Here is a 144179-nt window from a genome sequence, read left to right as displayed (position 1 = left end):
GGTATACCTATATTTTGCTCATTTTCTGCATTTCAGAGCAATGTGCCTTAACCATCACCTCTGATCATTTTTGCTGTTGCTGTTTAGTATTAATTATATTCTCCGACAATTTGCCAGAGAAGTGCCTTTAAGTGTCTGAACTTGCTAAGTGCAAGGGAACATACGCTTTGAAGCTTTTTTAATGTCATGCAAAAATCTCACTTGGGAAATGTAATTACTCAAATATTACTTCATGATGGGGTCTTTTCCCCTCAAGATAGACTCTCTTGGAAGGAATAATCTGAATTAACACCACAGTGAAGGCTAATAACCTATTTGAAAAGAACCTATTGCCATTGAATTTATTACAGAACTTTTTCTTCTAAACTTTTCTAACTCACTTTTTTCATACAGCAATGCTATTTCTTTCAGGTGGATAGAAATGAGAAGAAAAATATTTAAACATTATGAGGATGTTTTCACCATCCACATTTAATACCATTCTCAGCAGTATTGGCTAGCAGTAGTAGTATGTCTCTGGCTTTATCAATAAATTTTGATCTGAATCTAGCTGTCATTGACATAAGCACAACTCTTTAATTCCTCAAAGAAAAATGATAGTGAGCTTAGCACTGGGCTCTATTATTACATTTAAGCTCAGCCTATAGATATATGTGCAATAGCTGACACAAAAACAGTAGCGACAAAAAAGTAGACAAAATGGATGAAACATGGCTGTGTCATTCTCCAAAACTAGCATAAATTGAATTTTTAATGATGCACCAGGAATGCCTGAGTATTAAACACTGTGGGATTTTACAAACAAAGAAAACGGATGGATTCATCATGTATGTTTGCTAACAATAGTAGCAGAGAACTATGCTGTTTCCAATCAACAGTGGAGCAACACTGAAACATGTGTCATTAACGCACAGGCAAAGGGGCTTCATTACTAATCAGAATAAATTGCAGCATTCAACCCAGAGCAGCTACAGGTCTTTAAATTGCTTTCGCCTTGCTGTACAGATATAGCTGAACATAGTGTAATACATTTTTTACATGATGTAATTTTATCTAGCTCATACAATGTCAGGGTAATAGTAATGATATTCTAATATTAATGCAAGCACAAGATATACATATTGATGAATAATGGTCATATGTTTTTGGATCTCCTTGCCAAGTCATATTAAAATGACAAATAATTGCCATTGCTTCAGAGAAATGGTGCAGGCTCTGTAGTCAGAAAGAACATTAGGGACCCACAGTGTCCATTTGTTATCCTTTGTCAGGAAAACATGGTTCTTAATGAAAGTGAATGAAAGGACACTGATTGAGGACAGTGACACTAAACCTCTTTCTCAACAGGAGCCATGACGTGAGTATTAATAAGCAGATTGAAAGGTTAAGACTCAGCTTTGAAACTACGGAAGCACAGTAGAATCTGAAATAACTCCCCCCCCATAATACAAGGAAAATCACAGTGTAAAATGCATTGTATAAGCCTTCTGGCCACAGGAGGATATAGCAGATGGAAATTGGTTCCTAGACAATTCAGGCAAATGCCATTTAAAATCTTAACCCAAATATATTTTTGTTAAAGTCTTGCTTTTAATTCTCCGTCTTGATAAATGACTCCTTTCCTTCTCATTATCCCTTTCCTCTTTGCTACCAGTACTATAAAAATGCAAACAACATCAACCTGGGCATTTCCTGAGCATTAGTGAGAGCAGTTGGGAAAACAAGCACACAAAGATGCAGCCCAAGTATAAACAGTAATCCAGTCCAGTACATTTAGTAGAAATTCAAAATGTATGTTACTTGGGAAAACAGAGAAATATTTTAGCATAGGAAAAATATTTTTGAATGCATAACTCACTACGGTGATCTCTTACTAATTACTGAGAACCTAGAGGGCCAGTCAGGAACACAGAAGAGTCTGAAGCAGGCAGACTCTAGTGCTGAGCCTTACACATACGTTCGGTCCCACTGCAGTCGGTGGTGCATAAAGCAGTCAGTGTATATGTGTATGTTTCTGCACAATAGCAGCTAGAGCTCCCATGCCTCCGTTGATAAGGCTTTGCCTCTGAAAAAGCACAAGCTGTGTGTGATCAGTTTCTGACCACTTATGCAGGTTTATGCTCATTTTATTGTCCCACTTTTCTGTGAACAGAAAATATCTTCCAAGAATCCAGTGGCTTTAGTGTTATAGGAAAAATGGCTGTAATACTAAAATATCATTTTCTCCATGCCAGGAGCAATGCTGGGCAAAATGCCCAAAGTGTAGAGGTGTCTGAATGCTGAGACTGATTCTCTTCATCACAAAGTGGCAATGCTCGCATATAGAGTACATTATATTCAAACAAAAGTAGAAGTCTGTAACTGGTGCCTTGCCTCCTAAAGATCTGACAAAACATCAAAACATTGTACACATTCAAAAAAATACATCTAAATAAAACAACAACAAAAAAAAACACAATGTACATAAAGGATTTTAATAATTCTAATGAATTTGAAGTGTTGAGTTAACCTTTACCAAAGAATAACGACATTGGTCAAGTCTGTAACAGGCAGTTAAAAGGGGCTGTGATTATTCACTGGTACAGAAGACAACAGCATGATGTAACCCAGACTGAAATGAAAGCAGTCTTAAAATACATAAGGTGAAACATTTCTAAGAGAAAGCAAAAAATGTGAATGCCATCTTACAAGGCTCTGATGAGATCTCATCTGCTATACTTATGTCATTCTGCTCACTTATGTACAATAAAGCTGAAACAAAGGAGAAACAATTACAAAGAAAAGTCTCTGGATGATCAGGGAACAGAAGATCACAAGAGGGTTTATTTAGCCTTGCCAAAAGTAGGCTGGAAGAGGATATGATTGCTATTCTTAGATATGTCAGGAAGATAGGCAAGAGGGACTGAAAAGAGTTGGCAGAACTGAAGGGCACTGTTGGCTCAAAACAAATGAGTTTAGTTGAGTAAACGTGAATTTATAAATTTAGGATAAAACTTAAGGAAAAATGAAAGCCTTTGAAAGAGTAACTGAAAATCTTGGATGGAGGCAAGGCAGTTAGTTTTTCATACAGGTATCGATGAATGGGTGAATGAAATTATATGATTTGATTGTTTAAGGCACCACAGAGCTGATGGTCCAGAAATCTTTGTATGAACATCTATTTGATCTATTCCAAATGTTGTAGACTTCTTGCCCATACAAAATATTCCAGCATTATTGTTTGTGTTAGCTACTCTTTAAATGATTTATCACAAAATACTTGTGTGCCTTCAGTGCCTCTATCAAATATAGTACAGATACCTTCATCTTAATTGAGAAATAGGCTCATATATTCACAAATACCTTACGGAAGTATGTATGCACTGCCAATTTTCACACAGGAATTGTGTAACACAATTTGAAATTCACAAATCTTGAACATTTAGCCCTTGATATGTGAGTCGTTTGAACTGAGTACCTGGTGCTTGTTGATTGGTTGGTTTTCCATTAGGTTTGGTTGGGTGTAGTGTTGTTTTAAAAATTATTTTTGGTTTTTTTTTTTTGTTTTTTTTTTTTGTAAGGTTTTTCTTTTGTTTTGCTTCGTTTCTGATCTTTGGTGAGTCTTATTTTGGCAATGACAGGAGGGACAAATTGTTTACTTGTTTGCTATTCCTGATACAGTGTATTTTCAGTACTGTAGTTCTCATGTGCAGTGTTAGAAGTAGTTGAATGAAGAGACAGAATGCCAATATCTTGGTGATAATAATGAACTTATTTTTCTTGTTTATAGTCTGATCTTCCTGGAACCCCTCCCAGAATCTCAGCCCCAGTGAGTCTGACCTCAGTGATCCATTAAGAGGCTTACACTGTGACTCGCTATATTTTTTTCATGGAGAGATTCAGTTTTGAGGAAATCTACATGAAGGATCTGAGGCTGGAGTTCACAGCAAAACATCTTCTACATTATTTTTGTTCTATAGTACTAAACACTTCCACAATTTGCCTTTAAAAAAGAGTTATTATTGTTGCATCGTGAGCTATACTTATTCAATTGTGAATCCAATTCAAGAAATGCTTGGAGTTTTCAAATAGGCTTTAACAGTTGCTAAAAAGATTTGTAATACAGGTTTTATATAATTTTTGTATTTAGGGGAATAATGCACATGTAAACTTTTAGTATTTATTGTTACAGCAAACGGTATCAGAAATAACTCTTATTGAAAGCAATTAGACAGAAATGTATCCACAATTCCCTTTTTAAATTATAAAGAATACTCTTTTCCAGCTGACAGTTAGGCTTTTAACCAGTGTTTAACAACACCTACAGCTCCATTTGTCCTTATGGCCCTTTGTGTAGTTGCTGCCTGCTATTATACTTAACCTAAATAGCAGCCTTACTTGTGATAGTTGTATTCAGCCATTTATTATTCACACCTTATTAGAGTGGGAGTTGAAGACAGATTGCTGTAGTTTTCCATTCTTTATGGAGGTTAGGCAGACATATTTCACAGTACAACCAACACAGACCCAGTATGGGAGACGCCGGCACCTTGCAATCTGCAGGTCCCCCTCATTTTGCCAGCTCTTTGTAACAGTTTGGGAAATTCAGCTGAACAGGTAACAGCATACGCCTACTGACAGGCTGCTTGTCGTCTTGAACAAGTGATGGCTGTAAACATTTGTTGCCCAAGAAAAGCAGGAATAGGGAAAGCTCTGGGCAGAGCCTATCTTTGAATGTGCACTGATCTTCCACTGAACCTTGTCTGTGAGCAGAACACCCATACTGGGAGTCATACTTTGGTCCCAAAGCGCTGTCTATATGAGCTTTTTAACAGAAATAATATGTGTCTTCAGGAGAATGGTGATACTGCTGTGGCAGAGAGAGCTAATGAGCATTCCTTTGTTTCCTTATGTTTCAGTTTGCGTATAGACAAATAATGAGTACTTCCAATAACTGTGTTATTTTAATGGCATTATTTTTTCTCTAACTAGACTATCTAGCTTAAAAATTATTTAACACTAATCATTTTAATGCATAAAATACAAAGTGTTAAAATCAAGAGTCAGTATAACAGGTTCATAATGTGTATATATCTGAATATAAGTACAATAGAACATCATTTTATTTTAGCTCTTGTTACCAGAGAAGCCCACTTCCAGAGTTCCTCAGCAGTGCACAGCTTCTGAGAGGAATTAAGGCACCTAAATATCTTTGGAGTTTTGGGGTTAAATGCCTTTGTTTAAATGTGCAAATAATTGAATAGACTTTGTTTTGTCTTTGTTTACCACTACTTGCTTTTATTTTGGTGTGTCTGAAAGGAGGCTGCTTACATGTACAAAGTGAAGTCTATGCCTTGCCTAAATCAGGCTTGACATCTTGAATTTTTACTTCAAGTCAAAATCTTTCAGTGCCTGATCTTGATCTTGTCCCTAAGATATTTTTTTTCTTTGATATCAGAAGGATTTTAGAATCAAATGCAAATATTCTTCACAGTTCTATATGAAAGGTTAATTTAAGTTAATTACTAGGATAAAAGCAGTGAGCAGGGAGTGGCTGATTTTGTGTTGATGGAGAAGTCAGAAACTATTTCAATTTGCCCACAAAAACAGAATTCTTCCGGCTTGTCTACACAACCTGCTCCTATACAGACAGGCTTTGCTCTAAGTCGGAGGGTGCTCTGCATGGGAAGATAATGAAGGTGCTGGCCAGCTTGAGTGGAACTGAATAATTAAAGAACCTTATAATTTATGTTGCCATCAAATGCTGGAGGATATGGTCCTGCTGTAGGAAAAAGAACTGACTCTCATGAACCTGAAGTGTTTTTCAGGAGATACTAAGAATGAATATGAACGCATACTTAGGTTTTCTTCAAGGTAAATCATGCAATAGTTTATATAATCCTACCTTATCCATGCTTTGAGCAGTTCCATCACTGCTTGTATTTCTAGCTAATATTTTACTAGAACAAATGTATTTATAAAATGGAAGATTATAGTTGATTTCTACATGCAGCATGCCTTCTTTTTTGTCCTTTCTCTTCATTTTATTCCCTTTAAGTACTTCACTTCCCCTTAGTTTAATGGGAATTGTATACAGAATCCAGAGAAGCAAATGTACTGAAACCCTGCTAGCAATTAATTTATTTTTAGATAACTGCAAATACTGCAGTTGATAGTAATGGAGCCTTGTCCAGTAGTCACTTGAAGAACTTGCTCATCCATTTTTCACAGAGTGCCCATTCCATTGCTGAAGATTGTGATCCAGAATAGTTGTTCTTGACGAAAACAATAGAATTAAGCCACAGGGCTTCAGAAAATTGCTTTCATATTCAAGCAGTGCTACACACATACAGACACCTTGTTGATGATTTTCCTGCTCTGAAGAAAATATATTGCTGCTGCCACAAACCTGTCTTTCGGTACTTTGTCACTTACAAGTGATGATAAAATTGCAACAAAGGGACTTCGTTTTAATCTCATAGGTCATCGTTTGTACTCTGGACAGTCCCCCCTTTGTCCTCATTTAGTTTAGATAAGGTGGAAAAATCTTTAGTTGCCTCTAAACTTCTCTTAACAATACAAAATCCAAAAAGTCAGCCTCAATGCACCCTCAGATTTTTATCATGACTATTTTTTCTTCATGTTTTTTCAATTACATTAAAAGCTCGATATGCATTTTAAATAGATATTTGATAGGCAGCTGAATTACAGTCTTTTCTATTCATAGACTCACATACTGTAAATCCTAAGAGACATGTTTAATCCCTTTAATTTTGTGCAAACCCCAGAATCATATGTTAAGTGTCTCACTGAAATTCTGACCATTACTGTATCCACTTCTTACAGCTAAACACATTAGGTTTTAAATTCAGTTACCCAGTCCAATAATTCAAAGTTCCAAAAAACTTGTGACAGATAGAAAGACAGAGAAATTCTGAATAAATCTGCATTTCCATGAATATTTTGAGGATAAACTTTCACATCACATGTACAAACAGCAATTTCCTTGGCTACTTTTTGGCATTTTTTTTCCTATGCTTGCTGAGAGATTTTTCTCATCTTTGTCAGCTTCTTCTTCAGCTTTATATTTCAATGAAATCACTGAGATGCTTGGGACATAAAGTTTGCTCACATGGGATTCTGATGCAGCAAATGCAGTGCTTTGTCTTCTGACTGCATTTTCTTGAGTCTCTTGCAGTCGGAAGCATGGCAAGAGCAAAGAAAGAAAACAGAATCTTGTGAAAAAAAGGCAGCAGGGGAAGCAGACACTCTTGCAGCACACTTTTCTCTGACTGGGATTGCACACCAGCTGTCTGCATGTGTTTGACAGTGAGTGTTCAGGAACGAGAGGTAAGGAGGTGGAACCAAAGCTGCTGCTTTTCTTTTTACATAGGGATTGAACGCCGTGTTTCAAAAGCTAAGGGGCAGTACTGATTTCTAGAATAGATTTTCTGCCTTCTCTCACTCTTTACCATCTGGCTGTGCCAAGCAGGATTTGAGGCTGCTCACACAAGGGCAGAGAAGAGTGTGTCCAAACAAACACAGGTTCTTGCTCAACAGTCCCCTGCTGTTGCTAGTCACTGTGAGTAAGGTGCTGCCAGCTGACATAAAAAAAACAATACCCTCATGAAAATTTCACCTTGTTTGAGATGCCATGTAGCTATGGGTACGCCTGTCCAGAAATTCAAACCTTCTAGCTATGGGTGGGAGCCTCCAGAAGCTTCATGGATCTTCCTGCAAGAAAATCGAGTGTTAAGAAATAGTGGGCGCTTAGGTGCCTAAATGGCCATGAAAGGCCAAACACACTGTAAGTGCCCAATGGGAAACACACCTTATTACTCTAAATGGAACGATTTTTGTACTCAAACCAAGAACTACCTGGGTTTGTCTTCCACAGATGGAAACATCCTGGGCCTGCTGGCAATCGCATTGCTGAACAGTACTGCCTTCTCTCATTGCCTAAACCCACTGCAGAGGCAGTGAAGAGCTGGCAAATGCAGGATAAGCTTTTCCAATAAGTAAACTGCCTCCTTAGAGTTACCACTTACACTTTCTCATCTGAATTTCAGTTTTGTACTAGGGCTTCCTGGCTTTCCTTCTTCACAGTTTCCGCATTCAGGACTTATGCAACAGTAATCTTCAAAACTAGTAGCTTCAGAAATAAGTGATTAAGAAAGAAAAAAATGTCAATAATATTCTGAATAATTGAAATGGCTAAGAATGCTAGTAAGGAAGTTACATATAAGGAAACCTATGTTTCACAGCAAAAGCAAAAAGAAACAGCCTATACTGGAGAATTATATTTCATAGCATTTATTAAGCCATTTATATAATTTTATATATATATATTTGCATTTAAACAGTTCCACAAAAAAAAAAAAGTTAATATTTTTTGGTCAAAGTAATTTCTCAGTATTATATTGTATTATTGTATTATATTGTATTATATGTAGAAGTGACATCTTACTTTTAAAATGAGTTTTGACTCAAACTCTTCTTTTGCATGCGCCACTTCTTCTTGACCTTATTCTGATCACATAAGTTTTTTCCATAAAAACGTGTGCACTTTCATGTCAAAAATAAGTAAATACAGGAAAGAGGAAGAGGATATCTTCAACTACAGACTACAGAATAGGAGGTGAAAATTATGGAAAAGAAGTCCAAAATGATGAAGGGCATGAACAGTTTTAAGACTGCAATTGATGGAATTTTCTCAGCATTTTAGGAGGCTTTTGAAACGTTAGTGTGTTTCACAGCCACCGTTGGTAATTTCTGAATTCATAATTTAAATCTGTATTTATACCAGGGGCTCAATTCTGAACTCAGATACAAACTACTTTATCCTGACATATGTAATAAAATTAGTCACACACTCACTGTGCTTACGCAGGATTGCTAATGTCATCCCCAGCAGCATGGTGTCATGTCTGTGCTCTGAGATGCACCTCTGGTTACCCCATCTCGCACAGACATGTTATGCCAAAAAAAGACAAACTATAGAATTACAGAACCATTAAGTTTGGAAAAGACCAGTAGCATCATCTAGTCCAACCACTGACCCACCACCACCATGCTCACTAAGCATGTCCCTCAGTGCCACATCTACATATTTCTTGAACACCTCCAGGGGCAGTGACTCCATCACTTTCTGTTCCAGTGCCTCACTGCTCAGAGAACAGTGAATCTTTCCATGCATAACTCAAGGCCATTACCTCTTATCTTACCACTGTTACCTGGGAGAAGAGGCCCACCTCCAGCCTACTCTACTGCCTCTACCCCCAAGTAGCAGCAGCTACCCTAATTCCAAGTGTACCTATCATTCAGTCATTGAGTTGACCCGTAGCCCAGTTAACGTACTGCAGGATGAGACTCATTATGACTAAATGCAGCAGGAATTGTGCTGAGGCTGAATATGGGTCTTCACTTTGTTCCACGCTGGAACTATCTGTCCACAGGCATGACAGCTGAGACAGGAGAGTGGCAAAGGGTATAATAGAGATTGAGGTTGTATTTATAATCATATTGTGTCCAAGATTCCCCCTGGGTTTATAAAACACTTGTTTTAAACATCTGTATATAATTAAGAGGATAGCAACAGTTTTACAGCTCTTGCATTTTGTCTATACATAATTGTTATTGTTTATTTTTATTTACTTCCGCAGCAATTGTCAGTTACTTAATCACCGTTCTACATTTTGCTATTTTTTTCCTGTTTAGTGAAGCAAAGCATCTCTATTACAGCCCTGAATCTCAGCACCGAGCACAGGGATCCCTGTGGTAACCGTGGCAACCTCCTCAGCACGGTGGGTTCGGGCTCCGGCTCCGCACCGCTCACCGAGCAGAGCTCACCCAACCCTGCACACAGCAGCGCTGAGCTGAGCTGCAGAGCGGCACAGCTGCTTCTCGTGTCTCCAGGGCTTTTAGTGCTGAGGCTGTAAGGCTGATGTCTGGATGCAGATGTGCGATCAGCTTGGCTTGAACACATAGTCCCTTTCTGTTTTTTATTTTTCCCCCAAACATTTAGACTAAGCCCATGATGTCATCTCTGGAAGAGCATTAAGGCTCTTCCACAAGATGGGTGGCGGTGCAGAGCCAAAACAGGCTGTGTTGGTTTTGAGATTTTGTCGTCTTTATCCATACTAGAATGCGTAAGGCAAGCTAAGCTCTTTTAAATTATTTTTTAATTCATTAATTGAGTAAACCATTATGACTTTGCTACAAACACAAAAGTTAAAAGAAATAAATATTTTCCATCATATTCTATAGGGTTCTCAAACACTGTTAGCATAATCCATAGCCTATTAACATAATCCATATTACATTTGCCAGTATTGTCTATTAAATTATGCAGCCTTAAGGACACATGAAATCAGTACACACTGTATAAATCTTACCCAGTTTCATTTTATAGGCCTTTCCCAAGACTCCTTCTACACATTTCATGTGTATATTTTGAAACCATTACTAGGAATGAAGTTTTGTACTTTAATAGCCACAAAACGTGGGCCGCCCCTCTCTTGAGATTGCCTGGTGCTGTTTGAAGGGAGTGCTCTACATGGTTAAAAACACTTCAAACTGAACTACTGTAAAATTTTCAGTCATCAGTTCTCACTGCAGTCCTTTGGTTCAGGCAGTCTTGCAAAGTGTACCATGTCTTGTTTCCAATATCTTTCTAGTTTATAGGTTGCTTCAGTTTTGCTGCTTTCCAGGGTGACAACTTCAGTACGTTCATATTTCTGAGAACCAGCGCAGTTACCTTTTTTCCTCCGGATCTAGTTTTTCCCAAGAGAATTCCACCTGGAAGGCTCCAAAACTAACTGTGCATTCAGAAAAATAAAAGTAGTTTGGGGAAAATGTTAAACTTTTGAAAAAGACCACTTTATTTTTATTTATGTTAGAGACTTAGTTTACCCTTCATTAAAATCCAAGGGAACCAAAGTTTGTTCTTACTTTACTGTTCACAATTCGGTATGTGAAATATATTAATGTATTGATATTAATGTAACTAAATAAAGAACTTGCTTATGTATTGAGACCTTCTCTTTTTTTGAACTGATTTATGACATAAGGTCAATGAATGATCTCTCGTTTCTCTGGAGTTACAGAAAGGAAAGGCTGAAGTGATGGATGTAGGCTTGAAGTTTGCACTTCATAGAAGCCTAGAACAAAACTAGAATGGGAAAGAAACAAGAAGAGTTAGAATTAAGTCTGTAATTTGAATTAGGGTTGAGACTGGGACTAGGTGTGAGTTGGGCCACGTGTAAGATGAATTTGACTGAGAGTGGGGCTGTGTTTGGTTTTATGTGGAAGAGAATTTTTCTGTGGAGTGTCAGATATGTTGCTTGTTACTGATGTTGACATTGCATGCAGATCTCGATTGAGTTCCTATTCTGTTTCTAGACTAATAAGAGCAGCCAAGTAGGGTTGGTCAGCATGAGAGCAGAGGTTCAGCGCACATTAATTTTCTTGCTTAGTGCCAAAAGATCTACATGCTTCCCATAAACACTTCCAAATATGAAAATGACTACTAGATAATTCTAAACTGGAATAACATCACTGGCTCAACCTGTGGATCTGGGGAAAAAAAAAAAAAGAAAAAAAAAAAAAGTAGATAAAACTGAGTGCATCAGCCACTGCTGTCCATAATCCTTTTTGCCACTCGTTGTCCAATTGTAAACAACAAGACTTAATAGCATTTTGGACACCTGTTCCCAGGCCAAAAATCAAAGGTACCCCTTTTTTTTTTTTTAAATGTATACATCAATTTTTCTATTATTTCTGCAGATTCTAAATTTCACAAAGATGTAATAATAGTAAAGTCTGTTTCTGCTTATTGTGGCAGTAAGCAAAGTCCAGCTTTAGAGGTATTAGTAGCAAAGTATGAAAAAATTACTCTTACCTTACAGCCCAAATCCTTGTCCTGAATCCATCTGCTTCTGGGATCACACAATAAAAGTAATAGTCTTTATTCTGTAAGTCTAATTACAGTTCATTATCCTAGCAAAGTTAATGGGAACAAAAATATTAACAAATCATACGCTTCTTGGTATATCTATCACAATTGATTTGAACATCAAGACAGAAATTTAGCAAGTCTCTGTAATCTGATCTCAGCTCAGTTCTAAACCTGAACTTAAAACAATCTGGGAGACTTCTCCTGAGGCAGGCACAAAGCATAAGGTATTTTTTCCTCTGAGTACCATACTTCATCCTGGTTCTGTGAGTCTTGAAGGAACCCCATCAGCTTTTCTAGCCGTAATCATGAACCCATTCCCAGCAGTAATTAGAGCAATTCCACCTTTACCATTTCTTTTCTTTTTCAGTGTTTGAGTCAGTGCTAGGCCCTACTTCTCAAGTACAGTATAGTGAGAGATATTCATGACTTCTCTTGAAAAATGCTCCATTCAGCATTCTTCTGAAATTCAGTAGTTCATTCCAGAACTACCTTAAGCCTGGCTGAGATGTGCCAATATACCTCAGTTTTCCTATTGTTTCTCTTCCCATGAATATTCAGGTTTTCAGAGAACCTTCAACTCACCGTATTTCAGTATGAGAATAGAAAAGTTCATCTAAATCTTAGTAGTCCTGTATTACCTATTCCTACAATATTCATAGGGTGAGATGACAATCATTCTTCAGTCATTTGATTATCAGGACACTTCACTACCAATAGAGAAACTCTATCTTGTACCCTATTACTGAAATTTTGGTAGTTTTTTTGTTTGTTTGTTGTCTTTTTGTTGGTCTCTTGAAAACTTGCTGGCAAGACTTGGTAACAGGATTATCAATCAAGGCATAATACACCACCTGTATCATGGCAATTTCTAGAAACACAAATGAGGGGTAATCTGTCATACCAACACATCACAAGGTCTTTCAGAACAATAGTGCGAAACACTCTATTCCAGATGCTTCCATTCTCTCATTGTAAAAACCTGTGCTACAGTAAGTTATGGAAAAAATGGATGCACTCTCAGATCATGTGCGTATAAATGCGTAGGAGCTCGTCATGAGGTGATACTTCTGGCACACAAACTGTGATATACAGTCATTGCTTTGAAATGTTAGAGAATAAGTTAGAAGCAAAAAATATAAATATCCATTGTCTTGGGGTGCCAGAAGGCATGAAAAATCACCACCCAATAAATCTTGTTGGGTTAAAAAATGAGTTCATGGCATCTCTCAGACTGAATACAGGATTACTTGATTTATGGGAGTTATGAAGTTACAAGGTGCCACTTGAGAAGCCCAAGGCAGGGAGCTCTGCAGGTGGAAGGATAAATAGTGATTATATTTGATTTTCAATACTGAGACAGGAAGGAAGAAAAAGAGTTCCATCAAGCTTCCATCACTCTTTGAGATCCTCTGTCGAAAATCTCCTTCTAGTAGATACAGTGGCATCAGGGCATTACTACTCTTCTACTGAAAAAGCATAACAGCCAAAAATTACCTGCTTAATGGAGATGCAGATTTTCATGCACATAAATTAGATTAGAATTAGAAGATTAGATTAGATTAGAAGATTTTTCTTCTGGAAGATTGTGATATTTAGACCCTGATGTAAGAAGACAATTCCTCAAAACCAAAATCAAGTGAGCAAGGGAACGAATTGTGCTTTGATTTCAAGTGTGTGTTATTGTGATTGACAAAGGACTCTTTGAGATTTGGCCTAATAACTGACCAAATCCTGCTGGAATTGAAAACTGTTTTGAACCTAGTTAATGGGATGGCAGTGATCAGTGCAGGGAACTTGATTATCAAAACTATTGTGCAAAAGAGCATTCACTTTTCCTATTTCCTGTTTGTTTGTAAGGACCATTTCCGTAATTTCTTTAAGATGTCATTAACATAAAGTTCTTTAAGCAAACATGCTCTAGGTATAGGTCGGGATGTGTAGGGAGAGCAGCAGAGATCCCCTGGAAGTCTTGTCTTCTGTGTTTATAAAGAAAGTACACCCCAGTTCCCTTGAATCTAACTCTTGACAAAGCAGGAATGCCTACTGAATTACACTCGGTAGGAAAAAAAAAATAATAATAAAAAATTAAGAATTATTTACTAAAAGACAAACCACAAACACAGTCTTCTGCTTGAATGTGGACACGTAAAGAAAGAACCTTGGTTTTAATGGGTTCTGAGTGCTTGAAGCTCTCCCTAACTTCAGTGGGAATGCTAGAAATTAAACACAAAGAGAAAACAACCAGTATTAAATACCTATCTTAAGGTACCAGAATTTGTTCTTCTCTTTTATCCATCTTCCCACCTCCCACAGCCAAAATTGTTTCAGTGTTTCAGTGAAAATCTGATATAGTGGGTAACCACCCCACCCATGGTAAGGAGTTGGAACAGGATGATCTTTCAGGTCCCATCCAACCCAGGCCATTCTGTGATTCTATGAATCCATGAAAATGTGGATAATTTAAGCAAAGTTAATGGTAATACCTATGCTTAATATTCTCTCTCTCTCACCAATAATATGTTTTGATTTCAAGTGCCTTTGAAATCTTGGTTCTTTTTTGAACATAAATTCAGATGGTGTAATTTTCTTCCCCTGCGTGCCTTTGAATCTTTTCATCTCTCTCTATGAATAGGCTGAGACTTGTGAGAGATAAAACCGAGTAAAAATTGATAGAAGCCATAGGCTAGATGCAGAAGGATGCTTAAATTTACTCTAAAATCTCAAGCTGAATCCATGTCAGAAAATAACCTGTTTAGAGCATTCAATTTGAAAGATAACTTTCTTTATCCCCTGTTCAAAGTACGCAGAAAAGATCACAATTAATACAAGAGCTCAATCAGTAACAATCTGGACTACGCATATAAAATTCTTCTTCTTGTTAAAGAGCACTATGGGCCCAGTATGATTTTGTCAGAACTCCCATTCTTTCAGGTTACATTAAAAGATGCATTAAACAATTAAAATTTTTTCTTTTATTATCAATACAATTTTATTCCTTTTTTTTTTTTTTCTTATTCTGGCAATGGTATTCATTTTAGTACATTTAGTTGGTTAACAGATATATATAAATATATACATATTTTTAAACAAGTCTCTCAATCAGAATTAAATTTTCCTACTAAGCAGAATTAAATTTTACTTCCAAAAGGAATTCATTGGGTTCAGCTCTGGGGGTTCAAAAATGCACTGCAGGAACCAGCCCTTGGTCAAAATGGGGCTTGAAGTAAAACAAAAACAACTATTATTCCTTCAATGTTATGATCTAATTTAGTACTAAACTTTATTAAGAAATGTTTTTTTTTTTTTTCTATATAATAGATGAGCAACTTTGAAACGTGCTGTTCATCCAGAAATAGTTAAGAAGTCTACTTGTGCATCTTATAAATAATTCTGGCAGGTAAGAGCCAAAGTGCTGCTCTTTCTGTGGACACATGTATAATTGTATAGTGGAATTCCCTGGAAACAACATGGTATTAGTGAAAATTTGTCTTGAAAGATTTATCTTACTCTGTTAAAACAAGTCATTAAATTTGTATTTTTCAGTATCATAGGTCTTCATTGAGTCAAATAAACCATATTTTGTTTACTGCCCTGGAAAGATATAAATGCTAAATACTCTTTAACTTTATTTTATGAGACTGAATATTATATTCCTCTTTTCAGTGACCTTTTATTGCCTTGCGAATAAAAAAATAATCTAACAGACAGAAATAACAGCCAGAGAAAGGTGGGATTTATGAGCATGCCAACTCCACTAAACCAAAGGATAAACATAATAGTCTCAGAATAAAAATAGTGAATTATCTAGTGCTTTATGCTGAAAACTTTAAAATAACTTTTTTTCCCCCCACAAAATCAGAGCTTTACTCATGTCATCATCTCAGAAATAAAAGAGTACTTCCTTCCTTTTTTCAGTATCCTGATATATCTAAGAAATAGATGATATATATATATTTTTTTTTGTATGAAACAAGAATCTGAAAGAAATGTCCATCTGGACCACAGTACAACATTGAATATAACATCAAAGATCTCTATATTCTGAACACAGCAGGTTTTTATATTATCATAATAATAGCAAGTATTTGTTGCAAATGATTGCATGAAGTTTACAACTCGTCAAAATAAACCAAGTTTTCATGCTGGAATCTGTTTGCTTTAAAGCATCTCAGATTTTCAAATTTAGTCTGCTTTGAGAAGTAGTATTGTAAAATGGAAACTTAGTTTTCCTGAGGTCAACTCTCACAGTTTTGTTTCTACTCAGAAATACTGTTTAGCTGCCATCACAATAAATTTTTACTGAAATCCTGAGCAAATAGTTCTACACATTCTTCTGTTTTTTCAGGTGAAGAAACAGTTATATTCTCAAAATATGTGATTAGACTACTTTGTTAAATCTACTCTGCGTTTTAAAACATTTCACATTGACAGTTAAATCTAATTTTTCTTTAATTCAAAAATTCTTGCTGAAGTCATGCACGTACAGATCATACTCGATGGTATATAGCTGACTATAATTTCAACCCTTCTGCCTTTTATTAAAGGTAAGAGACTAGCAAGTATTAGTTTTACAATTTTTTTTTCACTTGTATAACACTGCGCCTGCATTAACAGACAAGCACAAGTGATTGGCATTTATTCCATGTATATTTTCTTAGGAATTTCCATGATAGGAACCAACTTGTTTTCCTAGCTCAGTCACATTTAGTACCATTTGGTAAGAGAAAGGAAGCACTAATAGTTGCTAGTTTTCTACTACTCACTCCAACTTGCCCATGTGATTCTTTGGAGAGGGAGAAGAGACAGAGAGCAGAAGGGTGGGAGACAGCAAGGTATCCCCTTGCCAGCAAACCTCCCCTCTGCGGATCTGTCAGGTTTCAGATGGGATGTTAAGAGAAGAACAATAGATAGAGAAGAAAGACCTACAGGAATCTGAGGAAGAGATATATTTTCCAGAAAAAAAAAAAAAAAGAAAAAAAAAGAAAAGAAAAAGTAAGGAAGGGTTTGTCTACGCTAGATTGCGCAAGGAGCAACAGTCAAGTCCAATGTCAGACATGGCTTTGGGCTGATCTGCTCTATGAGATATTTGCCTCTTCCCAGGCTTGACACAGCTGAAAGGGAAACACACTGTTGTATGGTATGAAATAGAGGTACGTAGTTGCCTCTGACCAGTTTTCAGATAACCCAGAAAGGTATTAGTCACAATTTGATAATAAAGAAATACCTCACCCCACTCGAGAGATAAGGGTTTTTTTTGGAAAACTCCCAGAAGGAAACATTCTCCAAGTAGAGAAATATTTCTCTCTTGGCTGCCAGCCCCTAAAATGAGGTTAGGAAAGGGTGGACCCAAGATTTGCCCCTTCTAGTCATGCAGGTGAATTGCTTCCCCCTGGCTCCCAGGGCTCACCACCCCTCTTCACCAAGTGCTCAACCACTGATTTAGGCCATGACCTAACAGTTCCCATACAATGGTGAAGAGCACTTACACCTTTCTCACCCTAGACAAGCTGCAGTCTCTTACTGATCTCTTGAGAAGAAACTGATAAAATTTCACAGTTGCACATATTTCCTAAGCATACCTGCTCTTCTGTAAAAAAGAGCTTAACTCATTCTTAGTTATCTCTTGTCTAAAGACAGTTCTCACCATCACCAGATGAGGAGATAAGACTGAATGTCCCTCATTGTCTGGCGCTTTCAAGGGACTTTGTGGTGACTCCCGTTGTCATGATTATTATCTCTTTGGTGGAAGATTGAAGTGAATGAGCAACACTGCATACTACCTTTTTCAAAAGTGATACGTGCAATTCTAAGCAGAGATACCCAGAATTTGCCAGCTTTTCAACTGCACAAAATAACACAGACTAAACCTGAAGTGAATTATGATGTCTCTTCATTCATAGGATGAAGTGAGCATTCTACCGCCCTAAGATATCATAGTTTAAGTGAAATTACTAACAAAAATATTTGAGAAGAAAATGTCCATTTTATACCTATAATAGAATTTTTTTGTAGCAGTAGCAGCTGTGTCTGTTTCATGTAGATGACAGGCTGACAAATGGAAAGATTATTTCTGTTCCTTCTTTCATTTGAGAGTCATAAATCTGAAAAAGCAGAATAGATTTTTTTTCTTGCATCTTGTAAGATTTTATGGGAAGATCCAAGATGGCAGAAAGAGCACAGTTCCAGAATATAAATAAGGTCTGTATTCGTACATCCTGCAGTCACTCAGCGTAATTTGACAGTATCTATGTCAAATCAATACACAATGCTTTGTTGAACTAGTGGAGTAAGAGGATATGTCTGATAAAATAAACAGTCTGTTGTCCATGCCATTGACATGAATGCTTGTTTAATAAGATTGTTTTGATTCAAAGTCAGTTTTCATATTTATACTATTACAAACCAAGCAAAAGCAGTTGTGTCAGCCATCCGTATACCCTCGTATTTGGAGCAGTACAAAGCTCTATTCAGCTTTGCACTGAGGTGTGTGCATAGTGCTAACATAGTTGAGTACTACGATAATTTATATTCAACCTGCATAGACAGACAAAGCTTCCTCAGTGTTGAGACAAAGACCAAACAAACTGGATATTGAGTTACTGGTCAACACAAGTGCTCTTCATTATTAGGCATTTCATTCTGTGCTACTCTGGAACCAGCCAATTGGAGAACAGAAATTGCACCATGGACCTACAGCTCCAGAGGTCTTTTTTTCTTGTTTTTTAATGCAGAAGCTCTGATAAAAAGTCCTCATCAGACAAAGAGTAGTTAAATTTTAGAAAAATAAATGCTTCTCATGCATATCTGTGGCAATACAAAGGCAATGGACTAAATTTTATTTGTAATGGTTATCAGCTAAAGATGGTGAAAAAGACATCCTGGACCACACTGCAAAGCATCTCTGGTGGATAGTGGGGTCAGCAGAAAGTGATCTCTCAGATCACTGACACAACTAGGTTGCAAATTCTTTACTAAGCCTTAAATGGCATAACTCATATGTAGCTTTATTTAGATGTCCTGATGACTGCTTATGTCATTTTAAATAGTAAACCTTTTAATTCTATCAATTTCTTCTTCTTTTATTCCTATATATGTATACAAACACAAGTTGTCTTTTTTTCAGTCAAAATATCAAGTTCATATAATCAGAGGTCACTTTAATGTCATCATTTAATGTAGCAAAGGTCATATTATAGTAAGTACTTATGGTAATCTAGTTACCCTGAGAAAGTGATTTTATTCGTAGTCTGGTCAGTCAGGTTCTGCTCTTTAACTGTGTGATGTCTTCTCCATTGCACTAAGCCCTTCTTATCTCTTTTTGTAAGGGATACTGGCTAAAGCATGAGTGGCTCAAGACTAATGAGTTTTGAGTTGAACGTACGAGGCCTGTTTTGGGATAGTTCCCTGGTCTTCGCTATGCATGAAAAAACAGCCTGAAGAGGAGAGGGCAAGCCTGTGCCAGTGGGCTGCCGTGTTACAACATGGTGAGCAAGAGGCACAGAGCTCCTCATGTGCCTTCCCTCTGCCTCCCACTTTCTGAGCTCAGCATCCATCTCCAGATGGAGTGCAATAGGGAAGAAGTAGAGAGGTCACTCCCTCCCTCTTCTAGAATGAGGCCGCCTTCAGAGTATGATTCAGGAAATGATCCTTTTCCACGCATTCCACCCTCTGGCAAGCATCTTACCACAGGAGATGCCAGCAGCATTTCTACCTCCAGGAGGAAGGAGATAAAATTGTAAATAACATTTAAGAGTTAACTATTTTTGGCTGTGTTGCATAGGATGAAAGTCCCATTTTTTCCTTCAGAAATTCATTTTGTATGATCTGACTGAGGGAAATAACAGAAGACATTTCTGCAATTGCAGGTGCCACAGACCAGAGATCAGCAGCATAAGTGCAATTGATGAAAAAAGGTGGAATCACAAGAGGCAGAGTTACTGCCACAGTTGCAATGTCAGGACTCCTCAGGGTGATGCAGTTCCTGCAGCATCAAGCAAACCTGTGCTGAAATTCAGACGTGTCCCATGGCACAAGCAATACCATGAGTCGTCACTGTGTCAAGCCAAGCTGTGACACTGTACTCTGAACAAGGTAGCAGACTCAGTGCTATCCTGACCTACAAGAGAAACAGTTTTTTCTGCTCCACTGACAAATATACCGAGAGATGAAAGCTATCTAAATGTATAAAAATATATATTATAATCTGGATATATTAAAAATTATCTGGAAAAGAGGATCCTAGTACAATTTGTAAATATCCCCAAACTTGTGAGAGAAAGCAACAAGAAAATTCGTTGACATTCAACCAAATATATTTAATTCAGGCCCATATGTCAAGGACAAAGACTGTTACATTAAAAAACTAACAATAAAGAACAACACTGTAGAAAAAGTCTTGGGTTTTGGAGCAGATGATCTGCTGCTCAGTGCTGCAGCAAGAAAAGCTGATGTAGATAAACAGGATCTAAGCAAGAAGCTTATACTGCTGAATATTTTTTTCCACTATGTCTCATGATAAGAAGCAGAGGACATGAAAGGAAAACAGAATGTGGCAGATTCAAAACAAAAGGTTTTTTTTTTTTATTTTAATGCTCCATATTTAAACTGTTAAACTCACTGGCACTCAATATTATGGATACTAAAACTTATGCTAATGAGACAAATTCTTATGAGCACCTTCTGTGGAGCACTCCTAAGCACAGGGATGTCTGAATTTGTCATAGAGCTGAAGGCCTGTAGAGGAGTTCAGAAACTATCATTCACTTCTTTCCTCCTTTATACTTTTCCCAAATCATTCCACTACACACCACTGTCAAAGACAAGCCATTAATCTAGACAGACCTTGAGTATGACCTAGTACAGCTAGTCACATACTGTTGTTCTTACTACTGCTATATTTACCATCCTGATATATGATCATCTCTCTAATATTGTGTCTAATTCTGACATTTACAGGAGGAAAATGAAAAATTGAAGTCTGTAAAAATTGTTTACAGTATTAGGAAATAGGTCAAATACTAACAGATCCTGTCCTATCTCCCTTAACAAGGGCAGGGAAAGCTAAGGGATAGTTGCTCACAGTCCAAAAGTATCCAGCTGGGGAAGGCCAAACTCTTCAGCAGAACAAAGGCCTGTATGATGATAGGATTCATCTAGATAAATATAGATGTCTCTATCTGAGCTGCTCCATCTAGAAGCTATGCATGTCAATACAGATCTAAGCAATATTCTCAGCGGATGGTAAAGCACAATTCATCTAAGTCTAGAGTAGATGTCTAAAACAGGTTAGATGAATCACTCCCTTAACATTTCTATTTGCTCCAGTGCCTGTAAAAGGTACCTGTTGCGACACACACAGTTGTAGACCTCTATTGGAGGTGCCTGAAGTTGGATGAATCACTCATAACATCTATGATGTGATTAGTAGAGAATAGTAGAGTAGTAGATTACTTCTGAGTGTTATTAGTGACAGGAACACATTACGAAGGACCAAGATGACTTTTCTTTTAACTGCTTACTATAAAGTAAGGATAGGCTAAATTTCCTAGAAGATATGTCCTAGCTGAAACACAGCTGCTAGGCTTGCACCAGAGGACTCCTCTGGTCCATCTTGCAAAGAATGTCAGAATCTTGAATCAGGATTCCTCTTGCCTTTGAAAATCTGTGCCTTCAAACCACTGCTTATGAATAGTGGCTGTTTTCTATGCCTTGTTAAGTGGTTCTTGATCCATACAGATGTGCCATTTACCTGCAGGGCTTTCCCACATTTTTTTTGCTGCTGCTGCATTTGTTTCAGAGAATTTAATGTTACAAATCATCTTATGAATCTTAGATATGCTGAAACATCCCATCAATACGAAGAGACAGATGTAGCAGTGCCCTCAGAAAGTGGTAGCCTTCCCCCTTAGCAATCTGCTCCCTGGTATACAGTCAAAAGTGAAGCTGTAGTGCTGCACAGCCATTTCTATCAACATGATGGCAACATCCAACACTGTGTGGCCAAATTTATCTTTGCACCACTTACTTCACAGTGAAAATGCTTGAATTTAAGGCTTGGTGTTTAAGGAAAGTCTTTGCTCACTGAGAAGTTTATCTTTAGTACAAGATGATTTTACATCTGTATTGTCAAGCATAAAGAAAAAAACAGCCTGTACAATGAGCATATTGAATTGTACTCATGTTTTCATTATGTATGATAGCAAGTAAACAAATTAATTAAACTTAGAGCTCACAAGTTTTACCTTATTTTATATTCCGGCCATTTTGGATGACTAAATATCACTTGCATACGTTGCCTGTGTTCTTCAGATAGATTATATGAAATCATGTTATCAGTCAATAATGCAACAATATTACCAGAAAACTTTCCATGAACTGTCTCAAATCTATGTCATGCATAGTAGTTCCTGGCACTTTCCCTTCATTATTATTGGTATTACTAGAAATTATGAATGTTCAACCATTGTTAAACTGTTGATCAAATATGGCATGAGGGAAAAGGTCATTAAAGAATATTTTAAATTGAGAAACACCACTGGGCAGTGACTAGTAACACTGGCAATAATCCCCATCTTATCCCATTTGTTTTCACCTCATAAATGAGAATCGTTGAGAAAATTGTACCTGAAAGGTTTAAATGCCTGGTTCTTAAAGCCGGCTCTCCAGCTGCAGGTGCTCAGACATCTCCAAGGTACTATCAGCAAGCAAGCCCAGTCATAAATCACAGAGGTTTGCTGTTTACCACTATGACTGATCTCCAGAAACAGGATCAATGCAACTCATTCCTGAAGCCTGAAAACAAGTGTATATATAAGAGAAAGTGTCAAGAAAGACAATACTAAAAAGAAGGTCAAACCTTAATTCACCTTGGTTCCCAGAAACCTTCCTTAAAGCCTCTTGATGAGAATAATTTCACAGCCTGTGTGGATTGCATTACGCCTACCCTTAAACTAAGTCACTGAAAGATAGTTACTGACTTTTTTTTTTTTTTAAACTGTGGTGACGTCCATTCTTATCAAATAAGGCAAATGCAGATTAATTAAATGTAGTTTTCAGTGGTATTTTTCCTGCTGGGAGACTTTGCTCTAATTTTTGAGCAATGGAGAAGCCTCTTTTTTCCAGGATGATGCTAGGAAAAGAGCAAGTTCTCTGTGACAATGATACATAAAACAACCTATATTCCACAGATTTGTTGTGGGGAGAAAGCAAAATTAAAGCTCCTGCCAATCTAATTCCTTTCTCCTTGCACAAAGTAAAGTCATTACTCTGCAAAGAAAGATAGCTCTCCTTCTCACAACGTAGCCTTTTAATTCAGGCAGCCAGCAGCAAGACACAGGAGGAATTCACACAGCCTTTGGCATCTCTCCTGTATGCCAGCTGAACTATAGTTTATTCCTTCCTAAATGCATCTCACAATTGAAGGAGCAAACTATCATAAAACTTCCATAAGGAAGATCAAGGATTCTTCTAGTGCTGCATCCTGTTTCTGCAGTTGATAGCAGCAGATGTTAGAAGTGTGTAAAAAAAAGGCAAACTACAATGACTCTTTTCCAGTGTGTCCTTAACTCTGAAGGTTTGTTCCTAATGCACTTTCTCAGCTAGAGCCAAAACTTGCTCAACACTTTCCTTCTTAAAATATTTGCAATCAATACAGTACAGTGTTCTTCCTGGAGTTGACTCTCAAGGTAGCAATGCTACTTTAAATCCAAGGTACCTACAGTTCATCCTACGGCATTAATTTGGCTTATGTTCTCCACTAATTACATCAGAACCAGGTTCCTTCCTGGCATGCTGCCCCTTTTCCACTGGCACAGCATGAAATAAGAATGTTAATAAATGGTTAGGCAAATCCTCCTCTCCAACAAGACTCACTAGTAGCATTCTTGTGTAACTTTGTGTTGACTTTCATGGATCTCTACTAGATGTTCACTGGACTGTGCATCACGCTTAAAAGCTGAGCTAAAATAAAAGTTTTTGTGCCTGTTACTTTTTTAAAGCAGAACTACACAGGCATGGCTGGATAGATGAGCAAAGGAAATATTCACATCATATTCTGAGCACTCCAGAAGACTTCTGTAACCAAAAGAGAGAGAAGACGTACCTCGGCTCTATAGTTATCACAAAGAGACTGGTTTCCTCAAAGAACTTCTGAAACGCCAGGTATGTGAACACTCTCCCCATTACTTCCACATCTTCCAGTCACCAATTTTGATGTGACAAGATCTCCAACAGCCTGTGGTGGGCCAGCATCTTACCCTGCAGCAGTCTCAACTCTGGCAACAACAACAGAACTTTTAGGAATAAAAACTCTGACTCATTTTCTAGTTAACTTAATTTATTGTAATTAGCTTTACTTAATTATACATACAGCTGTTCTGCACCCTCAACATAGCTCAGGGGAGTATTTAAACTGCTTATGTCTAAATGTCATGTTTTAGCACAGTAGAGAGCAAAGCATTCTTCTTCTCTGGATCAGTGGGAGAGAAGGGCATCCAGCAGCCCATCCTTCCCTGCTTTCCCTCTTGCAGCACTTCCTCCCACCACCCTGCCCCTTTTCCTCTTGTTTGAGGAGGAAGAAGTGGCTGATTCTTTGCTTTCCTGACACTCAGCAGGCTGGGGCACAGCAGAAAGCATCTCCATGCCCTTCCCAGGCAGAGCACTGTCTGTCCCCAGAAAGTCTCGCCCAGTCTGGCCAGACCAGGAAGTGTGAACGTGCCTCAAAGACAGCATTAACCTTGACTTTTCTGCTGGCTTTACACCACTGGGATGTAGAGGTGTTCTTTCCATATCACAGATGAAGTGTGGAAATATTAATGCTGAATCCCACACTACAGATCTCATAAGGAGACCTTTTTTAAACTAAAGCTTTATAAAGACTTTTTCCATGCTGATCCATAAACCATTCCTACGCCCCTAAAACTGCTTAATAAATCTGTCTAAATCACCTCAGCACAAAAGGCAGCACAATTTCAGCAAACCAAGCACTTACACAATCACCCAGACTCTTCACTAGGATCGTATTGTTTATTAAAAGTAAGTAATGACAATATTTGAGATTGGAATTTTAATCTGCTTTCCATCAGAGGAGACCGTGCAAGGTCACCTTCGCTGCAGTTGAGTTGCCCACGTGTACACACCACGCACAGAGAACTAACGCTGTCCAATTCTTATCGTATTGCTTTTTCACTTAAAAATAGTTCAATTCTAATTCTCTTCCCTCTGTTAATCCAACACAGCTTTGATAGCTTTATATTTACCAGATCTTTCCTGTTTTGTCAAACTTTTGTGAGCAAGTTGTAGAAGGTGCCAGAACATCTTGGGGATAATTACTCTTCAACTAATTTGAAGCAGTAATGATGATATTCTAGCTTTTTTATGGTGCAAATGTTTTATGTTTTATTAATTGCACTTGTTCTTTCCTTTGGTATTTTTTTCTGATGTCTAATTGCTTTCCAGGTTTACTATCTAAACTATTCCTATGCTGCACATCTTGTACCCCAAAAGAAAGCCTTTATGAGAGTACTCTAAAGCCCAGATGCTGCCCTTTGGAGAAGTATTTATGAAGGAAACTTTAGTCAAAAGCTTGCACGCTACTTGTGAGGGGGAATAGCTGGCAGATTGTGCCCTTTCACAAACCTGGGACTTAACAGAATCACAGAATATCCTGAGTTGAAAGGGACTCACAGGGGTCATTGCCCCCACACGGCCAGCTAAAACCCAAGCCCTATGTCTGAGAGCCTATAGATGGATGGATTCTGCTTGTCTAACACAGTCATAGCTTGTAACAAAAATACATATACCTTTCCTCCATGATTATCTACCTCTTTTTTTCTCCCCCTCCTTATCCTAACACAATTTTGCAGATAAGGACAGGTACAGATATGTTTCTGACTGAGAAATTGCTAGGCACTGAATATCTGTATACCACTTTAGGCACATGAATCTGCCTCTACCAAATATTCCAAATAATATTCAAAGGGGAATTTGCTGCTGAGTAAGCTGTACAAACTGCCCACTTACTCCACACGTTGCAAAGCACATAACACTGTAATAACCTTCATACTCTCCTTGCTCCTACAAATTAGGGAAGCATTGTTGAAGAGATAGGAATGAAACACAGAATGTGGATTCTGCGTGATCATTAAGAATGCTTGTGGTTGAACAGGGTCATGATGGGAGGCTCTGGTTACTCCTTTAACAATTTTCCCTCCTCAGTACTACTGGATGGTGAGGACTTCAAGCAACAGCTTCTAAGGCAGTTGCCAGATTAAGGCATACTTCAAAGTGAAGGTCAAATTACTTCTTTTCAAATGAAGCGTTGGTTATTTCTTGTATACCTTGCAGAAAGAAAAAAAAAAAAAAGTACCTCTGCACAACAGATGGAGGCCTGGCTGTCCTGCTGAGCCTCTGAGAGCCCCTGTTTCACAAGTGAATGAAACAGAGACAGATATGTTCCTGATCTCTGTTCATATTCAAGGAGACAAAGAGGAAGCAGTTTACGATGAGAGGAAGCTGTTTCTCATGAGTGAAGTTTGTGCTCTGTCACAAACAAGTGCTGAGTGGTGGAGCCAAGTCTCGGATGCCAAAGGGTTTGTAACACTGTATAGTTAACAAATGTACAGTTAGAAGAGTAGCATGGTTAAGATAGTATTTTACAGGTTTTTAGTTGGAAAGACTATTGTGGTAAAAAGAGACAATCAAAAATGAAATACTCACCCATTTCCTAGCTCACAGTAGAAAACTTCAAAAGGAGTAATCTCCAGCCAGAGATCCTTCCCCAGCCTTTTTTTTTTTTTAATTATTTATTTCACCATTAAATGTGAATATTTCTCCAATCTCTTTTCTACTCAGAGAATGTCAGAGGTTTGTGAAGGCAAAGGGGTGACACATATCCCCCAAAGTAGTGCTAAATGTAGTGTCCTTCATCCCCAGTTAACAAAACTCCCCTCCTAGCTTATCAGTGTTCTTGTCATCATTTTCAGTTGGGGCTAAGTGAAATTCAGAGATGTCTTTAACTGCAAGGATTACTGAGCAACCTGAAAGTGGCGCCTGACAGATCTTTTTCATTCCTACAAAGGAAAGTCAAATGAAAAAGTTTAAAAGAAAACTGTTAAAAGTCTCATAGAAGTCAGAGCCTTCTTCCTCCAAGTGCAATGACTCATATGCTGAGAGATGAGTAATATATTCCTGTTGTTTTCACTGGAATTTGTTGTAGACTTTCAAAATTATTGCTACCTGGGTGTCAAAACCAGCTTTCGGGATCAGATCTTCTCATTTTCAACATTCTTAACTATCTGGGTGCCTGTGACCAAGTAAGTTCCATGAGAATGCAGAAACAGGAGAACTCATTACCACAAGTAAGAACTCACTACTGTATGTACCAATTCAAACTTGTAAATTTACATGTTACCTCATCCTATTGGGTGACATCTGTATTTATTCACCATACTGCATCTTCTGATACTTTGAGAAAACAGTTTAAATTCAAAAAGGGGCTGAGATATGGCTGCTGGTTCAACAGACCAGAACAGTCCAGCAATGTGATTCCCAGAGCAATTGGAGGCTAAAGTCTCTAGGATGAAATTCATGACCCACAATATATACAGATGTTTGGCAGGGAGTAGTGCAGAGACCCTGAGAAAGCTGCTTTAGGATTGCTGTCTAAGAGCCTTTTCTGAACTCAGCAACATGCAACTAAGTAGTCCATTCAATGTATGCATCTAGGTCTCTTTTCTTTGGAAAGATGGGGAAAGATAAGTGGAAGCAGTTCGCAGACTTGTTATATATAATGATTCAGCGGACTTAAGCAGGGTGTGCAACCACTGAGCTAAATTTTGTCATTTTTATTTCATGTTTAGATTCATATGCCCAAGTCTTGGTTTACAATTCCAAACATTTCAATAATAACAATAACAGCAATAATAATAATAATAACAGTAACCACCAAACAACAAAACACCTCCCCCAAAATCAGTAAGGTAAATTGCAATGCTTAGTAGAAGATTTTCAGATTGACATTTATTTCATGCAGAAGAGTGTTACCTTGAAATTGGAAAAAAAACGTTCATGTGATTTTTGCTAGGTTGCTTTTGAGCTTAAATACTTAAATCTCTGTTTGCTTCCTTTAAGAAAAAAAAAAAAAAGAATTTTTAAGTTACAATGTAGACAGATACTGGAAGAGAACTCTAAATCCAATGCACAAATATCTAGCAACTTTTGCCTTTAATGGACTTTACAAAACCTGGTGGGCAAACACAATCCTAACTAAATAATGCTGATTGCACTTCTTTCCAAGAAGAAATAATTGAAAGGAATTGAACAATAAATGAAACAAATGGAGCTTCATCAAAGCAAATGATGATAAGTAGAAACACTTTGGTGTTGCTAACACTCATACTACAGTGAACTGGTCAGTATAATTAATACATATATTTTGCACCTTTTGCAGGCAGGTTCTTTATGCTAAAGTGATAAATTTGGAAGAGAAAGGTTGCTTAATGAGCAGGTAGGCAGCAATAGATCAAAAAAAACCCCTAACCTATACTGCTGACAATCTATGGATTTTCTTTTTCTTTTCTGTGTGCCTTTTAAGTGTAGAAAAGTGTACTTGTTCTGAACATGAAGGCTAAAATGTATAAATGTTTAATGTTCCTTTCTATGTATATGCATGACAGGCATACATATATGCATAACAACTTCAAAAATGTGTAAATAGCTGCAAGACTTGGAAGGAAAATCTGTACACATAATGAGTGTAAAAGTTTATGGTTACTCACCTACACATGTTTAAACATGTAACTATGTCTCTACATTTCTGAAAAGCAATGCCCTTCATGGTGTTAATGATATATAACCCACAAAATCAGTGGAAATGTTGATTTCAATGAATTATCAATCAAATTTTCTTACTTTTAAGGTAGGAAGCAAGGTCACTACAATGTTTGTTTAATCACAGGCAAAACACCCTTATAATAGGATAGAAAGTTTTTTGAACTGAAAATCCAACAAACCTTTTTCCTTAAATATTTAAGGAACATTTATATATAAATATTTAACATTGAAAGTTCTGTGCTTGTTGTGTACATTTTTTTTCTTTTTCAAAGCTGAAAGTCCAGATGCTTTCCCATGTTTTGGTTGAAACATTTTTCAGTCTGAAAACCTTTTATTAAAAAAAATAAACAACAAACATCATAATCACTACCAGCTGGACAGAGCTATTCCTCTTTTTTCCACCTTTTCCTAGACAAATTTCCTGAAAGTCCTCTAATTTTAGTAATGTATAGCATACACTTCTGGGGCATAGTCCTCCTTGCCAGTTGTTTCCTGAAAACACACAGCAAAGGTGGTTTTGCTGAATAATATCTGTGATGTCGAATGGGCTATGAGTTTCTGTATGAAGATCATTATAAGAAGAAAATACTATTATTATTAAACTCTGTCCCCTTATGCTAGCAGTCTTGCTTTGAAGCAAAGCCTGTTCAAGCTATGATCTTTCAGCGATGATCTTTGTGGTCGTCCCCTCCTCTGACTTTTTTGCTCTGCTTGGATATCATGGGAGAACTCTGTTTTTTTGTCATTTTTGTTCTTGTCCTACAGGACATGTGTTCAGGACAAATCTTCCTAATCTTCCTTACCCTAACTGCAAGGCTTTTCTTTGCCATTCCCTCTGACTTGTGCAAGGGCATGATGCAGTATTGCCGTAGTGCTTCTAGCAGGTAAACCTTGCAGTGAACTCTGTGCGTAAACTGATGGGGAGAACTTCAGAGAAGTGGGAGATAATCCCCTGTGGCTGCATGTACCTCCTTCTTCTGTAGCTCACACACCAAAAATAAGCTTTTGTGTTTGTTTACCATTTGTATTTTCTATTTTCCATGAGTTTCCTATTAATAATGGACAATAAGCTAATTAAAAAAAAAAAAAAAACACAACTCCGTGTGTGCTTTGGCTCTCTTATAGCTGAGTTAGCAGCTCTGGCTGCATGCTGAGAAGACTGGTCAAGCCGCAGGCCTTTATTGCCAAGGTCTGCAATATAGTTTTCCCTCACTGACAATGAACAGCCTTTTCCTCTTCTTCTAGGTAATACTATTTCAAACTCCTGGAAAGGGAAAGTCCAAAGAAACACTAGATGAGAACAAGTCCTGGATTTTTTTTTTAATAACATATAATACATATAAATTAATTTCCTTCACCTACATGTGTATTCTTCTTAAACCTTCTGCTAACGCTCCCGTATTTCACTTTTAACTTCCAGCTCGCACTGGAGCCTTCTTCAAGTTACCACAAGAACTAAGGGCCTAACAGGGCCCCGTAGAGCTTGAGAAAGGCCATAATCTCATCCACAAAGACCCAGATATAAAGGCGCCATGTTTTAACTGTCTTTAAAGTCAGGTATTTGAGTTCCCTTTCATATTTTTGGGAAACTTTTGGAGAAGCGGAGTCCTAAACCTGGAACACTCAATATTACATGGTCTCATGCATGGTGGTATCAGACCTTCTTAATGACCGGTAGCTCTTTTAAGGCTTTTTGTGGTTTCTGGAGGAGGGCAGTGGAGAATACTGATTTATTCATATGTGGAAGGGTAATGTGCATACTACATTTTGAATAGCATGAGGGAGTAGCCTCTGACAAAGCGAGGACTCGGGGACACTTTGGAGTGCAATCAGAGAGCATTTGTTGAGATAGTGAACCATGTAGTAAGTAATAGATTGGATTTATTTACCCACAGACAGCTTCCTTCCATCTGCAGAGGCAAACCTTCTGCCTGAAACATGCATTAATGTTCTAGCTGACCAATAGTTTTCAGGTGTAGTAAGAAAGTAATGAGGTTTTCGATTTCCGAGGAATGAATTGTTTTTGGCCATTGGGATACTGCAGCGGATCTGAAAACCAGGTATTATTTTTTTCTGTATCTGAAAGAAACAACACTGGAAATAAGTAGCGTAGGAATGTTTATCAATCACTTTCCCCTGTTTCAAACATTTTGATCATTCTTTCATTTTGATCATACTTGCAGCTTTTCCTATGTAAATCTAGCTTACTCACATGGTTCTCATGAGGATTTCATGTCTTCAAGAATGCACACATGAAATGATTTCCTTTCTTTCAGCTGCACCAGAGCAAAAGTTTGCATTCAATTACTGCTAGAGTATTTGCTACTTAAAACTAAAGTGCTCTGTTTTGCTGAGTTGAGTCATCAGTAAAGGGGATGCAACATCCATCTTGCAACCAACTGTAGTCAGGCTCTTTAATTAATGCCTTGGGATTCTGCTTTGTCTTTTAAAAGGATAAAATCTAATTGCGGTTCAGATTAGGCTGTCTAATGAACATGACCACAAAGCAATTGATCAAAACTAATAGGGGGAATAGTTATGCCTACGTTAAGTAAACTTCTTGTTTGTTTTGCATAAGGAACTTAAGGAAACATTGCTAACATTATTGATGCATTATTTACCTCACTGGCATTTTATCCCAACACTTCAGTGTGGAAAGGAACTCTGAGCCACACTTTCCTATTGCTAAGAATATTGCTCATTCATCTTCCATTTACTACATTACAAAGATGCTATTTCGAGAGTTTCTTGACAAAGCAAATATAATTTTAATTTAACTATTCTACAGGCTTAACTTCACACATGAAAAAAACAACACCATAAAATAAAATAAAAAGCAACAAAAAAATTTCTCATCGGGAGCTTTCTTTTTGTTATTGGAAACAAGACTCCTGTGCTAATTAGGCACAGCTGAAGATCAAAAGATAAACTTTGCATTTTTCAGTATGTTCTTAGTTTAACTTTAGGTAAGAATCAGGTCAGAGTATGAAATCCATGCTCCAAATTCATTGTGAATATCTCACATCTAAACAATATGGCAATATATCTTTAAAGTTCTTTCTTAGTCTTAGGGAAATTTTCTATTACCTGGCAGGAATTTCAAAATAAAGCCCTGTAAAAAGATTAAGTAAGATTAACTTGTACAGTGTGATTATTCAGATAAAAGTCTCTGATATTTAGGTATGTTCAGATTTACAAATAAAGGTCCAAGCTCCTCATGCGCATATTTTCTGAGAAGCAAATTTGATTAAATATTAGACAAAAATGCAAATATGTTATTTACAATTGTCATGGTTTTATGGTTTTTTTTTTGTTGTTGTTGTTTTTGGTTCTCAGTATTCCGCATCAAAACATCATGTAGTGTACTGGGAGTTAAAGTGTTAATGCTCCAATTCCAGGCACCTATCCCTATACATTACAGAAGTCAAGGGATCTGGCCCTTCCGGGTGGGGCGGTCTCTTACTGCCTGGCAGTGGGTGCTGGAGGGTGCTTTCCTGGCCGTTCCAAGCTTTTCAGGTTTGAATCAGTCTCAGGAACTCTCTTATTTTATTTGATTTATTAGTCTCAATTTCAATCAGATTGTATTATATTGTGTTATCTTGCATTCTGGTATCACAGTTAGTAAAATAAGTTTTCCTCCATAGATTGTTGCCACTGTTTTTGTTTTCCTCCCTTCCTTCCCATTTTGTGGGGTGGGGAGGGGAGGGCAGGGGCCTACCGCCCCCTGTCACGGGCGTAAATTGATCTTGTTAACTCCGTGACAACAATTTATGTAAGAAAATCAGTTTAAGATACGGATAAAAATCCTTCAAATGAGAACAACTTCTTGAAATGCTACTTTTGAGATGTGGCATGTTCCTTACAATTAAGGACAAAATATTAAATCAGAAAGTATATAAAAATACCCCTAGACTAAATGTACAGATTCACAAAATCGCAGAATGGTTGGAAGACATCTCCTGAGATCGTTCAGTCCAACGTGCTTAAAGCAAGGTCAACTACAGCAGGTTGCTCAGGGCCATGTCCAGTTGAATTGTGCGTAACTCCAAGGGTGCAGATGCCACAACCTCTATGGCCAACCAGTGCTAGTGTTTGGCCACATGTAGAATTAGAAAGCTTTATTCCTGTGTTATGGCAGAATCTCTTGTATTTATTTCAGTTTGTGTCTGTCACCCCTTGTCCTGCCACTGCACCAACAAGAAGATTCTGGCTCAGTCTTCTTTACTTCTTGTCTTTGGGTATCTGTCTTCAGCCGTGTGCTCTTCCTGAACGCTTAGAACCTATTTCCATCTAGCCCCATTTGGCTTTTTTAAATACATAGGGCACAAATTTCTAGAATTGCTTTTGGAAACATGATCACAGAAGAGGGAAGTTCCCATCTTCTACAGAAGAACTTGTTCACAACTGCATTGAGCCCCTACTGGCTGGGAAGTACTCTAACTGCATATAAAATAATAATAATAATAATTATATATATTTTTTTATATATATAACAATTTCTGCAACTACAGGAATAATTTCTACTATTTCCAAGTATTTTATCTATGTACATTTTGATCAGTTCCACAGCAAGAGCAGCCAGAGTATCTCTAGGACACTCCATCCAGGATGCTAATCAACATATTGGAGCATACAAATTGTTGCCTGGGGAAATCCCTAGAACTGCCTGAAATTCCATCTGACAGTTCCTGGTAGTCAGTTGAATGCTTTGCTACAAAGGAGGGGGCATCGAACATCCATTTCAGGCCAGTCCACTGTTTCAAACTGAGATAAATATCTGCCTGGGGTCCCTCACTACTTAGGGAACTGATGTCTGAAATGTGCACACCAGCACAACACTGATATCCAGCAAGATCACCATTGTAACTACAAAACAAGCTCAATTTTCATACTGGTAACTAACAACGTACAACTTGAGTTCCACAGCTCTTGCCATGATGCAAACTGCTAAGAGGACCGACCCATGACTTGTCCATCCTAAATGCACTGACCTTTCATGGAACATGGGTCATGGCCCATAATTTCTTTTGCTGGGAGTGTGCTGTATGCCTTCTCCAGACATACATTTTCTGTAGCAGTGTCTCACCCCATCAGGAGGGAGCAACAAGGGAGATCCCATTGTGTTTGCTTCACAGCTTGCTTTTAGAGCATTCTGCTACAAAATTGCATATCTAGATTTTAGAGTTACTTAGTATCGGAGTATGCAAATATAAGAAACAAATCCATAGGAAATAACCTCATTAGACTAATTATTTTAAGATAACATTTTTCTTTAGTTTTACAACCATCTTTCCATCTTTAAGTCTTCTTCATCCATTTCTGCAGAGAAATGTTGCTCTGAAATGCAGAAAATTCTGCAGCAATGCCAGCTATTCACCACGGAAAGCTCCAAAGAACTTAACATCTGTAGCTCCAACAATGAGAGAAATCACTGTGTTTCTCAAAAGCATTTCTACAGCCAAAAAAACATATCAGGCTTATTTCCCATTCTGTGCACAAACAAACAAATGTAGAAGTATTATTATTTTAATTAATTAAAAGTCGCAATGAAATTGCAAAGAAATCCAGCAAAATAAATGTATTAGTGTTTTAGAAAGAATTCAAAGGCTGTTCACTTTCATAAACTGTAACAAGATATGAAATATGTTCCTTAAAAGAAGGAAAAATAATGTAAAGATACAAAACTCTCTGCTGTAACGAGGAGATGAAGGGCAATATAGATTTGTTTATATATATAATATACATGCATGAAACAGGCTTTGTATATCATTGCAGAAGGCTAACTCATGCATAGAGAATCAGAAGGCAACACATTTTCCATTTGCACCCCAAAATGCTAGTTTCTGAAAGATGAGATCTCAAAATAAAAGCAATGAATCAGTGTAACAAGAAACTAAGAGGTAAGTGTCAAAATCCACTCAACGTACAAGACATATAACTTTGGTGAAGAGATGCTCTGACAAATTAGGATTTCCAGAATAAGTATCTGCCACATTTATTTTTGTTAAAGAAAATCTTAAAAATGACACCCCTTTGCATAGATTGTCAGTTGTTCATGAGAAGAAGGAGAGAGAATACATGAGGCTTTTTTTCTCTTTTCTTTAAACCATCATCTTTCATTAAAGCAAAAATGGCACTGATCAGCTGGGGAGGATCTAGTCTTTGCACAGCTAGCAAGGGAGCTGCATGAATAGTAAAGCAGAGATTTGCCCACTTCCCATACAGGGGTGAATATGCTTGAGGTGACATGATGGGAACTGCACTGTCAGTTGTGTTAGAGGCAGTCAGTGGAGAAAGGTTTCACCTTATTTTACCATGAAAGGTGTTTTCTACACCTTGCAGTTGCAAGGCTTGACAAGAGCACAACACGGTGAGGATGGGCAGCATAGGCAGTGGCTGCTTGTTGACTCCTGGTGCAGGATTGTCTGCAACAGGCAATTAGATGCAAAGCTGACTAGATCAGCTGTCTCCCCACTGGGGACGAGATTTTCACACTTTTGTGGATACCTTTAAATACACCAGCTGGCCCCATTCTAACACAAATATACTGCATACTGAGTTTACCACTATTGTCCATGGAAGAACATGCCTAAGTGGTCTGAGATGAGTACCAACATTAAAACCGAGCTTGCATTCACATTCCCTTACTGGAATGAGATTTCCCAGCATTCACAAATGGCCCAAGAGACAGATGCATACTAAATGAATAATTCTGAAATCAGTAGGTGGTATATTTTAATTCAAATGTGTCTTAAACCTAAAGTCTTAAGCTTCCCACAATTAAAAAATGATTTGCATATTCCAAATAACACTCTAAACTTTATGCTCAACACAATTCCAGACATTTTCCAAGCTTTAATTACTTATTATAGCAGTCTTATAGAATAGTCTACAAACGCATAAAAATAATGTTACTGTCAAGTGTAATGCAAACAGTGTGGAGTGTTGGAGGTACACTAATGTCTGGGCCTATGGAGCTGGACAAAAATCAGAGAATGCATTCTCTAGAGATGAGAGTTTCTGAAGTCTAAGGACTGTTCAAGTGGAGGTGGAAACTTCCTGACAGATAATAAATAGCTTTTCCCTCCCCAGTTCCCAGCATCAATAGTTACAATAAAAAAAACTCTTATAACTTCATAGCTGAGGTGAGACTGGCACTCTGCTTGTGAGTGAGGTCTCCAATCGACACTACAAGAACATCAGTCGCTAACTAATGACTTGTTGCTGTGACATCTATGCACCTAAGAATGTGTTGCTGAGTTTTTCTAATTATGAAATACATTCTCATTTTGTATACAGATCAGCATGCTCAATATAGCAACAATTCATGCTCAATGTAGCAACGATTCAGACTTTCAGCGCTTGACGTTTCACTACTGTCTGCTATTTATTCCGTCCTTAGTTCATGCTAATAATTGTTGTAGGCATTTAAAAATACATTGTTGTGTCTTTCAGTGAATGATCAATGTCAAATAAATAATTTTGCTGACAAAAAGTGATATAGCTTATATGAGGCTCTCAAATATTTGAAAATGGAGTAAGAAGAATAAGATTAGGATCTAACAGAGATTTGATCGCTGTCAAATCAGAAACAAGATGTTGACAGCTAAAATAAATAACTTCTCAGGACCGACTTGTTAAACTGAGTTAAAAGAGGATCTGTAATGATGTGGTTCGCTCTAATACCCCCTGCCAACCAGATTATATTTTATTACTCAGCTGAACTCTACAGCATGATTCAGTTTGTGCTAAACTGAAGGGGATCACAAGATGCAAACACTCATATTTCCTGAAAGCATTTTGGTGGGAAAAGTGGATAAGAAGAAAAGCACGGTGTCAGGAGAAAAGACAAAAGGTTTCACAAGAGATATTTAGGGATGGGAGTGTGCAGATACAAGGCTGACTGGTCATACTTTCGTTTCTAAAAATGTTCTCTGTTCTTCCATGGCACATATACAATACTCTTCAAGTGTTACCTGTGAGAATAAGGCAAAGTGTATGGGTCACTCCATGAAAGTACAAGAACTTCCTGCAAAATATACAGATGGAGAAATTTGCAGCCACAGGAAATGAGAGCCACCTGGATGGCCAACAGACCAAGAGATAGATAGTGTTGACCAGCAAAGTGTTGTAGAGCCAGGACATAGTAATTACCTCTAATAATTAACTAATAAGTAAGCAGTGATCCATGAGGAAGTTCTTTTAAAACAACCCAACCACTGCTGCAAATGACCAACACACAAGTATTTTCAGAGATCTTTCCCTGCAAGTGTTTAATAAGTGCTCTACTATAAGAGTATTAATAAAAACTTTCACATATCAACATTTCTTTTTTTTTTTTCTTTCTGCACATTTTCTCTGTGGGCACATTTGAAATATCTGCCTACTAGAACAGCATGAGCAAACTAAAAATCTCAGAATAAGTCTGTAGAACTTGGTGGGGATCCCACCCGGGCTGTGTGGAGCTGCTGGTGACTGTTGTTAAGGCTGATTAAAGAACACAGAAATTGACCCGATTTTTACAATAGACGTAAAGACAAATCTTTACTAGATCTGTTAGTAATTAAATCACATGGCTATGTCAGCTACTTCCTTTAGGCTGCATTCTGCACCTTTCCCTCACCTTATGGCAGGACTAGATGACCTTAGAGGTCCTTTCTAATCTTAATGATTTTATGATTCTATCTCAAACCATTCCTGTTGGAGATGATGCCATGCTCTCAGCAGAGCACATAATATGTTTGAAGGAAAATTGCAAAACAAACAAAAAATAATTTTTATGCAGTGTTCCTTGCAGTTTTGGTGTGGGCTGAAGTAAAGGCATTCAAGATTGAGAGATAAGGAAACAGGTTCCCCAGTGCTTTTTGTTTCCCTCAGATCACAGAGGATGGGTTAGAGAAGGAATGAAGGTTAAAATGTTGAGAGGTAAGTACAGGCAGGATTTTCCCCTAAAAATCTGCATGAAATGTCTTTGAAATCTTTTGGTTTATTTTAGCTTGGGAAAAGAGCTGGTTTGTATGGAGCTTATCCCATATTAGCAGGCATGCTGTCATTAACTAGGGGAAGAAAGGCTGAGAATCCTCCTCAATCTCAGGCAAGTCATTAAAATTCACAGTCAATCACTGCAGGCAAGGAACCAGCTGAGCAGCACAGCAGGGCTCACTGAAGGGCCCTGGGCTGCTGTGGTGGTCTGCGCAGTGGTTGGGGCCTACTTGTCAGTCACTAGCCAGCAGCCGGAGGGTCTGCTGAGGAGAAAAGTTAGGGCCAAGAAACAGATTAAAAAAAGCTTCTCCAGAATAAAGCAACCAGCCCTCACTCTCCAGCAACAGCATTCTCCACAGTGCTGCCTAAACTTATTTTCTGTGATGCCTTGCAGCTTTCCAAAGCTCCCAGTCCTCCAGGGTTCAGACTGCGGCAGCTGCTTTTATACATGTGAAACCAACAGGAAAGGACAAGCAATGTCCAAGGACTTAGCACTGAATTTCTAAACTGCACCTTGCTTTGCCCTTCCCAGTGGAAAATCAGAGGGATATCCCTTTTCTGAGAACGTCTTAGTCTCGGACTTAATACTGTTAGATGCCCAACTGGAGGGTAGTGCAGAATTATGACTAGCCAGGGCAAAGGCAGAGTGCTTCAGATTTCAGTGATAGTACACAGGGAATCTGGACTCTACATCAGTCTAGGTTTTAAGTTCTCTTGTGTAAATGTAGAGTTAAATCCACTAGCTATGAATAGCCAAACTCCTGCTACTTTTTCTGGAGTTTTTATCTTTCATTGCATTTTCATTATATTTCGTTAGCAAATTAAACTAATGGACGTGTATTGACAAATAGAATCTGCCTGCTGTGGCATTTATGTACATGAAACCCTACTGTGTGCAGTACTTACCCTTTTGCACTGAAAAATGTCCTCTTCTTGTGATCTTTGATGCGTTGTTTCTCCTTCCTTTATCCTATAAGCTGGAAAAAAATTTCTTGGTCATTTTATAGACAGTCCACTGAGGAAAGTTAACCAGGGACATGATGGAGGAAATGAATTAAATTTCTTCAGAGCCAGGTGACCACTCTGGTCTTTCTTTCATCTTCATACAATTCGAAACTGGGATATACAGTTTAAGCTTTCCAGCATGCACAGCCAGGCAGGGCACTGAGTAGGACACTCAAACGAGCAGAGAAGAGAGCTGCACTGAACCCTGGTCAGCTCTCTGGCCTGGGTGCCAAAGGCCATGTTTGCAGGTCACAGCTTGGAGCACACTTGCACAACTGTGGGGACTCAGCGCTGCCTCTTGGAGATGTCAGTCTGCAGCAGTTAATTGGTAATTTGCAGGTCACAGATGGGCTTCATTTGACATAAGTACATTAAATATTGAAAGTGCAAATTCTGTGGCTACCCAGTAGCCTAAAGACAATTTTTTTTTCTTGATAAATTCATATGGAAAGGCCTTGTGCTATTTGTGAGAACTCTCATATTTAGGCATTATATTGTTCTCATCTTGTTTGCCATGGAAAACAGAAATGTTCGATTAACCCACAAAGTGCATTTATCCGCAGAGAAAGATGAGAGAAGAATTGGGATTGCCCTCTTTAATTACAAAGTCTGTCTTGCTGCTGTTTCAAGTAATCACACTATGCAATCCCTTCTGTAAAATTATCTGTTTCCATTGTAGAATATCTTAGAGTCTATTTTTTGGGTTTTGTTCCTGCTGTTTCTGTAGGAAGGCAGTTTGAGAACATAGCTTTTTTCTGATAGTTGGAGACCTCATTAGTTTCTAGCATAGGTTTATTTTCAGCTCAGTGTTCCTCATAGACTAATACTGCCTGTTAAATTTAATAGCTCTTTCTTCATGATTTCATGGTGAATTTTGTCTATTTTCCCATCTACAGGACTGGAAAGAGCACTCCTCTGCATGCATAAAGCAAAGTGGGAACCCTTCTGCTGTGCGTCTGACTCCACCGCCTGTGTTAACAACAGGCACGCTGCTGGGAGAAGAGTGTAGGGACCCTTCATTCCTCTTCCCTAGCTCAATAAATCCTCTTTTTCTTACTTCTGTGCCTTTGATAACACTGCTCCCATGTTCAGTTCTCCAGGCATCCAGCTTTCCTGGATGATTATGAACTGGAGTGTAGCTGCTGGAATCACTTTTCTGCCCTCTCCTTCCTAAAAATACATGCTGTATTTGATGTTCTCCAGTCCTCTGGCATAATTCCTGATTTTATGAGATTGTCAACAGTCTTTTTCTACAATTCATATTTTCAAAATGTAGGAAAGTATTTCAGTGTATCTTTATTGAAAATTTAGGACCTATATTTCAAGCTGTACTCAGTCTCTCTTTAATCATTCTTCCACTCTCAATGCATTATGGCCAACTTCTTTTTTCTTTTGCCTATTTTTTTTTCCATTTTCTTTGTCAGGTACAACTCAGTTTCACTTTTGAAGATTCTCATTCTATCTTAATACTTCTCAACACATTTGTTTTCTTTATCAATCAATTCTTTCCTCCTTTGATTGTAGTCTTATTGCTTAGCCCTAGTATTTCCTTCCAGGTCAGCAGTCAGGTCTGCAGCTGCTTTTTATAAGCAATTTACCTCTAGGCTGATGTACAAGCTTCAGACATTTTTATATTTAAGAGGCAGAGAAATCTGAATCCTCTCTCACATGCCCATTCTGATGCTTTTCAGCTATGCTGACTTCTTTAGCTGGTTCTCTCAGTCAAAATAATTCAACTGCCTGGCTTTCTTCCATTTCCTCATCCATCCTTCTGTCTACTGACTCCACCAAGAATGTATATGAGTAACTGAAATAAGTTCAGCCTTAACAAATGTATCAGTCTAGGTCTTAAACTGGGAGTCTCCTGCTTTGATGGGAAAATTTGCTTTCTTGAAGGTCCTATAAACTGCAGAACCAATTATTTATGCCTCATAGTGGCATAGTTGTTTTTGTTTGCTCGTTGGTTGGTTTTCACAAACGTTACCAGCTGAAGCTTATTTTGCTTCTTAAAAACTATAGGATTTATTGTCTTTATCTTGGCAGATTACTATTTTGGTATTACTACTTTCCTCCCCTCTCTCAGTATTATTCAGACGAAGGACAGGATATATATCTTTTTCAGATAAATTCCCCTATCTGTGCTTCCATTCTCCATCTCTCAATTTGTTTTCTGGGTAATTTTAGCTGGCTTTCTAAAATGGCCTTCATTACTATTAATCTATGTCTTCTACAGCATTTAATTACATGAGACTATCATACACATCAGTCTGCATGAAAACCTTTTATATTTAAACTCTGTAACTTGAGTCTATAACTAGAGCTCTCAGACTTTTATCTGTGTCTGTGTGCCAACGGTTTTACCTTCATCTGTGAGGCTGTTGCTATGGCTGCTGATGGCACCAGTGGGATGGGGCTGTGGGTCCTGCCTGGCCTCACCTGCTCCACAGTCCCATTCAGCTTTGCATCCTGGTAGGCAAGAAAGAATGCACAGACAACACTGAAGAGAGGGACACATTAACAATATTACAATATACAAAATGGAGGCTGAGTAATAAATTGTTCAGCATGAAGGAAGGATAAGATGACACTGGGTTAATTTGCAGCAAAGAAGATTTAGGTTTGACTTTAGAAAAACCTTGCAAATAATAATGACAGTAAATTACTGTTACAGGCTACTGGCAGAGATGGCAGGATTCCCCACAATGGAAAATTTCAAGAACAGATTTCCAGCATGGCCTCGGTCTGTTCCGTTCTGCATCCTTACGGAGGGAGAACCTGGCTCAGCCCTGTCTCTCTATGAACCCTTCCCTGCACAGTTGCAAGGAGAGAAAAGGGAAAATGAGAAAATTTTAGATTTTAATTTCATGTCAAATTGATTTATTTTTTTTTTAAATTTCTAATGAAAAGTCAAAATTTGGGAGAATGGTTATGTAAAACAGAAGGCATCATTTTATTTTTGGAAGTTTTAATGGCAATTCTCTTACAAAACCCCCTGGTTCTTGAATTTATTTCCAACAGGAATTACAAAATTGTAATTTGTACTTTTGTAAAAAATCTTGTAATTTCAGCTCAAAAGCCATTTTATGCCAGGTGTGAGGAGGTACGTTCTGCTCTTGGATTTTGCTATCACGTGGGGCTGGGCCTGAGCCACACATTCTGACTGATCAGAGTGAAAACATGCTTGTCTCTTTCCTTAGACTTTTCCTGCAGTAAGAATGTCTCTAGCGATTTGGATGGAGATGGCAGTATCTCTTCCAACTTGGCAACCCCTCTGCCAATTCAGAAGAGACAGTAAAATCCATCAGCGTAAAGGAAAAAAGCAATTAGTTGGGCACCTGGAACGAAGAGATAGCTACCTCCTTCACAGCTGGAGGCGAACGCCAGCACTGTTTCAGAGGTGATTTCGGGAGGAGTAGGGGGAGAGGTGAGAAAAATCAAACGGAGTTAGTTCAGTTGATGGCTTCTTGGGTTCTCTACGGAGTTAACTCCACGGGAAGGGCAAACAGCTGCCCCAGAGCATGGGTTGTTGGATGCGGCTGCGTCTTGGCACTTCTTGGGTGTCGTCTTCCTCCTGGTGCTGACAGACCCGGCCCTGCCGCCATCTGGCTCACAAAGTAATGAGACCAGCTCAAGAGGAGCCTGGAGAAATCAGCATTCTTTCCTTAATCTATTAATAGCTGAAAAGTGTTGATTTTGGTGACAGCTAGATGTGTTATTGTGAAGCAGATTGGTTAATTAGAAGCATCATAATGAAGGTTATATTGAGTATGTGTATCCCTTCAGAAACACACATATTTTTAATAAGCAGAGTTCGGTTTTTCTCACAGACTTAAACAGTCACAGAAAATGTTATGTGTGAAAAAGTCAACAAAAAGGAAAAAAGAAGCCAGACAATTTTCTGCAGCTCTCTGTTACTGCTTTTTTACCATGCAAATAGTCTGTCTATTTTGAACATGGCTGCCAGCTTAAAGCTGCCAGTGTAGGAAAGGAGCCCAGGGCATGGCTGGTCTCTACCACCACCCCTTCGTTTCCATGGCCCCAAAGCCCTTCTTCCCAGCCCGAATAACCATGTGGATGGCCACCTTATTAACAAGGACAAACATTCTCTCCTGCTCTGGCTTACTTGCGGTCATGAGATTAGAAAGGTTCCGCAGAGTGCTCCCTCACTTGCAGGACTCAGGACCTGGCCAACGTGTCAGCATATCTTAAATGTATTTTAAACAGGTTCATGTGAATTTGAGTCAATTCAGATGAACTCTGCATAAACTTTGGATAAATTGGAAGAAATACAGGTTTTGTTTGATTTATTTAAATATATTTCAAGCTGATCTGGAGCCACACTGGTGCAATTTTGAATTTAGCCATCGCCTTCTGGTAACTTGTTATTCTCAGAGTAGCTTGTTCACATGTCAAGGCTTTCAGATTGAGGAACTAGTTGTTAAAAATACCTTCTATTTTCTTGGCACAGTTATTAACTGGTACAAGTCAATGCTTGTAAAAATTGTGGTTGTTATTTTAAATATCAGTCTTTAACTAAATGTCTCCTCATTACCACTTTCCAAATGAATAAAGTACCATAAGTGTGGGCAAACCAAGTGGTTTGCAGCCCCTGGCATTTCCCACATCTGACATTTTCCTGACTGCCTGATCTCTGAATGTGGCATGGCAATGTCATCTGTTGGGGTTAATTCTTTAAATGAGCAAAACATCAGATTTCTGTTGTTGATCCTTACACTCGTGTGTAGTTTACATTGCCCTTGGCCCCAGCACTGCACCAGGCTCTGCGGCTGGCATGGCAGGCTGCAGCAGTGTTCTCCAGCTTGGCTCTAGTGCTGTTAATGGTGCTGTTAGTCTGTATTTAAGCAGTGGAAGTTCAGATTTTGGTGACTAAATTCAATCAGAGAACAACTTAAGGATTCTTGTGACATTTACCATGTTACAAAACACAGATGTAGTGCTGCCAGAAAGGGTCTGTGGGAGGAATCATCCATTTCCAACTTGTCTTTTTCCAACCGTTTTCTTTTTTTTTTTTTCCCTTTCCCTCCAAAATTGTAATTAAAAGACTATGATGTTGCCTTTTGTTTTTGATTGTTTTTCTGGATTCTGTTTCTATCTGTCTTTTAAGCTGTGATTTACACAATTATTTTCTTGGTAGGAGATAGTCCTGCAATTTTTCCATTTGTTTCTTTTCCTAAATGGCTGCTTGCATCAAAAGTCCAGATTTAGTATCCCTAAATACTATTCAATTAAGGAAAATAACAAAACGTTCCTTAGGTTTGCAGCTGTATGTCTGCTGACTTATGCATAACGGTTGTAGTTTTTCTTGGGGTGTTTCTCTCTCTCTCTCTCTCTCTCTCTCTCTCTCTCTCGGCCACTTGGCACAAGGACTCTCTGTTGCTGTTATGGGTCTCTTTTCCTGGAGAACAGACAACAAAGCATATTCGTGGTACAGCAGTTACAACAACAGACTGGAAATGGGAATGGCAATTCACCAGAATAAAGAAAAATACATACTTTTCTTTCCCATCCTTTGAATGCCCCTATTGCCCCTCTGGCATCACTCTTACTTCAGGGGCCAGCACTATCTACTGGGAGCATTGGAATTTAGGCTCCTTCATAATTTGTACACTCTTAAGTATTGACCTCAAAACAACTCAGTTTTATCTCCACACTCCTGGAAATTAAATATTTCATTTAGATGTCAGAAAATTGATTTGGTTGTTTACTAATAATGTTTTTAAAATACATAGTCCCAGGAAAATTTCATTAAAATAGATGTAATTGTACTAATACTATTACAATATCTAAATAATAGTAACCTAAAAGAATTAAAACCCAGAATATTTTTTTCAAAGTAGAAATGGCATTCAAGGATGTACCAATGGGGATGCACTGTCCAAAAAAGAAAAACACGTGTTAAGAGAGTATAATGTGCAGTGGACAACTGACCTGTTTGGCAGAAGAAAACCAGAGGCAAAATAATAATTTTGTATAGATGTTGTTAGTGTTCACAAGACATACTAATCCATCAATGACCAGAGCTACCCACTAGGGTTGTGGAATCTCCTTCTCTGGAAACATTCAAGACCCTTCTGGACACTTACCTATGCAACCTGGTCTAGGGAGCCTGCTTTAGCAGGGGGTTGGACTAGATGATCTCTAGAGGTTCCTTCCAACCCCTACAACTCTGTGATCACCCTGAAGACAGACATTTCTTGTCCACAGTTGAAATAATTATATAATTTCTATAGCTGATGAGAACATTTTATTTTTGAACACAAGTTAGTAAGAACCAGAAGGAATGAAACTGGAGAACCTAGTAAGTTCTGATGAAAAGAACAGCAGATAAAACCAGTTTACAGCTCCTCACTGGTTTTATTACAATGTCCAGAAGATGGTAGGTAGCATTGCCAGAAAGGATCTTTGGGCAGAAAGATTCAACCTTCCATACCCCCCAGAACTGTAGTTATAATACAATAAAATTGCCATTTATTTTTAAGGTTTTTTCCTTTGTGCTGTGAATTACACCATTGGTATCTTGGTTGAAGATGGTCCTTGTGATGCAGAATAGGGTTAGAACCAAGCAAAGCCAGCTGTGATATCTGAATACCCTTCTAGAGCACTCACACTGTCAGCTTTGCAGCAGCTGTGCAATATGTGCAATTCTGTGGAGGTAACACCTCATCCTGCAAGTGCTACTCTGAGGAGTAGTACTGCTGACAGCAGGCATCTAAGTTTAGCACCAGATTTGGATACTGGCATGCAGTCAATAAAACAGCCCCAGCTTGCTGCCCAGCACTCCTACAGGAACACAGCCGAAAACTATCACGCACCTACCAGAAGTTCTATGCTAGCATGCCTGGGAGGCGTTCCTGGAATAGTCTTGATAGTCAGTGAAAAAGCAGAGAGGAAAAAAAAAAAAAAAAAAGCAGCTTCCAGATATAAAATATTTTGAGCCCCCATTCAAGCTACTATAGCTGTGCTAAAACTGGCCTTGGAAATTTTAGACATGCTACTCATGGGCATGAAAAAAAAAACATTGTGTCACACACTAAATTGAGTATTGTTGATGCATTCACAAATAGCCCTGAAAAATTACATAATTTAATGAAAAAAATAGTGAGCACTGTTAACCAATTACATGTAGTGCCATCTATTGGCTCTTCTGTTCTACTTCCATTGAATCTCTGCGCATTCACTGAACGTTATACTTACTGGGTGAGTTGCATAAACCCAGTGTGCATAAACAGAGATGATTTATTTTGTGAACTTCTAAGTTCAGAACTTGTGAACTGCAGCATTTAGCCTTGTCATTGATTAAGCTGTTTTATAAAGCAATTCATTAATCTAACTTCATTGTATAAGTTATTAATTTTAAAGGATTTGTTGCTACGTATTTTCACAGACCAATAAAAACTGAGCAAGTTGAAGTGGAAAGGGATATGGAGCAAAAACTTCTGCCTTTGAGGGGTGACACCAGTTATTAGACACATATCTTAAGGAATTTGAAATTTCTCCTGGCAGGTTTATCATAAAAGGGAGCTGCAACTTATGCTCTGCCAGCGCTGAGCTACTTGGCTACTGTAATTAAACTTACATTAAGAAAAAACACTCCTGCTGTTCCCCTCTCATTCTGGAGAGGCTACCTGTTTTCTTCAAACAGGTATGACAGTATTTCTAACACTTCTGCATTAATTTTCAAGATTTAAATATTCACAGGCTCTTTTACGTGGCCAGACTGCAAAACTATAGGAGGGGGAAGAATGCACAGAAATAGGAAATAGAGAGTAGTACTCCCCATCAGAGATGGGCACTGCTGCCTAGAGCAAGCCAAGGGCAGGACCGATCTCTTCTTTCAGTTCTGCTTTTAAGATGAAGTGAAATAGCTACTCAACTGTCTCAGTAAGGGGGAAGAGGAAAATCCAAACAAGTAATCTCTGAGTTTGTTAGAAGGTCATTACTCTTCCCTTTGACTCAGTTTTCATCTACCTGCAGGCTCCAAGTTTCCTCACCTATACAAGATCATGCATATTATCGAAATTATCAGGGATTTTAGAAACTAACTTTTAATAATACTTTACTGCTTCTAAGCCAACTGCATGCTCTTCTGGAATTTGGGCAATGAGTTAAAGCATATGAATGGAGCACTTTGGCTCCCCAGATGGATGTTTCCAGCCTTTCAAATGCATTAAATTGTGTGAGAGATCCAGCTTTGCTGCAAACACTTTTTTGGTGAAATCATTAAAAACAAATCTACTCTCCAAATAGAAAGTTGCAGGGAGAAAACTTATGAACAATCACTTTTGTGAAGTTATAAGCAACCAAAAGGAGGGGCTAAAAATTTGAAGCAACAGCACATCTCAGTTACAGCCAGTGCTGGATCTTATTCGTGATATGAACACATGCATGAGTAGTATCTAAATGTCATCCTGTCTAATTGTTGTTTCAAGAGATATTCAGGCAATGTCAGAAAATGCTAGCCCTTCCAGTTCTTCTGCAGTCAAGCCTTCCAACTGTAAACTCCCAAAGCGCACAGAAATATTTATAACCAGCATTCATATTGCTAACTGAAATATTAGTAGGAGATACCAGCTGCTCCATGTATCAAAATACTGACATTCACTATTATTGGTTGGCAGGAACTTCAAAGTTTTTTTTCTTATACAAGAAAGCACACTGGTGGTGTTAAGATTATAGAGAAACAGGCATCTAAATATCCACCACAACCCAGCTGTGCTCCTGCATTTCTAAGAGCTTTAACTGCAAAACTAAAGTCCGAGTTCGGTTCTGTGAAAAGGAAAGAAGTAGCATCATAATTTGTCTTTTCACAACTTTCTTTCCTCTGGTGCGCAGGAAGAACACACCAGATACTTTAAAAGGCTTGTGCAATCCATAAAGCGAGGTGCACAGCAAGAGGAGAGAAATGTAAAAAGAAAATCCTGGGTAGTCTTGAAAGTCGTTGCTTTCAGGAGGCTTAACTCAGCCCCTCCAGGGTGAAGATATGTTTTTCCCCCACACATTGCCAGTTTGAAGTTTCATGCAATTTTCTTTATCACATATTCAAATGATTAAGAATCACTGTTGCTAGCATTATCATCTTATCACAAATGAAATGAATATGGAGCCTCATGACTTTTGGATTGATCTCAATACTACGTGTAACATTACACGTACATTAAAAAAGAAAATAATGGCTATTTTGACATTTTGCACCATACAGGAGAAGCATGCACAAATTCATTATTCTCCTCATGAAGTTTGGTAACAAATACAGTCCTCCTCTTTGGAAAGGCTGACTACACAATTGTCATCTTCTGGTTATACACATGCAGGAGCACTACATGATCAAAAAACAGATTTCATTATGAGCATTCTATTAGTACAACTGATTAGATGGCCAAACAGGTCAATGACCTCCTAGCTTGTATCAGAAACAGTGTTGCCAGCAGAAGCAGGGAAGTGATCATTCCTCTGTACTCGGCTCTGATGAGGCCACGCTTTGGGTACAAGTTCAGTTCAGTTTTGGGCCCCTCACTACAAGAAAGACATCAAAGCCCTAGAGTTTTTTCAGAAAAAGGCAAAGAAGTTGGTGAGGTGTCTGGAGCACAAGTTGTGGAATGGCTGAGGGGACTGGGATTGCTCAGTGTGGATAAGAGGAGGCTCAAGGGAGACGTCATCGCTCTCTACAACTACCTGAGGGGAGAGTCGGAGGTTGGCCTCTTCTGCTGTGTAACTAGCAACGGGACTAGAGGGAATGGCCTCAAGTTACACCAGGTGAGATTCAGGTTGGACATTAAGAAATACTTCTGAGAGAGTGGTCAGGCACTGGAACAGGCTGCCCAGAGAGATGTGGAGTCACCGATCCTGGAGGTGTTCAAGAAACATTAGGTGTTACACTGGAGGGCATGGTTTAGTGGAAATATTGGTATAGGTGGACAGTTGGACTGGATGATCTTGAAGATCTTTTCCAACCTTGGTAATTCTATGATTCTAACTTACATGGTGATGGACTCTCATTAAGCATGACATTAGAGAGGGTGTAACATACTCATGGTTCAGGATCCCCAGGACATGGGTGGAGAATTACTAGCTAATTCTCCTTTACCAGTTAAATAGTAAAAATTCAGCAGAGCACATAAAGTTAACTAATTACCTGATGACTTTAACAGCAAGATTGTCTCTCTGCCTCTTTGTATCAGGAGAGTCAGAAACAGTCACTCTGATCCTGAGTTTACTCCTATTAATTCATTATTATTACTTCATTGTGCTTTGGTTTTGGCACTATTTCTGATGAAGTAAAACAAATCAACAACATAACACAAACTCAGCGACCCTGTGGTGAGCTCTGCTGGTTGTCACAATACCCTAGCTGGCACCCATCACCTCTCCAGAGGTCTGCCCAAGTGGGCTCTATCATGCATGGGCTAATCACTAGAGCTGAGTGGAGCTCTTCAGTGTTGCAGTTTGGTCTGAAAACTCTTATTTGTAGAAAACTGCATTTCTAGGAAATGTGTAGTTTCAGTGAAGGATATTTTTCAGATAGAGTTTAGATATTTTTAGGCAGAGTTTCTAACTGGAAAATAAGTTTTTCACCCCAAAATTAGTTATCCAAGGCATAGAGACCAGTTTTCTCCCCTGCTTTACCTGAAGTATGCAGGGAACTTCACCTTTGTTTCCCACTTCCTTGTTTGGCATCTTAAGTGCTGATAATTGATGATTTCCAATACCCTACTGGAAATGTTAACCTCACAGAGCACCTGTGGGTGTTAGGAAAAAACACTGTTTATCTGAGATATAGTTGAGGTGCAGCATAGTGACAATATTCATCCAAGGCCGCAGAGAGAGCCTGGACCTAAAGTAGCATTCTCCATTTTTCCTTAAATATGAGATCACTGTAACCCATAAATCTTGGGTAAATAAGTACAAAGATTAATGCAATTCAAACGAACAAAATACTCCAGTAACCCTAGCCCAAGTGCTTGGACTGAATATCGCACTGTTGATTGCAAATGACTTGCATACAATTGAAGCTGAGACCTTCACTATATCTCAAATGCTATGAACTCTGCAAATAGTTCCTGAAATTATAAAGGCAATCCAGTAGTTATTTCTGAAAACAGAGTAGCTCTAGGTGTTTTTTTTATTTTATTCCTGTGTAATCAATGAATATACAAATATTACAATTAAGAAATACACAAGAAAGTTAGGCTAAACAGGTTATCATATTAAAGAAGAGTGGATGAAAAGCATACCCCTATCCTGGGCTTGCTGAGAACACTCCAAGAGAAGAAATCTCCAAAAAAGATCCTTACTCTGTGGTAGTCAGCTCTTAAATGGGTCTAGGAGAGGTGGAGCCAGGCTCCACCCCTTCCGGTAGCACAGATGAATTGCCTTCAGCTGTCCTCCCATGGCTGACTCATTGCTTGCCTCAGGTCGTCAATCAGGCCGTGATTCAGCAGTTCCCATACAATTCCCCCTTATTTTTTTTTCTGTTTCCCTTAAGTTAATTTAAATTGGTGATATTCAAGTCAAAGCCAGAATTCAGAAATCCTTGCATAGTTATTTGAAACATCTGCGTAGGCCTTTCTATTTTTGCTTAAGCTGGTTTCATTTTTAATAAAATGTCTGGAAAGTGAGGTTAGCAGACACTTCTTTAGCAAAACAGCAGTTTAATAGCTGGGGATGCAGATCATGAAACACTGTTCTTATAGAGCATGTTTCTGTCTATTTTGCTACTCAACTATGATGCCTTCATACTGTGCCTTTTAGGAATATTTCTGAGACAAGCTTGAATCGTATTGGATTAAATCAAATCCTGCCAGATTTCCTCACGATATGTTACTGCATATTATTAATTAACTAGAAGGTATGATAGGTCTGACAGCTTCTGAGATGGAAGAGAGCAAGTTAGCTAGAGGCTAACAGCTTCATTTTGTAAATAAATTCATACTAGTGTAGTGCTGTGGTTTTTCTATAATTTTTGTTTCATTTTTCAATATCAAACCTTGAGTCCCATTCTATAATCCAGTTCATGTTGATTGGAGCAAATAACTATATAGTTCCCCACAGAACACTGTTTAGGGTTAAAAGAAGCAGATAGTCAAGATATACATAAAAAACTGAAGCAAGATGCAGAAGAAAAGATAGTTAAGGATATTGTTTTTGCTAGGTTTGACAGACCAAATAGTGCAGCAATTATTTTTTACAGTGTCGGTACTTGGTAGACATTACTGGAGCTATGTTTTGCAATCATGTCTCGTTATTTTCAAACACATCACCCCAACATCGATGGTGCATCACCAATTAGCCTGAATGGCATCTTGAACGCCCAGCTGCACTGACTCAGTACTGTACAACTATATGTATTTTAGAATCATATTTTTTCTGGTTCCCTTGCTTTGCATTCTTTTTCATCCGGGTTGTTTTCCACTGATCAGTTAATGAAGTAGACAATTTCATTCAGATTTTGGTAATTGCAATGACTAACAAAAAAATGCTTAAAAAGATTCCATTGGGCTCATATGTCTCCAGTGGGGTAATGCAAGTCTTGAAACTTGCAGGGGGAACGTGACCATTGAGAATGAGGAAAAGGCTAAGGTTCTAAATGTCATCTCTACATCTGTCTTTAAAAGTCAGAACAGTTATCCTCAGCATACTCTATCTTTGACCTGGAAGTCTCAGATGGGGAGCAGAATAAACCCACCACAATTTAGGTGGAAACAGAGACCTATTACTCTACCTGGATTGCCACAAGTCTATGGGGTCAGATGGGATGCATCCAAGGGTGCTGAGGGAGTTGGTGGAGCTGATAGCCAAGATGTTTTCCGTCATCTATCAGTGTTCTTGGTCAACTGGAGAGGTCTCAGAGGATTGGAGGGTTGCCAATGTGACACCCATCTACAGGAAGGGTCATAAGGAGGATCCGGAAAACTACAGGCCAGTCAGCCTGACCTCAGTGCCAAGAAACGTTATGGAGCAGATCATCATGAGGGAGATCTCATGGCATGTGTGGGACTGCTGTGGGATCAGACCTGGCCAGCATGGATTCATGAAAGATAGGTCCTGCTTGACCAACATGATCTTCTTCTATGATTAAGTGACCTGCCTGGTGGATAAGGAAAAGGCTGTTGACAGAGTCTACCTAAACTTCAGCAAAACCTTTGACTGTCTCTCATAGTATTCTTCTGGAGAAGTTGGCAGCCCACGTCTTAGGCAGATAAACTCTTTCCTGGGTAAAGAACTGGCTGGATGGTAGGGCCCAGAGAGTGGTGGTGGATGGAGTTAAATCCAGCTGGCCACTGGTCATGAGTGGTGTTCCTCAGGGGACGATACTGGGGACAGTCCTGTTTAATATCTTTATTGATGACCTGGATAAAGGCATTGAGTGAACTCACGGTAAATTTGCAGATGACAACAAATTGTCAGGAAGTGTCAATCTGCCATGGAGCAGGAAGGCTCTACAGAATAATTTGGACAGGCTGAATTGCTGGGCCAGTGGATGAAGTTCAACAAGATCAAGTGCTGGGTCCTGCACTTTAGCTTCAACAACCCCAGGCACTGCTACAGGCTTGGGGCAGAGTGGATGGAAGACTCTGTAGAAGAAACAAACTTGAGGGTGTTGGTTGGTGTTCGCTGAACATGATTCAGCAATGTGCTTAGGGTCCAAGAAGGCCAATGGCATCCTAGCTTGTATTAGAAATAGTGTTGCAGCAGAAGCAGGGAAGCGATCATCCCTCTGTACTCAGCCCTGGCGAGGCCACGTCTTGAGTACTGTGTTCAGTTTTGGGCTTCTCACTACAAGAAAGACATCAAGGCCCTGGAACATGTTCAGAGAAGGGCAGTGAAACTGTTGAGGGCTCTGGAGCACAAGTCTTATGAGGACTGGCTGAGTGAACTGGAATTATTTAGTCTGGAGAAGAGGAGGCTCCAGAGATCACTCTCTTCAGATACCTGAAGAGGACTGTGGCGAGTTGGGAATCGTTCTCTTCTCCTGTGTAACTAGCAACAGGACTAGAGGGAATGGCCTGAAGTTGTGCCACGGGAGATTTGGGTTGGATATTAGGAAATAATTCTTCTCTGAGAGAGTGGTCAGGCACTGGAACAGGTGGAATCACTGACCCTGGAGGTGTTCAAGAAACATTTAGATGTTATACTGAGGGGCATGGTTTAGTGGGAAATATTGGTGATAGGTGGATGATTGGACTGGATGATCTTGGTGTCTTTTCCAACCTTGGTGATTCTATGATTCTACAATTCTAAGAGAGGCCAAGGCAAATCTTTACGTTTGGAAGGCATGACAGAAGATTTGACATTATACATCTTGAGAGTGTTTTAAAATATCACACTCACTGAACTGACTCTTAATTACATTTGCGCATGTAATGATGATGCCGATATTTTCTAAGTTATAAAAATATTTTTTATAACTATTTTCTTCAAAGATCTACAGAGTAACCATTGACAACCAGAGTTTCATCCTGTTGAGTTCACTGCATTGGTTTGCAAATAAAAAATTTCCAGGCAATCATGTCTCAAATGCACTGTCTAATTAATCTATTAATATTAAAGGCAAACAGTTGCCAATCTTGTAGTGCAATTTCACCCCTTGTGCATTCTCTCTATAGTAGATCTGTTATTCCAACACAATTAAACTCTTTGAGTTTTTGCAATGATTTATTAATAGTAATTTGTAATGCAGCAATCTGGTTGGTGCCCCAGTGAACTGTACATACACCAAAGATATTGCCAGGTTTCAGAGCTGGGTTCAAGATTAGAGAAAGAGAGGGAGAAGCAGAGTCTATAAGCCTGTATATTTTCCTTACACTTTCTAAAGTCTAAGATGTTCAAGAAACAAAGAATCTATGAGAGGAATAGGATCAGAATTTGTTTATGTAATATTTCATACACCTAAATGTACCAACAATCTTTTAAATATACCTCTCAAAGACAGGAACTATAGATGTTCATATTTCATCCCAGGCTTAAAAGTTTAATTTCTAAATGTTTAGATAACGTAGAACAGAAAAAAAAAATAATCATGGCATTTTTCAATAGGTGCACAGAGAAAGGAATTTTGTTTCTATCTGGTAAGGCATGGTGTTCTTCAGTGCACTGAACTGATGGTGCACCTGGCTGCTTTTGGGGAACAGTCACATATTTTTTGAACTTCTCCATCCAAGTATGGGGAAAAAAACAACAACAAAAAGGCAGTTCTCCCTGCTTTACCTATGTGTTTGTTATACCACTGACACTGTAAAAGTCCTGTATGGTAACTGCATGGTAAGAAGTTCCTAATGTATCTTTCTTGGTAGTCTTGTGAATGATTGGTATATGTGCCATAGGATACACATAATTTAATCACAAAATTGCAACTATATGTTTTGTAATTCAGCTTGGAAGAATCAAATTCCTCATTCCAAATTCCACTGAAAAAAATGATTTAGTGTAAGAAAGTTCTCGCTTCCATACTGATAGTATATGAAGCTGTCAGTATTGAATTTTTGGCACTGCTCTCCTCACAGTGTGTTCCTTGACATCACTACTGGTCCTCTCTGCCATTCCACTATAATTTATTTTAAAATAATTGGTTTTGCAGTATATCTTCAAGTATCAATATTTTTCAAAAAAGTGCAGGGCTTGTCCTTGTCTTAAAAGATTTTATTAAAATTGTCTTAAAATTTTATTATTAATTAATATAAAATGTTAAAAAACTAAATCCTATTTAAACACTTAAATAACTTAAAACTACAGTTTAGAAATTGACTGAGCTAGAGTTAAAATATCAGATGAGAAGCTTAAACTAGCAACATAAAAACTCACAAAAATTTTAGCTTTACTTCTTTCATATAACCTTCTCTCCTTTGACAGCTGCTGTGCTAAATGTCAGATATGTCATTACTAGGCAGAAGTACTCAAATGAACAGAAAATTAAAAAATTTTTGAGACTTTAAAAAATTTGGATTGTAACTTACACTTCCAAATACCTGTAAACAATAATATGCATTGGAATAAAAGACCAGGTAGCTTTTCCTTGGGATAATATTTGGAACTGAATCTTTAAGAACACTACATTCTCCAAGATACATGAAAAAAAAAAACCTTGTTACTGGGCAACCTCATTTTTTTTATTCATTATTGTTACTTCCAAAACAGGGAAAGAACTCCCACTGCTGTTAACATTTACTCCACTGGAAATTAACCAGACCACTATCCTTCAGGCTGCAAAGGAGGATGATGTTATTGGGAAGTGGTGGTGAAGGCTGACTGTTAGCACACTCAGAGGAGAGATTTGAGTCAGTTGGTGGAGCACTCGTTTGTAAAGAAGGTAGATCTTTGATGAGTCCATGGACAGCCCTGGCTCAGGTGGTGACAGTTTACAGATTCTGCAACAGCTGGTTTGAGGGTTCTCCCACAACAGCTTTTCCTTCCAGCCAGCTCCTAGCAGCCTTCCAGTCTTACATGGGAGAGAGCACTATCGCTTTGTGGCACAGAATGGGAGAAACTTGTTTTCCTGGCTTGGATAAAACAAGTTCCTCCTTGACTCTCATACTTCCCTGTAGTATGTGGCTATGGCTAAGATTTTACTCCTAATTTGTCACTTTTCTCTAGGAAGCTCTCCAAGCCACAAAACATAATACATGAATATGATGGTATTGTAAAATACAACCACTCAGTATTACCATTTCAGGCCCATCAGCTGGCTTGAAGCTGCAAATACCTCCTTTGTTGTGCTCACTATTGAGGATGATATGCAGCAGTGTATTTCCCTAGCAACAAAGTTCAAGGGAAAATCTTCTTATTTGGAATTATGAAATGTTACACAGGGAAAAGCCACAAGCAGATTATGAAATAAATCTTTATGGTGAAAGTAATTACAACTGATTCTTTTTTATTATTATTATTATTTATTTTTGTCTGTTTATAGCTGTTTTGTAAGGTCGATTTTGGAAAGGTAGTTGGAAGCAGTTATTTAATCCTGAAGTACTGATGACTGGACTGTGCACGGGTCTATTTCAGGGCCTACACACTGTATTTAGCAGAGTTTTAGGTTCCCTATGGAGTGATCAGTGGTGGGGAGGTGCATGAATGTGATTATGGGGACCTCAACACACCATATGTTCTGCCGACTGAATGTATGGGAAAATGATTTCCTAATTGGTAACACGTATCTGAAACAGCTGCTGTTTTAGAAGAAGCAAATCCATCACTTAGGACTCCCAAGAGGAGTCAAATCATCACTTGATACGTCAAAGTGTTGGATTAACTTTTCCCTGTGAGGCAGGAATATAACTGCTGCTGTATTTGATCCAGACACCTGACTGTCTTGGTAAATTGAACAAAGTCCCTGCATGCCAAAATTAAATGGTGATTCGGTCTAAAGGAAATAGGGATTTTCCAGCTTTCTTGAAGGAGACATTGTGACAGATCTCCCAGAGGGGACACCTCATAACTGTTTGTGTATGTGGGACACGCAAACGAGTTGTCAAGGTTGAAAGAAAGCTTTCTTGAAATAAAAGCAGAAAAACTGCCACAATAAGCAGAGGAAGCCTCAACTGTTTCTGGACATCAGAATGCCTACAGAACATTACCTCTTGCTTAGTTTTGCTCAAGCCAAGCGAGGCCAAATGTGTGCTGGTCAAAATAGAGCTAATAATTCAAAGTGCTTCCCAAATACTGTTTTTGTCTCCCACACCACTCAACCTTCATAAGATAACAGTCTCCAGCTTCAGCTTTGGTCAGATCCTGTGAAGCTCAGATGAGCAGGTCACCGGGAACAACTTTTCCGAACACTTTTTTTCACACTGTCTTTCTAGGAAACCTTGCCCTCTTTCCAAACTGAAGACCAGGCAAAAGTAATTGCTACATTTGGATTTTTGAGTGTCTAGAGGATATGGGGCAGAGCATAAAGGAAAAGAACTGCAAAAAGTCGGAATTAAAAGATCATGACTCTCACAGTTGTAAGTGTACTATAGGTATCTGTAGGTATTTATATAAATATCAATAAGCAAACAAGATGGCCCAGAATTGAGGTACAAGAGGGAAAGGGAAAGGGCTTGAAGACTTAGAATCTTGCAGAGACTAAAAGGATAAGAAAGGAATGACGAAATCATACAGCAAAAATATTGATTACGAGAATGTCAGGGAGATTATTTGGAAGAGAAAAAGCCATACAGGGAAAACATTTCTGGAATAAAAGAAGAATGCTACTTCTTGATCCAAAAAACCAGAAGGAAGTCCAAAGAGATGCAAGTGGCAGCTCTGAGACTGTTTCAGATGCAGGTTTCTGGAAGAAAGAGAGGAAAGACCCATGCAGAGGAATAAAGGGAGTAAAATAGAGAAGAAAAGGAGATCTTGAAGCAGATTAATTTTAATGATTTCAAGAAGCTTAGAGGCAAAGTGGAAAAGAGAGATGAAAAGATGGTTGGGAAAATCTTACTTTGCATTTACTGTGAGCACTGGTGCTGGAAGCTGAACTGACAGGCAGGGGCTGAGGGACTGAACAGAAGGAAGCGATTTTATGGCTCATGGGAACAACTAGCCGGAGGTATAAATAAGACATAATTGATGCAAGGTCTTCTAGTTTATTCTGAAAAAAAAAAAGCCCAATATTTTTCCTGTTAATTACTAGGGATAGTTCTTGAAATGCAACAGCTTGTTTTAAAGAGCATATGGTAGGGGGTGCTAGGCAAGTGCAGCAGACAATGTGTTGCTAAAAGAAGATCTCTTTTACATAAGGAGACATATGTAATCCAAATATATCCACACGGTATCATGAAAATTGGTATTTTGAATCATGCAATCTATAATATTAATATTCAGTCTACAATTAATCATGCACAATTAGTCCCCTCAGAGATTACACCAAGGGGTAGCCTGAATTTTAGCTGTACAGAAGAAGAAAGGCAGACAGAAGATTGCTGTGAGATTGTGAGAGCTGACCCAGGCTAATTGCATGCTGAGGTCAGTAAGTGGCCCTGTCATCTGGAAGCTTCTCATACCTCTGCAACCGCAGGAACTGCTCCATTTACATTATATTTTGCCTTCATCAAGCTCACTTCGAATGTGTTCGTATCTTCAATTCATTTTTCAGCAGCAGCATGATTATCTTGCTGTCTCATTGATACCTTTTGTCTGCTGTCCCTGTGCTTTATGTTTCCTGACACAGGAGGCAGGAATTTATAATCTACTTTCTCATATCTCTGCCCAAACTCTTTTGTAGATGAGCCACAAGGGAGAGGGCTGGCGTTACTGTTTGGGTGCCCATCGGGATTTGTGCTGTGTGTGATCTAAGCTCTTCCTGTGGGTTGCAGAAGTGGAGATGGGATGAGAAGCACAGTCTTACCTCCATGCTCCGGCTTTGCTGGGGAAATGACTGCCTGCCGGACGTTGCTCTGCTGCAGCCGGGCAGCCAGCCCTCAGGTTTCATGGCAGGGATGGTATTGCACGGTTAAACCTTAAGCGGATTCAGGATGAGTATTTTAGGTGCTTTAGATTGGGAATAGATGACTAATATTTCCCAGTTTAAAAATAAAATTGAAACAGAAGTTGCAGCAACTTCAGTGTAATAGTGAATCTTTTGTAAAAGAAAAGTATCCCCTTCCTGCTTGGAAAGCCATGTTGCTTCACTAATAGAAGACAACCATACCATGATCCATCTAATGATCACTGAGTGAGCTTTTCATTTTGTCAATATATCACTCCACAATGTTTCTACAGCCTTGGGCCCCTTGGCTCCTTCTGTTTGTGCCTGACACCTTCTCCTCCTGATTGCAGTACTTCTGCTATCTTATTCTGCCAAAAGAGCTAGCAATACAGCTGCCTGGGAAGAAATACAGATTCAGAAATGCAGAACTTTCACGGAGGTGAAATGTATGCATCATACCAAGGTGGCACTTCAGTATTTCTCTATTTTGACTTAGTCAAGAGAGCACTTCAAACAGCCCTTTATTCTACTCAAAGGCAATCCTACACAATAGAAATTTCAACCAAGAAACTTATGTGCAACTCTTAAGAGGTAATATCCACAAACATGGACACCTTTCCGTCTCCAATACAGGTTCCTGCAGGAACCTGTGGTACGAAGGACTTTCTCCTTTGTGAGCTTCCAACCAATACCAACCTTACTTTTTTAACCATACTTATAAGGAGCTGGAATGAAAAGTCTGAGATTGAATCTGACATCAACTGCACCCCACACTTGCTACAGATGTGGGTTTGCAGAGTTCCCATCTGGAGATGCTCACCAGTGATCCCTGCACCAGGAGCATAGCTCCTCCAAAAACCTCCCTGTGCCAGGATAAGTATCTGCGTAACACACAAGGAGAGCTAGGTATGGAGGAACAGAAATCCCACTGAGTAACAGTGGGGAGATTTTTAGTGTCAGAAGGAGATACCAAGGGAGAAAGCATATATGAAATGATATGATGATCAAGAACAAAAACCCTGGGATGTGCATGAAAAGTAAATGCTACAAATACTCAAAACCCTTACATCCCATTTCTGAGCAGAAAGCCTCTCACCAAAGATTTTTCTCCTAATCTAGCTGCTGTTTCTATCTTCTGCCTCTGTATCTGCTTCCCATCCAAACATCTTTGCAGCCTTCCCTTTGGCAGCCCATTCCCACTCCAGCTGGAGCTCTTGGCTTTGTGTCTCTCTTGCCCTACCCTTAATCCATTTTTAGGTACTTACACTCCTGTGCATATCCGTCCCTTTGCATTTCTTGGAATAAGTACTTCGAATTTTAGCTTTGGCTCTGGAAATATACAAGGGCTGCCTCCAAAGTAATGCCTCCCATGTTATTATGTTGGCCCATGACATCAGAGACGGATGTTGGTGACGTGGTAGTAGAGGCTGTACTTTCCCACCAATATTCCATTACATTTTGTTATGAGTGCAGCATGTTCATCTCTTGTTCATACCGGGTGAAAATGCAGAGCTAATGGTGGTGACTGTGTTGAAAAACAGTAGCTGACAATTTGCTCTATCAAATAGTGTTACTGGGCTCTTTGTATCTGTTGTAGTTTCCACAGAAATAAACAGGAGGCAATGCTTGAGAGACTTACGTATTTCCTCACTCTCTTGCTGCTAATTAAGGCTAACTCACTGAAAGCTCTGATCTGCAGTCTCAGGTGGCTCCTGTCCCTTTTGTTTGGTACACAGTTATTTTCCAGACGATTAGTTAAAGTATTTTGAAGCGCTTTTCATAAGAAATATTTGCTAGGTACAGTGCCTTAAATCCACCTATCAAAACCATACTCATTATATTTTTAAAAGAAAGTAATTATTAATCATGCTAGATAAATTATTCATTGCAATTTTGAATTGGTCTGCCACTTTGAAAATAAACATCTTGTTTTGTCCTTTACATATGTTTTCAGAGCTGCATTACTTAACACCCTGCTGTAAGCCTAAGTGAAAATCAAAGGAACAGGCAGATGTTGCATTTCAGCATCTATTCCCACACTCTGCTCCGAAATCCTTGTGTGCAGAATTCCCTTTCCTTGAGTGATTCAGTTCATAACCAGTGACTCAGCACCAGCCATTATCCTCAGACAGCGAGGCAAGGTACGTGTGTCCCTTGAACTGACTCTATGGATCACTGATCTTGAAAGTCACACACCAAAGGCAACAGGTGCTTGGGCAGTATTACAAGAAGAGGTTTATTGATTCAATATCTTAAATAAAACATTACGAAGAAAAGACTATTGCAAAAGATCTGCAGATTATCCAGCAGGCTCATGGCGTGCATCTTGCTTCTGAAATAAATGCATAGTGCAAACACCTGAGGAGACCAGTCTTGTCGCTGGGATTGTGCCTCTGCATTGGGATTGTGTCTTTGCATTGAGATTGTGTCACATCATGGCAGCAATCCAAGCAAATGGAAGGAGGTATGTGAACAGCATGTTTACATGGATCTGCATCTGAACACTGCTGTTGATTTCATTCATTTTATGCCTAAGAAAAAGCAAGAGGTTTTGTTTATATTTGGTGTTTAGCCCAGGCAGAATCATTTTGCAGATTTACATCAATTTTTCACTTCCAGTCAGCTAAGCTCTCACTTACCACGTAGGTTCTCCCATGCCATCTCAGTGCAAAATCACAGAATAAAATTGCCCCAAGATGAAAGGGGCCCACAAGGATCACCCATCCGTACGCCTCTAAAGGTGCCTGCTATTGGAGCTCAGCTTGGTTTTGTCTTGGGATAGCTGGGTAGCACACAGGCAGTGAGGTTACAGGGCTGGCTTTTGGCATGTAGCACTGAGGAACTTCCCGACTTGCCTCGGACTGGCATCTCTCTCCTCTCAGCATCCCAAAGCCAGCAGCAACGCTTAGTGTGCTCTCCTCAGTCCAGCTTGGCAGGCTGCAGATCTCACGGAGCAGTGGGTGCTGCTCCCAGCACCAGGGAGCACTCTGATACCAGCTGTGAAAATGCTTCCTCATCATGGTGGCCACACTTGAGAAAATATTTTGGGAATGGTAACGACTGATAAAAATATGCGCTCTAGTCTATGCCAAGACAGTGGTAAATTTGCTATAGCAACATAGTATGTCTGGTGGTTATGTTATTCCGAAGCCTCAGCTGCGGGCCAGGACTCCTTCACGCTAGATTTTGTACCAGCCCAGACTGAAAACTGTCACTGGGAATTTACTGTTTAAGTGATTTGATGGATGATGATAGCCTCAGTTGTGAAAAGTACTGCTTTCGGAGCATGAATGCTGCTATTAATATCTTCAGCTGTTTGCTAAATTTCCATGTGCGCTTAGAAGTTACAGGAAAACATACTTTCTCACAAAAGACTGAAGAATTTCTCTTTCCTTGTGTCTCTGCCCTGGAATTACTAGTCTCTTGCATTGGGACCAATGCTCTAACAAAAAAAAAAGTCTAAGAAGATCTTTGGGAGGTTGTAGAAATGAGGAGCCCTTCCAGAAGGTGTCTTGACACAAAATGAAATACATTTACAATGCATTTACTATTTCAAGCCATGTCATATGTGGCAATGTATGCCTTCTGTTCTATGGTAGAGAGTTAAATCATCACGTGAGAGCACATTTGTGAAAGAAGGGGTAAAAGTTGCAGTAAGGAGCAGGAGGGAGCAAAGAAGCACCACAAGTCTCCAGATGCACTAAAGGAAACTATTTTATAAATAGGTGCTCCTTAAATGAAAAAACTTGATGACATCACACTGGGGCTACAAAGCAATTTGTTCCAAAAATAAGGGGTGTCTCTGAATGATACGGCTAAATCATGTTGTGTACGCACAGATGTTTTAAATGGTTTTCTCATTTAGCTAATTCATTTCAGGCTAAATGTTCTTTCTAGCTGGTGATGTGACCTGCAAGTTCTTGCTGGAGGTGAGGAGGGAAAGGGTTTGGAGTCACCAGGGAGCGGTGCAGCTCCTGCATACCGGGGAGGAGGTGGGAACCCACCTCCTTTTTGCATACTTTTAAAATATAAAATATCAAATTAGACTTTGATTAGTTCCTTTAACTTTTATGGTCAACTAACAAAGCTGAATAAGGTGTGTGTCTATCTTAGTCAGCTTTTGTCTTTAAATTGCCTGTGAAAAAGATTAGTACAATGTATTTTCAAATTGTTTGATAAATATCTATCTCTCTTTGTATCAATCCTATCAGGATCTTAGGCATAAGGTAAATAGATAAATAAATGTACCCAATTCCAATAGAATCTGTTTCATTACATTCACATGTTTTGTACAGCATTTATATGAAACCATATGAAAAATGAATGAATGCTCAAAGTGCTTCACATCACTCCTTAGTGGTTAATTATAGCATAAACACCATGATTCTTCTATGCTGAAATAGAAAAAAATACCTCAGAGACATGTTTAATCATTTGGATTGAGTAGCATTGTGTTTATCCATTCCTTTTTGGTCCATTAGAGAGTAAATTAGATTTGATTCACTTACTCTGATTGGCCTAATTGTACCAGTTACAGATGAAGTACAAATAAAACGGTAATAAATCTGGCAGATGTTTAACCTGCTCTACCCAGATCTTTAACACTCAATTTCAACTGTAATTTGCACTTGGCAATGTAACAAAGACCCTTAGCCAATGTGATTTTTCCCCAAACCAGATCATTTATTCCAAGGTAGCTGAAATAGGACCAGGCAACATGTATTCAGGAATGGGCTCTTTTGCAAACACTTCTGTTGCTGGGGGTTCCAGGGCCAGTCCCCTGCAGCAGTGGGAGGTGCTTCCTGGGGACTGATGGGAATGGCAGTCACCATGGGGCCAGCAGCAGAGGGAGGTCAAAATTACAGTCATGGAATCATTTCTGTCGGATAAGACCATTAAGATAATTAAGTCCAGCCATCACCTAACTCTGCAAGTCCACCACTAAACCATGTTCCAAAGCAACTCATCTACATATCTCTTAAATACCCCTGTGGATGGTACTCCACTATCTTCTTGGCCAGCCCATCCCAATGCCTAACCAGCCCTTCCACAAAGAAAATCTTACTTCTATCCAATCTAACCATCCTCTGGCACAACTTGAGGCCATTTCTTCACATCCCTATCACTTGCCACCTGAGAAAGGAGACTAACCCCTACCTTGCCACAACCTCCTTTCAGGTGGTTGTAGAAGTGAGGAGGTCTCCCTTCAGCATCCTCTTCTTCAGACTAAACAGCCCCCTTTTCCCCAGAGCACTCCTCAAAACTCTTGTTTTCTGTTCCATTCACCAATTTGGTTGGTCTTCTCTATATCCTTGTAGTGATATAGAGAAGCTGCACACAGTACTCTCCCTCAGGTGGTAGCAGTTCCTTTCTTTCATAAGTGCTCAGCACACAAAAAATATCCATGAACAGAGACAGCAGGGAAGGCAGAAATTATTGAACAAAATAGAAGAATAATGTTTTTTAACATCTTTGACTTAAAAATCTGAAAATACTTGTATCTAATGCATAATGCACTAAATAGCAAAGGTTCAGCAGATCACTGTTTAAATTGCTATGACCTTTAAAAATAGTATTTAATATGCGCATGAGAAACTATGATTCTAAATACTGTATCTTAGTCAAATTGATTTTCATGTAATATTGAGAAACCATCTATATCTATAGAACTAAAAAGGACAATGACCACAGGTCACTCTGAAAGTAATGCCTCCTACATATTTCCATGGAATCTACAACAGATAAAAAGAGCACAATAATACTATTTGAGAGATCAGATTCTCAGCTAGAAAACACTGCTTTTCAACAATCACCACCATTAGCTATGCATTTTCACCAGTGATGAACAAGAGCCTACTTGTTCTGCTCCTAACGATCTGCACCATTGGGTGACCACTGTTGCTGTCACCACCATTGAAACGCACCACCCACCACCTCACTGTGCTCACATACACTGTTTGGTTTTCATAAACGTTCAGCAAGAGTTGGTGAATGTCAATGGGCACCATTTTTTTCTGCATTGAGTAATTCAGTGACACACTTTTGCTTCATTCACATACCTATGTCAGAGACCACTTTGTCAGAGTGCCCCTTTGCTGCCATGTGTCACACAGCAACAAAATGTAGCGGAATATTGGTGGAAAGGTTCAACCTCTACTGCTATACCACCAACATCCACCTCTGGAGTTGTGAGCCAACATAATAAAATAGATATTACTTTCGGAGCAGACCTCTTACAACATCAAACCTGCCCATGCTTGAGCTCGTTATGCCCCAAAAAGCGCAGCCAAGGAATAAAGTAACTTATTAACATAGAAAAAAATGTCAGTTGTTTTAATTATATCAAGAGCCAAAGGAATTTTCTCTGAGTGTGAAATTGCTGCAGAGCCATACATTGATCTCTTCTCTTAATCAGTCTCTTGAGAGTGCAGGGGGATTGGCAGGAGGTCTGACTGCTGTGCCAGTGGCAGCCTGTGAGGGATTTGAGCTGGGTACCAGCTCCCCATAGCAAAGGATTTCCCCACCCTTCCGCCAAGCCCAGACTATTAGTTGCTTCCAGCAGAGTTTCTCATACACACTCACACCAAAACAAGAGTATCCCCATCCTCATGGTTAGGTTACATGATGGAAGGTGGGGAGAAGCTCACCAAATGTCTCTATCCCAACAGCTCTCTGCAAGAAGAATAGAAATTGACCTCAGCGTGCAGGTGCTTATGAATGTGTGAAGTTTATTTTCTCTTGTATTTGCTATGAAATCTTTTCCTCCTCTACCCAACAACATAGGATGGTGCTCGCAAACAGTTGAATACAAATAATTTGCAAACAAGACATAGCTTGGAATATGTTCTGACTATGTTGAATATTGAGCAAATCTGTCAAGATCAAATTCTGTTCACAGTTAATTTGTGAATAGTAGAAAAGGATAAAACTGCAAATGTTTTTTTTATTTTCCTGCATGTTTTATGCTCCTCATTCAGCACCCAAACTACCGATTAGAATTCCTCCTTAAATTCCTAGTGCCAGATAAGAATTCCTTTGCCCCCGTGACAAGTCTGATGCATTCAGAGGAGGGAGACAAGAGCTGGTCAGTGCCAGGTATGAGTGTATCTGGCACTAGCACTGCTCCGGGCACCGCTAACCTATAGCTGTCCTCCCTGTAAACCACCTTCCTGCTGTAAACTGAACAAAAGCAGGCAACATAACTGATTCTTCTTTTGTTGTTTTTTTTTTTTTACCTTTTTGGTATTATTTTACACTATTATTTTGAAGACAGAATTTTCAAAGCATTTCAGCTTTTCGCCACCTCGATTACTTTGTATTTTATTCGGTTTGCTAAGAAAATTACAGATTTAAAGTGTATTCTCTAACAATGGGCACTTGTTATATAAATACATATTCAAGAATATGTTTCAAAAATAATACAAAGAAAATTAGATCTTTTGATTTTATCAGATTTTTAAAGCTGAATAAAATATACTTCAAGATGTTCAAAATATATAAATGTTTCTGTGTTTTTTCTGTGTATTTTGGTTCTCTTAAACATTTAAGGGGAACTCCTGAGCTTTTAGAAGAACAATTATCTTGAGGGAAAAGATGAAATGAGAATTTTTCCTACATTCATTTTTTATAAAACATTTGCAAATAAACTGTGTAACTTATATCTTCTTAATAATCTTGAATCTGTTAAAATCAAATTTGACATCATACTCTCAGATTTCATCCTTGCTGCACACTATACCACTTTAAAATGTAAGAGCCCTTTATTAAAGCAGTATTCTTACACCAGCGGGGCAATATGGGAAACTGTGATAGGAGCTGACAGTTGGTTTACTCTTACCATTTGATCACAAAATTTCCGTGCCATCTGCAAGAAGCCACACAGGCAAATGTGTCATCACATCTAATAATGAAAAGAAGAAACAGACAGAACGTGCTGTAGAAACAGACTGCTTTAATTACCCCTGATACAATACCTTACCGAATTTGCAGACAAAAAGTCCTTGTGTGGACAGGTTGCTTATGCAAAGGGGAACGTCACAACTTTGGCAAAACAAGGTCTGACCTTCGGGATGATACCTGAACAATATCCAAGCTGTAGATTCATTAAGGAAACCTTTATTGCACAAGATTAGAGTACTGCAGACCCTCGCAGAGCACCGAAGATGCAAAGACTGGCAATGCAGGCAGCAGCACCTCATTGCTCCATAAGAAACGCTGTGCCATCTGCCCCATGCCCTGCATGAAGCAGCTGTGTATGTTAAAGGGAGGGGAGGTTCCCCTTTGTGAAGATTAATGGGAGATAAAGGAAGTAAAAGGGATGAGGGTGGTTATTACTGTGCTCTCCAACTCTACAAAAGATTAAAGGAAACTGGTGTAGACCAACATCCCCTGGTGCCAGCTAGAATGAGATATGACAGGGACAGAATCAGAAGCAGATCAAGCACTGCTGGGATGAAATCCCATGCGTTGGGGTTATGCAAACACACGAGGATGTTCTGAAAGACTGGTCTGCGCAGATGCATGGATTAAAGGCTGATTTTTGGAGAGCAGCTTGTTCCCACACAGTTCAGGATGTTTATTTGGATTTTGTACCTTGGCAAGGAGATGAGGTAATGCTATATCTTGTCTGTGTGCCTTGTTCCCACGATAGCCCACCTTTCAACCCAGGCTCATGCTGGTAAGATGGGGCCCACTTAGGATGCAGCAGGGGAAGCCATGAGTGGCCCCACTCCAGCCAGCAGCCTGATCCCAGCAGCCACCCGTGGTCCTGCACAGTCCCTCCAGCTGTCCCGCGCTTTTGTTCCTCCCTCCCTCACATCTAGCCTCAAGCCTTGCTGCACTGATGTAAGACAGGAGTAGGAGCAATGCTATCACTTCATGCTCTTCGCTTTCCTTTGCTTCTTCTAGGCAGGTTGTCCTCTCCATTGGACAAGCCCATACGTGATTTCTGAGGAGACACCTGACAGCTCCTCGCATGCTCCTGCTGCTGAGCTGTCAGAGTTTGGTTTCTGCCAGGAAACAACATTGTTTGGGATTTTATTTATGGACTCAAACTGCGGTCTCCAAGAACACAGCCAGGCTGTGGCCGTAAAGCTCACTGTTTATGACAAATAAGCCCATTCATAGTACTCCTGCATGACCAGCTGAGGCAGCACTACACGTGTGCAAAATCAGAGTAATTTGCTGTCCTTGAATGCCACCTATAGGTTACTGTTTACTGAAATAATCCTGATGAAAAATTATGGAGGACAGAGGACAACATTTAGTTTTGGATCAAAGAGGCCAAATTTGTATATGTGTGCTTCAGTTTTTACAAGGTTCCTGGTGGCTGTGATGTTCTCAGGACAGCTGCAGCCAATACTTTGCCACTGGAATTTGAGTCAGCACCATTCTATTGGCTACAAACCACAGCTCACCTGTATCTGATTTTGCACATCTTCACTAATGGTCAGAATGGCTCATTTATGCAACTACCATTCAAATGCTGCTCTTCTAAAGGAGAGCAATTCTGCAGCCCTATGGATTTAACCCTTATTGTACAAAAGCATTTAGTTACTGCACAATGAAAGAATATTGTCACACAGCATCCTTCAGAAGGATGTCACAGGGCAGTTTGCAACAAACGAGTTTCAGATCATTAACAGGGAAGTCAGTGATTTACAACAGCTGTGAGTCTGGCCCTGTTTCTGGTAACAGACTTTTAAACAGCATGCATTTGACCCCTCACTTTACATTGTGTCCTTTCTATTTATTCATATTTTCTTAATTAGAGCAGAAACTTACCTGTTCTCAGCTCTTTAATAACATGAGGCTCCTCTGGGAACTGGTTTATTTGGGAAGCTTGTGATAAAATAAATGACACCATCTAGAGATTGTCTGTTAATTTCAAAAAGGATGCATTCCACAGGATGCAGAGCAGCACCTGCACTATGTCCCCCCACCTTTCCCTTGATGTGCTGCCTATCACCCCCCAGCACACACAAGGCTGCATCACCTTGCCCTACTGCAGGCTCCATGGGTCAGGATGAGTACTTTCAGAATATTTTGCCCACTTAATGGAGAATCCAGCACATATTTTGTAGTATATTTGGAGAATGTTACTATCTTAGCACTATGGGATATTTAGATGGGACATCTGTTGTTATAACTTCCCTGAAATGGGAATGGTGCTTAGGAGATAAGATGCTTGGGAAATAAGAAAAACAAATTTGGAGTTTTGTTCTTGTAATTTTTTTAAGAGCTTCTAATGAGTATGGATGAATAAGATACTGATACAGATATTTTTTTCTGGGTTCTTTACATCTGAAAATATGGAGCGTATGGGAATAGTTGTATAATTCAACAAAAAATATTATTCAAGGACACTTGAAATGAGATCAGGAGGGAAAGTACTTTGGTTTGAGAGCCACTGTGTCTCTAGCATCATTTCAACTTAAAATGAAAATGTAATAATGGAAACATAATGCATATTAAGAAACTCTGTTGAAGGTCAAAAAAAAAATCCAAGGGACCTAAGACGTCTCCTCAAAATGATTCTGGAAGTGCATGGTCGTTCACTACAGCACTACTTCAATACATATTTCAGCAGAAAAACAGCCCCCTTCATATAATATTATTAATTCTTTAAATATATATATATATATATATAAAGTTCAAAGCATCTGAAGGTACTCAGTGAATTACTGCAGTCCTTCCTCGTTTTTTTTTGTTGTTGTTTTTTTGTTTTTGTGATTTCTTGGGAATGCATGAGAATGAATATGCAAACAGCTCGAGATCCCTTTGTTTTAGAATCTAATGAACTGCCAAATGTACAAGCAAAGGTGCATAATCCTATTTTCTGAATCTTTGTTGTTAATGCAAATACACCCTTGACTCATAGGCTAACGTTTTCTAAAGTCCCAATTTCTTTCAAGTCTTCCTAATGTAGAAGGAATATTGATATTTGTATGTTTGACATGTAAGGGTATAGGCAAGCCATGAAATGTAGTAACAAAGACAGATGTAACTAGCTGAAACTAGGAGGAGTATATTCTCCTAGGATTGACACAGCTTGATAGTACTTGTGCCTACATGTTTATTGTTTCTGGGATGAAGGTATTTACTCATCTTCTAACTGTGCTCTAATTAACAAAGGAATAGAAGTTTGAGCTTTTGAATCACTGCAGCCTTTCATTTTTTATCACATGTGCTAAAGATGTTCAAGCATCTGTCCACATTAATAAGATCAGCCTTAGATTTGCTCTCAGAGAGCCAAGAGAAGGCAGTAGTTTTTCTGAAGACTTTCCCTGCACTAGTTAATTGTTTTTCATCTATTAAGATTCTTTCCCAGGAGATATAAACAACTTGCAGAGAAAGGGAAAAAAACACTTGAGGCACCTTCTGAAATGACAAAGCACAAAAAGTTAGAAGACAAATAACTTATCCTCCTCTTTTTCTCATTTTTGCATTTGCAATGTTTATTGGTACCTCCTTGATAAGAGATCCCTTCCAAGGTGGGATGAAGCGGAGGACAGAATGGTGGCATGGAGGAGTTCCTTGTAAGGGTGATCCATTGCCATGAGACAGGATGGCCACACACCCCAGTTTCAAAGATACAGACACTGAGAAACTTCCCCTGAGCGAGGAACAATCTTGGCTTTGTCATCTCTACAGAATCAGGCATGCGACCAGGATATCATCAGTGTATGACCTGGTAAACTGGATTTTGAGATAAGATAATGTGCTCTAATCCATTTCTGTCAATGAAGGCAGGTTTTGGCATGGCTAATGACAAAATTCGCTCTTCTGAACAAAACAGTTCATTTTTATGATTCTGGTGCTGGCTGTAATTCAGCATTTCTATATGTCATTTGCCAACAGATTCCTCAGATGAATCAGTTTCTGTTCTCTCAACTGAAGCAGCCAGATGTTAACAAAATATCTATGCAGTACTTAATTCCAAATACTATAAACTTTCTTGGATTTACATTCTGTCAAGTTGTCTGGTTGAGATAGTTAAAAATAAATAAATAAATCCTGGAAACAGAGATGATATCGCCTTGTTCCAGCCTGAACAAAAGACTTTGGAACACTTGAACCTTATTTCACATGCTCTTAAGTATCTGTTGATTACAATATTTATTTTGTTTCTTCAAGTTGCAGAAAATATTAAGTAAGATTCAAAATTGTCTTTGGAGAGAAAACTTCTCTAGCACTGCCTTTTGGCCAGAAGGTGATCGAAGAGCCTTTCGATTCATTTCCAGCACACAAACAAATAGTAAACAAAGCTTATTCAGCAATGAGCATCCATCTAGGCTGACAGATTTTGCAAGCATTCCACCGAGAGTGGAATCCTACTAGGATAATACTGTGCCAAGTTGAGAACATCACCGAGGCTGGCATCTGCAAGTCATTGTCCTAATACCATGAGATGCAGAAGGCCTTGGTGCTAGGTATTGCATTTAAATATATCCTGGCTTTGCCATGTAGAGTATGCTGCTTTGGCACAGATAGCTGAACCAAAGAAGAAAATGCGTGCTGACATTATTGTGATTAACCTTCCACAGAATCATTCACAAGAGAGCATTTGTTCTAAGACCGTTTCTTAAGGGAAACCTGAAAAATTTGGCAACAGTATTGAATTGCTTTCTACCTGAGGAGTTGCTCTTGATCTTTAGCCTGAAATGAAAACAGTCTGGGAATGATTACCTGATGCCCTGGGTTTTCTTGTAATGACAAAGATAGCTCAAGCTCAACAGAAAAGCAATACCATTTTTAGGAATAGGAAAAAATATATCAAGTAACATTTGCTATATAACAAACACACAATCATTTTTAACAATAAGCCAGAAATGTATGGATTCCACTTTATGTGTCCTTAAAAACAGGTCAGTAAATACTAAGGAAGCTAATGCTATTCTCAAGGTACCTTGAAGACACAAGGGCAGGAAGCTGGGAGACTCCAGGCAGGGTAGCTCAGGAGCTCAGCAGTACCATGGCTGTGTCTCATGTTGGCAGTGCGACCACCTATGGCTAAACCGCTGCCCCAGCTTCCAGCACAGTGAGTGGCAAGGAGGCTGTAGGTGGACATCAGAGAAGACCTGGGGGGTAAGAGAGCCACAGGAAGGAACAAACCAGGACACCATCCTGCAGCTGGTGCTATTTCCTCCAGTGAGATACTAAGACCCAAGCTTTTCCCAGGAACTCAGACACGTGCTTGTAGAGCTTTCTACTCTTCTGTTCTTTCATCCTATCTAAAACATTTCCTGTTTAGTGTACAAGTTTTAGAATTACAGGTTGTTTCTTTTTCGGGTGCTCACTATAAGGAATTTCATCTCAAAGCCTTGGTCTATTTGAAGCATGTCACAGGAGTAATCCTACTTGCCAGCATGTCAAAGAATCCACTGATGGACCTGTATGTGAAATGGTGCTAGATATTATTGGAATACTTAAAAAAAAAAAATTACACAGTATGAAAACAATCACAGGAAAGATGGCATATGCTGGGCATTTCATAAGGGATTTCTTTTCACCAAGCAATTTTAATTTTTTTATTACAGTATTGCAGGAAAGATGAGTACCAAGGATAAAATTAAACAAAAGGAAGCAGTAACATAGCACCCTGGGACAGAGAGGACAAGAACTGCTGCATAAGGGAAAACACATGATCAGAGATTCGTGGTGTGATGGAGCCTTGCGAAGCTTTGCAGACACAGCCAAGAAATTTCAAACAAGAAGGAATGGGCAAGAGAGTCAGTGGCATGAATCATAAGGGTATAATGAGAAAAAGGTCAGCATCTGAGATCTTGTTAACCAACTGGGTAGACAGAATGGGAACAAGGTAAATCTCAGGGAGGCCAGACTCAATGACAATACAATGTGAGTTGATGATTTGTAATTTTAATAATGCAAAATTCAGTAAATAAAATGTTAAAATAAGCAACTTTAATAATTCATTGCAAGGTTTACTATTTTGGGACTGTTATTTTATAGCATATTTGAGTCGATCGCTCAGTGTCATTGCATGTGTCCTTTCCTTGTAGTCATACCACAATTTAGGCTTTACAGTGTTTTGTAAATGCCTGAGTAATTATAAGGTGTTTTTGTTGTAGTTTTTGTTTGTTTTATGAACCAGAACCCTATCTGTCACAGTAGGATGTCAGCTTTGAGCCAGAGTTTCCTTCTTCTCACCAAGGTTTTGTAATGCCTCAAGTGGCTCACATCTCTACTGTCTCTACTAAATCAGCAGAATCATGTAGTGTTATTTGTATTTCAAAATACTGTGTAAATGTTAACCAACGTATGCACACCTTAAACTTCACTGAACAATGCTAGTGTGAACTACAGGCATTAAGAGCCAGAGTCTGCACCAAAATTTAGAATATACGCTGTGTTTATCTTCTCTATATCTGCAAAATCTTTGGTAGAGCTGAAGTTTTCACGTGTAGAAATGACCAATCTTCACCAAGATACACCTTTTTAAGGAAGTACTCTGTGTTTGATGCTGCACAACGATGCATGCATTTGAGCAGCTGAAATGTTAATGGTGGGCAAGGGCTCTAAAGACTAAAAGGTATTATGTGGCTAACAGCAGGCTTGTTAGGCTAGCATTGATCCTGAGCAAAAGCATAGCATATATTGAGCATGGTATATATGTTACTGTAAAGAATTGATGAAAGTGGGATACAGATGCAGAGAATGCTATCAGCACTCTTTAATGAGAACAATAGCACCCTTGTTAAATGTAAATTTTTAAATGTTAGCACTTACCAGAAAAATATTGCTAGCATTTTTGGTAGGCCTTAGTTAATAAAAAGTGACAGCTGACATAACACACACAGATTTCCACAGGTTCTTTTACTTAATACAACATGACATCCCGATTAAAAACATTTAACTGAATCACTGAAGCACATACTAAATAGATTAAAAACTAGTTAACTGATGGATCTTGGAAAGAAATCATTGATGATTTCTTTTTTTCTAGGTTCAAAGGTGTTCAAGTCTCTTTATTGAGGAACAGAAGCCATCAAATTATTCCTATGTCCTGCCAGGGTTGCAGTTTAGGCAAAGACTAGCTAGCACTGCAAGGTCTCATGTAGGCCTCTACGCGTGCAAGTACATACTCATTTCTACTTCCTTGTTTTTCTTATGATGGCATTTTTTAATCTGATCAATTAAGATTTCACAGTGCTCAAGGCAAATAAATTCACTCTTGAGCTGGAAGCAAATCCTATCTCAACCATTATCAGTGGACTTTGGTTAATATTCCCAAAGTGACATGCAAATAATCAAAATTCCACAAATTCCTTGTGCTTAAGCAGTGGTGAAAGCCCAGCTGTCCAATGTCCACAAGGAGCTGTTCAAAGAGCTGTCAGAAAACCTGAGGGACAGAGGTCTGGGTGAAAACAAGTCCTGGTGTGTTACCAGTGCTTGAAGCTACCTTCCAGCCTTACTCAAACAACAGTAACAGATATAAACCCCTTGGTTTATATCTTGGAGCATCAGGGTATAAACCCTGCAAAATTTGGGTGAAACCAGAAGATTTTTCATTTATGTAGTATAAGAACTGGCCCAGGCCTTGTGGAAACCTAAGCAAACTGTTCTCTAGAGGCCTGCTGATGGAATTAATAGTCACACAAATAGAGATGACATGTGATGGACGCAGAGAATTAAAATGTAATTCACATCTGTGATACATGTTTACATTAATTGTCAATCTGATTGTTGTGCTACATAATCCATGAAAAAGAATGGAGAAAGCCTGAGCATAAATAGACTGAGATTTTATATGGGCACCAGTAGGCATGAAAAATAAATCAGGAAAACAACGGTGATCTCACAACACTCTGAGCTTGTGGTATAGAAGCAGGAGGTTTGCAATTTATCATACATTTATCAGGCAGCAGGAACCCTACAATTCCTATTGTGAAGCTGCAGAATTATCCTGCCATCAGCAATTTGGTTAGAACTATTTTATTAAAATACATCTTTGTGCTTTGCAAAGGAACTGCTTTTTGAAGCAATAGATTTGAATTTAGGAAGGCAAAGAGCATATGGTGGGAAGGATCTTTGGGCTGCAGCAGAGTTCTGCAAGCTCAAGAACACAGAGAGCTATGAGCTCTCCAGCAGCCCCTCACTGCGGGTAATCATATAGTATGCTTTCCTCTTGTAAGGGATAATGAATACATGTATATATAACATACAAATATATGCATATACATATACACACATTTCTATCATTTTTAAAGCCTGTTTCTTTACCATGACAAAAACTTGCTTTATGTTACAGGCAAGTAAATATTTGCTTGAACATGGGCATCTTTCCCAGCTTCTTTAAACATACTGACTTTAATAGAAGGGATCAAGGCTTTAGCTGTTCTCACTACAAACAGCATAAGGAGCTCCCTGTCCTTTGTTCTACAAAGCCTGATGTGGCTTTTATTTGATAAGATTACATACATGTATAAGCTTCAGATAATGCAAATTGTTTTAGCTTGATCTGGCTCTTTTGTTGGTTTGAGCATAATCAAACACAGGGATGCTCCATTTCAAAATGCCAGTACGTGCCATGGATCTTTGTGAAAAAATCCTGTGAGGTTTCTATTCAACCAGTACCACACCTTAGAAAATACCTTAAGATTCCAACAGATTGAAGAAATACATTATGGTCCAGACCTACAACACTTACGGTGTTAAAAACCACTCCAATGAGCAACCGAAGTAAAGAAATGAGTCATAGAGCAGGTTCTCCAGCCCCATCTTTCTCAGCTGCAGTGGGTCTTTACAGTTGTTTTCTGATTCTATTCAATAATGTAGCATGACATAAGAATGCAAGAGTAGTTTTACTGAGTCAGACCATGAGTTCGTTGTGTGCTGTGCCACATTCCTGATCATTGCCAGCAACAGCTGAACAGCACAACAGGGAAGCAGGGAGTCGTCTTTCCCTGCATCAGAAATGTGCAGCTCAGAGGCTTTCTGAATGAGGGATGTTGTCTTCACATTTAATGACTGCTGATGGTTTCTTCATTGAATTTGTCTAGCTGGTTTTTGAAAGCCATGTGAATTCTCAGTATTCACTGCCTCCAGATTCAAGGGGTTACACAGATTATCCACATGGTACATAAAAACACCTCCACTGTTTTGAACTTTCCACCTACTGATGTAATTATGTTTCCTTGATCTTTTAACTAGAAGTGTCAGAGACAGTCATTTCACATTAACCCTTTCTGAGCTGTTCCTTATCTTATAAGCCTCCCATGCCATGACAGTACTGTTTCTTAAGGCATATAGAATTTTATACACGTATACACTTAAATTGCACGCTGGAAGTGATGTAAGCTTGAGTTTTCGAGCAGGATAAGAGGACATCACTGCTTTCAGACAAAAAAAGCAAAAAGAGCATTTGGCTATGAAATGCTTCGGCAGTTTTCCTGTCCCACCTCAAGACAGAAACTTTTTCAAGCCAACATGTCCTGAATGATGGAGCACTGTTCTTCCAAACTGCATTCTGCAGCTCTGCTCAAACAGGTGAGTTGTCAGAGAGCTCCTTCCTGTTTTTAGTGTTCCAAAAGAAAGACAACTATTATCACAATAAATGTTTGCACAGCACACTGACGCAGTGTTTTAAAGGCCACAAACCTTTGCTGTCTTTTTCTGAGAGAGGTTCTCTCTTCAGCATCCAACACCAAGAGGTGGAGTTGTGAGGCTTCAACATGGCCTGGCCTGACAGGTATCCCACCAGCTCCTTCAGGGGTCAGCCTCTCGGGATTTGATCTTCTGAAAATAACAAATATAATAACATGAAGTTTTTAATGCATCAGAAAGATCATAAAGCCCGTGAGCTGATGCATGCTTCAGAATTTGCTGCACGGATATACTTTGTGTGATTAGCAGAAGCCAGTATCTCCTGGGAGAAAGCATTGTTGGAGAAGCAGTGCAGGGAAAGGAAAAAATAGGAAACTGTCTGCGGCCAGCCTTGCCAGACAGTGTGGATCTGAATTTCAATTCATTGTAAACAAGCAGCCTATCTCTGAGCGTGTCAGCAGTTTTAATGTCATGTCATCCAATCAACACAGGTTGTGTTTAGGGAATCAGAAAACACCTCTGCATTCATGAAAGAGATGTTTTGTCTTTCTTTACTAATTTCTTCTATTAAACTGTTCCTCGCTTGGCATCTTGTTTATGGAAAAGATGAACACCCTCTTCCTGGCATTGCTGAACAATTCTCAACACCACTCAGCTCACATGGGCCTCCAGACAGCTGTAGAGAAAGAGGTGGCAAATCACTTCACAGAAAGTGGTGTTACTTTTTCTGCAGTGAAGTGGGATGGTACCACCAGTGCACAGGCTTTTTAAGGTGAACTGTTGATTTGAAATCACAATTTGCATGAAAATACTGAAGTAGCTCTTCAGCTGCTTAAGACTGGCAGAGATCCATTTAATTCAACGGAGGCGCGCTAATTTGAACTAAAGAGCTGACCCTGTGCCTACCCATATTAAATTATTACTATATTAGACAGATTGCAGATAATTATAATCCTGCATGTTTCAGTTTATTGACACTGTGTCTTTGGGAACGCTCCCTTAGAGGAATTTAGCCAGTCATCTGCCATTCACTTCAAATGCAGAAACACGTACATACACTTGCAAACCGTAACTTGAAAAAAAAAAAATAACCCAGAAACAAAAGACTGTAAAGCCACAGGAACTGGCAGAGAACTGTAGGCTGGTCTAATATTTGATTCTGCTTTCAGCTCATTGTAAAGACATTGCCTACCAAGCTGGCAAGATTTGAATTACTCTTAAAAGGCAATTCAGATCCTTGCCATGTTTGTGTGAGCAACTGCCTACTGCCAGTGACAAGATGTTGAACCTAGGCTAGGACCACTCTATTCTTTCACACTGAAAAATAAAGTTCTTGCATTTATGTAGATTAACTGCATTTGAAGGATGTCTGCTCTGTAACTATGGAGGTGACCAAAGAGGAAATAAAAGCATGTGTGAACAAGATGTAGGAATGTCCAACACTGTAGAAACATATCTATTTTATCTGCAAATTTAGCTGCAATGGAAACCAACTAGGAGAGAGTGAAGTTAAGTTGGGAATGTGAAAACATGATTTTAAATGATTGGTAAGTACTTTTCAAAGCAGTATTAACATTAATAATCCCTGCAGGCATTTAGACCTCTGTTGTCATGCCTTCATTTTGGCATCATACCACATATGAAAACTTTTACTATTTAAGCCAGTTAGTAACATCCTCCCATATTCCCACAAGCACTTTGTAATTTATCATTTAGCAGTCCCAATTTATCTGTTACGACAATTTTTTAATTTCTTACCTGTATGAATGCCATGCTTTGAAGAAGGCAATAGCCAGAGTCTTTTACAAGTGGTCCAGAGGAGGACCAGATTTCACTACGCATCTCTCTGTGAATCTGTTTTGAACTGTAATGCTATCTCTGTCCAGTCTAGGAACTAGTACCAAGATGGCATTTAAATCCAGGAGTCCCACAATGCATTAAAGCTGCCGCTGAAGCTAATGGACCCATGTGCAGAGCTGGAATCATAACACTGTCTAAATGTGGTAACTGTGGTACATAATCATCAAGTAGCATATTTATGCCTGTACAATACACTGCAGCTCCAAGTAAGGGTACCTAAATCAGCTCAAATACCAACACATTATTTCAGTGATCGTGATCCATCAGGATTATTGATCTATTTCTCACCTTTAACAACAAGCCATAGTTACTATATAATTTCTATAGCATCTTGCAACACTGATGATGATGAACATCTAAATTTAGGCACTTAGTCATGGGTAGCTAGCTGCAAGTCTGGTCACTCAAGGCTCTCTCTGAAATGAAGAGAGAAAGTTAACTCCAGATGCTGATTACCTTGATCTTGCCAGGAAAAAAAGTGCTAGCAGGCAGTTCAGCAAGGTCAGACTGACCTCCAACACACTTGAGGTGCCTTGCTGTGCAAGAAGTCTTTGGGGATCACTGGCCAATATAAACAACGTGATGAAGCAGCTATATAAGGCAGTAGCAATAATATACCCAATAAGCACCTGGCTTTTCATAGCTGCCAGATTTTGTGTTTATTTTTCTCATACGCACTCAGCTGTTACTCTAGGCATGTAGTAAGAGCTGCACTGCAAAAGACCCGACCCCCATCCAGCTACAACAACTGCCTGACCTCCTGCTCTCTCTACTTTTAATCAGGGTCATAGAGGGACCTAATGCAGGGAACAGGGAGGGCTGGGGACTGTGGTAGTCTAAGCCTGGGCAAATATTTTTCCAAACATTTTTTTCTTATCAGCTGCATGTATATGGGTTTTTATGTTGCAGAAGGAATTCATGTGTTGTTATGAGCAGGAAGCATCTATACTATTCTTATAGTAATCTATCAATCACTGCTTAGTTCCTTATGAACAGCTCACAATTCTATATAAGATGCAACTTGTTTATGTTCACATCTTAAGAGTATATTATCAGGGAAAATGTATTAGTTAAGGTCTAACACAGTGTGGCAATCAACACAGTTTGCAAAGGTTTAAGGGTTTTATCAGAGATATGATCTTAAGGCAAAGCTTACAGCAAATACACAAGGACCAAGTCTGACTGCCAACAATACAACAGGCAGAAATTAGTTATAGAAAGTGTCAGTCACTAGAACAAAAGAAAATTCTTTTACTTCCACAAAGGCTACATTCAACTCAAGGCTGAAAAAGATGAAAAAAACAACAGGATAACCTCAAACAAAATAAAATGTTCAGCTGAAAAAAAAAAAAAAAAGACAGTACTGATACGGGCATACAGAAGATGCTACTTTTCCAGGAAACATTTGCCTTGCTAACACTCTGTCTATCTGTGATAGAAAAATTACAGAAACATATGAAGATGGTAAAATGGGGTTATGCACAGGGGTAAGCACATTCACAAGAGGAGGAGGCAGAAAGTCTGGATTTGCAAGTTCCCCAGCACACTGCTATACAGTCTCTCTAAATGGAAAATCTTTGCTACTCCTCTGAAGCCCTTCTTTCTGCAGTGGTTGATCTCTGCTGGAATTCTGCCTGGCTGCATCTAACCTACACGTGTTTGTCTCTCCTCCCCCTTGTCGACATGCCATCTCCCATCTCCCCTTGTGAAGGGGGCCCAGTTGTGTCCCATCTCCCTTAGTCAGTTCTTGAGGTTTTTGTCATTAATAATTGATATTTAATACTCATCTCTTTGCAAAGCTCTTGGAGCTGCTACTTTGTTAAAATCTTATCATGAAGAGTTACAGGTTTCCATGAGCTACTTCTGGCAAGGAAGATACAGAATCCACACAAGCTGATCTCTCTTTTTTTTCAGCATTGGTTTGTTAATTTGGTGTTCACTGTGGCTTGTGATGTACAACGTAATCGCTCTGACTTTTCATACTTCCTTCCATGCAACTTACTGCTCCACAGCAAGCTCCTCACCAGCACATTCAGGTCATGAACTCTCATTGAGGCTCACAAGCAATAGCTCCAGAAATGACTTTTCCTTATCTATATCTGACTCATAAGAAGTCTCTGAGAGCAAACTATATCCCAAGAAAGACAAAGTCTAAGGCTAAAAGCCATCTTAAATGACAACAAAACACATCAAAATCATCATACAGTGTCACATACACTGACCAAAATCTGCATTAAGGGACTAATAATCCAAAATAAAATGCTCACCTGTATCCTAGGCTCACACTAGAAAACTCCAAAAGGAAAGATCACCAGAAAAAAAAATCCTTCCCCAGTGGCAGTCAGCCCTTAAATGGGGTCTAGGAAAGGTGCAGCCAGGCTCCACCTCTTCCAGTCACACAGCTGAACTGCCTTCACCTGTGCTCCCATGGCTGACTCAGCCCTTGCCTCAGGTGGTCAATCAGTGGTTCAGGCTGTGACTCAACAGCTCCTATACAAAGGGTTTTTTTGTGTGTTTTTTATTTTTGTTTTGTTTGTTGCTTTTTTTTTGTTTTTCTTTTGGTTATCAATAAAATTCAAGAACTTAAGAATTTCATTTTGTAACTTTCCTTAAATGCGTCTTTACTTTACACTAAAAAAGAATTGCAACATACACTCTCCACAACAATTAATTCTCCCTAAATTACTTTAAGATGATAACTTGGTCTGTGGAAGTAATGCTCGCCCGTGGAACCCAACTCTAACCACTCTGTGATTCTATAATGATAATTTTTTTTCTGATTTTTTTTTTTAATAAATATTTTTGTGGGACTATTAGAAGTTACTATCTCTGTTAAGCATTACAGCCACTGAGACCACATGAAGGTAGATTAATTTTAACTAATAAATTATTTGCCTGTTTTACTGAAAGTTACAGAATCCCCAGGAGAGACACAGCATGTAAGATAATGTAAATGTACACAATAAAACGCACAACCAAGAGCTTTCCTCTAAATAAGATAGGAAAAAGACACGGTACATCTCTTTACACATTATAACGTCTTTAGCAGGACACAGAAAGAAAGTAAAACAATTTGAATTTGTCCACGGCCAAAGAAATAACCTACAGAAATATCATAGAATCATGGAGTCACCAAGGTTGGAAAAGACCTCCAAGATCATCTAGTCCAACCGTCTCCCTACTATCAATATTTCCCCACTAAACCATGTTCCTTAGTACAATAAATATGAAAGAGTCACTCGCTTACCACTAAAATCATTGGTTTCACCACAGATCCCTCATCTAACGCAATGCAAATTGAACCTGACTAGTCTTTTACTCAGCCCTGAAGAGTCTTCCTTAAAAATCCCTGTAGTCCAATCTTCATGTCATAGCAGACAGCGGGACAGCAAGTTCTACCTACAAGAAGTGCTTGCACCTTCTTCAGCAGGACTTGGAAAAGTGAAAACAACCCAGTGTGGAAACACAACTGCCAAACACTTCATGATCTCAGTAGAAAATGAAACCATTTGGCCTATTTGGAAACAGTGGCTTCTTCCTCACATTGGACTACAAACCAGTTCTTTTAACAGGAACTCCAGCTGTCGAAGAGTTTTAGGTACAGGCATCGGCAAGATGAACTCCACTGGAGCAGGGCTCCCTGCTGTCATCCTCTTGTTGTGTCCAAAGTTGTGTGTTGACTTCCTTATATCTGTACAGAACTCCAGACAGAACTGCCTACATTAATTCTTCAGAGATAAGCTCAGACAATTTTGTCCCAGTAGATTCTGTTCTCATACAGCTTCTACTAGATTATTTCGGTCAACTAACTGAACAAAGTTTTCCATCCTTTTCAATTATTCATTTTTTTTTTTTCAGAGATGTTATTTATACAGCAGTGTACACAGCGTTTTGCAGTAAGTAGGTACATTGGGCAAAGAACAATGTCCTCTCAGTAGTATTTGCAGCAAGAAATGAATAAGGTACAGAACAAAACAGTAAGGAGGCAAGGTCATTGCAGTTCAAAAATTTCATGGAACAAAGGCAATGATAAGAATGTTGAAGAAAGGAAGAATATTTGTCATGTTGAGTAGGAATGTTAACTAGTAGTGTTAACTTTACACATCTATAATAAAAGGACCCATGTCTGAAGTAGTCATTGGGACCTTCCCTTCTGGTGAGAAACAAGCATCTTTCATGTTGAGATTCATGTTGTAGCTCAGAATTTGCTCTACCAAACAGTGCCAGTGTACTCTTTGAATTTGTTGTAGTTTCCATGAAAATAAATAGGAGGCATTACTTTCAGAGTGACCTATGTATTTCATTTACATTTTCTGGGAGATAATTGAACAATTAGCTTAAAGAAATCAGCTGTCCCACTGGCTGCAGTCTAAATCAGGTTTGATTATAGCATCCAGTTTTCTAGAAGATGTTTCCAGGCATACATTTTTTCATCTGGTTGTGAATACGCTCCTGTGTACTTGTGGCTTATAGCCCTGCCATGCTAAAGGCTGACCGAGGGCAAACGAGCTGAATTGATTTAGTGTTTTGCACGATAGATTGCAAGCTGGGTTGGGGTAATCAGGGTAGGCAGAAACTTTCTAATGTTTTGACCACTCCACAGCACCATGTCTTCCACCTCTGTTGCTCCCCGTATTGTTTAAAGTTCTTACCTCCTGAACACGAACAACATGGGCAGATATCCACAGGGATGATGCCTGATGCTTGCAACAGGCCTCAGCCCCAGCCTAAAATTCTCAACTTTGGGGATATGAGCAACATTGAATGCAGAGAGCACTAGAGGCTGGGTACCCAAAGGTCCCAGCAATGAAGCTGAGTGCTCAGCTTGCACTTGAGTCCGTGAATGTTGCCATTACAGAAAATAAGTTTTCTTCTGCAGGAACTGTGCTGGAAGCATGAAGCCACTTTTACTTTGGTACTGAATGGATGAATGACTTTGTGGTGGCTGTTACTGAAGCCCATTGATCTGGAATGGAAAGTCCTGCCTTCTATTAACACCGCTAAACTCTCAATCTGTTCATTTCTCATATGAGATATCTTTTGTTTTTCTATTTAATAATTTCCATAAATCTGCAATACGAAACTTTTTCAATCCAGTCCTTATGTGTAGGAGGGTGTGAATATTTCCTGCTCATAGTAATGAATGCTTTGGCAGAGACAGTTGCAGCACAGCCCTGCTTTCAAGCTCCAGCTCCAACATGCTTCTCACTGTATCCCAGTGCTAACACAATTAGCTCTGCTTTGTGTGTCTGCCGTGGTGAGATGTCACAGACAGAGTGACAGAGCAGTAGTCAGAAGACCCAGACATTAATCTGTGCGTTATTACACACTGAAAAGTACCCGTATTCCTTGCATTAAGCTCCTCGGCCTGAAAAAGGCATTGCCTAAAAATCTGGGTCACCCACAGAAACACTACATCCCTGTGCAGTTATTTGGTGGATCAGAAGGATATACTCAGATTAGCTCAGAATGGGTCACCCTTGGCAGAACGCAGGGCAGAAGGAGCTGTCTTTTCCTCAGAACAAAATCTCCCTCAGCTGCCTTCAGGAGGAGCCCAAATGCTCAGCCTGCTTTCACCATCCCTGTTTCCTCCTTTTTCAGCCCTGAATCTAGTCTCCACTGGAGATCTGGAGCAGAGCAGACAGTATTAAACTTCTGCTTTGTCTTTTCTGTGACTATTCCATGAATGCATTAACATTTTAGTGTTTTTACTGCTTTATGGCAACATGGAAATCTTAATATCACTTAAGATTGGTCCCAAGCAACCAATGAAGTTATATGTTGCCATGGCATGTAAATGAAATTTATAGCACAAAACCTGTATACTTAGCCAGTCATATTATTTATTCCAAAAGAAAGCCATACATTCCAAACTTTAAGAATATTGAGAGAAAATATAATTTATGGGAAGAAAAATGCAAAAATACTGCATAATGAAATAACCTGTAATATTAGTTTGTTATGCATGGTTTAATTAAGTTACGAAAAACAACACATTCTTGTAAATAATATACTGCATATTAAAACTGAATAGATATAGATGTTAATTGTCTTCTCCATTACAGAGATAGAGCTAATGCCAGGGATTTGAGACAAATAGCACTTAACCTTCTGAACCCCAGATGAAGAGGGAGATAGATGTTTGCTTTTGATCATTCTGGTCTTTTCATGATCTGAATCAATAAGTACTCTTATAGCTTTGAGTCATGCTTCTAATTAGTCAGCCTCTTGGGCCTGGTTTACAAAATAAAACACAAATCAACGCACATTTGTAAATTCTGACGAGCATCCTGGGCCAACACCATCTCAATGAGATAATTAAAATATCATCAACCTGTTAATTTGATCTTATCTCCGCCAAAATATATATATTGTCAAATGACAAACTTTTTGGAGTGATAAGGAAAAAGGTACTTTGATGCTATGATAGCTGCAGTAAATAGAAGAGATAAAATACATAAGTCTTAATATAAAATGTTAAAGCTTCACTTTTCTTTGTTACTGCAAGGTATTGCAGAAGATAAACTAATAAGGAATTCTGTTGACTATGAAGAGATATATGATCTAGAAAATATTCAATAAAGCTCACAATTAACTTCTATAAAGATAAATGCAGCAGGTAAACTCCATATTACAGAACAATGTACATCCACTATGTGTTGGGTCTTGAATTTTACAAAGACAACTGGCTGTGCAAGCTCCCTTCAATGGGAGGATCCAGGAGAAAATTTTTCTGTTAGCAAGAGGATTAATTTTCCCTTCTTTCACTTACTGCTATGCCTCATGTGTACTAGGACAAATGTGTAAGGACAAATTATCAAAAACAGCTTCTGAAATCCCATCTGCCCTTCTCTGCATTCCCAGCTTTGTGTACACGCTGTCGCTTGCTGCTTCCAACAAAGGCCAGATTTGGGTCTTGTTGACACCAGGAAGTAAGGGAGATAGAAATCAGCACATTTAAGGTGGAAGGCAAATCTCTACAGCTGCACAAATGCAAAAGAAAAGACTGGAATTCCCATGTTAAGCGTTTTCAGTGAAATTTTCAAATCAGTTATGTGTCACACATCAAACATCAGTTAATTAGATATCTGTAATTATGAAGAACTTATGAAAACCCCAAGGTACATCAACAGTATCCAAGATTAGAGAAAGTATCCTTAAGGAAAGAAAAATGAAAAATACAGAAATATATACAAAATGAAATAGAAGTGCACTTCTTTACCAGAATAGTTCATGCCAAATTGTCCCGATATGTGAGGTTTATATATGGTAACTGCTGATTTTCAGCATAAATGAAATGTTGTAGATTTCACTTATCTCAATTTAAAATCATCCACTGTTGAACTGGAAGAGATTGGCATTGATGAGAGAATCCTAAATTCCCTCAAAAACTGACCTGGATAGTGATAAGAAAAGAAATAGGAAAGTTATTAGTGGAACCTCCAAAGAACAAGTTGTAGGATTGAGTATACACTTAATTTTTTTGTAATGATACTGAAACAAAAATAGGGACGCACAAAAGGCCTGGATGCTTCTGACACCATACTGGGAAGTACCAGCATCATGAAGGGGTCTCAAAACAGCACAGAAGAAAAGACAAATGCCTAAAGGAACTTCAGGATCAACTAACAAATTGCACTCAAGTCTTATAAGGACCTAGTAAGAGTGGGCAACACATCTTCTGTTTTGGCTTCTCCAAGCCAACAATCTTAATTCCATAGCATCTCTGCAGAAGCTGCTGAAATCATCACCCACAGTTTATCTCAGTACTGGTAATTTATAAATCGAAGCATGACAAAGTGCTCAGCAGAGATCTCTGCTGTCCCAGACCAGAGTTTTATAGGGGTCAGAGGCCAGCTCATTTTGGGGCTGTGGAAGGGCTCACACCCTAAGGCCAGGCTGCAGGAGCCCCTCTGCAGCCTGCACCAGGAGCTGGGGGACAGAAGCTGGCTCTCCAGCAGGGCTGTGTGGGCTGCCAAAATGGAAGGTGATACTTCTAACACACTTCACAAATGTGCTGTGTGCTTACTTTTTGTCAGACTTTACTCTTTCTGTCTCTTTGGCAAACCAGTCTCCTCTCTGCAGCAGTGTTGTGGCTTTGATCTGAAAGCCTCAGGGTCTACACTGCAGGCACTGACAGGATTTGGGTGGGTGGGCAGTGCTGGTGGCACCTTCAGCACTGGCCCCGGCGGGATATAGTGCCCAGCCCTGCTGCCATGCAGAGCACAGTCTTGCTGGAGGTCCGCAGCAGTCCTTGCCAGCAGTCCACAAAACTCCGCGCGTTTGCAACCTGTTTCGAAAAACAGCTGTAACAGTGTCTATCAGTGAAGTTAAGCAAAGGTAGATGGCTGTGATCTGGGGACAGAAGCTGTAATTTTTCCATGTTGATAACTGTGGAATCAGAGACTGTGTGGCTACAAGATCTTGTTTAGTGAGAGTGAAGACTGCTGATGTTGTAGGAACAAAAACAAAAAGTAGAACCTCTTTACTTAAATTTGTTCCTGTTTTACTTGTGGGTAATCTCAACCAAAACCAGTGGACCACCGAGTCCTCGAGGACAAGGTCCATAACAGAGAGAAGACAAAAGAGTCACATACATTCTACCTGTCATGCCTGGTAGAGAGGCTTAGACCATCTCTTCCAGGGCAGTAATAACTGTGGGCTGAAAACAAGCATTGGACCATGAATAACTGACAGGAGAATAAAGCTTCTACAGAAGAAGGATGGGTTACTAAGTATTCTGCATCACTACTGCACTGAATGTATTCAGCCAGAAGAAATACAGAAATTAGGCGCATGAACTGAAGCTAAATTCATATTTATTTTCATGCTGGTGATATACAGATTTAAATAAATATCAAATACTGGCAGCACCCAAAGCGATTGAATTTGTTCTTGAGAAGTGGCCGTGATATTTTGCCTGATAGAGGATGCTGGGCAGAGGCTGTAGGCCACCCCGAATGGTGGAATATCATTAAATACCAAATCCTAAGAATCACAGACCTCATAATGCGTGCAAAATCTTTGTTCCATGGCTGTAGTTGCATATGCAGTTTTCTGTCACTGCAGGCACAAAATCAGCAGTACGGTTGTGTATGTCTTTTGTATCTTATTCTTAAAGACAGCTCAGTTTAGCTTGAGGCCAAGTTTTTTGAAACAGTAATATCCTTCCCCATTAAAAAGATTTTTAAAATGAGATTAAGCTGTATAGCAACAAGCAAACAAGAAGCTTTTGTAAATTCAGATTTACTATATGCAAAACATTCAGTAACCATGTACATATTTCAGGATCTTAACAGTTTCTTTTCTTTTTTTTCTTAAGTAACTTAAGTGTCCAACTTTGGAAAATGACACCTAATTACCTAATTAACCTAATTAACTTTGTCATATTCATGAGTGCTACCCAAAGTACTGAAGGAAATCAACAGGGTTTGCCCCAATGAAGCAACTTGATATACCTCTCAGTCCAAGATGTACATGAATTGACTCTTTCCCAGGTGAATGGTGTTTTGATAAAAATCTTCCTGAGCTTGCCTCCTCTTGAGATGTTCAAACAGCGAGGTGATGAGAGCAAATGTAAAAACTTGAAGAGTTTCATATGTTAATAGAAGTTTTGCTGAACAGCTACCAAATCACTTCTGACACACAGCAGGAGTAAAGTCAGTGGTAACAGGGCATGGCTAATATATTGGGATTGCACATAAGGATGGTACTGCTCCCTGTGCCCACCTAGATGTAACCATAGCCCTGCTGCTGACCTCGTTAAGGTGAGAGGGCTGATAGCCAGCAGCGTCAAACAAAGGAGCACGTTTAATATTCCAACTCAAGCCATTCTTTGATTCTATTATTATAGCTGCTCCCTTTCTGCCTGGCTGCAGTGAGGCTGAAGTCCCTTCTGCCCATCACACACAGGGAAGCCTCGGGAGATCCTGAGGCTGGTCCTGTAACATTTCCCTTGGGAGCAGCCTTGCACTTTCTTCTTATAAATAGAAATTCCTTTATTCCCAAAGCCTAAACTTCCATCCTTTTCCTCAGACTGAAAAGTAAAACTGTAGTACATCATCAGACAGAAGTTTAAGTCTTCAGCAAATGCAGATAATGGTACAGATTTCTCAGATTATGTTGGAGAAATTCTTCGATACTTTAAAATAATTAAAATGGTCTGGTGCGCAAATGTCAAAATGGAAGAAATTTAGCAGAAAATGGAGGAGAAATGGCCAGATCTTCCTATTATCACTTGCTGTACATCTCAAAAGACAGCTGATTCCTGGCGCTGTATGGGTTCCAGCATTCAGTGATTTATTGGGTAATTCAGCATTTGCCAGTATGTCTTGTGCTAATTAAATGCATCGCACTCTATTCAGAAATGTCACAATTGATTTGTCTTCTGCAAGCACTGACTTTATTTCAATCTTCTAAAAAAGATTTTATGAGCCCCAGATAACTTATCCTGGCACATTTATCTCCCAGGGCAGGTTCTGCATCTAAGGCCAGTATGAGAGGAAACCAACAGTGAACATCCAATACAAATGTCTTTTTTGGACAGCTTATTTATCTGATAAGTGCTGTATATCCAGGAGTAGGTAGCCTATATGGTGAAATTACAAGCTGCTCCGTTAGTGCATAAAAACGCTTGAATATGACAGAAGTTAATACACAATGTTGGCAGATTTTATTGGGTGATAGACTGAGCCAAACAGCCGTGCAGATCAAGATCACCATAATCTGTAACAAGGTGTTTACTTACAAGTGGATTTGTGACTGAATTCAGCCATTAACAAAATTGCATCAAGAGGAAATGAGCATAAAATAGCTCGTACTAAACAGAAGATGCCGAAGGATGCTTAGTGTTATACTCAGTGCACGAAGATGGAATCCGAGTCTGAGGCCTCTTCTGACTGTCATTTCAGTTCATTGCTTTCCCCCAAATGCTACACATAGCAGAATGCTGAGGGTGAATTGCAGCACACTGCTACTCAGACATGGAAAATATGGTTATACTGTACAGTAAAGTAACTGCTTTGTTCTGAGAACGTACATCTCCTTCCACGTAATAGTGGAAGGAATAGTGGCTGAAGCTTAATTGGAATTGAAACTCTGTGGTGCAGGATGAGAAAGATTACTTTTCACATGACACAGGAAGAAAACAAAAATACCCATCTTGAGGGAGGGAGGGAATATCAGAGAAGCAGAGAAACGGTCAACAGCACAAATATTTGAAATGGAGAATTTTACTAGAAAAGAATAATTTTCTATGATTATTACTTCTGTCCCAGACTCTGTATTGCTTAAATTGAAATTGTTGCAGAGATGAAACTTGCTGCCTAGATGAGAAAATTTCTGGAACAGGCTAACAGTTGAGCACATTCCGAATTTGTCATTTGTCACATTAACAACAGAACGTTGCCTTTACAGCAGTTTGGTCTGTATAACTGAGGGAGGACCCTGCATCTATTTTTGCTGCACAGGCTGCTGGTGCTGGGCCACAACCAAGGATACCTGATACAAGTCCCCGCCTGAGATACTGAGTTGTGACATTTAACTGGAAGACAGTGATTCACAGTTTACTTCCTGGTGTCAGACAGCGATTCTGTGTACTTTCTCTGAAGAAAAGCGGTTGCAATGGCCATGAACATGGTCATTGGCCATGGCAATTTGTTGTGCCAAAACACAGATGACGTGGGTAGAATTTGACTGTCAGTTTGAGGTCCTTATCTATTTGTAAATCTTTCACGTCTCCTCTTAGCTTGTTTGAAAAGGAAATTGTGAGAAAACAGTTTAAGAATTGCAACAGAAAATAAACCCATGGATCCCTTATTCTGCAAATTTAGATAGCCAAACTACATTCTGATCTCTGCCTTCCAAAACCACCTCTTTGGTGATGGTGTTCCAGTACCTCATCACTTCAACAGTTAGAAACAGTTTTTGCTAATTTCCACCCTAATCTATGTATTTATTTGTTCTGTGCTTACTTGGTTCTTTTACTTATTAGGTCTCTCCTATTCTGACTACATATGTTCTTTATGCATTTATAGAGCACAATCACATGCTTTCCCAGTATCAACCAAATGTTTTAATCTCCATCCCTCTTGCTCATCCTCACTCTGCACCAATTCTAATTTGAATTCATCTTTTTAGCACGTAGATACCCAGAGCTATATGCGATGAGCTGCACTGTACAATGACATTTATACTTTTTATTTTCTGAAATGTTTCAGATGCTACATTAGTATAAAATCTGAATTTTTCACAATTTTATCATAATTATTGCTGGCAGCCACTCTATCATCGACTAACACATCCAAGTTTTTCTTCTCCTTTTTCATTTTAAGCCAAAGAATTCTTAATTCACCTCAGAATGTCTTGTTACTCGTCCTTAAGTGCAATTACCTTTTATTCAATATTCTATGACCTGATCTATTTTAGTCCTCTGATCACCCAGTTCTTTCTTCATGATATTCTGAATTTGGTTCTAAACTGTATTCGAGTGCAAGAAGAACGATGCCATATGTAATGAGGAAAGGTACAAGCATGGAATATTGCTTGCTTAATAACATTAACCCATTTACTAGCAGAAAATGCAAATCCAACCGGTGGATTCATTTTTCCATATTCATAATGTATTTCATATACAAAACATGCAAATATGCTGTTTACACAAAAGAAGGAAAAATTAAATACTGAAAGATTCATCTTTGCTGCGACCATATTTTAGTTCAGCTTAATTTTTTAATATACATCACTGATAAAGAAAGGAGCCATGTAAGTAGCCATCAATTCTCTACTAAAAGGATCATTTGCTTCTGTAATGAATTGTAAGTATTGTTCTCTAGGAGTATTTTGGGATATCATCACTTCATAAGATTGCTGAAATTGCTCACAGAAAGGCAACATTTTCAAAACCAAAATTTTTTTATCAGTGACTTTTGGAAAATAAGAATTAATAGTTTGGCAAAGCCTTAAGAATTGGCATTTTACAGAAGAGTGAAGGAGCTGAGAGTGAAGGAACAGATCTGGTTAATGAAAAAAATCACACCACATATGGAAACTTAGCTGATTAGTAAAGTCAGGGAATATGCTTCAATTTCATAAAGAAAACTTTCTGTCAGCTATGGAAGATATGTTGATCCAGACAGCTCAAATCTAACATGGTATCTGATGTTCTGATATGTCTTGCTTTCAGCTGTGGTAGTCAAGACAAACTTTTTCAAGTGACTGGCATTAGGTCACAGAGAGTTGGTACTTGCCAGGATAACCTCCAGAGCATGTTCTGCTCTTTTGCCAGTCCACGAAATCAGCCTATTCCTGCTTCCTTTATCATTAATCACATTATTTTTTTTTACCACCAGGGATTATAATTTCAGAAGGGGCCTCCAAATTTGTAGATTGAGTTTAATGTCCCACTCTGGATTTGTAAGTCCTTTGCTTTCACAGTTTGAGTTGTGGAAAAGCTGTGAAGGAGTGAGATGGCTGAGGGGCAATACTCTTCTCCTATTTCTATGCAGTAGTGAAGGTCATGTTAAAATGTGCTCCCCCTGCATGTCTAGTTGGACGTGACAGTTTTGTCACTTCTTGGTCTGCACATGGCATGGAGGAGAGCATTGCTGGCATCTCAGTCTCTGAAGGAAGAACACTCTCATCCACTTGTCTCATTTCTTTTAAGCTTAACTCTTGCTTGAGTTGATTACATTGCATACAGGAGGGGAAAAAAAATGGGTCTTAGTGGGTCTTAGTTCAATTAAATATTCTAATCAGTAGGTAGAGTAAAAATGCTTAGCTAATGCCTAGAAGATAGAAGTAATGAATCTTGGTTTCCCTGGGCACCTTTTAATGGGACAGTTGCTAATGCAGCTGCATTTTCTTCTACGAATGCAAAGCTGATTTACTTCTTCACCAATATTTCCCATTTCCTTTCCTGCCAAATCATTCCCATTGGAGTCACTGGCAAAATTCCAACTGTCCACACACCATGATAGATGTCTCCTGTACCCACATGTTAGTCTTTCCCCCAAAAAAATATTTGAACATGTTTTTTCTGGTTTTAAATTTGTTTCACACATTGCGGACAATACTGACAAGGTTGCTTCTCTTCCTTCCCACACCACTTACTCTTCTCAGACAGTAAACACACTAACCATGCATTCCACATTTCTACTTCTTCCCTCTGCATTCCTTCTCTCTTTGCCATGTCTCAGTGGCTCCAGTCCTAAATGCAGCTCCCCAAGGCATACTATCTAGAGCACATTTCTTTCCAAGAGCATGAATTTTCCCTGGTAGGAGACAACCACTGAAGTCAAAGGAGGACTCTCCTTATTTTTAATTTGGACTTCTGTCAAAAAAAAGCAAGTCTTTGCTGTCTGAGCTGAGTCCTCTCGCTATGGCAACAAATGCAGAGTTTTGAGAGCCTGAGCACCTGTGAGGGAAAACAAGTTGCTGAAAAATCATACATCAGGATGCTGACCCTGAGCTCATGCTTAGTGATTCCTTGACACTCCACAGCGTAAAGGAACTACTGCAGGATCCCCTGCTGCGCAGGAAACCCTTCCAGCCTTCTCTCGATCCACACACCAAAGCTGTCAGTGCCAGGCAGCCTTCCTCACCATCACAGCCTGCTCATGGCCTAACCACTGTGCAATGTGCCTGCCCTGGCCACATCTGAGCCCCCTGGTGCTCTGCTTCCCATCCTCCTGAGGGGATCTGGGCTGCCTCTCAGTTCCCCTCTATTCCCCATCTTCCTGAGGGGTTCTGAGGAAAGAGGAAAAGAGCCTCTTCCTCACAGCCAGTCGCTAAGAACCAAGCCTGGAAGGTAGGCGTTCACCCTGCTGAAGCAAGAAGGCTGTGTTTCTTTCATTTACAATTAAAATGCTGTTCTTAAGCACCACATTTTAACACAGAAGTAAAATAAACAAGAAATCAACACAAGCGTAGTTTGCTTGTTGAAAGCAAACTGCTAAATTCTGCCTTCGCTACTTGTTCTCTGGAATATGAATCCAGTCAGTCCCTAGGTGCCAAGGATTCAGATAAAAAATACATACATAAAAACAGACAGTTACTTCTAGCAGAAAACCAGGATTCTTGCATTATACACTCTAGAATAGATATTACTCAGTAACTGCATCTGCCGAAAGTCCGGATCTTTCCCTGGAATCTGTTGTCCTACTCTCAAGTCATAACTCAGAATAAGGTCCCGTGGGTCCCCCTTGGGTCCATGCCATACCATACTCCGTACCATGGGAGTAAATGTGATTACAGGTGCTCAGGGCAGCCCAGGAAGCCATGGGCAACCGAAACACTGACAAAAATATTAACCCTGTTGTCAGGAAACCAGCAGCAACAGCACAGTTTGTGCTTCTTTGACTACCTGCTTCACTGGGTTTACTCAGATCGGCTATGCAACTCCAGATTCCTGATCAGCCTGTGGCACGAGAGCTGTGCAGAAAGCTGCAAGAGGATGTCTTGTTCTGGGGAAAGGGGCAGGCTGTGCCTCAACAAGCACTCAGGAGATCTTACATTTCCCTGAGTCCTCTCCATGTTTTTGCCCAATAAGTTCTTCTGTCCAGAATTCCTCTGTTGGGGAAATACTGTGGGCCAAAATGAAGCATCTGTTACTCTCATAAAACACCAGAAACATCTACACTTAGTAAGATCGTGACAATTGGCAGTGATGGGAGGCGGCAGAGCCTCAGTCCTGGGTGAGCAGAACTCACTGATGGATGAGGTGATTACTGCCAGAAGTGCTAACCAAAGAAAGGTAAAAAGCAGCAAAGTGCTGGAGAGATCCTGCAGTCAAGTGGCAACTTAGTCACAGAATATCAATCTTACTTGATAATTGCTTTGATTTTGTTTTAAGACAGCTGGAGGTCGGCAAGAAACCAATTTGTTTTGTTCAGAGCAAAATAAAAGCACTTCTGGAGTATAATCCAGAAAATTCTTTAGAGAGAGTGCTCACTTGGGTAAAGTCAGGCCCAAAATTGCACCATTTTATTTGAAAAACAGTTTTAACAGAGGAAGAATAATGTTGCAAGTATGACACCCCTCTTTAGAGTTACCTGCAATTGGAGATTGAATGAGAATTAACCTTTTCGGTTGGACAACCAGAAGGAAAGTGGAAAATTGATTGGCAAGTGAGCCATTGTTCTTTCCTGTGACTTATTGTGTCAACTCTGCCATGGCGTATGGTGACACCAAGAACAGGAAAGATTGTCAGATGTTGCCTAATAATAAAAGCAAAATGTTTTTTGCAGAAAACAAAAAAAAATGACTCAAAAAGGGAATTAAGAAGAAGCTTCAGAAAACATATCACACACAAGCAGAAAGATAACACCAAAAGCCACTGTTGCTTAAGAAGAAAAAGGGAAAAATAAGCAAGGAGAAAAGAACCTACAAATCTACTGCGGTCCAAGAGAAGAAAACAACTGGCCATTGAGTAGAAACTGATCAAGCAGTCCATAGGTAATAGAGGTTGTGAGACAGGTCTGTGTGTCTTGCCTCATCCTCAGCTGCCTTCAGCAAATCAGTGTATGTCGACTGAAATGACATCAGTGGAGTTTCTGGCCCAAAGATTTCAAATGGCTGTGATTAGCTGGCTGTCGATAGGCAGATGTGTACTCAAGTAAAATCCTTTCTAACGGGAGACTGCAAGTGTATCATCAAAACCAAATCACAGTGAAACCCAAAAGACGGTGGAATTGTGGAATCATCCTCATTGACTCTGTGAGGTTTGGGAGATCCAGCAGAAACCTGGAGTCCCATTTTTCAAGTCAAGGAGAAATATATTTAGACTCAGACCCTGGGAAGACTCATGGCTTTGGATCTGAGCAATACTTGTTCAAAGCTAGGCCAGCTCATCACATCCCACTTGCATGGCAGGATTACAGTGACTAACAGTCACATCAATGAAGTCACTTATTTTCAGTATCATACCGTTATCACTAAGCATGCTCAATTGCTTTTCAGCAATTAATTTGCAACTTATCATTTGAAAAGCCTAGTTAGAAGGAAATGAAGATGGCTTGTGGGAGGTCAACTGATATATTCAGCACAGGAAACATTTTGCTCTTACTGGAGAGCAAATGGTAAAATATAACAAAAACTAAGAAAGCTGAAAAAAGCAAAGTGAGGGGCAATCAAGCATACAGATTTTGGGGAAACAAATCTGACCAGCATAGCTAGTTCTTATAAACAGCCTGCCAAAGCAGGGTCATTAAATGTGGCTTCAGCACCATTCTGTGCTGCCTGGAATGACTAGAGAAGATGGCTCCTCTAGTTTGGATTTCCAGCACATTGAATTCACTTCACCTTGCACTGTTCAGTCAGTATATGGATGCCCAACTTTCCTCAGCACAGAAATTTTATTTTAAAATTGGCAATAACAATCCTTTCTTCTCTCATTGCCAGTATTCTCCTCTTGTAGAACAGAAGACAGCCCCACGTGTTTGTGAGAGCTTGTGTTAGCAGTCATTCTGCACCTCATGGAACTTCATGCAGTCATCTCTGCACGGAGAAACAGTCCCTTACTGTTAGCCTCTGAAAAGCTTAACAAGAATTTCACTGAATCTAAATACCAAGCAAATGATATTGAAAATTGGAAATATTTGTTCTTTCCTATTTTGTCATCCTTTCACTTTACATGTTATGAAGCTCTTCTCTTTTAAAGAGTCTTGCTTCAGAGTATCTGCAACAGTTTCAGACCAGATGGAGTCATTCATTGACAGGCAATACTGTATAACAAGTGTCCAATAAATAATAATTAACTTGGCATTTCAGAATTTGTTATAAAAATCATCATATACTAATTTATTGCAATTTTGAATCCAACAGGCAATTCCAGATGCCTGCTGTAGCTTGGCATCAGCTAATGTTCTTAGTGTACTTATGGTACACATTTTTATTTAAAGTAGAGCTTTAGCAAAACTTTACAACCAAAATACACAGAAAAACAACACTGTTTAGCTCCTCTACACTCAGACTCAAATGTATTACAGCTTTTCTGTGTCAGCTGAGTGAGTGCAGATCTTCTTTTGTGAAAGGCAATTGATGTTTTGTGCCCCTCTGATGGAAACCTTGCCACCAGCTCGAGAGCTATGGAAATTTCTCCGTGCAACAAGATTGGGCTCCAGTTTTAATATCTTTGAGGTACATCAGGAATTTCTGGTGCATTCCTGAAGAATACTGTTATTCAGATATAAAGATTTTTAGCTATGTTAAAGGGAATATAGGCTTTTTTCTGTGTATTTGATGAGAATGCAGTATCATGACAAACTCTTCTGAAAGGAGCACTGTGAAATCTGTTCAAGTAACTACTACATGACCTTCATATGATTTTACAGTGATATCACTTCATAGGAGATTTTGTAAACCAACCACAGGGACCTACCTTTCTACACAACCCCTCTCCAGCCCAGACGTAGGACCAGAGCATAATTACAGAGGTAGTCAACGCACTTCTACAAATACTATGTCTGGGGGCTCTTCCCTTAGCTCTAGTTTATCATAGGTAGATAACTGAGGGAAATTCTGAGATATGAGGAAGTTTTCAATGCTTCGGACCACCACCTCCACGTTACAGTGCAATGAAATAGCACTGAGATTAGCCCCCAGGTTTGATCTTTTCAAAATGATTTTGCATCGGACTAGTTCAGAGCAAGTACTCAGAAAATGAACTGCTTATTGACCCACAGAGGCAAGGCATTTTCAGTAACGTGGGGTAATTTCGTTTTGGCCTGTTATCTCATGATCTAACAGTATCAGCACAGTGAAGTATGTGAGCATTTTTCAGACATGAGGAAAAGCAATATCTGAAATTATACTTGCATTTTTCCATGACAAATACGTAAAGAAATTTCAGATACATCTATGTCCATTAATTACATTGTTAAATATACAGTTATTGAAAAAATGTCTGTATGGGCATGCAAATGTGAGGTCTAACAGCAGAGTGCATAGCACAGTTGGTGTAGAGCACCAGGAAGTTGGCCTTCCCCCTTTTAGAAGGATTCTGCTTAAATGTCTCTGCCTCATCCCCATCCTGGGCTTACTCACAACAGGAGTGGTGGAGGGTAAGTCTGTCTTACGTCTAAGCCATAGATTTGCTGCCGTATCATGAGCCCTTTGCAATCCTTGATGGTGGTTCTTAAAGCTTCATCTCCTTGAGTTAAATAATTTCATCTAGAAATGTTCAGTGTTTATTAAAAAAAAAAAACGAAAACAAAAAACAACAAAGACGAAACAAGCCAACATGTCTTTTCCTCCCCTAAGGGGGTCTGCCAAGTAAGTCCTACAAACATGATCTGAGAGCTCCTAAAGAAAATAACTCCTAAATAAAGATATAGCAAGCTGTGTGTGTGCTTCTCCTACACTCGCAGGAAGGGAGGAGCTGAGCTGTGACCATGGAGGATTTGCACAGATATCTGAGCAAAGTGTCATTAATTTGACAAAACCCAGTTTAACAAAAGATCAAGTTCTACACTATGTCTCTTTGTTCTGCATATCCTGAGAAGGTTGAGAGTTCCAGGGCTAGGATGGGAGCGAGCCCTAGCAGAGCAGCCTGATACTGCTGGGACAAGCCCTCTGCTTGCCAAGTACAATCATCCATTCCAGCAGTTCCTGACTGCTCCCATCCATGTTTTGATACTTTTAGCTCTTTGAGCCAGATTTTCCTCACCTTTTTTCATGTCTTATTGGTAGCTCTGCAAAGCCTTTTGCAGCAAGCCTCAGTTTCACTGCTTTCTGCCAGCTCAGACAAGCTCAGCGGACTTGAGATTCCAACTTTTTCTTAGCCCCCAGGCAAATTAGAAATACATGCAGTGTTTAGGAGTCTAGAAATCCCAGAGGGACACCTGAAGGGAACTGGAACACTTTCACAGTTAAGTCACACCAAGGGATGTTACCTTCATTGAAATAACCTTTACATAAGTGATCATTTGTACTGCCAGTGAGATGTCAAAGCAGTCAAGATAATCAGCAAAATGTCAATTCTCCCCCTTTCGGCAGCCTCTGCTGAAGAACCAGCAGAATCCTGTGCACCTCTGGGGACAGAGCTGTCATGCAGCAGGAGCCAGGCGTAGAGCTGGGACACTTATAACCGAGGAAGGCACTCACACTGATCCCCAGCCGTGTTGTGCTCTGCGGGATCAGGGCCAGGCAGCCTCCCTGAAGGTCACTTAGCAGCAGACTGATGTGAGCCTCCTCGGGGTTTCTCCATCAGCCTGTTACTGGAGACTAACAACCAATATTTCTTGAGTGGCTCTGCCATTTTGCTTAAGGTTTCTTCATGCCTGCCAATCAAACTGATGTCTCAATTACGGTGGATTAATGACACTTTGCCCTACCTTAGTTCTCCTCTTCATAAAGGCCACCACGCAAGAAGTGACCAGGATGAAGCTACACTAGCCCTTTGCTCAGCTATCTTACTCTTTAGTGAAGGAGAAGCCATCCCATGCATTGAAAGCTGAGTTGTGATGCTCTGTAATGCAACTTTAAATCCCATCAAGACTATAAAAGTGACTGAGACTTTACTTTTATCAGACCTGCTGAATCTTGTTACAAGTTCAGCAATTGCATGTCCTTCTAGTCCACAATGATGGCAGAAAAGGGGACTCATTTCTACAGCCTTGAGGTTATGTGCATCGTTCCACTGTACTGTTGTGTTTCCTTTTGTCCTTTGGAAGCCAACAAGGCTGCTACTACAGTGGGGCCTGCAAATGTGAACTGGAAACCAGTCCAATTTGATTTTTGGAGAAGATTTAATCTTAAATCAATGACAAACTATCCCTGGAGGATGCTTAAATCCTCACCTTCTTTTCACCCCCGCTACAGAGCTTATTATATTTTATATGGCCAGAGAAATATGAAACTGCTTTATTGCCTCCTGTTTCCTTCCCCACCATTAGTGTCTGTGCATATAAAAACGTGTGGTCACAAAGGAAATCGAGCAATGGAGCCTCCATTTGCCCTGCAATCTGTTCCTGCTCCACATTTTCATAACCAAATGTGACAACAACAACAAAGAAAACTCTCCCATCCCTCTCTTATTAAAAAGAAATGGAAATGATTTTTTGCATGTTTATTCTAATCTTGATTCTAAGAAAGAAACAGCTTGGGAAGGCGCATGCCTCCTGTGAAATAACCCAAACTCCAAATGCCCAGCGCTGTCTGTTCTGTTCCTGGCCTTCTGATCTCAGCTAATTGCTAAACTTCGAGGATGCACTTGAAATTTTCTGTGGGCAATACAACTATCTTCAAGTAAAAATAGGTGCCAGAAATTCTTTACTAACTGAAATACAGAGAATGACATTTAATCTAAGTGTTTAATCGTTATTAATTGCTTTGGTATTCACTGAAAACAGTCCATCTGAATGCCTGTCGCTTCCGAGAATCTCTGAACAAGTGGATATAGCAGAACTGAGTTAAAAAGCAGAATGAAGCCTTCTAGGAATGTTACTTAGTCCACACATATATACAGTGGGGCTGGTTAAAAATAAAATTATCGTAAAACACTTTTAAGAAATAACCCTACTGTTTCACCCTATAAAAGGTTCTGTTGAAAATCTGAATACTGATTTTTTTTTCAAAACAAGCGTATTTCAACCTCTTGTTTGAAAAATCCATTCCTATATTTGAAATAATTTGTTCCTGACAGGTTTTTTTTGTGATAAATCTTCACGTTACACTTTGTTTAAACTATCAACCAAAACAGAAAGTAACCAGCTCCAGTTCATGCAGCCCAGCACCACTCTGGCAGGAGCTGCTGCAAAGCTGCTGGAGTACAGCACCTGGAATCCTGCCTAAAGGCCCCGCTATGCTGGCTCTCATGAGCCCAGGGACAACTGTCAGCAGTTCTGCCACATGATGGGCACAGAGGCTCCATAGCATACTGGGAGAATGGTTCTGGGCTGTCAGCTGCTCTCTGTCAAGAATCTCACTGCAACAAATCAGGGTTTGCTTCTATCTCAGAGCACAGGGTATGGTGCAAATTTCTCCACTTTTCTCTTCTTGGAAAAGCCCTGTTAAGACTTTCACCCTCCTTACAAAATTAGAAATGGAGTGACAAGAACTGCCAGATCTGGTAAAAAAAAACAGTTTTAGCCACATAGGCAAGATACAGCCATTTGGTTATATGTGCTATGCACATAGATTCCAAACAATGTTATTTCAGGATCAAATAAGTTTAAAATGCCCTTATTTCTCCCTTCGCTTCTCCTCTCCTCCTTCCTGCCATCACACTGCACAGACAAAGAAGAGGTAGAAACATTCTTATCGGGTTTTCTCATTTTAAAATTAGCCATTTTAAGGCCCTGTACCAAAGTATCTCATTTAAAAAAAAATACAGAAGAAATTAAGGAAATACCCCCTCTGTCCAGAAACACCAAGCTGATCTTTCATCGTTTGTCAAGCCGTTGTCATAGGCTTTGGACTCTTAGAGAAAAACAATAGGAAGAGATACAAGGGAGATATTCAAGAATAAAGGAGGAACAGATTATCTGTACCTAAATATATATAGATACCTATAGAAAAATAAATGGCAAACATAGTGAAAGTCAATATTTAAGAGTGCAAAATCTTTGCAGAGTTTGAACTGCTGGAAAAGATGTGTGGAAATGTAAATACTTCAGGTTTGATTATTGGAAGCATGAACACCTGCAGGTCACTTTTAGGTGTCTAAACATGAAAATCTAGTACCAGAGAAACAAAATAACTCTACTGTGTTTTTTTGTTTGTTTGTACTTCAATGTATTCTTGTCTTCAAAGCTAATGACTTAACTGGGCAGAATGAAAAAGAATTGAGAACTAAAGGAGCAGAAGGATGAAGCAGTAGCTCGCAGTGCACATGGACCTGGGTTTCCAAGGCTCTGGTGTAGGACCTGACAATGGGTTCATTTCAGAGAGGCCTTCAGCCTCTCTGATCCCTGTGAGAGCCATTGGTAGTGCTGTAGACAATTGGACCTAAAACAGAGGGACTGGAAGCTATAAACAGACTCTAAGAAGGTGAGCACTATGGAAGTTTGTCTCAACATTTCAGTATCACAATGCCAGGTTCTCTGACCGACTTTAAATCTTTGATATGAATACTTCGTTCTTTCCCTAGATAAATAATTTTTAAATGGTAAAGTGATTGACTGCTCTTGTTAAAAAACAGGGTGTTTTCTAATCTCATTTTGCCTAGCTTCAGATTCAGTGTTTTTACTTTTCCTAATGGAAAGTTACATACAAACGGCTATCTCTTACTAATATACAATGAATGTTTTGTACAGTTACCCTGTATTTCTTCATGCAACCCTTCCCCGAGCCCCTTTTTTTTTTTTTTTTTTTTTTTTTTTCAGTGAAAGAAGATACAGAAGTGAGAAAGAATTATAAAACTAGACCTGAGACACTGCCATTATGAACTTGATGTGATTCTATCGCCCACTTCTATTTGATATTTGCAGGTGTAAGCATTGAAAAATTATGCTGCTGTTGTGGATAAAGCATCAGATTGGGAACTCAGCTTCTTTTGATTATAAGCTGTGATTTTCAGTTCTATTGAATTCACATTGTCATCTTATCCATACTTTCTGTGATTTGAATTATAAATCTTTGTATTCAGTTAAACTTAAAAAAAAAAAAAAGTATTTTCTTCAACTATGTCTTATGTAATTTATTTCATTACAATTTCTGTGTAAGTTTTAATTTGATTATTCAAAAAATAATTAGTTAGACAATTGAACTGCAATGAACCAAGAACAGATGTCTTGTCCATGCCAGTTAATTATTTTCCCATTTGCTATTATTCTGTGAGTCTTACTATGTAGACAAGTTCCAAATAATGTGTATAATGTCAATCTCATGTTCAGCACTGTTTTTCAAGTTTAAAATTGCATTTCTAGAAATTGTTATGAGGAGTGATAAAATGTAAATGTTCACTATTTTATCTCATGTCTGAAAAAAAGTTTTTCTATTAATGAAAAAAAAATCAAATTTTTATGAAAATGCTTCTCTGAAAAAAAAAATCAAGAATCTCTAATTTGAGGGCACTTTTTTAACTTTTTTTTTTTTAAACATATTTTTAAAAGCTTATTCAAAGAGTACAGCTACAGAACAATCTGGAACCAATACCTGCAAATCAATATCATCTATAACTTTAACTTTGTTCGTAAATTAATTACAGTCTGTGTGTCTGTGGCCTAAACAGACTCATGTTAATGTGCACATAGCATTATTTCAGCATACAGCTATCACTAATTATTTATTATGTTCTCATTACAACATGAGCTTGGGAGTACGATTTCTAAGACTTTGGAAATATGAATTAATTTTGTATCATGCATATTGCATAGCAGATGATTTTCTTGAGCTATATTAAACAATCTTATGTAATAGAAGATATTTTACCTTTTTTTCTACTGAAGTGCATTCGAAGAAAAAACACATTCAAGGACAAGGGAGTTAGAAAAGGTAAATACTGTTTGTATTCAGTCTGTAATGAGGGCAGGCTCTAAGGCTTCGATCTAAGGCAGGACAGAATTCCCCTTCGTTAGCATCTACCGCTTCTGAAATGCAGACAATGTACAAGGAAATGTAAAACCAGAGTATTCTGAGGGGATGAGGGAACAGACCTGTCATGAAAAATCACAAGAGTATGAGCTGGATGATACTCAATATGTCAATTTAATTTCAGGACAAGAATTTTCTTAAAATAAGATACTGAATAATTTAGAAACGATGAGTCTATTGTATCTACATTTTTAGATCATAAATGAGAGAATTTGCTTGTATTTGCTCTCCTACTCACAGAAAACACTCTTGTTGAATTGGCTTTCCAAGGAAGGACCCTGGAGGCATAGGTTTAGCCTAAAGAACATACCTTTCCCACAGGGAAATGTCAAGTTGATTAACATGCTCTTGCATCACATGCCTAATGACAAAATACAGGCAGCTCGAATCTGAAACTCATGAGTTATTTTACAGCTCATGTCAATTCTCAACCATTCTCCAAGGCTTGAAAATGTGAATTTTTTACTCTAACAAGGAATTTGGGGACTGCACGACACACACATACTTACTGCATTTTGTACCACATAATTACACCCTCAGAATCTGTAGGACCAGATGCAGCATGGACCTAAGACCTTGTCTTCAAGTTAGCCACACCAAAGCAAGCTCCATGAACATATCAAACCATACCAATTACTTTATGCTGATATCGCATTGGTCTGATATATTCTGTAGGTTTGTATCAGACAGGTTTCCTATCAAAGGAAGATTCAGTTCCTCACGCTTCAGTACACCAACACTCAATGCTAACAGACTGATGGCCTGAGAAAAATTACATCTCTCTTGATAGAACACTGACGTGTTGGAAGATTAAATATCACTGAGCCTTGCCTTGCCCATTCCCTGTTCTCGACCCACGTGTTTACTGCCTCACAGATGAGCTGGCAGAGGAGTTAGCAGTGTTTTCACTAGCACTTCTGTACCAAAAAAATCCCTGTAAGCCTCATCTAGCTGTTAAAGTGTCCCCTAAGTACAGAGAAAATTGTAGTACTAGTCCAGGAATCTATCACATGGATCCTGAGAAGAAAACTATCATGATTCTACTGATAATAATGTTGTAATTCTTTCCCGGTTATTTCACCAAAACTACAGTTTTAATAATAATTCCGCTAATCTTTGAAGAAAAGCCAAAGAAATATTCCTGATGTCCAATTCCACATGTGTAAAAACACAACAAAACAAAATAAAAGAAACAAAATATAAAAAGGGTTAATCAAGAAACAAAATTTGGAGGCTTTCAACTCACTGAAAACTAGTTTTCCTTCTGTACCTGCAAAAGAAAATGCAGGTACATCTGGGAGTATTTGTACTGCTGCCTGTTTGATTGGCACCTCCAAATAAATTGTTCACGGTCCAAGTATTCAGGTGTAAACTTTACACAATTGAATTCTAAGCGCAAGAAGCAAAGAAAGCTTGACACTTTCTATATCATGGTTTGAAAAATATCTCTCTGAGTTCTGAAGTCCTGTCTGCACTGGGAACAACGCTTGCTTACCAGTCAGGATGCTGGCTCCCAAGTCACTTGAACAAACAGGAAAATATCCTGTATCAAAAAGAGAAGATATGTCCTGGACTTAAGTTACTTTATAAAGGGTCGCAGAAGGACTTGATTACTGCCCAATGACTTTTAATATTATCAAAAGAGATTATCAGTAGAGAGCTGTTGGTAAAATCAGTGGACTGTTAAGTGTATAATTAAACCAAAGCAGGCAGCCCACCTTCTGAGGGACCACGTTTTGCTGCATAGAGTCATAGAATGGACTGGGTTGGAAGGGACCCCAAGGATCATCAAGTTCCAATCCCCCGGCCACAGGGAGGATTGCCAACTGCTAGAATTTCTGAACTCATGCCTACATGTCCATCACTGTGCAGTACTTTTTATTCAATCCCAGCAAAACGCTTTGCCATGGCAACCTTAACTGAACACTCTGACCTGAACAATCTGAGCTACTTTCTCCTTTGGTCAGAATAGTCACATTAATGTCACATTTAAGGGGCATCATAGCAAAAACTGGACTCTCACTGGTCCTCTGAATGTCCTTGGAACAGAAAGTCTCCAGGGCTGTTAATCTGGCATCTGTCATGAACATTAAACTCACACAAAAAAATCAAAGAGAGGAAAAATCACCAGTCTGGTTTAACCCAACAACATGAGTTACACTGAACCATCATAAACAGATACAACTGTGAAGTGGCTCTATTTTCAAAGCATTTGAAAAGGTACTGTTAGAACACAGCATTAAGCATAAGCAATTTATTCTGGTAGTATCTTCAGGCTGTCAAATACATTTTAAAAAGAACACCACTTAACATGCATCCTTTTAGCAAAAGTCACAAATGTTATCTAATTGGAAAACAAAAGGAGAAAATCTGCCTCCTTTTCACACAAGAACAGTGCAAGGAAAAAATATTTCCGTTGCACCACAATAATAAACATGTAGGTGACAACTGCATTTTCCTGTTTCAGCCTTAATAGGTCAGTGCAATCACTATTACACCAAGCTTCAGCTCTCTGCATCAATAAAATTAGAACAGACAGGTACCACTTTAGGCAGTTGGTACAATTTACCTTGACTTAATAGAGTCTTTCTGTGGGAGGATGGCCAGGAGTATAAACAGTCCAATGAATTTTTCACACCCTTCTTCGGTGCTTCATAATATTGTTGGTTTCCACAGTATGGTCACAGAGATATTTAACTTGCTCAGTACATCTGCTCTGTCTGTTTCGAATGTACTAACATTGTTTTTATTCTATTAAACGTTAGTAGACCCTTTTTTTTTTTTCCAAGTGTTCATTCGGGATTTGATAAAGATAATGACAAAGTTTTTTGCAGGTTTTTCATGGCTGCTTGCTCTCCCCTCTATTATCTGTGCAGACATATTTTGGAGCTGATCTCTTGAGTATTGTCTCCACTGTGCCCTCAAAAAAAGAGCAGCAGAGCCTTGCTGCCCATGCAGCAGATTCTCTTAGAGTACCTTATTTTCTTAAAAAAATATATATATATATGCAGCAATCTATTTAAGTCAACCTTAACACATTAGCAACAAATGTCCTGTTGCAATGTAAAGGCATTTTAACATCAGTATGAAGGTTTCTTGCTAACAGAGGCACACACTTCTCACAGCTACTGAGGTAAGTGGCATGTATGGAAGGAAGCTGCGCCCAACATTCTCATCTTCTTGACGAGTTTTGAAGGCCACTGGAGATAAAATTGCTGTATGTCAATTGACCTTTTTGCTGGGCCCAAACTTCTGGCATCTAACATTATATCTTAGTTGTGAGTATTCCCCTTAATTTGATAGAGGAAGCCACAACTCAAGAGAAACACAAGTAGCTGGATCTGGCTCTGAATACCTCTAGCAAACTGGCACCCATGTTAACAACATTCCTGAATTGATAGCTTTTCAAATAGGAAAGAAAGAAAAGCAAAAACTGTAAAACGTGTTATTATCTCTGATTAATTTGTCCCATCTGTTTTGCTCAGAAAACGATCTCTCTGTAAACATGGACTTCCACATGACTGCTGCTGATAGTACAAACAGAGGAGTCTCAGCAAGGACAGCCTTCACATACTTTTTGCACAAGGGTAACTGATCATACAATCTGCGTGACTATGTAGGAACTCATCCTTACAGCTTCTGCAAGGTGATTAATCAGGCAGACGCAGAGTCTGAAGTGCAGTGTGCAGTGAATGAGATAACTTACAATATTCAGAACAGCAAACACTGCTATTTGTAATAAGAATATTGTGACTTGAGGCTTGGTATGTTGGCCAACATAAGTCAGGCAACAAATCAAAGAACACAGCAGCAATTTTTTTTTTTTTTTTTTTTTAGGAAAGAGTGTTTTGGCTGAGCAGAATTACCTTTGATTTTATTCATCTGGATATAAGACAAAGGTACAACAGAAGATATGACTAGAAATAAAAATGTAAAAATATACACTAATGTGAGTTATGTCCTCTGAAATCAGAACATAGGAACATGTGAAATTTCTCTCGTGAGATTTTTGCAGTTGTTGAATGCTGTTTAGGATATGAGGAGATACTGCCAGCTCTTAATTTCAGCAACATACAAATTAATTAAAATAGTTTATTTTTAAGCCCAGATCTGTTTTTGTGCACGTGTGCCTTTCCATGCTTGTGTATGAGGACACGTGATTTCCAGCTCTTTGCTAACTTCTTTTACTTTCCTTTTTTTCCTAGATCAGTGCAAGCAAACAACAGGAGATTGATTGGTGCCAAAAGTTTCTCTCTGAGTGCAATGCCCTTCCCACATGCACACCATTAAAAATGGTGCAGCTCCACATGGGAGTACAGGGCTTCCCACATGCAGCTTTCTGCAGCATCCAGGGCTAATTCATGATGCAAAACATTGTCTAAAGCAGGCACTTGACTAAAGAGCAAAAACTATAGATTTAAAAATTCAAGGAATTCCTTGTAAAAGCAAAATAGAAAACAGATTTTTCCTTATCCTTCCCCCATGAGCGTTCAATACGAGAAAACCCCTTGTTTCCTTGCCTGGTCTCCAGTTGGTTATTTTTGAAGAGCTGTCAGTTTTTCCCTTTTCCCCACAGCTACATCAATTCCTGCGTGGTAAGCAGGAGGCAAAAGGGAAGTGTTTTAATTTTCATATCTGTACTCCTGTTCCTGTTAGTAAATTTGCAACTGAGGAATTATGCAGAAAGAAGGTAAATCCAGGACACTCACTCCAGCAGTCTCGAGGTGCTGCAATAGCCCCTGGAAGCAACAAGTAGTCAGCCTTGAAATTTCTATGGCTAAATTATATGGCTAGAAGCAATATCATTAAGTGTACTGTTGGTATCATACAAATTAATACAGTATAAATCTTGCTACTTCCCTCAACCTAGAAGCTCTTTTCTTCCTTTTCAGAAAAGTAACTGTGCTGATCAATAATTAGAAAATCTGTAAGAAACAGAGAAAATTGTTTGCCTTGTGAAAACTGGTTCTCTCCTGTAAACATTTGCTTTTAAGCAGCATGGACTGCAGCTGCATTCTAGATTGAGCAAGCCAGAGAGGGCTCACCATAGTTTGACTTGAAAGGGGCAGTCACTTCTGTTTCTATCAATCAGCCTCAAAGCTGACCCCTTTCCCACTCAACTTATGGTCAATGCCAAGGGACTGAAGGATCAGGATCACTAAGCAGTTCTGAATGGACAAGTCCTAAAGTGAAGCAGAGATACAGTCAATTGTAGGCAGGATGCAGCAGATTTATATCCACGAGGTGAAAGAAAAATGACTCCTAAATGGGCTGGAGCAGCTGTGACACCAGTCTGCCACAAGCGAGGATGAAGTATGGGAATCTCAGGAAGTGACTCTTTGCCATCCAGCTCTAAAAGCTATTACCATAGATAAAAGCAGGTTCCTCGCAGTGCAGGCCAACTGACAGGGCTCAATTCTTAAATAGCAATCTACTCCCCGGGGAGCTTCCAGGTCACTTACAGACCTGGTACTGTGGCAGCTTCACTGACTGGAAATATGACAGCAGAGCAAGAGTGGAAGAGTTGTCCCTGCAAGCGCATAGAGGTTGTCCAAAAACAAAGGCATTAAAAAGTGGATTCCATAAGAAAATGTCTCTCTTCAATGCGCATCAACTATGAGGGGAATGAAGTACAGTCAGAGTTGCTATATGGGAAGAACGAGCCTCAGGTTTACAAGCTAGAATTAAAACTCTCAGGTATTTAAATATTTAATTGAATCTCCTTTTAGCAAGCTAAATCTCATCAAGATTAGAGTTTGGTAGTTAATTTCACGGATCAGAACAATTGTTGCATAACCTCCCAAACAACATTCTATAAAGCCTAAAGCTGAATTATGATTTTTTTCTGTCACAGAAACTAATTTTACTTTTCAAATAAAAAAGGAAATAATAATACATTGCATGAGGAGGCATCTCTTTGGTCTAATGTTATGAATCGGTTTATATCAAAATTAAACAAAATGAGAGAAGGATCAAGGTTAAAGTGAAGAGTTGGAGGAAGTCTGCAGAAAATGTAATATCTTTCATTTCTCTGAAAGAAGAAAGTTTTGAACTGTGTGTCTCATGAGCCATGACAGAGAGGAAAAACTCAGAAGATAGAGTGGAGCAAAAACTGGACGCTGAAGCATGGAAAGATGTATGCTTAGTATTACTTAGAGAGACAGGTGAAAACAACGGGCAAGTGAACAAGTGAGAATGAACCATCAAAAAGATGCTGTTAAAGTTGAAGTGTTAGCAGATGGTTGTACTGCAAGAAGGGAAAATAAACTCTACTTGTGAAAAAATACAGACCGCTAATATAATTTTAAAAAAATCCGTAACAAGTAAAACTGTTAGGATGTTAATGGTTGGAGACAAAACTATTGAGTTTTACTCAGCAGGGCAATGGTTAAAGGCAGTGTGTGAGACTCCTTTGCTGTCTGCGCAGTTCTTTGAATCAGGCTAGCTTAGTGCAAAGTACAGGCAAGCTATGGCAGGCACAAGTGCCTTGTGCTTACCAAAGGTAACTAAGCATTAATAAATACAAGCACTTGAGTTTTACTTGGTTAAGCATTAACTACTTTCAGGTCCATCTGGTGTTTTTGTTTGTTTTTTTTTTTTTGATGGTAGTCAGGATGTTCCCTGTTGACTTTGTGTGCTTCTAAGCTGCAATCAGTTGCACCTTCAATTAAATAATGTTCACAATTCAACTTCCATCTAAATGGAACAAGGGTGATGTTCTCACTAATTTCAACAGCACTGCTTAGGGGCTGGAGCACAGAAGACCCAACCCCATGCCCCTAAATTCACTCCTTGGCTTAAAGAACACAACATGAGAACTGGGGCTGTTTAGTCTGGGGAAAAGAAGGTTGAGGGGAGACCTTATTGCTCTCTTCTAATACCTGAAAGGTGCTTACAGTGAGAGCGTGGTTGCTCTCTTTTCACTAGTGACAGGATGAGGGGAAATGGCCTTAAATTGTGCCAGGGGAAGTTTAGGTTGGATATCAGGAAACACTTCTTTACAGAAAGGGTTGTTAAGCACTGGAATAGGCTCCCCAGGGAGGCTGTTGAGTCATCATCCCTGAACGTGTTTAAAAACCATTTAGATGTGGTGCCCAGGGACATGATTTAGAAGAGATGAACAAAGGTTAGACTCAATAAGATTATCGCAATAGAAAGATAATCAAAATAAATGGAAATGCTCACCAGTGTCGTAGGCTCACAATAAATTCCACAAAGAGCAATCTCCAGAAAAAGATCCTTCCTTAGTGGTAGTCAGCCCTTAAATGGGATCTAGGAGAGGTGCAGCCAGGCTCCATCCTTCCCAGTAGCACAGGAGAACTGGCTTCACCTGTGCTCCCGTGCTTGCCTCAGGTGGTCAAGCAGAGGTTCAGGCCATGATCAACAGTTCCCATATAGGAGAGTTGTCAGAGTTAGGGTAGTATGGTTAGGTTGTGGCTGGGCTTGATGGCCTTTAATGACTTTTCCAACTTGAGCAATTCTATGATTCAATGACTTACAGCATCTTTCTGTGAACAAACAGAGAAACACGTTTAAACAAAATTGAAATGTGCTTTAGGCAAGACAAAGGCTTTATCTTCTCTTAAACATAAGCAACCTCGCAGCCTTCAGAGGTCTAATCCTAAATATGATAATCTGAGGCTATAAAGGACAAATGCTGTTTGTAATAAAGTAACGGGAGGTTGGGAACTGATTTAAGGAGATAGGATTTGATCCGGTGAGTTAGTTAGAAAATCAAATAGTCTGGCCTCACTTGGTGGTTCAGTTTGAGCTTGTAGAGCCATCTCCATTTCAATTCCTCTCATTAAGGAGTTTTCTCATTCTCAGTTTCTCTCATTAAAGACACAAAGTTTAAAAGGTGGCAACTAACTAGAAGAAACTGTGTACAGTGAATTGAAATGTAATGGCCTCAGGTTCTGCCTGCAATTACATCCCTGTGAAGATATTTGTAACTTTGGTACTAATTGCAAGTACAGATGGTATCAAAGTCATTTATCAGCAGCTCTTGGGTTTTATCAAAAGAATGAAAGCCAAGTGGCAGGCTGAAATGACCACCATTTGATTACTTATGTGCTTGATCACTAACACAAATAAGCCTTTGTCCTGTACTACTGAATGAAACCACTACAGCACTGGGATAGAAATGCGGCAATGGAAGTTTCCAAAATTCCTCTACATAGTACTATAAAATGATTTTTAAGACAGTAATAGTGTCAAGCTCTTTCTTGAAAAGAGTCTGTAATGTTTATTTGGGAACTTTTTGCTCTCAACTGAAAGCCCATAATAAATCATGCAGGTTGCCCCATCATTCCATTTTCCATTCTACCAGCACAGCCAGGAATTTCATTTCTCTCCTCCTTCTTTTCCTCTACTCTGTAATCATCCCAGTAAGGCACCTGCAGCTTAAGATTACACGTGACTGGTAAACTTGTCATCTTCTAAAAAAGTCTGTATAGTTACTTCTCATCTAGATTGAGCGGATTTACATACATGTCATTGGAAAATTCCTCTTCACTCAGAAAGTGAACATGTACTTTTTGCTGCGAATACCTCTGAAGTTTACAGGCTCACAGTAAAACTTGCCTCCATACACCTCTCTAGAGAAAAAAAAAAGAAAAAAAAGAGATATTTTTCAGGTGAGACCGAAACTTGAAAATACCTATCCTCCTAAAATATTTATCAGCAGGATAACAAGAGAGGTACACAGCCCACGCCTAGCCTTGTCAAACAAAGTGAAAATAGATGAAGGTGGTGAGACAACTGCATTCAATGGCTGGAAAGCCACAGCTTATCCTACAGATGCTTGGTCCTCCAAACTCCCTCAGTTATTACAATTATTTTCTTCTGCATTATTTTCATGGATTTTAAGCAGATGTTAATTCTAAATGCAAGGAGAAAGATGGTATTCAGAAACAATATTAAAGCTAAATTCTTCAAACTTTCACAATGATCAGCCCAATTGGGCTATTTCTAAATACCCTCCACCATCTCAGATTAAAACTAAGAATGTAATACTGAGTAACTCTTTGCCAAGAATTAAGTGTTCTGCTTTTTGCCTCCAGAAAACTGTAACTTAGTACTCTTCAGAAACAGCCTTTTACTTTTGCTGTTAATGAACGAACAGCTTTGTTATTTTCTGTTAAATATTGTGTATTACCTATTTCCTCCAATTCTTTTTGCTCCTTGGAGCACCTGCAATTCGACACGCAGCAGAATTATGCAAGAACAGCCACTGTTATCTGTTAATAATTTTGCTAAGCCAAACAACAAATGAACAAACAAGAAAACTTTCTAAACAGAAAGATACTCCTAAGACCCTCTCCAAACAGTCATAGTTGATTTCGAACCCTACCTATTACACAATTCATCTCCTGCACTTACTGAAGGACTCCTGTTTCTCTTAAATGACAGGACAACTAACAAGTGTATGTCACACTGACAAGCAAATTATACATTGTGACCCTCTCAACTCACTGGATCACTTCAAAAAGAGGGGAAAAAAAAAAAATCAATTTGTTCATGATCAATGAAGTTTTCCTGAAGGATTAGTTTTGCATATTTTAACTTTTCTGGATAACTTTTTTCATTGACATTTTTTGTGTACTGAGGGTTTCCATTTATACATGCTAACTTGTAAACTATGGATTATATTGTATATATGTGCAAATCATACTCTCACTTCACAGTTTTCAGTGGTATGTGCAAACATTTAATGTTTGCAATAGCACTTGTACAAACATTGCTTTAATTTACACATTGCCTCTTTTTCCTTTCCTTGCTTATTATCCTACTGAAGAAAGGATAACAGCAATCTGTGGTCTCCAGTTACTAATTTTTGTTGAACTGGAATTCTCCTGTGACTAACATTTTATTGAAGACTAATGTCTTCAGTCAGCCAACTATCCAGCTGAAATGCAGCATCGTACTGATGCTGACAGTTTGCATCTGACAGTTTGTCTGTTTTTCCAGGTATCTCTGTTGGCCTAACAAATGCTATAATATTGCACTGTTACCAGAGTCCCCACAAAGGCTCTTATTTCAAAGAAGAAACAGGTTTCATTTAATCTAGTGTAGACATTATAAATTGCTCTCTGAGCAAATCAAAACATGGCATGATTCTTGTATCTGCTGCCACACCTGAGTAGCTGAGCCCTGATGAGATTTCAGGTTGGAGAGGACCAAGTCTCCACAGGTCCCGGTGCTCTAGTCCAGCTGTTCCCATCATTATCTGCAATGCAGGGCCTGTCATAGCCTCCCTGTCCTGGGAAACTTTACTTGGTGTCTGACACTCTAGGCATTGTCTCAGTACAGCTCCTATACACTGCCAGGTGCTGACCTGTTTGCACTGCTCACTACACACCTGCTCTGAGCAAGATAGTCTCATTACTTTATGTTTACAAGACTGTTTTTTGTTGGAGGGCGAAACAAAGACTTTATATTATAAATATATATTTATATATATATAGTATATATATTATATATATATAGTACTTACTTTGATTTAGGTATACTGAAGATTACTTTAAAGATCATTCTGCATGTGTAAAAATGGAATTTGAATATGGTTTTACTTTGTAGCTATCTCAGATTTCACATTGTTTTTATATTTTAAAACAAGAGATGTAGAAGTACAAGCCCCATGCAAAATCACAAATCTTCAAAATAAGTTTGCTACGGCCAGTGACAAATGATGTCCTATAAAGCACTGTGTGACTGTTTTTAGCATAGCTGTCATACATTATTTCTCCTTCATTGATTGTCCAGCAATATGAACATGGTGAAATACAAGGCATTATAAATGACATGTTTCATATCTCCACTTAATCTTTGGTAGACTCATGCTCACTTGACTCCATATGAAAAGCAAATAAAAACAAGTGACACTGACAGCTGGAAGCGTCCCAGCAGCTTAGTTCTAACCATGTATCTGTATTATCCCTGTTCCATACCCGTGGTGGTAGACTGCTCATGCATAACATCCCAAACATTTCATTTGCTCCAACTTCACCTCTGCCTTCCCTTTAATGGGCAGTAATTTCTCTTCAAATTCAGATCCTAACAGTCTGGCCTTCTCAATACCACCCCTCATCAAGGGCTCTACTCCACATGGTATTCCACAGTGCTTTCTCTTTTCTCTTTTTTCTTCTTCCTACCTTTCTTTCTTCCTGTATAAGAAATGGATATACAGGTGGGGGTGGTGTGTGTGTGTGCGCGCGCACACACACACCTCCAGGAGCTTAGCTAATATGATTTATATTGGAGAAATGAGAGAAAGTCACTCACCCTGTCCTGGGCTCAGAAGATTAACTCCTGATGGAGCAGATCTCCAGAGAGATCCTTCCCCACTGGCAGTCAGCTCTTAAATGGGTCTAGGAGAGGTGCAGCCAGGCTCCACCACTTCCTGCAGCACAGGTGAATTGCCTTCATCTGTGCTCCCGTGGCTGACTCATTGCTCGCCTCAGGTGATCAATCAAAGGTTCAGGCCGTGATTCAGTAGCCCCATACACTTCCCTTCTTTCCTTCTTTCTTCCTTTCGCTCCTTCCTAGGAAAAGAGGTAATGCATTTAAGTTGTGACAGGGGAGGTTCAGGTTGGGTATTAGGAAAAAGTCCTTCTCAGAAAGAGCAGTGAGGCAGTGGCACAGGCTGCCCAGGGAGGTGGTGGAGTCACCATACCTGGAGGTTTTCAAGATCTACATCTACATATGGCACTGATGGACATGGTTCAGTGGGCACAGTGGGGATGGGTTGATGGTTGGACTGGATGATCTTAGTGGTCTTTTCCAACTATGATGATTCTATGATTTGATGACTCTTTTCCTCTTTCTTTCTTCCTCTATTTTTTTTTTTTAAGCTAAAACTCAATTTCTTCATCTTTTTTTTTTTATAGAAGTCCAACTTTCTCTTAACTCCTACTTTTCTAAAGTTGTTTACTCGAGAGCCCTACTCATTTTTCATCCACTACCTCCACCTTTCTCATTCACTGTAAGATAGATGATAAAAGGCCTGAAATCATAATGCATTGGCTTTCATTCCCAGCTTTGCCCACTCATTATCTGCTTGAATGCTGAAAGCATCACAGGAATATTTGGGATCTGACTAAGAGCCAGGATCCCACCCCCAGTCAACAAACTGCCATACTGAAGCCAGGCATAAGAGAATCCATTCACACATGCCATGCTATAGTACTGAACACAGACTGAGGCTCAACACAGCAGTGTTCAGGGCCATTGCTGGCTCCATGTAGTATAAATGGGGACTGGAAAGCGGTCAAACCAGAATGGACAGTGAGGAGAACAGTGGGTACTTCTCTTAGAAAATGTGTGATATGCACTTCCCAAGTGCAGTAACTCAGCTGCACGGTACACAGGGTGGCTGTGCTGTAGCAGTGTGTGTGTGAGGGCTGGAGGAGTTTGCTGTCGGAAGTGCCTTTGCCACTCGTGTCACCCGTGTCCACTTACCCTTCTGGAAAAAGGAATAGTGCCGTGCAGATGTCATGGGCCTTTGGAAAGGAAATAAGGTGTTTCCGAGACCCTCCGTGGAAAGTTTAAGACCTCAGGTGTCAGGACTGATTTCATTTCATTCTTTACATCTGCATCTTTACTTAGAATCACCGTCCATTGTCATCCAGTTTGTGAGCACTGAGAAGCGCCTCTTCAGCCCTCCCGTTATTTGTCGCGCACTGGCAGGCGCAGGGACGGCTCTCTGTGCTGGCCCAGCGTGTGGGGCAGCGGCACGGGCTGTTCGCAGGTCGCCCTGAGCGCGACAGCGACGATAGCGCATGCCGAGAGTGGGGCGGGCAAGGAAAGAAGCGGCAGGGCCCGCCACGGAGTGCCTTGCACTCCCTGCCAGCCTCGCACTCACCCTACTCCCCCGCCTCTGCGGTCCTCGGGGCCGGGCCGCGGCGGGGCGGCGGTAAGTCCCGCCCCGAGTGGGGCGGGAGCCGCGGGAGTTGAGGTGCTGTCGGTGGAGGGTCCCGCCGCGGGGTGAGCGAGCGAGTGCGGCCGGGCCCTGAGGAGCGGCGGGTGTGGGCGCCTCTCCCGTCAGGCCGGCGGGAGCGGCGGCGGGGCCGGGAAACTTCGCCGAAGTTACGGCCGAGAGCGGGAGGCGGCGGGGCCGAGCTGATCGCTCGGTAGAGGGCAGCGGCACCGCAGGCCCGCCGGATCAGGACGCTGAGGCGGGGTACGGCCCACCCGTCGCGCGCGGCCGCAGCCCGATGGCGGGCGGTGCTGGGGGGGCGGGGAGGCGGGGCGGGCGGCCGCGGGGCGGGCGGGGCCGGGCTGGAGAGCATCGCCTGTGTGCTGTGCGCTGGTCAGCTAGTCAGGGCGAGCTGAGGCTGCTTCGCTGCGTGCGCCGCTATGCGCTATTATTAGAGCTGGTATTTTTTGCTGGTGCGCGCTTAGCGAGCTATATATTGGGACGGCGTCCTCTGCAGTACTCTCCCGTCAAAGGAAAGTTCTGTGAGGGAACAAGTGCCTCAGTCCCAAGCTCGGACCTTCAGAGCTGTCTTTAGGTGCTGCTCTGCCTGGAAGCTCCCGCTGCCCTCTGAGATGCTTGAAGTGCACGAGGCTCGGCAGCAGAGCTGCACACAGGCACCGTATGTCTGCCGTGGCCTCAGGTGCAGCGCCCTTCGGAAGTTCGGTTCGGTGAAGCCCTGCTTTCTCCTGCCCTGCGGCGGTGCGGGGGCAGCGGGAAGGAGCGCGCCGTGCCAGGGCAGATGTTCAGCAAGGTTCCCTGGGCACCAGCCAGCAGTGCTGGGCAGCCCCTGCAGTAGGCACTGTGCTGAGGTGGGCCCGATCCTGAGCTGAAACATATACGTCACGTTGGTGACCAGCTCAGATGAACAACTTTTGTGGCCGAGCAAGTTCATTGTCAGTACAAATGACCCCTAGGAAATCTGAAGATATTCTATTTTATTTTAGGTGCATTTCTTGTTGAGAATGCCGTCTTCTGTATGCTGGAAGCCTGTGATAGCTCTTGAATGAAACATGCTATTAGCCAGTGGTCACTCTTCTTTTTTGGAAAATAATGTTTTGCCTGTGTAGAATTGCCCTGCGGTTTATGCTGGATGTGTTTGTTATTCAACATTATCTGCCGTAATATGTTCTGTAGTGTTTAAAGGTTGTTGCCTTTTTCCTGCTGCAGGCTGTGGTTTGGTGATGGGTGAAGTGATGCTTGTAATAGGTGGTTTTGTATCGTTTTGTCAGGTACTTCGGGATTGTTACATGAAAGACAACATATGTGTCATTTATTATTATGTGTGCCTCTCATGTTTTGGAATTTAACAGACATAATATTTGCCCTCATGTCACCATCATCACATTCATTTTTGTAGTAATAATCAAAGGTGGCAACAATGGCATTCAGATGTTTAATTACATTTCATGTAGGTGACCAGTGTTAACTTATTAAATTAATGCGTGGTGGAGCAGGAGCAAGTGTCACCACTTTCCTCTCTGCTTGGGAAGACATCAGCCTGCTCCTCACATATCAAAATCAGTATATAGTCAGCCATATGGCACCAGAGAGTGTTGATTAAAGAAATGTTTCTCTGAACATTCTGTGTACTTTATTTCTTATTTCACTTCATGTGGATCTAAAATATTTTTTCCATCTCTCAGAAATTAAAACATTGAACAACATTCATTCTTCAGCAAGCTGAAGCCAAGATTTCTTAAGGTTTCATGAAAATTAATAAAGCTGGATTTTTGCTTGCATCAGACTCCTTCTCCACAGTTTGCTTACCATTGGGCATTTTCAGATGGGTCTGGAGAAGTTCTTCTGGTCTCACTGCTGGGACTCTTGAGGGCTGTAAACTTTGATGTGGAGATCCCACTCTTTGTTGTTCCTTTCACTCTGGGTATCAAAGATTTCTTGCAGTGCAACTAATTAGTAGTTTCCAGGACAAAGATTCCAGGACAAAGATACTGAGTTTGTATCTTATACTTTGTTACTCTGTGACACAGAAAGAGAAGACAGTTCTCTATACAGTTCTTGTTAACTGCGACAATTCAACTGTGCTTTGAAAAAGCCAAAGGATATGCAGGAGAGCTGACAACCTTTCCAGCTTCAGTTGTTCCTGCTGTTCTGATATTGTGCCCAACTGAGGGTGAGTGCATAGTCCAGGCTGTACAAGTAAGAGTTCATTGAGCAACCTGGTCTAGTGAGAGGTGTCCCTGCCAGTAAGGGGAGTGTGGAACTAGATGATGTTAAAGGTCCCTTCCAACCCAAATCATTCCGTGTTTCTGTGATTGACTTTGACCACTAACAAAGCATACAGACTCTATAAAGATGGACTCTGACTTACAAGACAGCTCTAAGTTGCACCCCAGCATTTGGTTGCCTCACGTTTGGCTGTGTGGACTATATTCTGCTGGAACAGAAGTTGCCGCAGTATGCCATCTCAGATGAGGCACTAAACCTTGTATCCATGCTATGGAGATATGCATGACCTTAAGTAAAGAGAAAACCAATTAAATCGATAAGAATAATGGTAGTTAGCTGTATGCTTAAGTTTCAGATCTGAATTTTGGAGAGAATGAGGACTGGAGACATATTCATTTCCTGTTTTACACTGTCACAGCGAGAGAGCGTGCGCTTGTAACCCAGCACCATGAGAAGCAAATAAGATTCGTTTTAGCCCTAGGAATACAAACACATGTATCAGCATGCAGGCCTTGGCCCGTGTTTGCACAGACTGTTATACAGTGGAAAGTGACTTCAGTCCTGATATTTGGCCTAAAACCACTGTACGTGCATGTAAAATATAATTAATGTAATGCTTGATCCTGGGGCAGAATTTTTATATGACCTTTTATCAGGAGTAGTTTTGGAAGCTGCCCAAACTACAGAATCCCCTGGAGTTCTTATAAAGGAGAAGTTGATGAAAAAAACATTTATGGGGATGTTGATCTCAGATCTCTGAGGAAGAGAAATTTCCATGTGACTTTGCTCTGAGAAGCCTCAGTTTTGAGTCTGGTATCTGCGTAGAAATAAGGTAAAATGAAAGACTGACTCTATTATCTTAACAGCAGCTGAACTTTAACCAAATTTTTTAAAAGTGTGTGTATTAAATGGTAAGGAAGAAATCAGTTCTGTGCTTGTCTGACTCAGGACCAGAGTAGCATGAGAATGTGACCTTCAGGCTGCATGATGCTGGAAGGTCAGCTTTCTGCCAGTAGCTGAGCAATGCAGGGAGTGTGCAGTGAGAATGTTCGCTTATCCTTCCAGATGAAGGTTCTAAAAGCTTTGCTCTCACTTGCCCAGTTCCTTTCCCGAAGGTGTATTTTTCAAAGGTTCCAAGGGCAACAAATCAATATATTGGCCTTTCCCCTATGTTGAAATAGTGTTTAAATTCTCTTACAACTCAAGTATCTTTGCTGCTAGTTTGTAGGACATTGCCAATACCATTCCAGCATGTAACTGCTTGAGATGTGTTTACACGTGTGTTTTGCTGGGACTTCTGTCATTGCAGGGTTAGGTAGTGCTCTGCTAAAAGTCTTGTAACTTTTTTTCATGGCACATATTGTAACAAAGCAAAGTCTTATTTCTCCTTCTGTTGTCTAAAAACGTTTTGGTTGCTCAAATCATATGTAAGAAATGTAGAGGAAAAACAGTGTTTGAAATTTCTTTTACCTTGGCTTCTAAAAGGAAATGGTGCTTCTCATTGCTGTAGGACCAGAGCTAGGTTGTTGAAGGCCGCTGTGTTAGCACATTATTCTGAATATCTCTGGGACCATGTGTTTAAGGGAAAAAAAATACAAGGGATGAGCAGTGCTTTTTGATTATTTCCCCCCAGGGATCTCTTGTTTTCGGATCCACTGGCCAATTCCTACCCAGTCAGGAGATTACAGACACATGAAATGGTGAGGTTCTTACTTTTCCATGAAAGTATAGCCACACAAAGATGAGAAACTGCAAGTGCCCTATTAAGGGAAGAGCTACAATTTATGCTTCTATGGGGTTATTTGAGAGCTCCTGTAAGAGAGAGATGCTGGAAGTGTTGACCTCCTGTCAGAGGGCTTTAATCAAGGTAAGAAAAATCACTCCTAGCACACATAGATCCTTAGGACACTAAGACTTGCCCCAGTGTTACTTGCAGGTGGTACTAATAGGCCATTCTGATGCATTTTTACTGAGAACTGGGGGGGAGACAGCACTGCATATTCCTTTTCCCTTAGTACTTCTGCACTAAGCAAGGGGCCATACAATGAAAAGCTGTCATGAGACTTTTTTTTTTTTCTTTTTTTAAGCAACAGAATATAAAGCTAGTGAATAAAGAAAGCACTACCTCTGCTCGGATGGATAAGATGACCTGCTGCTGCTTTATTTTATGAGTTAGCATGAAATTCAGAAGGTCTGTTAGTCTCATAGCTCCAGTCTGGGATAAGAAAACAACCAATGTCACTTCTTATCATTCAATCAAGGTAGGACGGTTAGGACTTTAATGGAAATAATCTGCTTCACCTTCAAAGAAGCACATCTGTTGTGTGTGCAGAAGAGACAAGAGTTTGCCCAGAAACCTGCATTTTTTTCATTGTCCCTTGACTCCATTTCCAAATTCAGGTTTTCGTGTATCAGAGAACTTAGAAAACTTGCTTGTGTGCTGGGGAAAAGGGAGAATAGTTTCACCCTATAAACCTCTGTAGTAGCTCACCGTATCTATGCTCTGCATTTCTGATACGGGCTTTTCTGTGCATTGTAGAGGTCGCTCACAGTAGAACTGAGTGCTTAAAGTGTTTCCTCCAGCTATAAGTACATAGCAAACCTGTGCTGTATCACACTTCCTAGGATTACCTGATTATACAGGGAAAGACCCTCTTGCGATGTTCCCCATGCACCAGAGCAACCAGTATTACTAAATGGCAGCCATGTTTAATTTTTTTTTGAATATAATAAATATCTATTCACCAGCCACTCTTTTTTTGCATTCTTGTAATTCTTTTTTTGTCACCTCAGTCAGGGTTTGGTGTCACTGTAATCTTGCATTGTAATGTAAAGACAATAAAATGATTCTCATACAAGTCTGGAGAGAATCTGTGCTAGCAGCATTAAAATGTGCTTACCGAATCAAAACAAGTGCAGCGTTAGCATGTAGGAGCTGTGCCTGTGTGTTTATAATGTTTCAGCAATATGAGATTACTGTAGGAAGCAACTAATCCAAACCTAGGAAGACATCCCATTACAAGACCATTAAATGACACCATGGCTGATGTGCACGTTTCAGATGGGGAAAGCAGAAGCACAAATCTTGCTGTTGGTATTCAGTCAAACCATCTATTGAATTTAGTGGAGTTTTTATCGGAGCAAGGAATGCAGTACGGTGACCTTTTTAGCAGCAAGTTTCTTTTCTCTTAATAATGCTGCTAGAAAAAAAATATTTCCGTCACCAGTATTTAACAGTAGGCTAACAGTGAGAGTTGTATTTTGTGCACCATACAATGAGTTGTAAGGGTTTGGCCAGAGTTTATTACAGGAAAATGTTTGAAGGCTGTTGTGAAAAAATACATTTGATTGTATCTTAAAGATTACATCTATTTCCCTTTTATCTCAGTATGTAATTTTCAGGAAATATCCTTTATTTCTCTTTTAGAGGAACCTTGGTCTGTGGGGAAATGCTTTGGCACTACTAGAGTGTAAATTGGAGATTTCCAAAACCAAAATACTGTTATGGCCAGGTAGGCAGCTGCCCCTTTATCTGTTGTCGTAGGGAGATACACCTTTTCCTCCTTTTTCCCTCCCATTCTCTCCCCTCCCCTCGACCTGGGTGAGGAGTCAGGAGGCAGAATCTACACATCTCCTATGGGACCACCTAAAATGCTTGTCCAGGGCTGTTTCTTGACTCCCTGCGTAGCCCATGGAAGGAGGCAGATACAGATACAGAACTTGTCCCGGCCTGTCTCGTACATTCAGAGTAGGCTGCATGAATTGCCTCTGGATATGTTTTCTATCCCACTACGAGAATGGTCTAGGCAATTACTCTGTAGAAGATGTGCACCATTTTAGATGGCTAAATGAGAGGATATGAATTCAGTCCCCAAGAGTACGAAAGAACAAACTTTTGGAGGAAAGTTAGGTGTAAAACACGGCAGAGCAGTCATTAGTAAAGTCTATGGACGTTGCTTTCTGAAGAAACATGTACACGTTTAAGTTAAGCAGCAGTCGTTATTCAACTTAATAGCTGTTTGCACATAAATCTGTTTTAAAGTCATTAATTAAATTATGTTTCCATTAGGCAAATCTGATCAAGAATAATGTATCATTACAGCATATTCATGGCATGCTGTCTATGTAAATGACAATAAAGAAGATAACAGGACAGTGTTTTTAAAAATAATTCCAGTCACAAATTGTTGGCTGTCTTTAGTGCTCGTAATATTTTTTTTATTAGAAGTGTTGGTTTTCTAAAATTGTGTTAGTAAGCACACACTGACATTAATGTTAATCATATTTCTCAGTAAGATAAAATTAGGCCTACTTTAAATGCTGTTTGTGTCATTTTCCATTTTTGAGATGCTTCTTACAGTCATAAAAATACTTGGCCTCAATCAAAAGGTTCAGTAATAGGTAGTGCTTTTGTAAGCATTGTAGATATGCTATAATCTGAACTCTGGAGTCTAAAAATTAACAGATTAATACCTACTACAAGAGAATCCTGGCACTGTAACAGGTAATTCTAGATGTTTCCTGCTGTTGTAAATCAGAAGGCAGCAGCCTCGGGCTGTATGAAGATTACACACAACCATGGGTCTTCCCAGTCTTCAGGCCAGATTAATTGAGGGTAATCTAATTTACCTGTATCAGAAAGGAATTGACGGGACCAAATGTTGAAAGTTAAGTTTTTATTTAAATGAAACACACTGGAAAGTGAGCAAAACTTCTGAATCACATAGAATGGCTATTTGGAGTCACTAAAGTGTCAAGTAACTGAATAAATAACTCCTGTTATTTTGTGTCTGAATTTTTAAAAGAGCTTCAAGACTTACATATTTAGAGACCTAAATATTTATATAGGTTTGTTTTCCTAACTTAATACATTGATTTGAAAATCATCAGTGAAAGAACATAATGAAAAAAATGCTTCTGCAATACAGAGTGGGTATCACTCTTTGTGTGCTGGGTTCCTGCCACAATGGGATATCACTCTTTGTGTTGCTGGGGTCCTTCTGCACACCAGAGCATTGATGGTTAATGAAAAAAAAAAAAAAAAAAAGTAAGAGTACAGTTATCATATAGTCTCTTTGCCGTGTGCATAAGAATGACTCAAATCATTGAACTTTCTCCAGAATAGTGGGCTGCTCTATAGAGCATCGCTTTATTCCAGAATGCAATTAATGGCTGGGTTACTTAATTGAATTGCAGTTAGCAGCAGTTTCTGACTAAGACAGGTATTTTGCTTTTAAGTGTTTGCTCAAGAATAATATTTTCTGAAATCATGCACTTCATAATTTGTTTGGCAAAAAATAAATCATTCTATTAGTCAGCCAGCAGTCTGTTCTATGAGAATAATTATTCTTCTGCCTTCTCAAACAAGTCAGTGCAAGTGTACAAATGAAATTCATAAAAGAACAGTTCTTCCTAAATGGAATTATCACACACGTCTCCTTACACAGAGAGCAAGAAGTACGGTCAGTTAGTCTTTTCTTTTTCTTATGGATGGTCTAGTTCTCAGATAAAGGAACTGCCAGCAGTGCAAACTTAACTCGACAGGTGACGTCTGCCTTCTACAGGTCACTGTGACAAGTGTACTCTGACAGTGAGTCTTGCTCATGAAAAGAAAGTATATCCAAAGAGCTATAGGTGTTCTGCTGTCCTTTGATATGCAGACTCGAGTGCCCTTCAGATTTCAGCTTTCTGTCATCCTAGTAGATTAACATTAGCAGTTAAAAGGAAAATGTCTTCTGAGGGCTTCACCAATGGCAAATCCATGTTTGTGATATTATTCACTAAAGGGAGACAGAAATGGGAAAGACCTCTCTCTTTAATCAATAATGCATGCTCTAGTTAGTCCTGTCCTCTGGACATGATTAAACATGTATTTTGTTTCATAACTGCTGATTTTGGTTGACTAGGGATTGTAACTACATATCCTCAAGCCTTTGCAGCTAGCATCAGGAAGATCTAACATGAACTGAGTAGTCAGCTGTGTTTAATGTTAATATGGCACATAAACTAAAAAGACCACCCCCACCCCCAAAAGAAGAAAAATCCCCCAAAATCCCAATGGAGCAGCTAATTCTAACCTGTAGAGATCCAGGCTAAACTTCCACTGAGCAGATGTCTGTGATGTGAGCCAATTGTAGATAGTAGCCTACAGGTATGTCTTTGTCACCATTCATTTGAAGTTTTGAAAAATAACGTGGTTTCATTTATGTTAAAGATAAGGAAAAAAAGCTCAGCATAGAGGCTGAGCCATATAAATTAAATGTTAGGCTAAGGTCTGTTCGCAACTGGTAAAATATTTGGCCAGGGAAGCTGATGGAAAAAGCATTTTGGAAGCACGCTGGAATTTCTGCCCAGCTGGATGGGGTCAGGTTGGGTTTTCCATGTCTGCTGTCGATTAGAGGAGCTGCCCGGGGCTAGGCAAGCAGGGCTGGCAGGATTCAGCCCATGCTAAGAGTCTGAGCACTTGGCCCCCTCCCTGTGTTCTTGTGTGCTGGAGCACACAAGGCTCCTCAATGTAGGAAGGGGAAAGCCCGTCTTGGAGGACACAGAATGAAAGTAGCAGTCAGGAATACTCAGTTTGGATGCCAAGTGTGTTCATCTGGTGGCTCAAGCTGACAAAATTCAAGATGACAAAATTTGACAGCTGCTAAAGAGTAGAGAATCCAAAATGAACATGCAGTGGTTGTTATTAAATAGGAAACGTTTATCTTAATGTGGTACTGGCTACTGCACAATAAATGATGATGATGATTTCCTTTTACTGAAATGTGATATTTTTATAGTGTTAGGGTACTGGCACGGTTGTAACTGGATAACATAAATGCTTTGTTTTTTGTATTGATTGTTCTGCTGAAACCATGTTGAAACCATTCAGGCGCACACTGGATGTAGATATTTGTGTGAGTGAGAATTCAGAAATTTTCTAAGAAATGCTTTTGCATTTTCTAAAATGTTTTGTTTTCTTTCTTCTTCCCAGAATTTTTCAAATCTGATTTTTTTTCCCGTTACAATAGCTGAAGAAAAATGTCTTCCTTGAGTGGAAAGGCACAGACTGTGCTGGGCCTGGTGGAGCCGGAGCAGCTCGGCTGTACGTTGACACACGAACACTTGTCCATGGACTACAGCAGCTTCTTCTGTCCACCTTCACCAGGCCAGGAGCCTTTGTCTGAGGGGCCCATCCAGATGAAGAACTTGTTTTGGATCAAGCAGAATCCCTACAGCCATAAAGACAACCTTCTTCTGTGTCAGGAGATGGATGCCGTGAGGGAGGAGCTGCTGCATTTTAAAGCAGCAGGTGGTGGAACTATTGTGGAGAACACAACCACGGGAATCCGTCGGGATATGAAGACTTTGAAGAAACTCGCTGAAGAAACTGGAGTCCATATTATTGCTGGGGCTGGGTTTTATGTGGATTCCACACACTCTTCTCAAACGCAGGCTATGACAGTGGAGCAGGTAAGTTTTAAGCATTTCTTGGGGCCTCTCTGCTGTGAATCATCTCTGGATGTGTGGAAGACGGAGAGAACTTCAAACAAAATGGATGAAATCCTTAAGTTCTTAATTTGCAAAACTCGAGAGCAGCGTTCCTGCTTTTGTGTAATAGCTGGCCCAGCCCTACTGGTGTGTACTGGGATTATCTGTCAGCATTTCTAGTTCTTAAGGTCTGTTTTCTCTCAGGGATTAGTTATAATGCAACAGCAAAAGGAAAATAAAATATTTCATGTAGGCATCTGGTACAACACCAATTATCCTTTTTACAGTTATTTAGGGAAAAAGCATATCTCTTCTTCCTCGTTTGTCTATTTCCCTGGTAATTACTTCCCAATTAGATCACACAGAATTCTTGTAAAAAGCATAAAAAATAGCAGTATTTATAGGACAGTTGTAAATCATCAATCTGCTCAAGCTGCCAGTTATTTCTCTCTTCTCTACCGTTTTGCAGGCTTTTCAGGGCAGAATCTAAATCCTGTTGTTTGCACGGTGCCCAAGACGATGTGTTAATAATGACCGAGATCCCCAGATATTTCTACAATAATAAATATTCATTCATCTTTTATTAAGAAAATGTGATGATAGGGAGAAGAAGGGAGGGAACTCTCCAAGGCAGGAGGCTGTGAATGTGAATGTGTAGAGTTGAGAAAAGTTGTTTTTTTAATCTATCACAGTTTACAAATGAGTCAAATTCATTTTAAAAATGAATGTTTAAAACTTCAGCAGATGTAATGTGATATAGTACTGTAAACCTCAGTGGACAGAAGTGGAACAAGCTGTAGGATAGCGCTTTTCCTAAACATTTAGAATTTGGTACAAATAGATGTCCTTGGGCAAAGGTTTTCCTTTCAGTATTTGATGGAGTGCAGCAGGTGTCCTTTAGTCAGCGGTTAATCAATACTTAATCCAGTCCAAAAGACAATTATATATGTTGCTCCACAAGTAACGCCTGCTTATTTCCGTGGAAACTACAACAGATGCAAAGAGCACAGTGAAAATATTTGATAGAGCAAATCCTCAGCTACAAAACACTTTTTCAGCATGGTCACCACCATTTAGCAGGGATTTCCCTGCATGCTGTGCTTGTAACAGTCTGCACTAGCGGAGGTGACCCAGTGTCACCGTCACCACTGAAATGCACCACCCATCGGCTTACTCAGCTCACATCCACTGTTTGGTCTCCATAAACATTCAGCAAGCATCAATGAATGTCACTGAATGCAATTTTTTTCCGCATGGTGGAATTCACACACCTTGGCTTCATCCACACTTTCATGTCACACACCGTTTTGTCAGACTGCCCCTCTGCTGCCATCTGTCACATGGCAACATGTAACAGAATACTGGAGGCAAGGTTCCACCTCTACTGCTGTGCCACCAACATCCGCATCTGATGTTCTGGGTCAGCATCATAAAATAGGAGACATTACTTTTAGAGCAGCCCTTATGGTTACTACAAAGAATTGTACAATGACTGATCTGTGGTAAGACTAATTTGACTTAATGACATGTTTTCTGATTAGGCAAAGATAATTTGATTATTTCTTTTGGCTAACCTTAGCTGAATGAGGGAGATATGTAGGTGTTTGTAAGTTCACGGAGGTGTTTAGTGAAATGAGAGTATTGTTGATACAGGAGCAATGTTCTTAAGTTGATCTCAGGAGAGAAGTGAAAAAAGCGAATTCCCTGTCTGGTTGTCTATAGAAACGTTTGGTAGGTAGGTTATACATGAAGCAGAAGGTGTGTGATCATAGGATGGAGGGTTCGGCATATGCTCAGCTGAGATTTCTGCTTGTAGTTCTGGCGTCAGTTGAGTTGTTGTAGTTTTACATTTGCATTCCAAAGAGCAGGATTTGCCTTAAACTTGACTTTTGGGTCCTGTGGCCGGGAATCTTTGCCAGACTTTCTTCCTTTCCTGTCTGAATAATAAGGATTCCTTATTTGCTGAGCCCTGATTTAGCAGGAATTGTTTCTGGATCCACCAGCTTAAATCAGTACTCAAATTGTGTGCGGACCTGCTTTCCCTACAAACTGGACAATTGAGGGAGAAATGCTCTTAAGTGTGGATACTGTTATATTGATTTCTTTCTCTGTTTATTTTGGTCTTAGTTAATGGCTAGGTTAATGTTAGTTGGCAGAAACTAGATTTTAACTGCAGCATTTTCACACACCCAACTGTTAAATAAGTCCAAAAGGACCTCAGTAGTATAGCTTGCACAGCATCCATAGGACACATCTGATGCTTCTTTAATAAAAATGGTACTACTAACAAAAAACCTCATTTCCCCAATCCTCAGCTCACAGGCATCATTGTTGATGAGATCCTCCATGGAGCAGATGGGACTGACATCAGGTGTGGCGTGGTGGGAGAGATCGGCTGCTCCTGGCCCATGACCGCAAGCGAGCGCAGGGTGCTGCAGGCGGCTGCACACGCACAGGCACAGATCGGGTGCCCCATCATCATCCACCCTGGCAGGCACAGTGATGCACCCTTCCAGATAGTTCGCATCCTGCAGGAAGCTGGGGCTGACACTTCCAAAACAGTCATGTCTCACCTTGACAGGTAAGCGGGCTGCTCAGCTCTCCTTCTGGTCGTGCTTCCACAACTCGTGGAATTCTGGGGAGCAAGTCTGCAAAAAACTATTTTTTATTGTGCTCTGATATCGTGACATGAAGTATATTTTTGTGTTTACTGACCTTAAATATGTAACTCCTTATATAAAGCCTGATCAGTTTCCAGCACTTTGATCTGGATCAGCTCTTAGGTTCGTACTGATAAAAACACCCACAAATTTTAAACACTCCTTCAGAAGCTCTGGATGCAAGATTAGGAATAACCGTAGCAGCATTTTGCACTTTTCTGTTTCTTAAAGAAGATTCGATGAATTCACCTGCCTGTGCAAGTCATGAGAACTGGATGCTGAGTGGCTTTCCCAGACATGGTGGGGGCTGCTGGGATTCCAGCGTTTTGGAAACTGGACCATTGTTATGAGGCTGGCCACCGTCTCACTGATGCTAATGGAGCACTCACTGATTTGGGTGGATTCTGGATCAAAGCTGGATCTTTTCAATTCTTCTATCAGACAGAAGAAATACTACTTAAAATGAAAACTGTTGGATTTTGGATGATCCTTACCTTAGACCACAGAGCAAAATTCTAGTTTCCTTGAGAGTAAAAACGTGAAGCCCTACATCAGACGTGTGGAAGAACCAGTGTGCTTTTCTCACTCCAATTTAGAAACACACTCTCTATTAACAAATCATTTTTGTGTGATCTTGTGCGGCTCATGATGAGTTGGAAAAAGTCCAAGCATTGATTAGTTTGGACAGTTGTTGAATATTGGAGACTGCTTGTGGTCATATGACTCTCAGCAATTGGATTGTTTGTCCTCAATATGAGTGTAATGCAGGCAAGAGCTCTGATCTCCAAATTTCTAATCATTATAGGCTCTATGAGCTTACAAATCACGCTGCAGGTTTTGTGTATTTGTACAGAGCTCGGTGTTTTGTATGAGGATTTTAGGAGCATAATATTCAGTGTCATGAAATTTTACTTATATTCTATGATACAGAAATGATATGGCCTTTCCTTATGTATTTACCTGAATTCCATTGTATGTATAGCTCTTTTTTTCTTCTTAGTTCTTAAGAAAAACTGATGGCTTAAATCTTTTTGTGAAAGATGACTGAGCAGGCTGCAGCATCAGAACTTACAGACCTGTTTTTGCTCCAACATCAACATCAGTTCTGTTTTTTTGCCTTTATACACTGTTGTAAGTCATTGGATTCAGTGATTTATTGGTGGAAAAAATAAGCAACGTAAGTAGAAAAACAGTCAAGGCAGAGGTGCAGTTTCTCTTACGACCACTGATAAGCAATATGGCATTTCCTTATTCTGTCTTTCTTCTATCGTTATTTTCACACATTCAGGTTGGCAGTTGCTGTAACACAGGCTCTAAACTGCTGTGAAGTTTGGCTTTGCAATGTGCGTTTAACATTTTAAGTCTCTTTCACTGAGAAGAATCCATGTGGGAGCATCCCAGCCCCTTCAGTGTGAGATGAATTTGTACATAGCTCCATATTTCATGCCAGCTTTTGACATACGCAGAGGGGCAGTTTTCAGGTGGATTTACAGTCAAATGCTAAAACTAAAATGCAGGCCACCGTTTTGCCATTTAGCATCTTAGAACAAAAGGTAGCAAGTGTCCATCTTGGAAATACAGTGCACATGAAGGCTAGGAAGCAAAAGCTCCTGAATCTTGGCTACTGAATCCAATCCCTTAATGGAGATTAAGGTTGTAAAGGTATTTTGGTAGAGATCAGCATCCATTGCTTCAGGAGCTTTTGTTCAAAGACTCACAGCAACTGTTAGGAGTGTTGGTCTGAAAGTGTCTCGGTGGGTGTCCTTTAGGTGACTTACAGATGAAGTCCAGCCTACAGGACCTGCGTCCCATCTCATTTTCCTTGCGTTCAGGACAGCTGAGGGCCATGCTGCCCCAACGCCTACATCCAGCACACGGACCAGCCACTGGAACTGGGAGCTGCTGCTGCTGCATCCATGGGGCCTCCAAGGGGACCCAAGGGCTGGGGAAATCAAGCTGTCCTGCTCTTGCAAAACCACTGTGCTTGCTAAGTGTAGTTTCCAAAACCTGTTGTTCTGGCTGTGATTTTGAAATACGTTGCTGGTGGAGTGTTTTTTGGGTTGTTTTTTTTTTGTTTGTTTGTTGTTTTTTGTTTTTTATTATTATTATTATTTGCCTGATTCATTTTTGTTTTTGTTTTCAAAAACACATAGGGTAACTGCACAGGCATAGGTACTCTTGGCTACTGTCTGAGCTGAGTGTGACTGGATCTAGAATAACCCACGTGCTTGTTCTGCACCATGAAAACACATGTGGTTTCAATCATTGTAAACTGTAACGTTTATTTTAAAATAACATTTTCAGTTACTTTTACTTGGCAAGTCTTAGACTCTTACTGATGGCAGGCTTCTCTCAACAGGAGTTCTCTCTCTCATCTGTTCCTCCTCCTTGATCCTCTTAAGTCGTAATGTATTGAATTTGTGACATCAACCATTTCCATAGCAGCAGACTGTGATGTAATTGTATAGGATAAAATTCTGACGTGAATATCAGCAATAAGAGAAGAACAGAACTGCAGCCATTCTGGTTAACTGTGTTGCCCTGGTGGAAAGCTATTTTCTCCCTAGATGCAAAAAATGTGTAATGGTTATACAAATAAATTTACCTGGGTTAAAAGGTTTACATTTGAGGGTTGGATAGTGGATTTTCTTGTTGTTCTTGTTTTTCATTTGCGTAGTTTATATTTTTGGTAAAAATGTTTCAGAGAAAAAATCTCAGAGCTGTAAAGTTATTCTTCTTTTCCAAATGAGTGATGGGTTTTAGTAGCTTTGTTTCTTCACTTTTCAAATCTGATGCAAAAGCCATACCTCAGCTACTTGCAGACCCATTATATATTTTCATAAGAGCATTTCCTTAAGGTGTTCTGGCCACATCCCAGTGCAGACTGTGATATATTGCATTTCCAGTGACAGTCTGGAGACATCACTGTACATTATGGAAACTAAAGACAAAGTTATGTATTAACGGTGCTTGATGGATGAAACAAGCCTTGGATGTATCTGTCTCCTATAACTCTTCTGGGAAAGTAAATCTGTCTTACGTAAGCAATCCATTGTCTTTTTTTTAAATGTCACTGAGTTAACCTCCTCCTTAAATGTCCTTCCTTGTTTGGATGTCTATTTAGTAGTTCAGTGATATCGAAAGTAAGTAACCTTTCTGTTTCCATTTAAAGATGATTGTAAATGTTTTTATTATATCATGGGGGAAGAGTTGCTTTTGCTTCATTTGCATTTAATGCATGATTGGAAGACAGTGCTGTGTATCAGGTTATGTTGCATGTGTCAAACATGAGTTCTGTTTTTCAACATCTTATGTTATTGTTTTTGTTCCTTACAAGTAGGAAGTCACAAAATATCTTACCATCCTACCATGAGGTTTTTTTTTCCTTTTACAGTGCTGACATTTTGTTCTGTGTGTTCTGCAGGAGCATATTTGATACAAAGAAGCTTCTGGAATTTGCTAAACTTGGATGCTATCTGGAGTATGACCTATTTGGTACAGAATTCATCTATTACCACTTCCAACCTGACATTGACATGCCAAGTGACAATGACAGAATTGCAAGGTACCTGCTTCAATGTGGTTTAAGCAATAGCATTGCCATTGACAAATTAATATTATTGGTATACATCTTAAAGGGCATCACAGAGCAGTTCTGCTTACAGTTCAAAACTGTCTTTTCTCATACTAAAAGAATGGATTTTTTTTTCCTGCTGTTACTTCTTTAGGGCACCATGTATAATTTCTTCTATCTGCAAAGGAAAACGTGGCGTCAGAGAGTCGTGGAGTATAACTTGAGAAAAAGATCAAAAGCTGCTTTAGCTTCATTCTCTGTCCTAATTCCATGCTGATTTTGTTTAATTTTATCATTTACTGGATGTATATAGACTGTCAAATTATAAAAGGGAAGTCTGGAAATATAGGATATGTGTTAAGATTTGACTTTTGTTTGAAGCCCAGTGTCACTACCAAGCATTGTCTGAGCCTGTAATGCCTTCTCACAAGTGAGCAAAACTCATTGGTTTTCTTGCATGGATTTAATTCCCTTTTTCCATCCTGAAAACTACGCTTGTTCTTTCACACTTTTATCATTTATCTTCCCTGTTTGCTTTGTCATTTCCTGCTTTGGAAGGATGAGGTTCCTGTCTCTTCAGAGCTATCATTCTCTTCACATTCACAATGTGAAAATATTGGCCCTACTGGCAGGATCCCTCTTCCCCATTTCAGCAGTGTACGCGGTGCCGGCTCAGCTGCAGACAGGTCTGCCGTGCTCTTCTAAACGAAGCATTGCCAAAGCATTGCCCCATTCTCTCTGTCCAGATATACCATCCTCCTTTGCTGTTCATTTTCAGTGTTCGTGGGTAGTCAAGTGGCAGGTTTCTGAGGGGTGGGATGCCAGCCTATCTTATGTCTTTTCCACTTCCAGAATCAGAAGCAATTCTTCCTTTCTCTTTCATGAGAAAGCCTGTAAGGTTCTTGATCACCAATAAAGTAGCTTGCTTGCTTTTACCTGCACTTGAGATCTTGCTTTTCTGCCATTCACCATCAGATTAGCTGCAAAACATCTCTGTTTTAAGGCTGTTGTAGTTACTGTTTGCCACTTACGGCAAGCATTTGCTGCTGCTTTTCACAGTAGGAGTCCTTTCTCTAACAGAACTCTCTGTCTTGTGCTTAGTATTCTGAAGAGTTGGAATGAGTCTGCAGTTTTCACACTGAGAATGTGAATGTGTTGCTCCTCTCTCAACATGCGTAGAAGTACTGGGAAGAAAATATGTAGAAGGATGGACTATGCCTTGGTTAATAAGTGTTTGTTCAGCCATGGCAAAGTTTTCATTCCATCCATGAGTCCTGCTTAGCCACCAAGATCTCTCCTTAAACTCTGATACCTGAGTGTTCATTGCAGCACTGCTCATAGGCAGAAAATACTGAAAGTTTGTTTTCTATGATGTGAAAACCTGCACTTGAGTTAGGAGTGCTGTTAGGTGGATTTTACTAAGCTTTTGGTGCAGCCACACTGGGCATTTGATGACAGTGGCGATCTTCCTGAGTTGCTGGGTTTTTTGTGGGCTTTTGTTTTTGTTTTGGTTTGGGTTTTTTTTGGTCAAGCAGTGCCAGAGAGGTGGCAATCAAAATGATCTTCAAGTGTGTCAGTGGAACAAATTTTGACCAAACTAAATGGAAAAAAGTTTGTTCAGATCTTATCTATTCAAAATATAAGTAAACTTCTGTAGTCAGACAGTACCCACTCAAACAGAGTTTAATTTGTTTGTACTTAACTCAATCTATTGCCAGTGTAAGTAGAAAACTGAATTTTTGCAAGGGCAGCTTTTTGCTACGTCAGCAGCAAGTACCAACTGAACTTAGAGGAATGAGCAAGCTTCAAATATGGAATGGAAAGGACCCTATGCCTCCCCAAACCACAAAATGAGGCCAGCTGTGGAAGAAGATGATCTTAGGAGGATGTTTAATCATCCAAGAACTTACACAACCCTCCAGTGTTGTTGCTCTTATTCTCTGATTAACTTGTGGTTTCTGTGTTTCAAGCTCGAGAAAATACTGGTGACATCGTAATCCTACAATATATATACTATTTATATTGTTCTTGTGGGAGATGTTTTCTTACCAAGCTCTGTCACACTTGACTTTTTCCTACTGTGCCCATACTAATTAGGTCATGCTAGATGTATCTCCTCATAAGTAATTGTAATAAAAACTGACAGTAAGGGTTTCCAGATATGGTGTGGTTACTTACAGAACTAGAGTTTGCTTTCTTGCTGATCAAAGTACAGTCAAGAAGGTGAAAATTAGAATTTCACAGTGCTGGCATATGATTGAATTGAGTGGCTCAGTGAAAAATGGTCCAGTCTATCTGCCTCTGCCACTTTAATGCTGTGGTCTGCTACCAATGCAAGCGAAAAACAGAAACTTAGGGATGTAAAGTCATGCAGTGCAGAAGTTTGGACTCCTACAGAGTAAGTTCTAAAAACTGAGTGTAGCAAGGGATTAAGATTTCCAGAGTGAAATGAGGAACAGAAGGCCTCCTTGCAGCAGGCTTGCCACAAGGCAATGACCAGAAGTCTTTGAGTCAAGCTTGTCAGTTTGCCAAGTTTGTTCAGTTGGGCTGCTGCATTAACTCCTCTTACTTGCTGGCACATGCCAGCACTTTACAGTGCTCGTCTTATTTATCTAATTTAATGAGCATATTTGAAACATGTTTGATTGATAACTGTCTATGTGGAATATGATGTTGACAATTCAGAATTTTTATCAACCTGGTTATTCTAGATGAGAATTAACTGACAATGTGAAAGCATTGGTGTAATTGAGCACAACCAGTCAGGTCCTTAATGGCTGTTAACTACAAGTAGTGTTGTGTCAGCAGCAACAGCTAACCCCATGAACTGATCATGCTGAAAAGGAGATTTTCTGAGAACTTATTACTTGTACATATAAAAACTGCGCCCCGTGCTTTGCGATGGTGACATTCTTGAATACCTCCATAGGCTCAGTGAGATTGGAAATCCAAAGCTGTGCCAACTGGGAAGAGTTTTCCTTATCCACTTTGAGATGTGTGGTGGAGTGGATTTTTTTCAATTCAATACATCAAATGTTTTAAGTTTGAAATAAATATAAGGAATGTGTCTTTTCGGTACCTAAAAATAGTCATAATGCAATGTAGAAGTACAAAGATGTAAGAAGTTTAAATACTGATGAGTCCTGTGTTGAGGACCTGTCAGTGAGAGCTATGCTTTTTGTTTTTGCAGGATTCGCATGCTGATCGATGAAGGCTATGAAGACAGAATTCTGATGGCTCATGATGTGCACACGAAGAATAGGTTGATGAAATACGGAGGTCATGGATACTCACATATCCTCAAAAACATTGTTCCTAAAATGCTGATTAGAGGCATATCCCAGGATAAAATTGATAAAATACTGATAGAAAATCCAAAGCGGTGGCTGACTTTTAAGTAAGAATAGTGAATTAATATTCCTGCCTTATAGGAAAGATTGATACAATTCAGATGTGATTTAGGACAACAGCCATTTAAATATGTGCTTCTTTTCAGAGATCCAGAAGGTATTAGTGCTATGAACAACCTGATGATGACTTTTTAATTAGACCACCAAAATTACTTATTTTCTCTGTATTTCCTCCCTTCTAAAAGTCCATTCATGAATGATTTGCTGGATATACACCTATCTGCAAAATCTTTTCAGTGTATTAAAATAATTGTTACCAAAGAGTAATCTCATATTATTATTACATTCTCCAAAAATATTTTTGAAGAAGCATCATCTGGCTTTGAAAGAAATTACAGTTTTCAATTAAATTCCCCTTCTCCAGGGTGTAATTTTAATTCGTGTAATATTGATAATCTGCTAATTATCCCTTTATTAAGCACTACTTAAATGATATAAGGTCTGTCACTTTTAAATCACTTCCAAAGAGAATAATTCTAAAAAGACGCTGTTTCTTTCTAGTTGAACAATTTATGTATTTCTAACTGAAACTGGAAGAAAAAATACATGACAAATATTTTTTAATAAAGCAATTTGTAGACTCCTGTATGTAGTGGTGTTACGGATTTCTTTTTTAAACATTAATTTGTCATCTTGAATTTATGGAATCTCCCAGTGATCACATGTAAGTGCATACAGACCATTGGCTTTTTGTAAGGATGCAACACCAAAAGTCAAAATATATTACATAATATGGTTTTAATGAGTTGCAATAGTTATAACAAAGGTTGTGATATAAGTCTTTACAAATCAGTATATCAAGATATGATGAAAAAGGAATAAATGTTTGCCTTATAGGTGTTTTTCACATAAACTGTGTTCTTTCCTCTTGTCTATCTTTTACCAAGCGATTTATCCAAAGAAAAAAGGTCTTACCCGGTAGTAATGGTAGCCTGATTTTAAAAGCTTTTTCAGATTTGATCTAATTTGTCTTGTAGTGCTGAAGTTTTTCCCATAAATACCTCAGTAAATATGCATTGCTAGTTGCAAATGATTTCTAGCTTGTTACATTACTGCTTGATACCACACAGACAACCTCTGGCTGCACTGCTGGCAGTGCGCTAAGTGATAAAAGCAATCCTGGATTGAACAGACAAGAAGTCAGCTACACATCTGCTACTGCAATGCGTGACATAGTAGTAGGAAACCAGGAGCGATCCCTGCCATGTACACACACGGCTCAGGAGTGATCCCTGCCACATACACACAGCTCAGTGCTATGTTGTAGCCCAAAAGTGTAACTGATCTGATGAGACAATACACAAGCAGTCTGCAACTCACGGTCCTAAAACCTAGATGAATGAGGCCAGCCATCCTCTTAGCCTGAACCATCTCAGTGTATTTTTCGACAACTCAAATCAGAAACAGAATGAGAACTGTGCTCTGTTTAAAAGCTTTATTCATTCAAACGAGGTTTTTTAGAGACATTCTTCAAATCTTCATCACTTTTACTGAGGACTCAGCACTGCAGAGCTCTTTGTCTCAATGGCAGACACTTTGGGTGTCTTACTGCAGAGAAATCTGAGTTCATACCCTTAGCAGACTAGACAAGGTTGCTTATGGCAAACGGCATGAAATTGAAATGCTAGGGATTGCCTCTATTACTCTTCAATGATTTTTACAAATTTTACCTTGGATTTGCCAAATTGCTAAGAATAACATAACCAGCTGTCCTAAGCAGCTAGTTAATAATCTTCGTAACATTTTTCGATGGAAATTTGCAAGTTTTAACCTGAGAGAAATAGATAGCCTCCCATCCCCCAAACAAAGCAAATAATAAATCTATTTTCAGAATAGAAGTTTTCTGTGGCTATTCCTTGTATGACTGATTTTTAAAGCATTTTTATAACTATGTAACTCATAGTATCTGTGCTTAGTTTAATTCTCCAAGCTATTAATCTTTTATACGTATTAAACTTCTTTCTTTGAGACTTTAGATATATATATCTTTATATCTATATATATATATATGAATGAGAAAAATAGGTTTTAATACACACTCTCTTGCATGTAAGTATCTGCTTCTTTCTTTGCATATGTGTTTTCATTTTTGGTAATATACTTATCTATGTCCATCTTATAGGCACACCTTACTACGAACTGATAGCTAAGTACCACGGAGAAGGCTGCGTCCCAATACTTTCTCCTACATTTCATCTCCCACTCTTCCTTTGTGGGAACGATTCCACCAACTTCAGTGAGATGAGACACTGAAGACAGTTAAGTGTTGGCCCATTCCTACAAAATTCTAGTTGAACACCTGCAGTATGTTAAGTCATTACTGTATTATTAAAAATAGTAGCCAAGTACAGACTAAGTGCTAAAGGACTAATGAAGACTAGTTGCTGCAAAGAAAACATCTGACCTGGATCTGAGGATGTGGATTCTAGGCCTAAATATTTACACAACTAACCATCAGGAACGGGCCTGTAACATTGGCTAAATATATATTTACACATGTTTACAATTTAACAGCCAAATCCTCTTTCGACTAACATCAACGGGAGTTTTGCCATTGGCTTCAGTGTAATCAGGGATTTGGTCCAATATAATAGTTTGACAGCTGTTACATTTTTCGGGAAAAAAAGTGTTTTTTCTATCTCTCTTTTTCTTTTAGAACACATCTAAGGGGAAGATAAAATTGAACAACTTGAGTGGTTGGATATTATGTTAAAAGTCTAATGTAAACCTACAAAGCAGGAACATCGAGTTAAGGCTTGAAGTTGATTAGTTTCTAGTTTTAAGTGGAAGGAGAAGAAAAGTACAAGGCAAACAATTCCTTTGGAGAGAGAAAGTGTATTTTGATTACCTCTTCCTTTTATTGTAAAATCATTCCTCACCACACTATGAGTGGACTCCAAGCATCATTGTTAGCAGGTAAGTCACAAGAACCAAAGCTGAAGTATGGATAAAGCAGCAAGATCATAACACATCAAAGTATCATATACACTGAAGAAATAACTCAGCGTCTTTTTGTGTTTGTTTCCTATAAAAATTTGATCTATGTAAGACTTCATTCACATGGACACTAACAATGAGGAAGTATTTGCTTTGGCGGTAGTGGATCGCACATCTGTTTAGCTTGTTTTGTATTTTTTTTAACGCAAAGTTTCTCTGTGTCGTACAGATGTGAATCAGGTAGCATTCGACATTCCCCCACTGGTGAGGTGTAGCGGTCAATCTCTGCTGGGGTGCTTGTTTCACTGACTTTTGCCACGCAAATCCATTGCTTAGAAGAGCGAGCTTCATTGTCGGAGAGCTTGGGTGGGTCTTTAGACTCATTATCAGTCGGCATAAATAATAAATCCAGAAAATGTGCTGTATTTGTTGTTGTTCCCTCCATGTGCTTTTCCTCCATCTAATTTAATGTAAACTTCATCTCCCGGCTCCAGGTGAAGAACCACGCTGTTACTGGCATAGTCATAATTCTGGTCAGCATCCTGAGCAATGGCACTAGCTCGAACCTACGTAAAACACATAATCAGTGGTTAAGAACACCCAGATAACTTCTCCTGCGTGCTGAGATTTAAAGCGTAGCCTCAACATTTTATTCAGTGGCGCTTTACATATGTAAAAACATACATTGCCTATTTTTCTTATGGGTACTGCTGATCTTCTCACACAAAACAATATCTGAAACTAAAGCAATGACCTGCTCATTCCTCAGCCACCCGGTGAATACAGTACCACCTGCATTCCTCTAAATGTGTTGTTCCTTTGAAACCATATACGTAGTAACAGCTGGAGTTGGGACAGCTGCTTTGGTCATGTGCCGGCTTTACAATGGTGCAACTTTCATCTCAGTGGAACAACTGATTGACATTAGCAAAGGTCTGCAGCAAGGCCCTGTGGATACCGAGCTGGAGTTGTTCCAGAGCCAATTTATTGCTGTACAGCTAATAGGATCACGCTGCAGAAAGAAGCAAAAAAGGCACACCCACACACCCACAGCACGCCCCAGTGCACACAGGCAGGTAAGGAACCAGGCAGGACTTGGAAGAGCTGTTAATGCCACATGTCATTGAGCAAGCAGTTACTTTCTGGGCAGTGTAAAAGAGACATGCTGAAAAATGATGGGTACGTTGCTGTTTACTTTGAGAGGTTTTGGAACTTACAGGCAATGGAGGACTCCTAATTCCATTTACAACTTCCACTCGAACATGCGTTTCTGTCTCATTTCCCACTAGTTATGCCACTACTGATTAGATGTGACGTTCCAGCAAACTGGACGTATCTGTAATTTCAGGATGGACGTTGGTTTCCAGCAACGTCTGTGGCACTGTAAGTCTCCAAATCATTTATATATAATTTGACCCTGTTTGTTAAAATATTTAAACTTGGCTGCCTGTGATTTATTGCAGAGCAACACATCATCTGCTTGTTGCTTGTCTTTGTTCTGGCGTCGTTACGGAGCAGTAAGTGATTTAGAGGCGCTGCAAACCTGCGCTAAGTAATAATGCATGACTCGGTGTTCTACGTGTGGGATTCTTTCTGCTCTGAACCGAAGGAACAGGCTGTAAGTCACAAATGGCCACGGATCCCTTTCATGTTTAAAATGACAAATTTCCAAATTACACTTTCATGGGAAATGATCTCCCATTAATACTGAGATGTTAAAAATGGAGGAGGGATCTTTACCGTGGAGGACTGCATAGTATTAAAAAAACACAGTAGGTGGGAATTCTTTGTTCATCCTGTATGGGTGAGAAGGGCTGAGAAGTCTTCCACTGCTTTGACAGCCTGCAAATTTACTACTGCATGTTAACAATCCCCTGCTATTTCAGGACCTTTTCATCCCAAACCACCTGGAATTGTTTAGAGAGCACATCTCTTCTGCTGGTGTCTCAGCAAGCCTTATTCTAAGCACAGGGTGTTTCCTTTGGGTTAATGACCAGCGGGTGGAGCTGAAAGCTCTGGGCATTAACCCTAGAAACACCCCCAAAGAAAAATGCACGGACTGAGACTGTTGGTAGTGTAAATGGAAAGGGCAAAATGGAAAGGAGTGAAACGGCTGCAGATGAGGTGGAGAAACTTTCACAAAGAACAACTATCTTGCCTGCTGGCAAACAAAATGGCTTAAATTGCTTCCCAAATTTCCATTTAGCTCACAATTAAATGCTATGTATTGTATTTCTCTAAATTTTGTATCGACTGTGGATAGTCGGGAGCAAACTCAGATTGTATTCCTGACTGTCGTAAGGTGAGCGTATGAACACTGGATACAGCAACAGACATTTCATGTTCAGATTTGAGACAGTACCTCGTGCCTGAAGGGAAAAAAGACCCAAAGTGCAGATATTACTGCCGTGTGCCTGGTGGTAAACATCCTGTACATCCAGCGTGCCGTAGGCTTACACCTGCTCGTTTGGTCAGCCAGCATCATTTTCTGCTAAAGCCTGTGAGAAGAGCCTCAAGGAATGCTGAGAGCACTGCTGTGAGTGTGAGCGTATCTCAGAGCGAAGCTGCTCAGCCCCATACGGCCCTGGAGCCGCACGGTGCTCACCTCATCCTGCAGCCACACGGAGACACAGCGCTGAGCTCCGCACTCAGCACCTCCCTGTGATGGATTAACTTTGCACACCTCGGTGTTCCTCAGAGGCTTTGCGTGGGTATGAAACGTCTTCCTGCGAGCCGCACATTTTCCACCCAGCACTTCCATTGTTAGAAACAATGCCTTTACCGTGACATCTTTGTCAGAATCCCCAACGACTCACTTGCAGAATTTCTGCACTTTCTCACCACCAACACACACTGTCAGCCACCCGCACTCCAAGGATAAAGCAGAGCCAAAAGAGGGACTGCTGTGCTGGAACCGCATCTGTAATACATAAGTTGCGCGCGGGTATTTGCCTGAATATCTGCACACACATCTGCAGCTCCACACACAGACACCTCCCTCCTTTTTTTCTTTGAGACGCCGAGAGTTCAGTGCGCCTCGTGCCTGACGCTGGAAGTTGTCGTGTTTGGAAACAGACTTCGGGCTCCATTTAATATTTATAGCCCGTTACTTTTTTAAACAGCGCCGGAGCCTGGGAAAATAAACACTTGAAAACGCATTATAATAGGGGCCGGGAATGGCCGTACGTTCTAATTGCCGGCATAACGATATTCCCACGGCGGGCAGCGCTGCCTTTACGTGGAGAAATCAAAGCGAATGCATTACAGCGCGCTTTGCTTTACCGGTCCCGATTTATCTGCCGCGATGATATTTACGGCAGACATTTTTTAATTTAATTAATTGCCGCCGATGTCCTCATTATCCCGTTTTCGCAGCGTTTCTGAGGAACCATAAACAAAAGGTTAAGCGCCGTGTCGGATCCAGCTGCCCCCGCGGGGGAGGTGAGCGAGCGAACGGCCCCTCCCGGCCCCGCGCTGCCCGGGACGCGGCCGCTGTCCGACGGCACTTCGGGGCTCGGCGCCGGGCGCGGCGTTGCCCGGACCCGCCGAGTGCGCGCCGAGCGCCTCGGGGACGGCGGTACCGCCACAGCCCCGCCGAGCGCGGCGGCAGCGCCTCTCCTAATTAAAACGGATTGTTCCGCCGTCTTTCGCGCGGCGGCATCGCAAGATCTTTAATTATTTGTGAACGCCGCCATCCCCCCGCTGGGAGCGGCGGCGAGCCGGGGCCACGACGGTGTTTCTAGGGACGTTCGGCACAAAGCAGCCGTCCGCCGACACTTCCCCCGGCGCTGACCCGCTACGAGGCGGGACCCGGGGCCGCCGAGACCGCGGGGCTGCCCGCTCCCCGCAGGGCGCCCGGACCCCTGGACCGCCCGCTCCCCGCCCTTCGGGGCTCCCCGTCCCCTCCCCGCTCCCGCTCCTCTCGGGGCTCCCAGACCGGACCCCCCGTCCCGTCCCGGCTCCGTTCCCGCAGGTTTGCCTCCCCGCCCCGGCCCACCTGGTTGTTCTTGCAGAGGTCGGCCCACATGCTGGTGCCGTCGCCGCCCCGCATGAGCACATGGTAGGTGAAGAAGTAGATGCCGGGGATGGAGCAGGTGAACTTGCCGGTGGTGGGGTCGTAGTGGTTGCCCAGGTTGGTGACCACGTCGTCGAACTTGAGCACCTCGTAGCCCTCGTGCTGCCGCTTCAGGCCGGCGTAGAAGGCGATCTTGGGCACGGTGCTGTAGGTGGCGGCGCTGATGGCTCCCGCCGCGTTCAGCCCCGGCGCCCCGGGCGGCCCCGGCAGCCCCTGCCGTCCCGGCTCGCCCTTCTCGCCTGGCGGCCCCACCGGCCCGGGCGGTCCCGGCTCCCCCGGCGGCCCGCGGGGCCCCGCTTTGCCCGGCCGGCCGGCGTCCCCTTTGGGCCCCTGGATGAAGGTGGGCAGGGACTGCATGAGGCCGCGGTCGGGCGTGGCCGCCGTGCTGGGCGCTTTGGTGCTGCCGTAGGGGTCGCAGACCATGCGGCAGGTGCCCAGCATCTCGTAGTGCGCCGAGGTGCCGGCCGAGCTCACCAGCACCGGGATGAGGACGACGAGCAGCAGCACCATCACCACTCCCAGCGCTCCGGCCGCGATCAGCCGCCGCCTGCTGCCCACCAGCCGGCTCAGCGCAGGGCGATCCTCCTGCCTGCTTTTGGACAGAATCTTGATGGCTGTGCGGGGACCTCCTCAGAGCCGAAAAAACGCCGAGCCCGAGCGAGCCCGGCTCCCGGGGCTTTGGCCCTCCCGCTGCCGGCGGGTCCGGCGCTGCGCTGTGGCCGCCGCGGGCGGGTGCGGAGGGAGCGCCGCCGCCGCCCCGACCGCCGCACTTTTATGCTCCCGCCGGCGATCGACTTTTTTTTTTTTGCACACCGTGCCAGTCCGAGTCAACTTTCCCTGCAACTTGCCTTTCCTCTCGCGATCGCCCCGCTCTCTCTCTCTCGCTGTTTTTTTTTTTCCCCGCAGAGGTGACGGCGCTCAGCGGGGACGCGCTGCCCGCTGCCGCTCAGAGCCCGCGCTGCCGCCGGAGCCGGAGGGAGAGCGGGATCCCGCCCGGTGCCACCTGCTAGCAGAGGAGGAGGCTGCCGAGCGCGCTGGAGCAATTTATAGGCACCCAAAAGCGCAGGGGAAAGGGGAGCTGCTTTGGCATCTCATTCCAGCATCTGCTCTGCTCTTCCCACTCACAGGGAGTTTGGCATTACTCTGGCAGTGTGGGAAATATATATTTTTTTCCTGTCTCCCCCCCGTAGCCCTCCCCACGTCTCCCCCCCTCCACCCCCCCGCAGGCGGATGAACAGCAAAATCGTGCGCCTCGCTCAGTGCTGCGCCGCGCGGTGACGGCTCCTTCGGAGCGCAGCGAGAGGCAGAATTCTGCCCGGCCTTTGGGCACCCCCGGAGTCACCGGCGGAGAACTAGAAGGTCACCCCACCTCCCGCCCGGTGCTGCCTCGGGGCCGCCCCGCCGCGCCTTTGTTTGCTGCGAAATAGCGCTTTAATTGTAGGGGTGCTGTGCGGTTCCCGATTGCTCGGTGGAAGTTCTCTGGCCGCTCAGTACCGGCACAGAGATCGGCACCTCTCACAGCTTCGGAGCTCGGAGCTCCCTCTTCACCTCTCCCCAGCTACGGCCGTAAGTGTGGAGAGGGAAACATTCCTTTCCTTGAATTAAAACCGATGTTCTCATCGCCAGTACTAAAAGCAGCCACCCCTCTGCTGTCGGTGACACGGAGGAACACGGTTCCCTATCGCTCAAAAACCCAAGGAAAGTGCGGGGCATACGCGGACCGGCAGATGCCCAGAACAGTGACGAAGCTCTCTGCCTCACCTCGAGGGCAGCAAAGCGTTTTCTTCAGTATTTTTGCTTTTGCTAAAGGTTTCTCCTCCCCCAAGGGTTGGTGCGCACCTCTGTGCCACGGTAAGAAGGTGAATGTGCAATCTTGGTGGCATTTCTCCCAAGGAAATATTAAGCAACTTGTCTTGTTCACAAATACACAAGGTACACAAAGAGCTGCTTAAATAAACAAACAGAATTGATTCCTAAATCATACTTCTGTATTCAGGAGCAATGGACGTCAATCAAACGTGGGTGACATTTGCCTGTCAATACAGGGATGATGGCTGGAAAGAGTGTGACTTATTACGGCAAGGCAAGAATCTGAAATGAGCGGCGGCAGCAAGTAGGACAACAACCAAATAATAGCATCTCCAGCGACGATCAGAGGGCTGTGATCTTGTCTCGGGTTTTATTAGCACGAATCCCCTCTCCCTTTCCCCCGCACTCTTTTCTTTCTTTTCTGTTTCGCAACACAATAAGGTCAAGCAAGCAGGCAGTGGGAAACAAAGATTCATTGATTCTTCCTTTTAAGCAGAAATGTCAGCGGCTCCTTTTGCTCTTTCCTGGGAGACTCGAGGCAGTGAGTGTGTCCATGCCACGCAGAGACGGGCCCTCCCAGCTCCTTATCTCCCCAGAAAACTCCCGATAAAGCCTCCATTTCACACACTTTTAAATACCCCCATTCCGCCTCTCTCTTTCTCTATTTTTTTCTTTAACGCTTCGTCTTTCAGTGATTCTTTATCTGGCCTTGGCACAAGTGAGCCATTTCCCTCAGCAAAGGGCTCCCACTCAGGGCCCGGGAAGGCAGCGGGACACATCGGGAGGATTATTCTTCTATCGCATCGCTCTCTGCCCCACAGGAAAAGGCTTTCAACACTGCTCTTTAGTCTGTGCAAGAAGAAAAGTTGTGTAGAGTGACAGCTCTGTCTCACACTGCGGATGGCCCTCGGGGTGTTGCATTCCGTCATCTGTGGCCCAGCAGGATT

At 40.1% G+C, this 144179-nt stretch overlaps 3 protein-coding genes and 1 long non-coding RNA gene across 11 annotated transcripts; 2 read left to right on the top strand and 2 right to left on the bottom strand.

Annotated features, from left to right (window-relative positions):
* Positions 1 to 32094: 32094 nt before the first annotated feature.
* On the top strand, positions 32095 to 45931 carry LOC146544096 (uncharacterized). Its single transcript, XR_014884228.1, has 3 exons — positions 32095 to 32281; positions 39649 to 39757; positions 41424 to 45931. It is a non-coding gene; the product is annotated as an uncharacterized LOC146544096 (long non-coding RNA).
* LOC104911435 (uncharacterized) lies at positions 34292 to 114970 on the bottom strand. The gene is made up of 8 exons (XM_085227347.1): positions 114591 to 114970; positions 113415 to 113674; positions 110622 to 110728; positions 109317 to 109639; positions 75795 to 75932; positions 41114 to 41218; positions 38654 to 38724; positions 34292 to 36741 (listed from the first exon to the last, which is right to left on the bottom strand). Exons 5-8 carry the CDS (start codon positions 75868 to 75870, stop codon positions 36673 to 36675), a joined length of 321 nt encoding a protein of 106 aa, XP_085083473.1. The 5' UTR covers positions 75871 to 75932; positions 109317 to 109639; positions 110622 to 110728; positions 113415 to 113674; positions 114591 to 114970; the 3' UTR covers positions 34292 to 36672.
* A 17-nt stretch (positions 114971 to 114987) lies between these two features.
* PTER (phosphotriesterase related) lies at positions 114988 to 137773 on the top strand. Of its 6 annotated transcripts, XR_014884227.1 has the most exons (7): positions 115100 to 115311; positions 124308 to 124749; positions 127083 to 127348; positions 130852 to 130992; positions 134192 to 134398; positions 136534 to 136669; positions 137068 to 137773. XR_014884227.1 is itself a non-coding variant. In XM_085227342.1 (6 exons), the coding sequence occupies exons 2-6, from the start codon at positions 124318 to 124320 to the stop codon at positions 136559 to 136561; spliced, it is 1074 nt and encodes a 357-aa protein (XP_085083468.1). In that variant the 5' UTR covers positions 114988 to 115115; positions 124308 to 124317; the 3' UTR covers positions 136562 to 137773. The 6 variants fall into 6 exon arrangements, 5 of the variants coding, with proteins under 5 accessions (XP_085083468.1, XP_085083466.1, XP_085083467.1 ...); XM_085227342.1 differs by having other exon boundaries at positions 114988 to 115115; positions 136534 to 137773; XM_085227340.1 differs by having other exon boundaries at positions 115036 to 115115; positions 124271 to 124749; positions 136534 to 137773.
* C1QL3 (complement C1q like 3) lies at positions 135131 to 142582 on the bottom strand. 3 transcript variants are annotated; one of them, XM_085227344.1, is made up of 3 exons: positions 141346 to 142582; positions 139954 to 140124; positions 135131 to 137914 (listed from the first exon to the last, which is right to left on the bottom strand). In XM_085227344.1, exons 1-3 carry the CDS (start codon positions 141931 to 141933, stop codon positions 137735 to 137737), a joined length of 939 nt encoding a protein of 312 aa, XP_085083470.1. In that variant the 5' UTR covers positions 141934 to 142582; the 3' UTR covers positions 135131 to 137734. The 3 variants fall into 3 exon arrangements, with proteins under 3 accessions (XP_085083470.1, XP_085083471.1, XP_085083472.1); XM_085227345.1 differs by lacking the exon at positions 139954 to 140124 and having other exon boundaries at positions 141346 to 142579; XM_085227346.1 differs by lacking the exons at positions 135131 to 137914; positions 139954 to 140124 and adding an exon at positions 140134 to 140268.
* Between the last annotated feature and the right edge of the window lie 1597 nt (positions 142583 to 144179).

Source organism: Meleagris gallopavo, chromosome 6 (assembly GCF_905368555.1).
Source record: "Meleagris gallopavo chromosome 6, MGAL_WU_HG_1.1, whole genome shotgun sequence".
In the NCBI taxonomy this organism is placed as follows: domain Eukaryota; kingdom Metazoa; phylum Chordata; class Aves; order Galliformes; family Phasianidae; genus Meleagris; species Meleagris gallopavo.
This window is presented reverse-complemented; position numbering and strand designations above follow the sequence as displayed.

Bases quoted from the DNA above. Each gene is read 5' to 3' on its own strand.
- PTER (XM_085227342.1), top strand. From the start codon at position 124,318: ATGTCTTCCTTGAGTGGAAAGGCACAGACTGTGCTGGGCCTGGTGGAG. The intron at 124,750-127,082 runs GTAAGTTTTAAG...CCCAATCCTCAG, and splicing joins AGGCTATGACAGTGGAGCAG to CTCACAGGCATCATTGTTGA. The intron at 134,399-136,533 runs GTAAGAATAGTG...TCCATCTTATAG, and splicing joins AAGCGGTGGCTGACTTTTAA to GCACACCTTACTACGAACTG.
- C1QL3 (XM_085227344.1), bottom strand. From the start codon at position 141,933: ATGGTGCTGCTGCTCGTCGTCCTCATCCCGGTGCTGGTGAGCTCGGCC. The intron at 140,125-141,345 runs GTGGGCCGGGGC...GTCACGGTAAAG, and splicing joins ACCTCTGCAAGAACAACCAG to GCATTGTTTCTAACAATGGA. The intron at 137,915-139,953 runs GTGAGCACCGTG...TGTTTTACGTAG, and splicing joins CCGTGTGGCTGCAGGATGAG to GTTCGAGCTAGTGCCATTGC.
- LOC104911435 (XM_085227347.1), bottom strand. From the start codon at position 75,870: ATGTTGAAGCCTCACAACTCCACCTCTTGGTGTTGGATGCTGAAGAGA. The intron at 41,219-75,794 runs GTTTGTGGCCTT...CTTGCCTACCAG, and splicing joins CTCAGAAAAAGACAGCAAAG to GATGCAAAGCTGAATGGGAC. The intron at 36,742-38,653 runs GTAAGTACTGCA...TTATTCTCACAG, and splicing joins ACATTTTTCAGTGCAAAAGG to GTAACACTTGAAGAGTATTG.